Source organism: Staurois parvus, unplaced genomic scaffold (genome assembly GCF_062004578.1).
Source record: "Staurois parvus isolate SC_StPar_1 unplaced genomic scaffold, SC_StPar_1.0 ptg000153l, whole genome shotgun sequence".
NCBI lineage: Eukaryota > Metazoa > Chordata > Amphibia > Anura > Ranidae > Staurois > Staurois parvus.
The window spans coordinates 4,669,480-4,813,658 of record NW_028317949.1 but is presented as its reverse complement, the minus strand read 5'-3'; the positions used below and the strand labels follow the sequence as shown (position 1 = coordinate 4,813,658).

Below are 144,179 nucleotides of genomic sequence, written 5' to 3'. Positions count from 1 at the left end.
CTTTTTTTACATTTAATGCACAAAAACACAATGTTTTGGCCAATTATTTGGTAGCATAAAAGATGATGATATGCCGAGTAAATAGATACCAAATATGTCATGCTTTAATACTGTGCATTCCCCGTGCAATGGCGACAAACTGCATACATTTTTAATATCCATAGGCAACACTTTAAAACCCTTTACAAGATACAATTTTAGATTTACAGAGGTCTAGTGCTCGAATTACTGCCCTTGATCTGATGTTCACGGCGATACCTCACATGCATGGTGCAACCGCTGTTTACATATTGGCACAGGGTCAACACTTTCGCACGCAGGTGCACGCATGCGCGGGGGAGCGAGGATGCTTTTTTTTTTTTTTAAGTTAATTTGATTTTTTTAATTATTTTTACACTGTCCTTCATTTTTTTTTTTATCACTTTTAATGCTATCACAGCAATGCAAATATTCCTTATAACTTCAATGGGTACTGTCATATATTCTTTATTGAGCAATTTGGGGTCTATCAGACTCTAGATATGTCCTCTGCACCAAGATCGGTGTGATCAGATGCTTTCCCAAATTACAAATGGCGCTGTTTCTATCCTGCAAAATTGAAGTGATGAAATGCTCATAGCTTCCGATTTCTTAGACTATAGAGCTGATTGGCACTATTCCGGTCTCCAGTCAGCGCTATGGTCAGCTGACAAACACCGGCTGCATTCTCAGGTTCCCCTGATGGCACAGGACTGCCTGAGAAGGCTGTAGAAGGCAGCGGGGGAGGGGGGACATCTTCTCCCGCTGCTTATAAAAGCAATCCTACAGCTAATTAGCCACTAGGATTGCTTTTACATGAAAGCCGATTGCTGGCTGAAAAAAACGATACCAGGATAATGCCTGCAGCTGCAGGCATCATCCTGGTATACCACTCAAAGTCCAGTGATATACAAGTACGTCGCTGGGTGTATATGCTATGTTTTTTTTATGCAGCCTGTGGGCTGAATTAAACAAAAAGAAATCTCTGCCAGAAAAAGTGTGTGGTATGCCCACCATTAGAATATACAGCCCTGCATCCACCCAGTTCTAATGGTGGGCACACATGAAATGTGCCAAAAAATATTATAAAATATATATGTTGAAGCATAGGGACTGGCTACCCCAGGCCCCCATGCTTCGACATCTATGCTTTTTTTTTTTAACTGCAGATGAAAAATCTCATCCGACAGCACTGCACACACCTACTTATGTATATTCTGAGAGCAAGACCCAGTTGCTGTCAGAATAAACAAGTCGGTGCTGCAGTTGAATGACATTCCTGCAAAGAAAACAGCGATGGTTAGCAATAAAACAGTAACTCAATAAAACAACTTTTTTATTGAAATATGTGCAAAAACATATTACAAAAAATATATATGCTGAAGCGTAGGGGCCATATGCTATTTTTTTTTTTTTTTTTTTTTTTTATGCAGCCTATGGGCTGAATGAAAAAAAGAGAAGAATTCTCTGCCTTAAAAAGTGTGTGGTATGCCCACCATTAAAATATACCTCCCTGTATCCACCCACGTCTCCACTTTCTCATGAGTTGTATTCACGATATTTCATTTATGTTATGATGGACTCATATGTCCCACTATTACTGTGATTTAGTTAATATTTTATTGTTCCTGTTTTGGATGTGATCACTTACCGACCACAGCTTCGTGATCTACCAGTGAGCCTAATTAATGTGAGAATACGTGCACGTGGAAGTAAGACACTGGCACAAAATGCAGTTTGCCAACTTCCTAATTTCTACTTTATTGAGGAAATAACAGTAACATTTATAAGTCTCATGACGCAGGCAAAGCATATACATTGATTGGGTGAAAAGTCCCCTAGTTTTCCTGTGTGTTCTTCCATCCGTGTTGATATCTTCCAATCATTGTCACCAAAACGACTCATTCCCTTTTATGGGGGTTGTTTACATTAAAAGATACTTTTCTTCTAATGAGTCACCTAGGGTGAGACTCCGGATGAAGGCACCATCTTTGATTATCATTGTTCCATTGCCCTATATCTGATTGTTTTCTTAAGAGAGTAAGGAATTTAGAGAGAGAGAAGCAGAGAGTAGCAAGACTATAAAATTGTCATTTTACTGATCATCTAATAGAACGTGGACTGTCTATCACAGTCCACTACATTCCCTGATCATTTCCATGCGTTTTGCCTATGGTCATGGTTTATTGTCTGTTACACCTTTTGGTCCTCATTTTTGACCTTTATTATTTCAGCTTTCCCTTCATTCCATATTCCTTCCATTTACTGATTATGTTATGATGTATTTATTTTCTCATCTCATTATTTGTTTTGGAATGTATGTGGCATTTGTTATTAGCGCAACATCAATTTTCTGTTTGTTTTTTGCTAGTGGTATAGCCAGGTGTGTGCTGCTGTCCCAATAGTCCCATCTTTTATAGTAGTGGCGCGAAAAGTTTTTTACACATTAGTTAAATTTGCTGTTTCCACCTGAATGGGGAGTGAATGGGGAAAGTACGGGTGCTGCAGAATCTGTGGGCTGCCAATCAGGATTTGCAAGCACGTCCGGAAGGACACTAGAGTCTCTACAGTCCTGTGTGCGAATTCTTGGTGGCTGCGGGACACTTGTACTTGCCATGGCACCAGCTTGTACTGCACTTAGGGGACTCGCTATGTCACCAAGTGATACTGCAGTGCTTGTATAACCAAGACCAGGATATATTAGGCCGCTGGTATTCGCCAGTTCACGAAAGGTAGTGCGGCACTAGTACTGGCACTCTGCTGCATATGAGACAAGTCATGTGGTCCTAGCACTTCAGCTTCACGGGGCCGGGTACACCTGATCTTAACAGGGTCCTCAGAATTTCTAGTGTTAATATGTGGTTACACCCCTTTAGCACCTGATGGATAAATGCATGCACTAGCTGTTGGGATTTGAGCACAGGGATCTCTTGTTAGTTACTAATACTAAGGGGGCACTGGTATAGTTTTGTTTGTGATCAATATATTGATCCGTACAAACACTATACTAGTAATGACGGTTATCAGCGACCTATAGCGTCAGTGCGATAGTGTGCGGGCAATCTAACGCTAGCTGACCCTAGCTGGGAGGGACTCTAACTGACCCTGACGCTATCTGATGCTATCTGACATTGCTAGTGGCACTAATACAGTGATCAAAAAAATACTATACGATGACACTGTACTAATGGTACTGGCAGGGGGCAATCAAAGGGTTAAATGTGGCAGTCAAGGGGTTAAAATGTCTCTAATGTGTGTGGGTGCAAATGTGCTGCTTTTACTCACTTTTGATGTCTTTCTTCTGTATCTGGAGCAAAATGGTTCCAGGGAGGGAAGAACCAGCCAGATCCAGTGCCTGTATTTACAAATACAGGCACAGCTCTGCATCTCCATTCGCTGTAGGAGATCGGCAAAGTCCCGGCCAAAATTACTGGTCGAGACCTGCTGACATACACCTCCTACAGGGAATGACAGCAAGGGTCAGTGTTGGGGTGTGCACACGTGTGCTCTAAACCCAGAAGAGCAGAGCGACGTACGGATACATCGCTTTGCCTGCTGCTGCCGCCTGTCCGCAGTACATTGCGGGCGGGTGGGAAGCGGTTAAAGGAATTTTTAAAGTCTGGCATGTGTATTTTTTTCTTAATTTAACCCTTTAGTGAATGGGTACCCCTTACTCATTCACAAGGTGGGCAGCATCAGAGCCCCCCTTATTTAATGAGGTACCTTGCCAGGCCTGTGCTCAGATCAAGGGTCAAATAAATGTCAGTCCTGCTGCAGCAGGTTATATACATTGTACAGGTGTGCAACTTTGCACGTAGTTTAAGGGGACCCCCCAGACATGATATTTAAAGCAATTTTTCATATGAATGACACTTCTAGGCACTTCACTTTATGGCAATATTGATTCAAGATATTTCATAAAAGTCAATCTTTTTATGAAGTTTATTCACCACCTAGTGGCAAAAAAGAAAAATCACCCTTAACACAACATTTGTAGATACAGTGCCTTGAAAAAGTATTTATACCCCTTGAAATTTTCCACATTTTGTCATGTGACAGGCAAAAACGTAAATGTATTTTATTGGCATTTCCAGTGATAGACCAACACAAAGTGGCACATAATTGTGAAGTGGAAGGAAAATGATAAATGGTTTTCAAAATTTTTTACAAATAAATATCTGAAAAGTGTGGCATGCATTTGTATTCAGGCTCCTTTATTCTAATACCTCTAACTAAAATCTAGTGGAACCAATTACCATCAGAAGTCATCTAATTAGTAAACAGAGTCCACCTGTGTGTAATTTAATCTCAGTATAAATACAGCTGTTCTGTGAAGCCCTCAGAGGTTTGTTAGAGAACATTAGTGAACAAACAGCATCATGAAGGCCAAGGAACATACCAGACAGGTCAGAGATAAAGTTGTGGATAGGTTTAAAGCAGGGTTAGGTTATAAAAAAAATATCTCAAGCTTTGAACACCTCATGGAGCACTGTTCAATCCATCATCCAAAAATGGAAAAAGTATGGCACAACTGCAAACCTACCAAGATATGGCTGTCCACCTAAACTGACAAGCTGGGCAAGGAGAGCATTAATCAGAGAAGTAGCCAAGAGGCCCATGGTAACTCTGGAGGAGCTGCAGAGATTTACAGCTCAGGTGGGAGAATCTGTACACAGGACATCTTAGTTGTGCACTCCACATGGTGGTGGCAGCATCATGTTGTAGGGATGCTTTTCTTCAGCAGGGACAGAAAGCTGGTCAGAGTTGATGGGAAGATGGAAGGAGCCAAATACAGGGCAATCTTAGAAGAAAACCTGTTTGAGTCTGCAAAAGACTTGAGACTGGGGTGGAGGTTCACTTTCCAGCAGAACAACGACCCTAAACATACAGCCAGAGCTACAATGGAATGGTTTAGATCAAAGCATATTCATGTGTTAGATTGGCCCAGTCAAAGTCCAGACCTAAATTCAATTGAAAATCTGTGGCAAGACTTGACCATTGCTGTTCACAGGCGCTCTCCATCCAATCTGACAGAGCTTGAGCTATTTTGCAAAGAACAGGCAAAAATGTCACTCTCTAGATGTGCAAAGCTGGTAGAGACATCCCCAAAAAGACTTGCAGTTGTAATTTCAGCGAAAGGTGGTTCTACGAAGTATTAACTCAGGGGGCTGAATACAAATGCACGCCACACTTTTCAGATATTTATTTGTAAAAAATGTTAAACCATTTATCATTTTTCTTCCACTTCACAATTATGAGCCACTTTGTGTTGGTCTATCACATAAAATCCCAATAAAATACATTTACGTTTTTGATTTTAACATGACAAAATGTGGAAATGTTTAAGGGGCATGAATAGCAGCTTAGATTTTGCATTACACAGTTAAACTTTCTACAGTTTCCATAACCCCTGCTATAATTGAGATATACTACTGTGTGAGGAAGTGAATAGGAAATCATGTTTAAATAATGGGGATGTAATTTATCTTTGGCATCAATAGAAGTCCTAAGAAGACAACTATAACTCATTTTAAACATCTGAAGCATGTTTTATTTTGATACATTTTATACATTAGATATTAATCTTAACATGTCATGTAGAGAATTGGATTTGAAATTGTTGGATACAATGAAATGGGAAATAGTATTCAGACAAGGGCCTGCCTGAAAAGTTACAGACCAAATGTATTGATAAAGTAGGCCCTCACATTACATAGTTTTGATAAACCTAAAGAATATTGTAAAGACATTCTACAATCCGACTTCAATGTGTATGACCAGCTTTAGTAGATTAGTTGAATTGCCTGTTTAATCACATGACATCTATAACTATATGATTACGCAAACTGATATGGAAAATATAGCAAAGCATTTCAATGGTCACACTCTAAACAGTTGATTTATACTTACATTAAACACTCCGAAACATGGTAAGTGTCATATGCACACCCTTCCTCATTGTTGCCCAATTGTTTTATTGATGTTGTCAGGTCAGTGCACTCTGAGCCCCTGGCCAGAAAAAAATATAGATGCATGGTATTTGGACCGAATTTTATTTGTTGCACGTTATGGGAGGGTACTATTACAGTAGAAATATGCCATTACATTTTTTAAATAAAAATAGCCATAAATCAATCTTGTAAACTCTTTTCAAATTATGCTGGCAACTAAGCAACAGAGATAAGAAGACGCAAATAATCAAACATGTAAGGCTTAAAAAAAAAAAAAAGAAGAATGAGTCACTAAACTTCAATTAGAATCCTACAGACAACGGGCTCTTTACAAGTCCATTATTAGCCATGTATGAAATGTGAATGCAAAAATTGAGTTGCAAGAGTACTATTAATTAAAGGTCCACTGCATTTATCCATTCAGTCGTTTGAAAACCATGGGACTCCATAGAAAGGGGTATTGTCCGAAAGGGAGAATTTTTTTTTTTTAATTATTATCCTGTTATTTTTGCCAGAACAATGTTTATATAATCATTCCAGTTCTGTGTATTTATCCAACATATAATTAACAGTCTTTTAACAAAAAGGATATCATAAGTGACAGAGCATAATTGTTAAGCTGAAAGTCATTGAGGTTGCATCACAACACACATAGGAAAAAAATCATCTGCTTGTGTAAATGGGAGATTAAGATCAATGGGCACATTTTTAAAGCAGTGAATGTGACACTCACAAAGAAAAAATATAACAAATGGAAGGGAGCATACCACAAAAATATTGCATCAGAAAAAGCTTAAATAATACATGGATTCTGCTGAATACTTCAATCCAGATCAAGATTATATATCAGGTTAACATAGATAAACTGTATGTCTAGTGAAAAAAATTTAATGTCGACAGATATCTTTAACTTACTAATTCCATTTATTAGTTAAAACTCAACATATAGACAAATCCCTTAAAAATATCAAAAGTCATGTCTAAGGATCAATGGAATATCTTGAAACTGTATCTATGCATATAATTGCTGTATACTCATATCAAAATAATTTCAATTACCAGTCAAAATGGAGAGCTCTCAGAGATAAAAGGACAGCTGTAAAAAATAGAATAGAATAGGATAGACAAGGTGGCCACACAAATAGATAAATTCACAGTATGCTGAGAAACAGGTAAAAAATATGAATGAGGTGTTAGATATAAAGATCTAACAGCAGGGGCGGACTGACAACTCATGGGGCCCCCAGGCAATAAGGGATCATGGGGCCCCTGTGTCCTTGCCCAAACTCAAAAAAGCCTATAAAAAAGGTACCAGGGGCATCTCATGGGGCCCCCCTACTGACCCCGGGCCCTCGGGCAGTGCCCGAGTTTCCGAATGGTCAGTCCGCCCCTGTCTAACAGTATATTGCAGACAAGAGATGAGCCAGATTCATCCCAATATTCCTTCTATTCAGGAACACACCAACTGTGGCTATATTGAGAGTTCCATAAACAAGCAAAACTGTATATATTTGTTGCAGCCACAAAAGTCAAAACTGCAGGGAACAAATGAATGTGGTTCTGAGGAGGAAAAGGGACTTTTATAAGGGGATTCTAAAGATGTACAAATAAACCCTATATGACCATCAACCTCCCTCACACAGCTGGCTGCTGTTGTAAAAGACATCCACATGGATTCTGACTTAGTTGACCAGCACATATATCATGTACATATCTCAGCCGAACTACACATCAAAGGTTTTGGATAGAGTTGTAGTATGGAAGTAGTGGCCTTCTTGAACCCATAATATAATGCAGGTTAAATGTTGCCCATCTTAGTAAGGAGACTGGCATATTTATCAGTCCATCAGTTACTCCACACTTGACCCTGACATGGCAGATGATCCGCCTAACTGGTTTCGCCAGACTTCCCTCCCCCTTCCCACAGCTGCATCAGAGGCATTGATGACATTCACCAAACAAAATTTTGTTTCTGTTTAGTTTCTGTTATAAAATAAGTATTTTTTCTCCTTCACTAATAAGTGCTGATGAGGCTGCACTGATGGGCACTCATAGACCGCACTGATAAATGGCACTGATAGGCAGCATTGATGGGTACTGACAGGCATCATTGATGGGCACTGAAAGGCAGCACTGATGGGCATTGATATGTGGCACTGATAGGCGGCACTGACAGGCACTAATAGGTGGCACTGACTGGATCTGATGGGTATTGATAGACTGCACTGATGAGGAGGCACTAATAGGTGACACTGATGGGCATTGACAGGCATAACTGATGAGCACTGATAGGCAAAACTGATAGGTGGCACTAATGGGCACTGATAGCCAGCATTGACTGGCACTGATTGACATTGATAGGTGGCACTGATAGACTGCACTGATGGGCATTGACAGGCATCACTAATGGGCAGTGAAAGACAGCTGTGATGGGCACTGATATGTGGCATTGATGGACACAGACATTTGGCACTGATATCTAGCATTGATGGGTACTGATTGCCGGCTATGATGGGCCCTGAAAAGCAGCATTGATGGGGCTGCACTGATCATCAGGGAACTGACAACCCGTGCCCTGATTATCAGTGTAGATGTCCCCTCTTACCGACTCTCCTCTCCTCATGGGCTCTCAGCATGAGAAGAGGACTGCCGATACCCGTCATTTCCTGTTTACATGTGATCAGCTGTGATTGGACACAGCTGATCACATGGTAGAGCCTACATCATCAGCTCTATACCACGATCGGTGATCTGTTGTATCCTAGGGACACAGCGTACCACCGATCACCTCGCTCCCCCGGGGGCGCACATGAGCAGTTACAGTGGGAGGATATCATATGACGTCATCTCAGAACAAGAGAGCTCCTGCCCGTCTGTCATTTCCCTATACGGTGGGTGGGATGTGGTTATATTACAGTGGTTGAATTACCTGCAGCAAATGTTTGGTGAATGTCACATTCACTATTTTTACAATATTCCTCTAAATCAGTTTGTCCAGACAGCAATTACCACAATGGCAAAGCTAAAGGGTGAGGGGATGAGGCCAGATCACCCCATCCCTGTTTAAAGTGATAGAATTTGCTTTTACTATGTATTCTTAAAAATGCTACCTCCCTGCTCCTCCTACCTATGTTGCATAGTCTGTATTAAAAAATTGTGTAAATATCTCAATTTGCTCCAGTGTGGTAATGTGATCCAGCAGCTCTGGAGAGGGGTAGACTCGACAACGGCTCTAAATTCCCAGGGCCATGATGTCATCTGCCAACTCCCATTGCTGCTCCATTGTTGCCACTCTCAACTCTCCCCTGCAGCAGCCACTCCCTGACTTTTTAAAGAATACTTGTATTTATTCCTATCGTCCACTTTAAAAGCTGGCTGTCAGAGCTCACAGGAAAATCTGATGTCAGAAATAGTACCAGAGCTCTCCTCGTTAATTGCTATGTGAAAGCATTTTGTTACCCTATGCTCTTGCTGAGCGTTGAGTAGCAGGGCCACAAACCCTAAGCTTCAAACTGGACATCTACTTTTAACAGCCACCAGTTTTAACATTAAAGTGTATGTTAACTTCCCTAGCAGTATGATTATGGCAGTATTTCTGTGCATAAAGCGGTACATTGTTTTCAATGGAAATATGTTGTTTTTTTATTGTAGGCCTGTAATTCTTAGGAATAACTCACTGAAATCTGTTTAAACAAGAGTCTAGTAGACATCCTTGGTGCAATAAAGTTTAATAAATTAAATCATAAATTATAATATAATAAAAAATAATAATATAATAATAAATTAAATTATTTCAGGTACTTATATAGCACCGTCAATTTACGCAGCGCTTAACACATATATATATTGTAGATTCACATCAGTCCCTGACCCTCAAGGGGTGTACAATCTAAGGTCCCTAACTCACATTCATACATACACATAGGGACAATTTAGACAGGATCCAATTAACCTACCAGCATGTCTTTGGAGTGTGGGAGGAAACCGGAGTACCCGGAGGAAACCCACACAGGCAGAGGGAGAACATGCAAACTCCAGGCAGGTGATGCCGTGGCTGGGATTCGAACAAACGACCCTAGTACTGCCAGGCGGAAGTGCTAACCATTTAGCCACTGTGCTGCCCATGTAATCAAACACACGGAATTGTCCAAACAATATTATATAGACACTGCATATTCTAGAAAACATCACAGGTGTGCTATATGTTGAAACACGGGACTGCACAAAGTCCGACATCGCAATTAGGACAGTGGAACCTCGTTTTCTTGCAGATTTTTTTTCCACTCTCATCTCGTCGGGAGCAAAATACCATGCACATCCGTGTAGGTGCTCCCTTTTTTGGGTTGCTGGGATGTGGGTCATAAAATGAAATCCAGTCAGATGTTCTGGGTTGACAACTCCCACAGCACATCATCCGGATCTACCCACAGACACTGATGGTGTTTGATGCTTGAGGAAAATGGATTCCACCACTTTCCAGATTAAGTCCGCATGAACCACAGGCTTGTCATGGTTTTTGCGGAACAGAATATAGGCATTCCACAAACACTGTTCCAGAAGATGCCGGAAAATCTTTTTATAATATTTCCTCTGCTGCTTTCTCATCGCAGGATAGAATGTCATAGCTTGGTCTGCTCTGTCGACACCTCCCATGGTGCTGTTGTAGTCAATGACAACCTGCGGCTTCTGGATGTTTTTCCCACCTCTTGATTGTACCATCACTGTGGAGGCATTGTGAACGGTACTCATTAGACACACATCCTTGTCCCGCCATCTCAGTGCCATCATTTTGCCTTTCTGCCAGGCAACTAATTCTCCTGACTTCAGTTTGTTTTTTGAAAACATGGATGGCAGGTTGCACCGGTTAGCCCGAACGGTTCCATATGCATTCGTTTTGTGCTGAAGAAGAACCTCGTAAAGCTCTGGAGAGATGTACAAATTGTCCGTCGTTAGACAGTAGCCTTGGTTTAGTAGAGGCTCAATCAGTGACAGGGCAGAAGATGTTGAAATTCCATAGTTGCTGTACTTGGGATCAAATTTTGTGCCTTTGCCAGTGTATATAACTGTGTTCCAGATGTAGCCGGTAGAAGATTCGCACAGCAGATAGGATTTGATGCCAAATCGTGCTCTCTTGGACGCAATATACTGTATCCAGCTGAGCCTTCCTTTGTAGGCCATCACACTTTCGTCTATGCTAATGTCTCTCTCTGGCACATAGCTTTGCTGGAAATGTCTTACAATTATTTGGGAGACTTCCCACATTTTTTTTAGCTTGGGAGCCGGATGAGTTGTTTCTTCAAAATCCTCATTATTTGTGAAGTGCAAACATTTCATAATAAGGGAAAAGCAGTACTCTGAAATGATTGCGCCAAATGGCAAGCATTTTGTTTGTGGTCCAGTACCACTTCTGCAGCGGTTTCCCCACCACTCCTTGCAGAATAATTAGGCCGAGAAACAGTCAAATGTCCTCTTTGGTCACAGGTTCCTACTTTCTGCTTCGTGAAAACCTGCTGTGTGGAGCAGCTAGTTGTTGCGCTGCGTACCTATTTGTCTCCATCACGATAATTTTAATAACCTCATCGGTCAGAAACAATTCCAAATATGGCAAGGGGTTGTCACCTTCAACATGGATTTTCATACCAGGTGTGCCGGTAAACAAATTTTGGTGGTGCTGGCGTATCGTAATCAATAGTGCACCTTGTGAACAGATCTCACGTCAATCTCAGATTCGCCTCTTGCTTCACTTTCGGTGTCTGAAGACAAATCGCCACATGAGTCGCTATCACTCAATTCAAGTAGCTCCTCAATGTCGCTGTTCGCTAGCTCATCATAAAGTGCTTTGGCGCTAGTGAGGCGCTTTTTGGAAGCCATGAGTGCAAAACAGTTTTTAGTCACAGAAACTGAAAAACTACACTATGGAAATATCTGAGGTAAAGTTACAATGAATGCACTAGAGTAACACTTTATTTTGAAACTGATCTATTTTAATAACTCCTTCCTCCCGCAAGCCCCGCCCTCCGACGGTACAGCACAGCAGGCTCACGCTGATCACACTGATCAGCGTGAGATACCAGGGAAGCAGGCAAGGAGATGGGACGGACTCTGGCTTGGGGTTACCGCTTTTGACAGCTAGATTTAACCCTGAGCCAGACTCGGGAAAACCGCTAGGGAGGTTAGTCAACTAAAAAGTTTAGTTTAGAATATGGTGGGGAAGGATTAGAACATCCTCAACAGGAACACAGACAGAAACAAATATACTGTATACAAAGGGGTCATCACAACTTTCAAGCAATCAAAACTATGAAGTGTGACGTTACACCTCAAAACTGTCCACTTTCTGTTCCAGTGGCATATCCTCCATGGGTACATGGGGGGGGGGGGGGTGGCAGGGCCCTCACACATGGAACAAGAGGGTGGAGATTGGGTGCAGGTCCCTGTTTCCAGGGGAGGGTTGGCCAAAGTCAATCACAATCTTGCTATCCATGCCTACCAGACCCAGGGAAAAGAGGAAAAGAGTCCATGCTGAGTACAGAAGGTACACCATGAGTCCACGAGTTAGGCTGTGCAGTGGAGGGCTGTGTGGCTGTACTGTGGGATAGAGAGATACTTACTTCTGACATAAGCACCAGTTACTACTGACCTCTGAATCACTTACTCCTAACCCCAGAACTCAGCATCATTTATTGCTGACCTCTGTGTCACTTACTATTGACCTTTGAATTCTGTGCCACTTATTACTGACCTCTGAACACTTTGAAATTTACTATGGACCTCTGAACTCTGAGACACTTACTACTGACCCCTGAACTCTGCCTCACTTACTATGGACCTCTGAATTCTGTACCACTTACTACTGACCCATGAACTCTGCCTCCCTTACTATGGACCTCTGAATTCTGTACCACTTACTACTGAACTCTGCCTCACTTACTATGGACCTCTGAACTCTGTACCACTTACTACTGATCTCTGAACTCTGCCTCACTTACTTCTGAACTCTGCATCACCTACTATGACCCTGAACTCCATGTCATTTACTTCTCACCCCTGCAATGTGCTTCACTTTCTACTGAACGGGCATAGCTCAAAACGGGCATGTGAGTTGACGTGTCTCACAGAGCTCCCAACACTGATCCACTCATTGAGATCCTGCTACTGGCACTTTCTCCTGCTTTTACCTCTCTGAGCCACCTCCCAAAGGATGCAGGACACTGCTAGCATGCCACTATTGTTGTCTCCCTGCACCATGACCCGAAAAAATGTGAAGAAGCCACCACATCAGAGGCCCAAAATGGTGCCCAAACCCTGCTTCCACAGCGGATACCATGAGGCTCTGGAGATAAGCTCAAGGATGCAATGAGTAAAGTGGGTAAATCCAAACGTCCGGTGGGCAAAGATCACCCGAGAGACATGCTCTTCTACATGCAAATACTGATGAGATCCCATAGTTAGGAAGTGCAGAGGGCTTAGATACTGTTATTGCTGCTACCTAGCCCTTCCCTCTGCCAAGGGGAGATCAGTCCAACCCTGAGCTAGACATACAGCAGGAAACTGGGCCAGATGATGCAGAGCAAGATGCTCCCCAACCCACCCTCAGTGACATACTTAAAGTGGTGCAAAGTTGTACTGCTTCTATACAGTCAGTACAGGATCAAGTAGGGGAGTTGAGGGTGAAAGTCTCCCTGCTAACACAAGACTTGCAGAACATCAGCGAGCACACCACAGCTGTGCAAACCCAGGTCAGTGATCTTGAGGACAAATGTCCACCATTAGTTCTGGAGTCCAGTGCCACCTCACAACTGCAAAACTAATAACGGCAAAACAATGTAAAAATTGTTGGCTTACCAGAATGCATTGAAGGTAAAGACCCCACTGACTTCATTGAGAAATGGCTGATTCAACTGTTTGGCAAAGACTCTTTTACATCACTTTTTGCTGTTTAAAGGGCCTACATTACCCCAACTCTCCCTCTCCAGCCCAGTCACCCTCTTAGACCCTTCCTAGCTAGGCTACGAAACACTTACTACTGAAACTTTATGTAATTAACTGCTTCTCCCAACTATGGGAACATATGGGAACAATGCACAAGTAGATAGCCGGCTCTCCTAGAGGCAACCATTTTCTCTTTAAAGGTACAGCGATCAGAAGCCCAGAAATCACCTTTACAAGACAGCTGAAGAATTCTAATGTGTGTCTGCACTAACTACAAAAAACAACAATGGCAGCTGCTCAGATAAGTTTAAAACTAGCAAAAGAGGAGAAAGGTGCACATGGCCTAGGACAATATATAAAACAATACAATGAGAGTCCTAACCTCAGTTTCAGTCTAGTCAGAAAGTAGCTGTTCCAACTACTTAGGTTACTTAGGTTTTAGATGCAGATATTCACAAACACATTTTGAAGTTATACTGTCCTGTCACGGCATCTCTTATAATTATGGTCTCTAACTGAGAACTATCCCCAGTTATGGAGCATATTTAGCAATTCCCAAACTATGTTTAAGCTCTTCTAGAGGCTGATTAGCTTGTTCTTAAAGGTACAGCAATACACACAAAAAGCTCAGACATCACCTTTGCAGTAGACTTCCAGTGTGTGTGTCTGCACCAAATAAAAAACATTAATGGCAGTCGCTCATATCAGTTTGAAACTACAAAAAGGTAAAAGGTACACACAGGCAAAGCAATCTACCTGATACAGATTCTAACCCTTCTCCATTCTATCCAACACAAAGAAAGAACTTTATATTAATGTGACATACACTTTAACACATGACTGAATCCACTACTGCAGCTAAAATAACAGCAACATTTTAGGAAGGTGTGGTCTCAGGTACTTAACCACTTGCCCTCCTGAGAATTTACCCCCCCCCCCCCCTTCCTGACCAGGTCATTTTTTGTGTTACGGCACTGCGTTACTTTAACTGACAATTGCGTGGTCATGCAACACTGCACCCAAATGAAATTTACGTCCTTTTTTTCTCACGAATTGAGCTTTTTTTCAGTGGTATTTGATCGCCTGTGTGTTTTTTATTTTTTGCGCTATAAAAAAAAAGACTGACAATTTTGAAAAAAAAACAATATTTTTGACTTTTTTGCTATTAAACATGTCCAGTAAAAAAAAATAAAAAAATAAAATTTCGTCATACATTTAGGCCAAAATGTATTCTGCTACATGTCTTTGCTAAAAAAAATCCCAATATGTGTAAATTAATTGGTTTACGTGACAGTTAGTGTTTACAAATGGCGGTATATATACTGGAATTTTTTTTTAACTAGTAATGGCAGCCATCAGCAACTTATAGCGGGACTGCGGCAGGCATTCTGACACTGGGGGGAACTGACTTGGTGTCACTGACATCCCCAGTGACACCAATAGTGATCAGTGCTAAAAAGAAAGCACTGACAATGTACTAATGGCACTGGGCAGAAAGGAGTTAACATGAGGGGCAATTAAAGGGTTAACTGTGTGCTGGGAGTGTTTTACTGGGGGGCGGTGTGTTGGTGCTTCACTGTAAGCACACTGCTCTGGATGACTGTGCTATGCACAGCTATCCAGAGCAGTGTGCTGAGCTGACAGGGAGGAGGACTGTTAGTAAACAAAGCAGCCCTCCTCCCCATTGGAGATCCTCAGTAATCACCGGGCGCCAGCGGGTAATCACCGGCCGGGACCAAGCCACGAATTGCAGCGCAGGCAGGGCGCGTGCGCCCCCTACCTGGAAATACAAAATCACGTGTGTATATATACATGATTTTGCGCACCCCTGGTAGCTGCATTGTTTTCTTCTTTAGGCCTTTTTTTTCCTTTATTTTCACCCAGCCAGTAACATACATTCTGTCAATGAAGAAACCTTTGGACCAAAGCATTGTCTCTCTGGGGAGAGGGTAGTGATAGATTTAGATTGCCTTGACTAACAAATTAAAGCTGAACTCCAGTTAACAAACTGTTTTTTTTTCCTTTTGGGATAATTATTATATTATTATTATTATTATACATTATTTATATAGCGCCAGAATGTTTGCTCAGCGCTGTACATTATAGTAGGGGACAGAACATGAGACAATACAGTAACAATACAATACATGAGGGGTTCCAGGGCCCTGCTCTTTCGAGCTTACCATCTAGGAAAATGGTTTTATCTAACTTGCAACTTAACATATTATGGGAAGAGACCAGTGGAGGGAGACAGTGGGAATAGGCACTAGAGCAGCACTTCCAGGAGTAGAAGAAGACTCTGGGCAGGACAGAGGAGAAGAAGACGGCGCTTTTAAGTGCAGCACATCCACATAATTTATCGATGAAAATGGTTAAAACCACTTGCAGAAGATAAGGCTCAGGCATATGAAAATTTCAATGAAGGGCTCCTCTCTTTGTTTTCTGGAGCTCACTGTATCAGCCAGCAGCATCAGGGGGAGCTCAGGTGAAATTCCAAGATGGCTGCCACTCTTCCTGAACTGTCATGGAACGCACTCTGTCTATGTGGAACACACGTCCCGGAAGTGACAACAATGGAGGGCAGTAATCAGGGGCGGACTGACAACTCATGGGGCCCCCGGGCAATAGGGGATCATGGGGCCCAAACTCAAAAAAGCCTATAAAAAAGGTACCAGGGGCATCTCATGGGGCCCCCTACTGACTCCGGGCCCCCAGGCAGTGCCAAGTTTCCAAATGGTCAGTCCGCCCCTGGCAGTAATACATTTCGGAGCATGCGCAATCGCTCCTTCATCAAGACTGACGTCAATGCAGGGCTACTGTCACTGTCTTCTGGAGCTCACTGTGCCAGCCAGCAGCAGCAGGGGGAGCACATGTACAATTCCAAGATGGCCACCACTCTTCCTGGACCGCCGTGAAAAGCACGCCGTCCGCATAGAACACACATCCCGGCAGTGATGGAATGGTGGGCAGTGACGCATTTCGGAGCATGCGCAATCACTCCTTCATAAAGACTATCCGTCAGTGCAGGGCTCCTGTCACTGTCTTCTGGAGCTAACTGTGCCAGCCAGCAGCAGCAGCAGGGGGAGCTCAGGTGAAATTCCAAGATGGCTGCCACTCTTCCTGGACCGCCATGGAACGCACGTCCCAGAAGTGATATCAATGTTGGGCGGTGACGCATTTCAGAGCATGCGCAATGGCTCCTTTCATCAAGACCAGCGGCCATCTTGGAATTGCACCTCAGCTCCCCCTGCTGCTGCTGGCCAGCACAGGGAGCCCCAGAGGACAGTGACAGGAGCCCTGCATTGATATTTTCATATGCATGAGCCTTATCATCCTCTGTAAGTGGTTTTAACTGTTTTCATCAATACAATAACATGTGGATGTACTGCACTCAGAAGCGCCTTCTTGTTCTCCGAACTTAGCATATTAAAGCTACAAAATCTGACCAGCTACCATTTACATGCATTTTACATGTTCTCTAAAGGATTTTAAAATGTGTGTGAATCATTTTTTGCCAGAATGTTTTATTTTTGTTATGTGAAACTGCAATAAAGCAGGATAAAGGCACAAGTACTCTTGATCCTACTTTTTGGTGAGGGATTTGAACACCTGTCAGGTTTTTATTGATGTCTGTGCCCCCTTTAGTGAGATTTGCCCTCTATATTTATATACATTATTATCAAAAGTGAAAGTAAAACAAAATTTGGGCTGTCCCCAGAACAGTAATAGAGGGGAATTCTTCCAATGGGGATATTAGGTCTGTGACCCTGTTGACAATCAGGGACACCTCCACTTTGGAGGGATTTCCTCTCACTTCCTGTTGTAGCCGTGGGACAGGAAGTGAAGGGAAATCTCACCTATGGGATGAAAATAAACCTTGACAGGGGTTATAAGTGTCCCTACTCTATATAAAATTAAGAAAAAAAATGCCTTTAATACTGATAATACATTAACCATTTAGCTCAAGTCTATTTGTTTTTAGAATTTTTTTGTAATATTTTCCATTAACAAACATGATCGATTACAAGTAAGGAAAAAAGACATTAGGTTTGAAGAGCCATAAAGTTTGGTTACCATATAGCAGTCCATTTCTCCATTAAGGAGCTTCTGTATAATACAGAAAACAGTCTATATCAAAATGTTTCTGTGATTTGCACTGGAGTTTACTGTTTCCCAACATTTAATACATAAAAATTGACAGTTTATGCTGTAATTTTATGTCATTACATGTTCTACATTATTATACTGATAGTCTATTCGCTAATACTACAAATATCCACTAGATGTCACTGTAGGACTATTATTTTTTTTTTTTTTTTTCAAATATCCTACCATTCAAACGTACTGCTAAAATGGATCAAGTGTCATTTCTTTACCTTTCCCCTCTTATTTGCTCTAGAACAATTTTAAATACATAGTTCATGAAAATAAGTTTGGTCACAGCATGCAATTTCATTTTATCACATCAGCATTTCCTCCAGAAATAGGATCATCAGAATGGATTTGTAGAATGACTTCATCTAGACAACTTGATGTATTGCTTCCACATCATGTCACTACCAATAAGATAATAAAAAATAGTGTCGCGCTCCCGTGATAAGTATTTAAATATTACCCCTGTATAGCTAAATCTTTAAATGTGATATAAAATTATAATATCCTTGTGTACGTGATAAATCAAAAATAAAAATTTTATCAGATGCTGATCAAATACTAATTAAAATCTATCAACAATCATCAAAGTGAAAAATCAATATAATGAAAAATGAACATAAAAATGTGTCCATAAATATATACATATATAGAAAGAGAGTCCTCTTTACATATAGGTTTAAAAAGGGGCCTGCTGCAATCAATGAATCAGTTTTGATTTTCCTATGCGCTCACCTTCTTTTTAGCCTAATTAATATTTAGGCTAAAATAGCTTTTTGTCCTATATGGACAGATGAAATGCTCTTGTGCCAAAAATCCTTTTCGGTTGATATAGGGCTCATTCACACTTGACTGTTTTACCAACGCTTGCCAAGCGCCCCTATAGCGTTTGGCAAGCGTTGGTCCAGCGTTTGCTGAACCTTTTTTTAACGCTCGGCAAACGCTCTGCAAACACCGCATGCGCGGTGAGCTCCCCCGAGAGCCCACGCACTGTCCACTTAGCTCCCCCGAGAGCCCCGCACTGTCCACTTAGCTCCCCCGAGAGCCCCGCACTGTCCACTCAGCTCCCCCGAGAGCCCCGCATTGTCCACACAGCTCCTCCGAGAGCCCCGCATTGTCCACACAGCTCCCCTGAGAGCCCCGCATTGTCCACACAGCTCCCCTGAGAGCCCCGCACTATCCACACAGCTCCCCTGAGAGCCCTGCACTGTCCACACAGCTCCCCCGAGAGCCTTGCACTGTACACAGAGCTCGCTTGAGAGCCCCTCATTGTACACAGAGCTCTCCCGAGAACCCAGCCTTGTACACAGAACTCCCCCAAAAGCCCCGCACTGTACGTAGAGCTCCCCAGAGAGACCCACACTGTACGTAGAGCTCCCCAGAGAGACCCACACTGTACACAGAGCTCCCCCAAAAGACCCACACTGTACACAGAGCTCTTCTGAGTGCCCTGCACTATACAATGAGCTCCCCTGAGATCTCCACACTATTCAGAGCTCCCCTGATTTCCCCTCACTATACACAGAACTCTCCTGATATCCCTGCACTATACATAGAGCTCTCCTGATATCCCTGCACTATACACAGAACTCTCCTGATATCCCTGCACTATACACAGAACTCTCCTGATATCCCTGCACTATACACAGAACTCTCCTGATATCCCTGCACTATACACAGAGCTCCCCTGATATCCCTGCACTATACACAGAGCTCCCCTGATATCCCTGCACTATACACAGAGCTCCCCTGATATCCCTGCACTATACACAGAGCTCCCCTGATATCCCTGCACTATACACAGAGCTCCCCTGATATCCCTGCACTATACACAGAGCTCCCCTGATATCCCTGCACTATACACAGAGCTCCCCTGATATCCCTGCACTATACACAGAGCTCCCCTGATATCCCTGCACTATACACAGAGCTCTCCTGATATCCCTGCACTATACACAGAGCTCTCCTGATATCCCTGCACTATACACAGAGCTCTCCTGATATCCCTGCACTATACACAGAGCTCTCCTGATATCCCTGCACTATACATAGAGCTCTCCTGATATCCCTGCACTATACACAGAGCTCTCCTGATATCCCTGCACTATACACAGAGCTCTCCTGATATCCCTGCACTATACACAGAGCTCTCCTGATATCCCTGCACTATACACAGAGCTCTCCTGATATCCCTGCACTATACACAGAGCTCTCCTGATATCCCTGCACTATACACAGAGCTCCCCTGATATCCCTGCACTATACACAGGGCCCTGCACTGTACACACAGCAGATTCATTAACACTGACAGCCAGCAGAACAGCCACAGCGGCTCTCCTGCTCTTCACACAGTGCACAGGACTTGGGAGGGTCACACAAGCTGTTCTAACAGCTTTCAGTGTTACTGGAAGAATCCGCTCAGTGTTCTCTGCTGTGCTGCTGGGGAGGAGGAGCAAGTGTCCCGCCAGCAGTGTGCCAGTGCCTGATATGGAAGCCCCAGGACCATCAGATACAGGAGGAAATGGAGGGACTGGATGGTGGGGTCACAACGGAACTCCTGAATGAGACTGTGAGGTGGGGCTTGTTCACATGATATGCGCTGACCTGCATTTTTTTTCTGCACTGGATAAGTGCAGGTCATCACTAGGGCATACTGTTCACCATATGCCCTATTCACACTGCAATGGTGGTGTGATATGCAGTGTATTGCAGTGCAGAAAAATGCAGGACATCTTCATTTTTCAGCAACGCATGGGAAGCACTGCGTGTCACTGCATTCTGGATGAAGCAGTAAAGCAGACACCTGTGGACAGCAGCATTGTCAGTCTGGGGGGACAATAGAGTTAGACTAGCAGATTTCGATAGACTTGACAAAGGCGTCATTCACATCAAACAGAGGTACCAGCTAACCTGCAAACAAACCAATCTGAGCATGTCTAACAGTTCATGTTCAAGACAGAGGGTTTCATTGCACACATTTGCAAATATCAAGTGGAGGCTGCAGTGCCCACGTCAAGGCGTCTCTGTATACTGTGGTCCTAACTCTATAGGTTTGATAGTATCCAAGCATATATAGCAGTGGATAGATTAAGGGCAGATTCGCCTGGAGGAAGCCCACTCCTCCTTAACCGCTTTCCTACAGGGCACTTATACCCCCTTCCTGTCCAGGCCAATTTCCAGCTCTCAGCGCTGTCACACTTTGAATGACAATTGCGCGGTCATGCAACACTGTACCCATATGAAATTTTTATAATTTTTTTGTGACAGAGCTTTGTTTTGGTGGTATTTAATCACCTCTGGGTTTTTTATTTTTTCTTAAACAAACCAAAAACCACTGAAAATTTTGAAAAAAAATGTTTTTCTTAGTTTTTGTTATAAAATTTTGTAAATAAGTGATTTTTCTCCTTCACTGTTGTGCGCTAATGAGGCTGTAGTGATGGGCACTGATAAGATGCACTGATGGACACTGATAGGTGGCACTGATGGGCACTGATCAGGAGGCACTGGTAGGTGGCTTTGATGGGCATTGACAGGCATCACTGATGGGCACTGAAAGGCAGCACTGATATATGGCACTGATAGGCAGCACTGACTGGCACTGATAGGCGGCACTGACTGGCACTGATTGGCAGCCATGATGCGCACTGATAGGCGGCACTGACTGGCACTGATAGGTGGCACTGATTGGCAGCACTGATAGGTGGCACTGATTGGCATTGATAGGTGGCACTGACTGGCACTGATGGGTGACACTGAAGGGCAGCTCAGATGGGCACTGATATGTGGCACTGTTCAGCACTGACAGCTGGCACTGATGGACACTGGCAGGTGGCACTTCTGGGGCCACACTGATCATTAGGGCACACTGATCAACAGTGTCCTGATGATCAGTGTACATGTCCCCTCTGCGGAAAGCTGATTACTGGCTCTCCTCTCCTCTCGAGCTGTCAGTGTGACAGCTCGAGAGGAGAGAAAAGCCGATAACCGGCATTTCCGTGTTTACATGTGATCAGCTGTGATTGGACACAGCTGATCACATGACCGAGCCGACATCTTCGGCTCTTTCCGTGGATCGGTGATCCGCTGTGTCCGAGGGACACAGAGCACCGCCGATCGCCGCACTGCGCGCTCCCTGAGCCACGCATGCGCGGTGAGAATGGAAGGATGTCAAAAGACGGTCTATCAGAACGAGAGAACCACCTTGCGCCCGTCATTGGACTATATGGCGGGCGGGAGGTGGTTAAAGGCACAGGGACACATTGGACGCCCAGCAAAGACACAATGGCAGCTGAAGGCATCAAAGGTGCCCTACTCTAAATCGGTGAACAAGCTATATGAGAAGATGGCAACTACCCCAATTTATAACTAGCCCTTGCAGTAAGAGGCACATGGAAGGGCAGCACACATCACAAATATTTCCCATCACATTAACCAGCTAGCCTGCAAACAAACCAAATTGAACCTGTCTAACAATACACGGTAAAACAGGCTTTCGTAGCACACATGTGTAAATATGTGCCCACATTAAGGTTCCGCTATACAATATGGTCCTAACTATAGTTTTGAGAGTCTCCAAGTTGCACACATAGCAGTGGATAAATTAACCAGTTCCCAGCCGCACTATAGCCAAAAGACAGCTACAGCATGGTCAGCTAGTTGTGGGAGGGCATCCATGGACATCTTCCCAGAGCCACACCCCCTGGGGCGCGCATTGCGAGCGATCTGTGACTAAGGAACAGGCCAATCACAGCCGCTTTTACCATGTGTCCAGCTGTGTCCAATCACAGATGATCACAGGGTAAATAGGAAATGCTGGTTATCGGCAGTCATCTCCTCACGCTGACAGTGCGTGTGGAGAGGAGAGTTGGTAAGCAGCATTTCGCAGGGGACATCTATACTGATCATCAGTGTCCTGGTGATCAGTGTAGCCCCATCAGTGCAGCCAATAGTACCCATCAGTGCCCATGTGTGCTGGCAATCAGTGGCCAACAGTTGAATCAGTGCCACCAATCAGTGCTGCCCATCGATGCCACCTAACAGTCCCACCTATCAGTGCCCATCAGTGCTGCCTATCAGTGTAGCCTCATCAGTGCCCATCAGTGCAGCCTATCAGTGCTCATCAGTGAAGGAGAAAAATTATTTATTTCCAATCGTGACTAAAACTTTTTTTTAAATATTTGGTCTTTTCTTGTTTAGCAAAAAATAAAAACCCCAGTGGTGATTAAATACCACCAAAAGAAAGCTCTATTTGTTTAAAAAAAATGATACAAATTTAGTTTGGGTACAGTGTTGCCTGACCGCACAATTGTCATTCAAAGTATGAAAGCGCTGAAAGCTGAAAATTGGTCTGACGCCTGTAAACGCATGTAATGTGTTTAGGTGCATCAAGCATTAATTCAGTTTATTGGTCAAAATAATAATCATTTATTCTGGCCATTGAAATGAATTAATGCTCAAGCGCTAGACACTGCTAGCATTATTAGGTGGTTACACGCGTTTACAGACACTAGAAGGTTGTTTTTTTTTTTTGCACAAATGTCACTGCTTCTGGACTCTCACAGTGAGTTTTTTTTTTTTTTCTGCCTCTGTACGCTCCTGCCTCTAAACTCCTCTACATGCCTATGTGTGCACGCTAACATGCTGGTGTGTTTAGAGGCAGAAACAGAAAAATGCCAGATATCCCTAGGAGGAGTGTTAAAAACGTCCAGTGTGCATGAGGCCTAACACATTGAAGCTGAACTCCAGCTAACACTTTATAAGCCGTTACAGCAAACAATTTTTTTCCTTTTGGGATAAAAGATTTACATAAATGAATAAAAACTGACTATTGTAAGCACCCCTTTCAGTGTTAAATGGTTTGTCTCAACCCTTTATCTGCTATTTTGCTGAACACCTTGGTCTGCTAAAGAAAGTTGGCCTGGCAATACGGGGGCCTGGAGATCGGTATGTCACCCAGACACAGCAGATCATATTACTGCGATATGGTGTTTTACCACGTGATTGCTCTGACCAAGCACAGCAATCACATAGTATACATTGAACGTGAAAGTAAAGATCGGTTCTCTCTGCTCTCACTGTAAGAGCAGAGAGAACCAATTCAGCAGCTTGTGAGTGTAAAGTAGCCTGTCAGACTGCATGTACACTAACAGGCTGCTGTGCCAGTCAACCAAGTGTCCCTGATTACTGCCCCAGTGTCCCTGGCCACTGCTCATTGTAGTCAATAATAAACATGCAGCCAGCCCCTGTCACCTGTCCCAGTGCTCACAACATGGCCATACACCATACCACTGTCCTCATCACCACCATACCAGTGTCCTGATCATTGCCATATGGCATACCAGCATCCTGGTCATCACCATACCCCATACTAGCATCCTGATCACCACATACGCCATACCAGTATCCTGATCACTGCCATGCCCCATACCAGTATCCTGATCACTGCCATGCCCCATACCAGTATCCTGATCACTGCCATGCCCCATACCAGTATCCTGATCACTGCCATGCCCCATACCAGTATCCTGATCACTGCCATGCCCCATACCAGTATCCTGATCACTGCCATGCCCCATACCAGTATCCTGATCACTGCCATGCCCCATACCAGTATCCTGATCACTGCCATGCCCCATACCAGCTTCCTGATCACCGCCATACCCCATATCAGTTTCTTGATCACCACCATACTCCATACCTGCATGCTGATCACCATAATACCCAATACCCGTGTCCTGATCACCTCCGTATCCCATACCAGCATCCTGATCATTCCAAACCAGTATCCTGATCATCGCCATACCTCATGCGTACGTCCTAATCACAGCCATACACCATACCAGTGTCCTGATCACTGCCATACGTCATACCACCATTTTAGCGTCCCAACTGATCAATTTTCAAATATACAGTCATGGCCAAAAATATTGGCACCTCTGAATTTCTATAGAAACAAACTCTCCTGCGCTCTAAGACCCAAGGAGGTGGATAGATGGAACCAGAACTTGAAAAAATTCGACCACCTTCGCATATGGAGTTGTGCAGCTCCAAACAAGGCTGGGGAAGCCCGACCAATACTGTGAAGCAAAGACAAAAAAGAAGCGCACCAACCTTGCACATTACCTCAGTATACCAATTTTATTAAATTCAAAAAATCTATACTCACAAACGAACTATTTTAAGCATGTCAGTTCTCAAAGGAACTATGAAATGGAAAGACCTGCGCGAGTCCCATCATAGGGGTGGACACTCAGGAATCAGCTGACGCGTTTCGAAGGATGTTCCTCCTTCATCAGAGCTTGATGAAGAAGGAACATCCTTAGAAACGCGTCAGCTGATTCCTGAGAGTCCACCGCTATGATGGGACTTGCACAGGTCTTTCCATTTCATAGTTCCTTTGAGAACTGACATGCTTGAAATACTTCTTTGTTTGTGAGTATATATTTTTTGTATTTAATAAAATTGGTATACTGACGTAATGCGCAAGGTTGGTGCGCTTCTTTTTTGTCTTTGCTTCACCCCTGAATTTCTGTCAGATAATGCACCAATTCACCCAGAAAATTGTTGCAATTACAAAAATTTTGGCATTTTCATGTTTATTTCTTTTGTTTTTATTGGTATGACACAAAACGTGGAGAAACAAAAAGCCAAATCTGGCACATTCCACAGAAAACCCCCAAAATGAACTGGACAAAATTATTGGTACCTTCTCAAAATTTTAAGCAATAATTGCATTCCATGTTTGTGATGCTCCTGTGATTTGTAATAAACCTCACCTGTATCAATTGACAGCCTCTGACAATACAGAAACCAGACCTGCAACCAGATAAAATGGTGAAAAATTGACTCAACCTTTCTATTGTGTCTCTCTGTGTGCCACATGGAGCATGGAGAAGAGAAAGAGCAGCAAAGAATTGTGTGAGGATTTGAGAACAAAAATTGTGGAATAGCATGGAAAATCTCAAGGTTACAAGTCCATCTCCAGAGATCCTAATGTTCCCGTGTCCACTGTGCGCAACATTGTCAAGATGTTTACAGCCCATGGCTCTGTAGCTAATCTCCCTGAATGTGGATAAAAGAGAAAAATTGATCAAGGATTGCAACAATGGATTGTTTGAATAGTGGCTAAAGAACCTCAATCAACTTCCAGACAAATTCAAGCTGACCTTCAGGCACAGGGTACAACTGTATCAGCTCGCACTATATGTCGCCATCTGAATGAAAAGGGAATCTATGTTAGGAGACCCAGCAGAACCCCACTGCTGACTCAGAAACATAAAAAAGCCAGATTGGAGTTTGCCAAAACTTGCGTGAGGAAGCCGAAATCCTTGTTGGGAGAATGTGCTGTGGAGAGGCGAAAACAAACCTACAGCTTTTTGGTAAAGCCCATCATTCTACTGTTTTCAGCAATGAGGTCTTTAAAGAAAAGAATACAGTCCTTACAGTCAAACATGGCAGAGGTTCATTGATGTGTTGTGATTGCTTTGCTGCTTCAGGCACTGGATGTCTTGACCGTGCGAGTGCCATTATGAAATCTGAAAACTACCAAAGAATTCTGGGGTGCAATGTAGGGCGCCCAGTGTCAAAGTTGGGTCTCCGTTAGAGGTCATAGATCTTACAGCAGGACAATAACCCAAAGCCCACAACAAAGCACCCAGAAATGGTTTAAGACAAAGTGCTGGAGAGTACTGAACTAGCCAGCAATGAGTCCAGATCTCATTCCCATAGAGCTCCTGTGGAGAGATCTCAAAACAGCAGTTGGACCTGGAGCAGTTGGCGCAAGAAGAGTGGTTCAAAATTCCATTAGAGAGGTGGAAGATACTCATTGATGGTTACAGGAAGCCATTGATTTCAGTTATTTTCTCCAAGGAGTGTGCTACCAAATATTAAATTGAGTGTGCCAGTAATTATGTCCATTCCATTTTTGGGGTTTTGCGTGGAATGTGTCAGACTTGGCCTTTTGTTTCTCCACTCGTTGTCATACCAATACAAACAAAAGAAATAAACATGAGAATGCCTAAACATTTGTAATTGCAACAATTTTCTGGGTGAAGTGGTGCATTATCTGACAGAAATTCAGGATGCCAATATTTTTGGCCATGACTGTATATCCCATGGTTTGTAGACAATAGCTTTCACACAGACTAAATAATATACATTGTTTTATATTATTTTTGCCCCACAGTTGTAGCAGAATAAATGCTGGCCTTAATTTATGAAGAAAAATTATTTAATTGCAATATTTTATAACAAAAACTAGGAAAAAATATTTTTTCAAATGTTTCAGTATTTTTTATGAATATAGAAAAAATAAAAAACCCAGTGGTGATGAAATAACACCAAAAGAAAGCTATCCGTCTCAAAAAAATGATAAAAATGTCATATGAGTAGAGTGTTGCATGACTGAGCAATTGTCATTCAAAAGTATGATAGTGATGAAAGCTGAAAATTTGCCTGGACTGAAAGGGAGTGAAAGTGTTCAGACGTGAAGTGGTTAAATGATCCATAATAAACACTTTGAGAAAGAAAATTGTCACGCCATGCTTTGTTGGAACTGTATTATTTTCATTAGTGCTGTCTAGCACAATGTTCAATAAAGTTTTATAAGGTGGTAGTTGGATATAGCTATATGTTCAAATGATTATTTTTAGTTTATTATCTGGTTTGTATAAAAATAGGCATGGATTTACTTTTCCTATCAGCCAGTAGAAGGATTTCCCTTTGTCTGAGAGAGACTGTCAATTCCTGCCAAATATTATGTACACTGCCTGGAACATGCAGTTGCATTAGGCATGAGCTGTCGGATTGGACCTGAGAATGCTTATCTGATCTATGGAGGTAAAGCTTTATATTTTTTTAATCTTATGTGATATATACTGATAGACATGTAGACATCTGATGCTATATTTGCCTTTCACTGTATTTTGATACTCTCTTTAGAAAGAGAGAGAATATGTGCGTGCGTGCATTTTTTTTTTTTTTTGTTTAAATAATATACTTTTATTTTAAACATATATTGAGCAACTACAGCCATGTAAAAAAAATGATTTTTTTCATTTAAGATTTATTATGTTTTAAGTCCTCATGAACACTGGACATTTTTACAGCTGCTGTTGTTGGTTTCTCGCATTGTTTTCTACAGCCAGTAAACTCCCCAGTATGTTATCCTATCTGTTCATGCACACATAGCCTTTAATCAGCATTTTTCGGCAGGAGCGTTTTCTGGCTGGAAATTAAAACCCAGGACAGTGGGTTTCAAGAGGAGTTTTTCAGCTGTAAAAATGCTCTAACGCTGATAAAAGCTGAAAAACACTGTTGAAAGCTGAAAAATGCTGATACAACCTGAAAAATGCTAAAAAACATGGCTATCCAGCGTTTATGAGCGTTTTTGAACCTGAAGATTTTGTGAGTATAACTTTGACTAGAAAAAATGCAAACGCTGAATAACACAAAAAAAACACTGAAAAAAAAAACTTACATTTTTATTGCAGCATTCTACAGCTAACTTTACTGGCGTATTTTTAATGTCCAGTGTACATGAAGCCAAACGTTTATTCAACGTATAGTGTATACAGTATGCAGTCCATGTTGTTGTTGTCTCAATTTCATAATTTTGCCATGCTCTAAGAATTTTTTTTATTATTATCATTCTTCTTCTTATTTATTATTATTATTATTATTATTATTATTATTAATAATAAACAAGATTTATATAGCTTCAACTATTGCTCAGCGCTTTACAATATAATGGGAGACAATACAGCAACAATACAGTTCGATACAAGAGGGTTAGGATGGCCCTGCTCCTTGGTGCTTACGATCTTTGTTGCAATCTATTTTACTCTATAAGCTGTCTAACTGTCCCATTAGGTGTACATCTTGTGCAAAGCTAGGCACCTGGTGTTTGCGAATTGGAGAAAAAGTAGAGCTGCTGCATATAGAAACCAGTTTCATTGCACTAGAAAATGAAATATTCTAATTGTGGTAATAGCTCCACTTTTGTTTCAGTTTGCTTAGTTGTTTTTTTCAAGCAGTGAAAGCACTCTTCCTTAAAATGACATAAACCACAAATAGAATGGGACTAAATATAGATAGAAGATCTCACAGGACTTAGACAAATCCATTCAAAGTGTACATTGTGTTTCAGCTCTCTGGAGTGTCCTGTAGTAGCAACACACTATGACTTCACACTTTCAAAATGTACAAAGTATGTGGGATTGCAAAAATTAAAAAACAAAGAAAAGAAACAGCAGAAAAAAAGTGTTTTTTTTTTTTTTGTTAACTTTTTGTCTGAGTATAGATCTATGCTTGTCCCAAGCATGTTTGAAGCTATTTACTGTTGACTGGCTCACTACCTCTACTGAGAGAGTAGTTGATTCTTGGAATAAACTTCCAGCAAAGTAGTACTTTCTGAGATTAGTTTTGAAATTTCCTGCAGTGAGTTTAAAGTCATGTCCCCATGTTCTTGATTTTGGTTTTGTGTTGAAAATACTGCCCTCCTGAACCTTATTCACCCCCTTGATGTATTTAAAGGTTTCAGTCATGTCTCCCCTTTCCCTTTTTTCCTCCAGACTGTACATGTTAAGTTCCTGATGTCTCTCTTGATTTGTTTTATCCCCCAGACCTTTCACCATTTTTGTTACTCATCTCTGGACTCTTTCTATCTCATCGATATCTTTTTGTAAGTGAGGTCTCCAGACCTAGACACAGTATTCTAAATGAGGTCTAAATAAAGATCTATATAGGAGAACCAGGACTTCCTTCCTCCTGCTGGTGACCCCTCTAGTAATTCTATTTGTTTTCCCCACTGCCTGGCCACACTATTTACTCATTTTGCAATCATTTGAAATAAGTACCCCCAAGTCCTTTTCCTCTGAAGTGCTGGCCAACACTGTACCTCCAATGTTGTACTCTCTCAAGGGATTCTTTTTGCCTAGGTGCATTATTTTACATTTAGAACTTCAATTTCTACTTTCTTGACCAATCTTCCAGTAATGCCAAATCATGGTCCACGTTACAGACACCTCCAGGGATATCAACCCTATTACACACCTTTGTGTCATCAGCAAAAAGACATACCTTACCAAACAAACCTTTAGTTATATCACTTAAATATAGATTAAACAGAACAGGACCTAGAGCTTTGTGGTACACCACTACTGACTGGTCTCTGGTTCATGGTGAGTAAACCCCATTTACAACCACGCTCTGGTATATATCCTTTAGCCAGCTGCATATCCACTGAACCACCCAAGGGTTAAGTCCTAGCTTGTACAACTTTTGTATTAGATCATTATGTGGAACTGTATTAAATGCCTTGCTGAAATCAAGATATGCTATGTCCACAGCACCACCCTGGTCCAAAACATTGGTAATATAGTAAAAAAATCCAATCAGATTAGTCTGACATGATCTGCCCTCAGTAAAGACATGCTGCTTTGGGTCCAGCAAGTCCTGTGTTTTTAAGTGATCCTTCTTTTCAGGAGTGATTCCATTACCTTAACTACAACCAATGTTAAAGTCACTGGCCTGTAATTGCCAGCTTCTACCTTTCTGTCCTTGTGGATAGGTACAATATTAGCTGCCCGCCAGTCATGGGTAACTTCTCCTGTTAGCAGAGATTGATTAAAAAGATCTGTTAATTGTCCAACTACTATACCTCGAAGTTCTTTTAGAACTCTGGGATGAATATCATCAGGGTCTATTGCTTTGACCGAGCCAGTTCCTCTGCTATCTCTGTCTCCGGAAATCATAAAAATGAACCATCATTACTAGAACCAATATGAATTCCCAACTTATTGTTAGTATAATTTATTTCTGAGAAGACTGAACAAAAGTAATTGTTTAAGTGGTTTGTTACATCTAGGTATCCCTTAACATAAGTGTTGTGCCCAGTTTTCATTTTAGTGATCCCATCGTATTTTTCTTTCTATCACTAATGTACCTAACATAAAAATCACATCAACAATTATTTTAAGGCACAAATTTTAATAGTCACTAATCTCTGTGCACTGCAGGTAGATCATATTCTCCCTTGAATGCTGAATGGTAGGTATAAATTTTGTTGCACAGTCACATTGGTCCAGCTTGGACCAATGCATTCCATACCCGTAGGTGCCACGTAGAAACTGGAAATCATAGAAGTCTCTGCTTGCTTGTTAGCCGCCTGTGATAGGAATACAGTTAAATGAAAAATAAAAAAGTGTTAAAAATGTAAATTATATTACAAAGGATTATAAGAACGTGTAAATGGACAATTTTGTGCCAGACATGTTTGGTATCTATTTACTTGATGCAGCTTGGACCAATGTATTCCATACCCGTAAGTTCCGCATAGAAAATGGAAATCATAGTCGTCTCTGCTACTACAGCGATGGCCACTGTCTTCTGGGTCTTGTGCCAAGTGGCTCCCATGCTGCATAGAAGGTCACTGGCTCCGCACTGATGTGCAATAAAATTCGTACCTGGATTTTATCCTTAAACCATACACCAAGGTATATTTCTACATTTTCAGGTACTAAAGGGGTTAAGATAAGATCACAGCTGCTGCAGTGCCCTTGATATTGATATTTATTTTCAAGAAAAAGTGGTAATTTTTACTAGAAAAATGCTATCCACCCCTCACTATCAGTGGCTCCCAGGCTCTCCAGCTTACCAGAAGAGCCTGCAACCACAATAAAATGTCCTATTTTTGAGAGCAAGATCAGATTGGGGAAATCCTTTCCCAAGTCTCCTTTGTGACTACTAAGCCCAGAAGCGATATGTATTACTTCACATCCGGGTTAAGAGCTGTCATTAGGCAGCTAATCAAGCACAATATGTGGAGGGCAGGAGACATTAGGGGTTCAATAGATCCCTGATGTCTCTATAAAAAGAACCTTTCACCTTTCCACGTGATAACATAGGGGGTTTGTTAGCCCCTGTGATAGCAATACAGTTAAATGAAAAATAAAAAAGTGTTGAAAATTAAATTATATTACAAAAAATAATAGGAAATTGTAAATGCACCCCCTATGGACAATTTTGTGTACAATCGCTTTTTTTTGCAATTTCATGGGTCTGTTATATATTCACTCAATGCAATCCCTTCCTTTCGATCTCACCAGAAAATTGGGTCTTATATTGTGCATGTATGCACTAAAATACATTTTTAATGTATTGTTCCTGAAAGTAAGTGTTTCATAAACAGTTGGTGCAACTAATATCATGCAACATAAAAAACTGCACTTAGCACTTTTTTTTATTCTGTATATGGTATATGCTTTCAGAAAATATATAATTTTTTTATGCACATTTTTAAAGTGTAACTAAAAAAAATAAAAAATTGCCCTGGTTTAAAAGTGGAAAGATGAATATAATTTGTTTTCAATTACTGACCAACATGAATGAAATGGTAGTTAAAAAAGGCTTTTATTATTGGCTCTGCCTCATGTAAATCAAGGTGTTCATTTAAATCCAGCTACAGTCTTAAAAATAAAAAATAAAAAAAGGTGGTTAAATTACAGATTGGAAATAAATGTTGCTTTTCTTTCCACTGAAAACAGGTTAACATAACACAAACTATACAGGGAGCACACTTAAATGTGACAAGTTGCGCAATGTTTTAAATGCACAAATACTATTTACTTACTTGGGAAAACATAAAATGTGGCATGTGTGGGCGCACTGATCGTCAGCATCTAATAACGCCATTTCTGGCAAAAATCACAACTTCAGAAAGTTTTCTTTTCTAGTATAAGGAATCTTTTCTTACCTTTTTCTTAGTTAACACTTCCAGTCCACACTTTTTTGGTTGTCCTGCGTGCACTTATGAAATTAAAAATTAAAAAAAAAAAAAAATACTTTTTGTTATTAAGATTAGAGATGAGCGAAGTATTCAAAAATTCGATTCGGCTGATTCGGCGAATTCGAGGAATAAATTCGATTCGAGGCGAATATATTCGCTGCGAATTTAACTTATAAAAGGGTGTTTCTAGGCTTCAGAGAGCCTTTATATTAGTGCAGAACACTGTACCTTTAATTTAAATGCCCTTGGAGTCTGCTGGGGAAGAGAAATAATACTGTCAGTCAGTATAACATGCAGATGAGTGCCGTCGATCTTAGAATCACCGCACACTTCACTCATTTGGGCAGTCACGGGGCCAAAACCAGAGTGTGGAGCCACAGTGTGGCGGTGGAGACAGCAGCAATGGGAGGCCATACAGCACCCTATGACAAAAATGGAACCCACCAGCAGTGTGAGGAGACCTGAAAGTGGCACATGGCAGAGTGTGGCGATGGAGACAGCAGCAATGGGAGGCCGTACAGGGACCCATGACACACTCTGGACCTGGCAGCAGCATGAGGAGGCGGTACAGGGGCCCATGGCAGATTACAGGCCTGGCAGCAGCAATGGGAGGCCCGTAATCTGCCAGCACCCTATGACAAAATGGAACACACCAGCAGTGTGAGGAGACCTGAAAGTGGCACATGGCAGAGTGTGGCGATGGAGACAGCAGCACTGGGAGGCCGTACAGGGACCCATGACAGATTACGGGCCTGGCAGCAGCATGAGGAGGCGGTACAGGGGCCCATGGCAGATTACGGGCCTGGCAGCAGCAATGGGAGGCCCGTAATCTGCCAGCACCCTATGACAAAATGGAACCCACCAGCAGTGTGAGGAGACCTGAAAGTGGCACATGTTTGGGGCATGATTCATGGCGGATTTAGTCAGTTGTGTCAGGAACTGGTGGTTTGAAATCCAGACTAATCCACGCCTGATTCATTTTCACAAACGTGAGTCTCTCCACACTTTGGGTGGACAGTCGTGTCCTCCGCGGAGTTACAATACCTCCTGCCGCACTAAACACGCGCTCCGATGCCACGCTACTGGCCGGGCATGACAGCCTTTCAAGGGCAAATTCAGCTAGTTGGGGCCAAAGGTCAAGTTTCGTTGCCCAGTAGTCAAGGGGATTGTCTACCTCGGTTGGCAGGGTGCTGTCCAAGTAGGCCCAAGCCTGTTGTTTGAGGTCCTGCTCCAGGTCCACCTGATGCTGCTGCTGCTGCTGCGGCTGGTTAGTAGTTTCCTCACTGCGCTGGTGAAGAAAGCTACTCATCATCGACTGCAGACTGAGGCAGCCGCTGCTGGTGGAGCTGCCACTGCTCCTACCACCCCACCCCTCCCCTGCTGCCATGGCAGCGGAACGCGAGCGCACAGGGCCCACAGTGTCTGAGGATGGACGTTGGCGCAGAAAGGCAGAGACCAACTGACTACATAGGTGGTTTTTATAGTACTTTATTTTGGCCTCCCTCTCAGCAGGTGTGAAAAAGGCCACCATTTTTGAACGGTAGCGAGGGTCCAACAAGGTGGACAGCCAAAAGTCATCCCTCTGTCTTATGGTTATTATTCGGCTGTCGCTACGCAAGCAACCGAGCATGCTATGGTCCATTTGTGCCAAGGAATGCGAGGGACTCCCTGCCTCCATCTCCACAGCATACTGCCACGGTGCGTCTGGGTCCTCTGTCTCCTCCTCCTCCTCCTCTACCAGATGCTCCTGCTCCTCCACTCCTGTCCGCTGAGTGGAAAAACCACCCATTTCACTCAATAATTCCTGAGCACCAATGTCCTCCTCTACCTCCTCCTCTTCTTCCTGTCCTGCCTCCACAGGGGTCATGTGGCGTTGAGATCTGTGCGCCACGTCTACCGCACTCTGACCAGCCATTGTTAACAGCATTTGTTCCAGGACGTGCAACAGAGGAATGACGTCGTTCATCCCATAGTCCTGCCGACTCACGAATAGCGTGGCCTCCTCAAAGGGCCTGAGCAAGCGGCAGGTGTCACGCATGAGCTGCCAATGGCTGACATCTAAGTTACACAGGGGAGTACCTTTATCCGCTTGTAACATCAGGAAATCGGTGATGGCCTTTCGCTGTTCGTAAAGGTGGTCTAACATATGTAGGGTTGAATTCCACCTTGTTGCAACGTCACAGCATGAGGAGTCGGTACGGGGGCCCATGGCAGATTACGGGCCTGGCAGCAGCAATGGGAGGCCCGTAATCTGCCAGCACCCTATGAAAAAATGGAACACACCAGCAGTGTGAGGAGACCTGAAAGTGGCACATGGCAGAGTGTGGCGATGGAGACAGCAGCAATGGGAGGCCGTACAGGGACCCATGAGAGACTCTGGACCTGGCAGCAGCATGAGGAGGCGGTACGGGGGCCCATGGCAGATTACGGGCCTGGCAGCAGCAATGGGAGGCCCGTAATCTGCCAGCACCCTATGACAAAATGGAACACACCAGCAGTGTGAGGAGACCTGAAAGTGGCACATGGCAGAGTGTGGCGATGGAGACAGCAGCAATGGGAGGCCGTACAGGGACCCATGAGACACTCTGGACCTGGCAGCAGCATGAGGAGGCGGTACGGGGGCCCATGGCAGATTACGGGCCTGGCAGCAGCAATGGGAGGCCCGTAATCTGCCAGCACCCTATGACAAAATGGAACACACCAGCAGTGTGAGGAGACCTGAAAGTGGCACATGGCAGAGTGTGGCGATGGAGACAGCAGCAATGGGAGGCCGTACAGGGACCCATGAGACACTGTGGACCTGGCAGCAGCATGAGGAGGCGGTACGGGGGGCCCATGGCAGATTACAGGCCTGGCAGCAGCAATGGGAGGCCCGTAATCTGCCAGCACCCTATGACAAAATGGAACACACCAGCAGTGTGAGGAGACCTGAAAGTGGCACATGGCAGAGTGTGGCGATGGAGACAGCAGCAATGGGAGGCCGTACAGGGACCCATGAGACACTCTGGACCTGGCAGCAGCATGAGGATGCGGTACGGGGGCCCATGGCAGATTACGGGCCTGGCAGCAGCAATGGGAGGCCCATAATCTGCCAGCACCCTATGACAAAATGGAACACACCAGCAGTGTGAGGAGACCTAAAAGTGGCACATGGCAGAGTGTGGCGATGGAGACAGCAGCAATGGGAGGCCGTACAGGGACCCATTAGACACTGTGGACCTGGCAGCAGCATGAGGAGGCGGTACGGGGGCCCATGGCAGATTACAGGCCTGGCAGCAGCAATGGGAGGCCCGTAATCTGCCAGCACCCTATGACAAAATGGAACCCACCAGCAGTGTGAGGAGACCTGAAAGTGGCACATGGCAGAGTGTGGCGATGGAGACAGCAGCAATGGGAGGCCGTACAGGGACCCATGAGACACTGTGGACCTGGCAGCAGCATGAGGAGGCGGTACGGGGGCCCATGGCAGATTACAGGCCTGGCAGCAGCAATGGGAGGCCCGTAATCTGCCAGCACCCTATGACAAAATGGAACACACCAGCAGTGTGAGGAGACCTGAAAGTGGCAGATGGCAGAGTGTGGCGATGGAGACAGCAGCAATGGGAGGCCGTACAGGGACCCATGAGACACTCTGGACCTGGCAGCAGCATGAGGAGGCGGTACGGGGGCCCATGGCAGATTACGGGCCTGGCAGCAGCAATGGGAGGCCCGTAATCTGCCAGCACCCTATGACAAAATGGAACACACCAGCAGTGTGAGGAGACCTGAAAGTGGCACATGGCAGAGTGTGGCGATGGAGACAGCAGCAATGGGAGGCCGTACAGGGACCCATGAGACACTGTGGACCTGGCAGCAGCATGAGGAGGCGGTACAGGGGCCCATGGCAGATTACGGGCCTGGCAGCAGCAATGGGAGGCCCGTAATCTGCCAGCACCCTATGACAAAATGGAATACACCAGCAGTGTGAGGAGACCTGAAAGTGGCACATGGCAGAGTGTGGCGATGGAGACAGCAGCAATGGGAGGCCGTACAGGGACCCATGAGACACTGTGGACCTGGCAGCAGCATGAGGAGGCGGTACAGGGGCCCATGGCAGATTACAGGCCTGGCAGCAGCAATGGGAGGCCCGTAATCTGCCAGCACCCTATGACAAAATGGAACACACCAGCAGTGTGAGGAGACCTGAAAGTGGCACATGGCAGAGTGTGGCGATGGAGACAGCAGCAATGGGAGGCCGTACAGGGACCCATTAGACACTCTGGACCTGGCAGCAGCATGAGGAGGCGGTACAGGGGCCCATGGCAGATTACAGGCCTGGCAGCAGCAATGGGAGGCCCGTAATCTGCCAGCACCCTATGACAAAATGGAACACACCAGCAGTGTGAGGAGACCTGAAAGTGGCACATGGCAGAGTGTGGCGATGGAGACAGCAGCAATGGGAGGCCGTACAGGGACCCATGAGACACTGTGGACCTGGCAGCAGCATGAGGAGGCGGTACGGGGGCCCATGGCAGATTACAGGCCTGGCAGCAGCAATGGGAGGCCGTAATCTGCCAGCACCCTATGACAAAATGGAACACACCAGCAGTGTGAGGAGACCTGAAAGTGGCACATGTTTGGGGCATGACTCATGGCGGATTTAGTCAGTTGTGTCAGGAACTGGTGGTTTGAAATCCAGACTAATCCACGCCTGATTCATTTTCACAAACGTGAGTCTCTCCACACTTTGGGTGGACAGTCGTGTCCTCCGCGGAGTTACAATACCTCCTGCCGCACTAAACACGCGCTTCGAAGCCACGCTACTGGCCGGGCATGACAGCCTTTCAAGGGCAAATTCAGCTAGTTGGGGCCAAAGGTCAAGTTTCGTTGCCCAGTAGTCAAGGGGATTGTCTACCTCGGTTGGCAGGGTGCTGTCCAAGTAGGCCCAAGCCTGTTGTTTGAGGTCCTGCTCCAGGTCCACCTGATGCTGCTGCTGCTGCTGCTGCGGCTGGTTAGTAGTTTCCTCACTGCGCTGGTGAAGAAAGCTACTCATCATCGACTGCAGACTGAGGCAGCCGCTGCTGGTGGAGCTGCCACTGCTCCTACCACCCCACCCCTCCCCTGCTGCCATGGCAGCGGAACGCGAGCGCACAGGGCCCACAGTGTCTGAGGATGGACGTTGGCGCAGAAAGGCAGAGACCAACTGACTACATAGGTGGTTTTTATAGTACGTTATTTTGGCCTCCCTCTCAGCAGGTGTGAAAAAGGCCACCATTTTTGAACGGTAGCGAGGGTCCAACAAGGTGGACAGCCAAAAGTCATCCCTCTGTCTGATGGTTATTATTCGGCTGTCGCTACGCAAGCAACCGAGCATGCTATGGGCCATTTGTGCCAAGGAATGCGAGGGACTCCCTGCCTCCATCTCCACAGCATACTGCCACGGTGCGTCTGGGTCCTCTGTCTCCTCCTCCTCCTCTACCAGATGCTCCTGCTCCTCCACTCCTGTCCACTGAGTGGAAAAACCACCCATTTCACTCAATAATTCCTGAGCACCAATGTCCTCCTCTACCTCCTCCTCTTCTTCCTGTCCTGCCCCCACAGGGGTCATGTGGCGTTGAGATCTGTGCGCCACGTCTACCGCACCCTGACCAGCCATTGTTAACAGCATTTGTTCCAGGACGTGCAACAGAGGAATGACGTCGTTCATCCCATAGTCCTGCCGACTCACGAATAGCGTGGCCTCCTCAAAGGGCCTGAGCAAGCGGCAGGTGTCACGCATGAGCTGCCAATGGCTGACATCGAAGTTACACAGGGGAGTACCTTTATCCGCTTGTAACATCAGGAAATCGGTGATGGCCTTTCGCTGTTCGTAAAGGCGGTCTAACATGTGTAGGGTTGAATTCCACCTTGTTGCAACGTCGCAGATCAGGCGATGCTGTGGAATTCCGTTCTGCCGCTGCAGCTCAAGGAGGGTGTGCTTTGCGGTGTAGGAATGGCTGAAATGCATGCAAAGTTTACGTGACATTTTAAGGATGTCTTGCAGTGGGATGGTGGATTTTAGGAACTGCTTGACAACCAGATTGAACACGTGAGCCATGCATGGCGCATGGCACAACCTTCCTTGACGCAGAGCAGACACCATGTTCTTTCCGTTGTCGGTCAACATGGTTCTGATTTCAGTTTGCGCGGAGACAGCCATCTGTTGATTTTCTCTGTTCATTACACTCAGAAGTTCCTCCCCTGTGTGACTACGTTCGCCAAGGCATACCAGGTGCAGCACAGCGTGACACCGTTGCGCCCTGCACATGTGATATGCCGGTCGGGTAATGGGACTTGGCACGGGGGTGGCGGCTGAGGACACGGCGGAAGAAGAGGTGGTAGAGGCGGACATCTTTGCCGGACCAAGGACGTGCAAACGTGGAGGCAAAAGCGGCGTGACCTGTCCAAGTTGCTGGTGCGGCTGTGCCGGCACCACGTTCACCCAGTGGGCCGTAAATGACATGTACTGTCCCTGACCGTAGTTACAGCTCCACACGTCGGCGCTGCCGTGCACTTTGGCAGAGACCGACATGCTCAAAGACTGGCCCACCATCTCTTCTACATGTGAATGCAGGGCTGGCACTGCCTTTTTGGCGAAGAAATGACGGCTTGGCACTCTCCACCGCGGCGCGGCACAAGCCATCATTTCTCGGAAAGGTGCTGAGTCCACCACTTGGAAAGGGAGGGACTGCAGCACCAGCAACTTGGACAGGAGGACGTTCAGCTTCTGCACCGTCGGGTGCGTGCTCGCAAACTGTTGTCTCTTGGAAACGGATTCCAAGAAAGACTGCTGACGGAATCCGTGAAGAGGAGTAGCAAGAGAAGGAGCATCTGAACGAGCGGAAGATGCCAACGAGCGACAACTCCCCTCAGCAGAGGTGTTGGAGCCTTGACTGGCTGATAGAGGGCGATTGACGTCGGGTGACGGAGCAAGTAACGGAGCGGGTGATGGAGCGGGGGCTGGGGCAGGCAGAACCACCGTATCTTTATCACGGTTTTCCCAGGCCACCAAATGGCGACGCTGCATATGCTGCCGCAACGCTGTAGTCCCAACATGGGCCCCCTGGCCACGCTTGACTTTCTGGCCACATTGTCGACATACGGCTACGTTTACTTCCTCGGGCGGCTTGACGAAAAATTGCCACACCGCCGAGTAGGAAACTTTGCCCCCGCTACTCCTCACTGGCTGACTGCTACTTCCGCCGTGCACACCGGCACCACTACTGGCCGTGGTGGTAGGCTGCAGTGGAGCTGGTGCTCTACTCCGTGGCCGTTTGCCTCCACTGACACTGCTGCGACCCTGCTGCCTCCTGGGCAACCCACCGACTGTTTTGCTCGCTGCCAAGCTGCCACCCTCTTCTCCTGATGATGCGGAAGCAATAGCCTGATGACGACGAGGCTGCCAAGTGCGATCAGCCTCATCATCATCAATTAGGGTCTCCGCCTCACTACTAGCCCCCTCGGCTGCATGTGGGTCAGGAGACAGACCTGTCTCTAGACCGGCTACCGAGCCACTCTCCTCGCCAGTACTTCTTCGCCTGGCTGCTGAAGAGGCGGATGTCTCCCCCCGTTCCTGACCACCCTCTGTTAGCTCTTCCTCACTGTACAGTGGGGCTGAGCCCACAGCATGCGATACTTCGCTTGGTGAGGGAATACCAAAGGACAGGGGCAGGTAGAGGACACCTGATTTCAGTGGGCTTGCTCCCGGGCCATGCCAACTAACGGTTGTGTCTGACGTACCCACCGACCGTTGGCTGTAGGTGTCAGAGGTGACCTGGGAAGAGGAAGACGACCGAGTCAACCAATCGATGACGGCAGGGTTGTCGGTGGAGACACGACCGCTGGATGACACCGGGAGCACTGGCCTCTGGCTGCGACTAGTGCTGCCTCGACCCCTTCCTCTGCTGCCACGTCTGCTCGCTCCTAAAACATTGCCTCCTCTGCCACTCCTCTGCATGTTGTCTGACATACTCTTTAATTCAAAGATTCTGTGTCCCTGAGTAACAATTCTGTGTCCCTCAGTAACAATTCTGTGTCCCTCAGTAACAATTCTGTGTCTGTCCCTGAGTAACAATTCTGTGTCCCTGAGTAACAATTCTGTGTCCCCGAGTAACAATTCTGTGTCCCCGAGTAACAATTCTGTGTCCCTGAGTAACAATTCTGTGTCCCTCAGTAACAATTCTGTGTCCCTCAGTAACAATTCTGTGTCCCTCAGTAACAATTCTGTGTCTGTCCCTGAGTAACAATTCTGTGTCTGTCCCTGAGTAACAATTCTGTGTCCCTCAGTAACAATTCTGTGTCCCTCAGTAACAATTCTGTGTCGGTCCCTGAGTAACAATTCTGTGTCCCTGAGTAACAATTCTGTGTCCCTGAGTAACAATTCTGTGTCCCTCAGTAACGATTCTGTGTCCCTCAGTAACGATTCTGTGTCCCTCAGTAACAATTCTGTGTCCCTGAGTATCGATTCTGTGTCCCTGAGTAACGATTCTGTGTCCCTGAGTAACGATTCTGTGTCCCTGAGTAACAATTCTGTGTCTCTGAGTAACAATTCTGTGTCTGTCCCTGAGTAACAATTCTGTGTCTGTCCCTGAGTAACAATTCTGTGTCTGTCCCTGAGTAGCAATTCTGTGTCTGTCCCTCAGTAACAATTCTGTGTCTGTCCCTCAGTAACAATTCTGTGTCTGTCCCTCAGTAACAATTCTGTGTCCCTCAGTAACAATTCTGTGTCTGTCCCTGAGTAACAATTCTGTGTCTGTCCCTCAGTAACAATTCTGTGTCTGTCCCTCAGTAACAATTCTGTGTCTGTCCCTCAGTAACAATTCTGTGTCCCTCAGTAACAATTCTGTGTCCGTCCCTCAGTAACAATTCTGTGTCTGTCCCTGAGTAACAATTCTGTCTGTCCCTGAGTAACAATTCTGTGTCTGTCCCTGAGTAACAATTCTGTGTCTGTCCCTGAGTAACAATTCTGTGTCTGTCCCTCAGTAACAATTCTGTGTCCCTCAGTAACAATTCTGTGTCCCTCAGTAACAATTCTGTGTCCCTCAGTAACAATTCTGTGTCTGTCTCTGAGTAACAATTCTGTGTCTGTCCCTGAGTAACGGTTCTGTGTCCCTAAGTAACGATTGTGTGTCCCTAACTAACGGTTCTGTGTCCCTAATACAGAGAGATCTGTCTCTCTTGAATGACCAGAGGCAAATGGAGAATTGTAAGATGGCCGCAATTTATAGCTCCACCATTACACAGTGCTGGCTGGCTGGCTGCTGATTGGCTAATGCGATCACATGTCATGAATGAATGCATTATGTGTCAGCGCGCCTTGTCTGCGCGCCTTCCCAGAGATCCCTGCTCCGTCGCCGCACATGTCACCGCCATTTTTGGAAAAATTTCGATTCGCGCATCCGAAGTCTGCTAATTTTCGGATTCGGCGCGAATTTTTCCTAATATTCGAAACGAATTCCACTTCGCCTAGTTCGATTCGCTCATCTCTAATTAAGATGTATACTTTCATGCAGGAAACTGGCCAAAGGACTCCTCCCAACACATCAACTTGACTGGGTCATGAGAGAAATATGGGGGCTGTTAAGACTGTCATCTTTCTGAAAGCACTGGGTTATCTGGTTGTTATCCTGATGATCTGACAAAAGCACTAAGGGGTTCTGTGTAAATGGGGCAAACGCATACAATCTCATTCTACTTCCTCAATTGGTATATAAATATTATTAAATCATTAAAAGTGGTTCAGGGAGGGAGTGCGCATGTGCGGCCGGTGGGATGGACATGCCCCAATAGAGCTCCGTCTCCCTGTCGGGTGACAGAGCCGAAGAGCCATGGATCCCGGCCCGCACCACAGCACAGGAGGACCCGATCCCCATGGCGGGCCCCCCCTGACCCGAACAGCTCCATTTGCAGCTGATTTGTAGCTGCGGGACGCTGTAAATAAGCAGGGGCTCCGTCCCCATAGAGCGCGGCATACAGGCCCGTCCACGGTCAGGAGCTCGCACAGTGACACAAGGAGATAAGGGGGCTGAATTATTGGTGACAGACTCCCCTCGGGCAATCAGCACCATGGTCACAGGGGTACTCCGACACCAGGCTCCCCCACCAAATAAGACAATTAAGGAGGCCCTGGCTAAAGCCTCTACAAAGATGGCCGCTGCCCCAGCTCGTGGGAGCAAGTAGGCTGCAGGAACATACACAGCTCTGCAGGATTCACAGCCCAGCCATCCGTGCACATCAGAGGGTGAGTCTGACATTGAACTGGACACCCCTACACACACTTTGACATCTGACCTTACACCCCCTGACTTGTTAGCATGCTTTGAAAAAATGTTGCATAAGACTCTGAAGCAAACTTCTGACCCACATCACCGCCACGCTATCTAGAGAAATCTGCAAACTAGGACAACGCACTGCTGATCTAGAACAGAGAGTGGATGGCCTTGACGCCTCACTTCGGACACATACGGAAGACCTTGAACTCCTGCATGACGAAAATGCAACATTATTAACGCAACTAGAGGACTTTGAAAACCGAGCAAGGCGCTCCAATCTGCGTATCCGTGGCCTTCCGGAAATGATCCTTGACGTTCAGTCAACTGTAACAGCTCTATTCCAAGAGCTCGCCCCAGCTATCCCAATTGAAAGATTAGAAATGGATAGAGTTCATAGGGCGCTAGCTCCACAACGTACAGAAGGTCCACCGCGTGACATTATAGCCAAGCTCCACTTTTTCCGCACTAAAGAGGAACTCCTCCAAGCGACTCGCAATATGGACTCTCTACAGTTTCAGGGTCACACCTACCAACCATTCCAAGACCTGTGCCCCACAACCATTGCCAAACGCAGGGCTATGAAACCCCACCTGCAGGCACTTCAACAACATGGTATACCGTATAGGTGGAGCTTCCCTTTCGCAGTGCGTTTCCGATACCAGACCTGAGACTTCACCTGCAAGACTCCTGAAGATCTACTGGATACTCTGCGTAACTTCCAACTACACTCCCCAGCAACGCCATCAGAGAGTACTAAACGGAGGTCTACGTCCTGCTCACCGCGGAAATCTTATCCCCTACGCACACCTGATGGCCAACTCAGCTTCCACAAACGAGGGCGCTTCTCGTCACCAGGCCCATCTCCACAAGACACCATGGACTGAACTATGTTCCACAATTCTCTTTCTACCACATACACCAGACGCTGTACCCTTTTGACCAACATCGAGGTTCACATCCAAGTTGTCCTCTTTCTCTCTCTGTTTGAACTTGGTTGCCCCACAAGTTAGGGGCTGTTTTGGCTTTTGTCTCTCCTACGTCATGAAGAGCCCATTGAACTTCGCAAGTTATATTCTGCATCACTCCTCCTGGACTATTTTTCAGTTTGTATATGGGAGCCTCAGCTCTGGCGGCATGGGATGCCACACATCCCTACTCGTATTGATTCATCCGTGCAGCCGGTGCCGCCTGAGCCTAGGACCCCCGGATTCTTCAGGTGTTTATCTATCCGCTCCTCCCCCAGGATCCCACTACCGTATATTTATTTTAATACTGTCATCCCCACGGTCCACATACCTGCGCACTCTACATTAGCTCCTGTGTTATTGACTATTTAATAGCACTTGGGCTATCACTGCTCCCTGGCCCACCCTGCATTAGGGTGTCCTCGGAGACCACCTCCTAGGCCTTGAATGGCCCCCTATACCCTTTTTTTTTATTACCCTTCCCATATCATACCCCTCCTCCCTCCCCCCTATATGATGCCATGACTTCATGCAACCTCTTACGCAAACCAACCGTCTCATACGGTAATCTTCAGGCTCCGTCCCAGCTGGCGATGCCATATTATTTAAAATGCTACACACTCTCCCCATGGGCTTGCTAAACATCTTTACCCTGAATTTGCAGGGTCTTAACATATCACAGAAATGTAACAAGGCCTTTTCACTCCTTTGCATCACTTAAGGCTCACGTAGTCTGCCTACAGGAAACACGCTACACCCCCAATTGCGCTCCTAAGTTTTTTGGCCCCCGTTAGCAACAGGTCTACATGGCCTCCGCCGCCACCAAACACAGAGGGGTACTAATAGCCTTCCATCGCACAACACCCTTTACACTAAATACTGAAGTCAAAGACCCAGAGGGTCGCTATCTCCTGTTAGTAGGGCAACTCTTAGACATAGACGTCACCATTGCTACATATTATGCCCCGAATCAAGGTCCCCTACCATTTCTTTCCCACATACTTTCGGTTATAGATCACCACAAGCGAGGTACGTTACTTGTCTGTGGAGACTCTAACAGTAAATTATACCCCTTTCTTGACAAATCCCCCCCAACCTTCCCCTCTCCCTACCTTTAAGGAAACCCTCCAAACCATACTACAACGTTATTCCATGATAGACACCAGGAGGGAACTTAACCCTGCTAAGCGCCAATACACTTTCTACTCCCACCCCCACAAGACCTTCTCTAAGATAGATCACATTTTCATTACTGCCAGCTCCTCTTCCCGGATCTTGACCTCTGAAATACATCCAATCCCCTGGTCAGACCACTGCGCCGTACTCACATCCATGGTCTCTTTAGTCCCATCCCCAACTGAGTCCTCCTGGATCATCAACGACAACTTACTTGCAAATCCAATACACTGCTTGGAAATTGAAACCGCCCTCAAAGATTACTTATCTCTTAACCAAACTCCTGAAATTTCTCTCCTCCTACTATGGGAAGCGCATAAACCGGTGATACGAGGATTTTGCATTAGCAAAGCGTTCTTTTTAAATAAAACAAAAAGACAACAGCATCTTTCTCTAGAGCAAACCTATGATCATTCCCATCTAGCCTTCCAAGCGACCCCCTCACCTGCCAACCGTGAAGCCCTAGAACGTGCTCGATTCGCTCTAGACCTCTTCCTCACGGACCAAGAGGAACTTTCACTTCGTAGATCCAGACATAAATATTATACGAAGGCGAATAAACCCAGTACCTTCTTGGCCCTCTCGCTTCGTAGGCTGGACCAGATTACTAAATCTATTCAAATACACACCTCTTCTGGCAACCTCACTAGTAATCCGGAACGCATCCTACGAACTTTCCATAAACATCTGTCACGGCTTTACTCTTCCTCCACACCCTTTGACCCCTTACAAGCTGATACTCTTTTAGCCTCTATCTCCTTCCCGAAACTGTCAGAGCACCATTTAGCAACGCTAGAGCAGATTATCACCCCAATCGAAACCTTAAACGTTATTAAATGTCTAAAACCTCGCAAGCGCCCAGGACCAGACGGCTTCTCAGCCACTTACTACAAAAAATTCGCTCATCTCCTTACACCCATCCTTACCAACGCTTTTAATGCTTTAATATCTGGCCATACCTTCAACCATGAAACAGTACAAGCGAACATCTCGATGATCCCAAAACCAAACTTGGATGACACGCAGTGGTCCAACTATAGGCCAATCTCTCTCCTCAACATTGATATCAAACTGTTAGCAAAAATCCTTTCCACGCGCCTTAATTCGTGTATAGGTTCTCTAATTCATAATGACCAAGTGGGCTTTATTCCTACTTGACAAGCTGGAGATAACGTCAGACATGCATCTCTCTTGGCAAATATAGCCAAATCCCGCAGCATTCCTGCCTGTTTCTTGTCCTTGGACATCCGGAAAGCATTTGACACAGTCTCATGGCCATACCTCTACTACATTTTGCGCCGCTGGGGTTTTGGCCCACACTTTTTAACCTGGATTTTCTCACTATATCGAGAGCCTTTGGCCAGAATTTGGTATCTAGGACACAGGTCAGCTCAGTTTCCAATCTCCCGAGGCACGAGACAGGGCTGTCGTCTGTCCCCCTTGCTCTTTGCCCTTGCCATAGAACCTTTGGTTCTTTTAATTAGAGCTAATCCGGATGTTCCGGGACTTGGGTTAGGGTTAGGTGGCACTCATCACAAGTTATGTCTCTTTGCAGATGACATTTTACTTTTTCTCACATCTCCCTTCCTCTCCTTCCCTACTCCGGCTTCTCGAGGCATTTTGGCTCGCTTCCTGGTCTTATAATAAATCCCAACAAATCAGTGGCACTCAACATCTCCCTTCCCCATAAAGAGCTGGCCCACCTGAAACAGATCCTACCATTTCCATGGTCACAACACCATATCCCTTTCTTAGGAATCAAATTGCCCCAAAATCTGTCAGATCTTTATGCAGCTAACTACACTCCGATGCTAAATCACCTCTCTGCTCTTTTGACCAAGTGGTCCTCCCTACCCCTCGCATGGCTAGGTAGAATCGCAGTTATAAAGATGTCAATCCTCCCAAAAATTTTATACCTGTTCAGAGTCCTCCCAGTCCCAGTACCTGCTCACTACCTTCGCAAACTGCAGTGCCGCATTTCCTCCTATGTTTGGGGCAATGCCCGTCCTCGTATACCCCGCTCCACCTTATATCGCTCCAAGCTCAATGGAGGTCTAGGTCTCCCCGATATTGGTAAATATTACCAAGCAGCACACCTAGCGCAGCTGCCAAAATACCATGCAACCTCCGAAATTCCCCAGTGGGTGGTCCTTGAATCGATAGAGAGGGATCCCCTTTCTACTGCTAACTTACTTTGGTTAAGGCCAGTAGCCCGCTGTTCAATAACCAACCCCATTACCTCCCACTTCTTATCATTATGGGACAAACTGAAAACCCGCTATCTCCTCCAATCGCCACATAACCCCTTGCTATCGTTTCTTCGAAACCCAGCCTTTCCACCGGCTTGGCAGACACCCCTCTCATTCAAAGCATGGACCTATACTAACCTGCTCCGTACACACCATTTTCTACAGAGAAATAAGTTTAAATCCTTTGCCTCACTACAGGAAACTTATAGCCTCCCAGCTTCCGAAATATTTAGATACTTACAGCTACAGCACTTCTACGCCCCCTACACAACAATAACCTGCCAACCTAACACCATGTCTCTCTTTGAACAGACATGTTGCAAAGACCCACACAGACGTGGCCTCATTTCATGCCTATACTCCCTCCTCACAACTTCGGTCACCACATTCACCCCCTCCATACACCTATAGATGGGAAACTGACTTAGATAGGCAATTAGACTCATCTGAGTGGGACCACATCTGGGCCAATACAAAATCATCTTCGCAGAACATTGTTGCTCTAGAAACCAATTATAAAGTCTTAACACGATGGTATTTTGTCCCAGCGAGAATCGCAAAATACACCCCTAATTACTCGCCCAATTGCTTTAGAGGCTGTACAGACCCAGGAACGCATTACCATATATGGTGGGATTGCCCAGGAGCTCAAACCTTCTGGGTTGAAATCTTCAACATGTTATCCACACTTACCAAGCTACAACCCAATCCGACAACAGCCCTACTCAATCAACGCCCTCCTGGCATTTCCAAATCGGAATTCAAACTCCTTCTGCAAGTCACTACGGCAGCCAAGCAGGTCATTGCGAAATCCTGGAAATCCCCTTCTTTAAATATTACAGCTGTTAAATCCAGAATAACGCAAGCTATGATACATGCTAAGGAGGAAGCCACAATTCTTGACACGATCCCTAAATTCTTAAATGTTTGGAGTCCCTGGGTAGAGCGTTTCCTCCCGCCTAACTTTGACGAATCTCTTCTTCTCCCTTGATTTGTATACAGTACACCTTGGACACTGCTCATGACCCACCTCATGTGGTGCATTGGTGTCGCCATGCTCTTATCTACCGTTCATGGAGTCATTGCTGTTGCTCTTTATTTCCTCCCCCCCCCCCTTTTTCCTCTCCCACCCCCCTTCGATCCTCCTCTAAATCTCCTCAACCTTTCACAATGTTCCAGTGAGTCATTATCCCAACTGATCAAATTCACGAAATCTATCGCTAACAACTCCTACTCATTTGCTATCACCAGAAACTTAGCATTGTTTTTGTGATCTTCTCTTTCCTCCTTATCATAAGGACATTGACGCTGTGATTTTTATTCCCTATGTTTTGTTGTCAGTACAATACCTAATGTATACTGGTAATGTCTCTCTGTCCTTGTTACATTGCTTCATTGTTAATAAAGTGTTTGAACAAGAAAAGTGGTTCAGGGGAAATATTGCCTTAGGGCCACTACATGCAACTGAAGATCATAGGAATGAATATGATAGTCATTTCCATCAAGTGGCCATAAATTCATATGCATCAGAATCATTTTTTTAAATAAAGTATATGTAAACCCCCACCTGGTAAAACAACCCATTGTGTTTAAAATAGAAATTACAGGCAAAACATTTATGTATACATATAAAAAACATTATAAATACTTTGTTCCCCTTTTTTATAAGTGATCACATGCCCTCTGTTCTCGGCTGCATAAGGAGCTCAGAGAGCTAGGAGAGGAGAAACAGCAGGACATTGGTCTTCCCAGTGAAAAGCTGTGCAAGGGGGATGTGTCAACACAAATCTGATCATTGGAGGAAAGCAGGCTGAGTTCCTAGCACAGCCAGAAAGCAGGCCACACAGTGCTCTCCTGGCTAATGTGGTCAGTTTTTAATAGGAAAGCAGAGGGACTGGCTGGAACACCAGGGATTTCACACAAAGGAAGCAATGCAAAGAGAATAGGATACCTTTTCATACAAGTACATGGTACAGCAGGCACATATGAGGAATATGAAATGTTGGGTTGACATATTCTGTAATGAATAATATTTGACCTGTTTAGGATATAGAAGAAGAACATTCAATTTTTCCCCACTGAGAAAAAACAAATGTACCAGCAGTTTCAATGGACGAATAGCTATGCTTATTTTTTTATATAAATACACTCCTAAGTCACTGACTGTCAGGGCCCTGTCCACGGCAAACGTTCTGGAAGATCTGGAATTTCTGCCAGTACCCTGCATGTCCGCAGAAGCACGCATCAGCCTCAGTTTGGTGCCAGACGGCCTTTATAAGGAGGCTAATCACTTCCTCATGTTGCTGGATGATCTCTAGCTCCCCGTGCCTTGTTCCTGTTTCCTGTGATTGTGACCTGTGATTTCCTGATACCGACTCGGCTTGCTCCTGGACCTGTCTACTCTGTTTTACCCCTGATCTGACCTCGGCTTGGCTTACGAATACTCTCTCTCGCTCCTCTGTGTATGACCTCGGCTATCCCATCTGACTACGTCTGCTCCGATTCCCACCTGGTACCTGACCTTGGCTTGAACCAACTACCCAGTAAACATCTAAATCCCAGAAGAGCTTGCATACCATGCACAGGCGCCTCCTGTCTGAAGACCTATCTCCGTGCACCAGCTGTGCTTCTGAGTGGACCACCAATCAGCACTCCTACAGGCAACCTGTGCAACTTTGGGCCTGACTCCTGCTGTTCCACTCTGAGGGGAGTCCGGAACTTAGCCGCAAGGAAAGCCCCCTCTCTAATGGCCTCCATCACCAAGTACGTGATACTGACAAAGGGCAAGTATACATATCCGGAAAGTCTGGGAAATGTCAAAGGTTCTCATCTGATTACTTATTTTGGTCCACCTACAGTGGATTAAAAAAGTCTACAGACCCCTGTTAAAATGTCAGGTTTCTGTGATGTAAAAAAATGAGATAAAGATAAATCATTGCAGAACTTTTTCCACCTTTAATGTGGCCTATAAACTGTACAACGTAATTGAAAAACAAGCTGAAATCTTTTGGGAGGGGGGGGACTAAACATAAAACACTAAAATGATGTTGTTGCATAGGTGTGAACACCCTCTTATAACTGGGAATGTAGCTGTGTTCATAATTAGGCAATCACATTCAAAATTATGTTAAATATGAGTCAGTACACATCTACCATCATTTAAAGTGTCTCTGATTAACCCCAAATAAAGTTCAGCTGTTCTAGTAGGTCTTTCCTGCCATTTTCTTAGTCGCATCCTACAGCAAAAGCCATGGTCCGCAGAGAGCTTCCAAAGCATCAGAGGGATCTCATTGTTAAAAGGTATCAGTCAGGAGAAGGGTACAAAAGAATTTCCAAGGCATTAGATATACCATGGAACACAGTGAAGACAGTCATCATCAAATGGAGAAAATATGGCGCAACAGTGACATTACCAAGAACTGGACATCCTCCAAAATTGATGAAAAGACAAGAAGAAAACTGGTCTGGGAGGCTGCCAAGAGGCCTACAGTAATATTAAAGGAGCTGCAAGAGTATCTGGCAAGTACTGGCTGTGTGGTAAATGTGACAACAATCTCCTGTATTCTTCATATGTCTGGGCTATGGGGTAGAGTGTCAAGATGAAAGCCTTTTCTTACAAAGAAAAGCATCCAAGCCTGGCTAAATTTTGCAAAAACACATCTGAAGTCTCCCAAAAGCATGTGGAGAAATGTGTTATGGTCTGATGAAACCAAGGTTTAACTTTTTGGCCATAATTCCAAAAGATATGTTTGGTACAAAAACAACACTGCACATCACCAAATGAACACCATACCCACAGTGAAGCATTTTAGTTTTTTATTTTTACTTCCTTTACCTAAAAGATTTCAGTTTGTTGTTCAACTGAGTTGTACAGTTTATAGGTCACATTAAAAGTGGAAAAAGTTTTGAAATGATTTATCTTTGTCTCATTTTTTTACATCACAGAAACCTGACATTTTAACAGGGGTGTGTACACTTTTTATATCCACTCTATAAAGGCCTAGGAAAGAGGAGGGAGAGTGGGCTGGGGAAGAGAAGAGCAAGAAGGAGGAAGAGCAGGCTGCTGTGCTCCTGCCAGGGGCGGACTGACCATTTGGAAACTCAGGCACTGCCCAAGGGCCTGGGGTCAGTAGGGGGCCCCATGAGATGCCCCTGGTACCTTTTTCATAGGCTTTTTTGAGTTTGGGCAAGGACACAGGGGCCCCAAGATCCCCTATTGCCCGAGGGCCCCATGAGTTGTCAGTCTGCCCCTGGCTCCTGCTCTCCCCCCTGTTGGGGGAGATCAGAGTGCTGTGGGAGCCCCCCTTTATAGGTTCCTTGAGGAGAAAGGGCCATGCTATATTCCTGCAGAACTGAGGTGAGACTGTGGCATAGTTGATGTACCCCTTGGTTTCCCCCCATTACAGGAAGTCAAATGTGGAGAATAGCTGCAGAGAGTGCAGGTCAATCTCGATGTTAAAACCGAGGAGCTAACAGCCTCCAAAATGGCCGAGGTCAACTAACTCTCATTTAATTTTTTGAGGGAAATGTGTAGGGGGTATCGAACCCGATATTGTTATACTGCCACTTGAACTAATACAATAAAGAAGTAAACTTGTACTTCGGCCTCTTTGTGAATCTGTCTACTATTCCCAGAGGGCATACAAAAGCCATTGACTATGTCAATCCGGCTGTTGAGCCCGAGGAGGAATGAGGGCCAGTGTGTGGATACTCCTGGGAGTGAGGGGATTGAGCAAGCACAATCAGGAGGGGTAGAGAGGGGTCCAGCCTCCGGCCGCCATCCTCACACAGGGGAGAGCTGCAGGGCAAAGCTGAGCGGTTGCCCAGAAGGCCAGCCTGGGTGCCTGCTAACACCCTGTATTTTAGGATTTCTAGGACTTTCTGGAGGGAATGTGCAGGTGCCTGCAGGAAGCTGCAAGTGAATCACTAGATTGTTTGTTTGACTGGGACACAGGTTTCTTTCTGTACAGGAAGAGATGCTCTTCATTGCAGATAATCCTGACATAGAAGATGTGTTCCAAATACCACATACCAATACCAATACATATTGTATATGAAAAGGTGAGCATAGATAAACCATACATGTGAAGGCAATCAGGGACAGTACTGCAGCAAGGAGTTTCATTTCAGAAATTTCCCCAGCAGCACTTTTTTCTGTTGCTAGATGTTCTCAGCCTGAAGGCCAGCAACATTCATACTACTTCCTCTGAGCCCAGGTCATACCAGACTCTTCCCAGCCTTGACTGGACAGTGAAAGGAGAAGCAGCACAATGAGCTCATCTGTCACTCTCTTCTATCAGCATAATTCAGAACTTTAACTCATACAGGGACTACAAGCTGAAACCACTATAGTGTTTCGATCTGAGAGCCCTCATATTTCATTTACAACAGAGGAAAGGAGAGGAAGGAATGGATATATGGAGTTTCAAGGCTGGTGGATCTTGGTGGTAATATGAAGGCAGACTATATGGAGTAAAGACCAATAGGAGGACTGTCTCCCACCTTCCTTTGGGAAAGATATATGATAAAGCTTTCTTTTTTCTGAATGTTGGTAAGGGTATGCATTCCTTATTTAGAAGTGTCACAGTGCTGGTTGGATGAAAGCACTGAAGAGTGATTCACATTCACATGGTTTTCCATTATTTTGGCTTCACAGTTTTTTTTACTTTGTTCACTTTTTCACTGATTTAATGTGATTGGGTATTGACTTGAATAAAGTCACTATTATTTGGATATATAAAAGGATAATGCACTATGTGAATATTTTTTTCTTTTTGAGGTATATTAACGGAGGAATTTTTTGAACACAAGAAGTGGATTTAAAGATTGGACTTGTGGGTTTTGGACTGCTCATAGTTTTTGAGGGTTTATTGTACAGCATTTTCTGTTTATTGATATTATGTATATTATTTTATATAGTATGGTTTGCATGTCTGCGCCACAAACATTTCAAAAAAATGACAGTAGATTCATTTCTATTTTTTCAAACCAGCATTCTCCATCCCTGGTAAGACGTGAGAAGAAACATGGGCTGTTTGTGCTCAGTATGCGGTTGTAACCACATTTTCTGCTGGCACGTTGGTACTGGAAAACAGCACAGAAGAAACACTGGATGTTTATGCTGTGGTAAAACACAACCTGATACGCCTGAATGGATCACAAGTGACTCACTTCAGCTGAGAAAACTAGGATGCAATTTGGAAGACTCCCCTACATTAAGGTAAGTTTGTTTTTTCTTAATATTGTGTTATTCAAGGTTTCTAAGTTCTTAGTTGACTGGTAAAGATGTAAAAAAGTGCTTAGAGATTTTTTAGCTTAAATAGTACATGTGAAACATTAATATGTAATAATTCATATTCATCAAGATTAAAAACATTTTATTTAGTCCTGGACAGAATAAATAAAAAATATAACACATACATACAGTACATTATTTTAACAAATTCTATTTTTTATTGAAAACAACGGAACAGCAGAAGACACATGTCATGCATCCATATACTGTAAGCACATGTATATAAAATACAGAGGTAGGCATCAAACAAAAATGATACAAACGTGGGGAATCGAGGATATGACTGGGAAGGATACCATCCCAGGACAAAATACTAAACAACTCAGTGTACATACAAATGGCAATAACGCTGTCCGCTGCGGTTTTTAATCAAAAGAAAAAGAAAAGAGATAGGACAGAGAAGCGAGTTAGATAACACCATAGAGTAAGAAGAGGAAAGAGAGTAGAGAAAGGAAAAAAAAGAGGGGGAGGGAGGGGTGCGCACGGGAAACATGGAAAGGCCAGGAAGGAACAAATCAGTCCTACCCTGTTTCAAGGAGCAATTTCCCCTCATCCAAGTAAACAAACAAGTTCCATAAGGTCCACGTTTTAGAGTAAATTTCCCTCTTATGCTGATGTGTAAGCATCAAATCCTCCATATGGTTCATTTCTTCAACTTTACGTAGCTATAGCCCCAGCGAGGGAGGATGCGGCTTCTGCCAACACAGAGCAATGCAGGATTTGGCTGTATTTAATAGATCGACTGCCTGTAAGCCTTAAGTGACATATCAGTGACATGGAACAGAAAACATGCCAGATCCATAGGCACGGGTTGGTCCGTGAATTTATGAATGTTACAACGAACCCACTTCCAGTAGTGCCCAAGCTGAGGGCATAACCAAAATATATGGAAGAGCGTCACCTCCGTCTCCTGACATCACCAGCAAAGACTAGAGTTTGAAGGAGACAGCTTCTGCAATACCAACGGAGTTCTGTACCATCGGGATAAAATCTTAAAATTGCTCTCCTGTACTCTTGTACACGAGGAAGACTTCAACAAGAGGCCTGAAACTTCCCCGAGCGGAACAAGAACATAAAGGGGCTCTCGAGGGGCGTGGCGTAACGCGTAGACGCGATGTGGTGACGTATGACGCATTTCCGGTCCAGCACCATCTTGGTACACCAGAGAGTTCTCAGTACACCCATGTGAGTTGACACAGGCGTTTTGTACTGCTGCTTAAATGTGAGTTTGTGCTTGGCGGGTTTTATATATTAAAGCTATACATACAGTGTCACACTATGGAGGATCTCTGTGTTTCTATTGTATGAGTCCCAAACATCATGTCTATTTTTTGAGCGTCCATACTACTACCTAACCATGGAGGAATAGTGGAAGGTGGAGGAAAGCTTACTGAAGGTGGTGGAGCCTATCCTTGTGTGGAGAGATTGTGTAGGATCCTGGGTGATCCGTAAGGCTTTTTGGCCCCTGTGGGTCGCAAGGGGAAGGTGAGTGGGCACGCCTGCCATTTAGGAGTATTATTCACCACCTGTGCCGGCACAGGAGCATGCAGATTGTCATTGTGTGTGTGGGCTGTTGCTACACAAGTTAGACTCCGGATATTGTGGACTGTTTTTTATCATTTATATAGATCACCTATTTAAAGTGACACATACCCCTGCACAGGGTATCACTGTGTTTTACGATAAGGATATTATGATCACTTAGATATATTTGTATTATACTGCATGTATCATCTATAGATGTCATAAGTTTATTTCTCATTAACAGCATCTTGGTTTTTTTCATATTGAAGAAGCAATGTTTTACCTAAAGGCTCTTTAAGTTAATACAGCGCTACATCACTATTATAATAGTTTATCCATTTCCATCTAAAGGTGAGGGTTGGATGTAAGCTGCTTTTTTCACTAGACCTAATAGATTTACCACAATACTAAAGAAGGACACATGTTAGCACAAAGTGTTTAGGCAAAGGACACCCACCCTGCCCTGCCACGCACCTAGTTATCTGCCCCCCCCCCCCGCCATGCACCTAGTTATCTGCCCCCCCCCCCACCATGCACCTAGTTATCTGGCCCATGACGAACGAATAAGCAAAACTTGATTGACTAAACCCACAAATGTTTTTTAATCACTATTTTTCCGTTAGAGACGGTTCATACTTGTATACAGAGCTGCATTTTACTCCACAAGGGCAAACAGAAGACAGTGACTTACTGTGCGCCCCATTCACACTTCCTCGCAGTTGTCAGCTGTAGGGCAGAGCGATATTGAAAAATGCAGGGCAGAGCGATATTGAAAAATGCAACACAGCTGCATTTTTCTGCACCGCTCCTCATCTGTGCAACCCTGCATTTTTATGCATGGCCACTCATATGAGTGGCTGTGCAAAGAATTGAATGGAATGTCACTTTGAGGGTTATTTACTAAAACTGGAGAGTGCAAAATCTGGTGCAGCTCTGCATATAAACCATGCTTCCTTTTTTTTTTGCCAAAGCTTAATAGAACAAGGTGAAGTTAGAAGCTGATTGGTTATCATGCAAAGCTGCACCAGAATCTGAGTGCACAAGTCTTATTAAATCTTCCCTTTTGTGACATGCCATTAAAGTTTGGAAAAAACATGGGGAAACAGTGCTTTGTGGTGTAGAAACGCAAGGCATGGCCCCCTCTCCCACCACCACCACCTAGGCCGGCATGGAATGTTTTTCTCTGCAGGTAGTGTAAACCTACCCTTATACCTGCTTTCTAGAACAGTAATGTGATAATATAAAGGTTTGTGTGAAATGTTTAGTATAGTGCAGGGGTCTCCAAACGTTTCAGACAAAAGGGCCAGTTTACGGTCCTTCAAACTTTAAGGGGGCCGGAGTGTGGCCAGTGAGGATAGAAAATGTTCTGGGGCGGGCCCAGCATCAGTAAGAATAACCATGGCCTCAAGGTTGGTGGTCAGTAGGACATGAAGAAGTGCCCCATCGCTAGTATTAGTAGGAGGAACAGTACCCCATCATTGGTATCAGTGGAAGAAATAGCTCCCTATTGTTGGTGTCAGTGGTGAGAATAGTGCCTCATATCAGTGGGAGGATTAATACCCCAAGGGACGAATAAAGGCTAGCAAAGGGCCGGGCCGCAGTTTGGAGAACCCTGATGTAGTGCAACACTTTTGGTAGTTGTTTACTATAGGCCCACACATATGTCTAAATAGAAGGAAAGCAGGACAGAAAATTTTGGTTCCAATGTGGCAAAGTCCCTCTAAATGAGGGACGGTTGGGAGGCTGTAATCTGGCTTTGACACCACTTATACCATGGCACAAGTCCAAGTAGCTCAGTCCTGCGTTTGGCAGTTTAGAGGAATGAGATGTTCATTTAGCCTTGGAGCTTTTAATTTACATTGCTAGTTGGTTTTGAAAAGATTTGGTCCCCTAAAGAAAGCACTTTCTGCAGCTTAAAAGCTACCATAGGTTTGCATAGGTCTTGCCCATGCATGGTAAGACCTGCACCTCAGTGGCCAACACATATTCTTTTAAGTTCTTAACACAATATGCTGTTTTAAGCCCTAGCCACTAAATGAGCAAATCAAGTTCCTCCTTTGTAGTAAGTCTGAGATCTACAATTACAGCCTTGAAGTTTGTCCTCTGTGCCCTGTAATTAACTGTGGAGTTATCTGAAATGTATGAGCTCACAGTCTACTATATAACTGATGAAGTCAGACAACTCGGATTTATGTGTTTTATTCTGGAGTAACCTGTGAAACCCCTTTGGTGTATAGGCTCTCTGGAGTATACAAATAAGGTAGACAATGATAAAATGTGATTATAGGGGCATTTGGCTGTGAAATTGTCTCTAAGCCCCATTCACACTACAGTACTCTGACACCAGTCATCGCACATATGTGCACTACTGTGCTTTCTTTTGAGTGTTGACGGCACGAATGGGCTGCCATACATGGGATAAACGTGGTAAAGAGTCTCAAGTATATAATTTCAACTTTGCAGTTTTTTAAGCATGTATTTTTTTTCACACGCAAAACTGTGCATCTTGCTTCTGCTTTTGGGGTACCATTAACAATGAATGGCACTGAAGGCTCGGCATGCGTTTTTTGAGTGTTTCATGAAAGCAAGCAAAATCACATTCGGGCTAAGGGGTCCACCACCTGTAGCTTGATAGAAGAGTGCACAGAGCCTTGTTTAAATTTTGTACTTTTCTGATGAAAAATGTGGCTTTAATTTAATCGCCTCTTTGATAAGATGAATAGCAGTTTAGTCAGATGGATTAACACATTCTAGTACAGGAAACAGGACCAAACACTTACTGGTGGGGTACTGGAAGCTGCTTGTTTTACTGGGGGCTTATGGGAAGATGGCAGATAATGCTAAGCTGGGTTGCAGGTTGGGCACATAAACCATACAGGAGGTTACTGGAATTACATTCACTTTGCTTTTGAAAAGAACTTTTGTTTTTTCCCTACAAAGCATGTATTTACATCACATCAAATACTCTTAGAAACTGCTCCAAAATTGTGAACAGTATGGGCAATGTAATGGCAATTTTTCAAGCTTTGTTTAGTTAGGGTTTGAGTTTTGAGCAATCAGACAGTTAAAGTAGCAGTGGAACTCAATCCACACCACTAAAATGTATTTATTCTTTTACCCCACTCTCAAATGCATCGCTAATCAAAATTGCCAAATGATCTAAACTGTGGGTATGAGATTGTGTTGAACCACTTAGTTGCCAGTTTGTTGGCATTATTTTTGTAGTTGAAAGCTTCCAAAATTGCTACTAAATTACCAATGCTACTGCTTTCAACTTTATTGTCTCAGTAAGTCACGTGTCCATACAAACAACTGAAAGTTGAATTCATGCAGTTTATTTTTTAAATGACAATGAAAATTGTATGCATAATTATCCTTTTTATTGTGCATGTTAAAGGTTAACTCCACTTTTGTGAGAAAAAAAATAACAAATAAAAAAAAAAATAATATACTGTTTGTGTGACAGAGGTGTGGGTGGAACAGAACACACACGGAGAGCAGGGGTACACATAAGGCTTTTATTGAAAGGCAGGGATAACAGAGTTCTGGTAGGCAAAGGGCTATGTCTGCAAAATGGGGCTGGCACACAGCAGGGATAGCAGAATTCTGGCAGGCAAAGGGTTAAATCTGTAACACAGGGCTAAATACACTACAGGGATGGCAGGACTCCAGCAGATAAAGAGTTAAGTCTGTAACACAGGCCGGGTACAAAGCAGGTATAGCAGAACTCTGGCAGACAAAGGTTTAAGTCCATAGCACAGGCTGGGCACACAGCAGAGATGGCAGAGTTCTTGCAGGCAAAGGGTTAATCCGTACAAGGAACTGGGCACACTGCAGGAATGGACAGGGATCCAGCACAACAGGGCTAAGTCCTTGGCACAGGGTGGCACTCTAGTACAGGAAAGGTTAGCCCAGTATCAAAGAGCAACAATCTGGTCCCAGTGAGTAGCAGACCACAAAATGGTACAGCAAAGCCCAGGAGCACAGGGCAGAAATTCAGGGACTCACCAGCCAATAGTGGCTTCAGCAGAGGAAGTCTAGGCAGAGTTGCATAGAGAAAGAGGTCCAGAGGGAAGAAGTCCTTCACCAACTCATCACGGGTCCTCGGAGGGCAGTGTGTCCTGCTTGCAGCTTCAAGACCACACATGCAACCGGTGATGGAAGAGCATAGGGTAGAGCAAAATCCCAGTGGCTGGAAAGCCGCACAGACAATGCAGAACTACAAGTCACAGCAGTGCCAAAGGCAAAGCACAGCCCATACAGAACTATCTGTCTCAGCAGTTCAATGCATCTTCTTGCGAGACCTGAAGCCATGAGCTCCACTGTCCATCACTGAATTAATCTCTGAACATTCTGACCCTTTCTGCCAGCATAGGCACATTATACTGTCCTTTGAGTTCAACCAAACCTCAAGCACCCTGTGCTGACACCTCTAGCTTTTTCCAGCTATATGACACCATGCTGTCTGTGCCTCCCGCTGAGATCAACCTCATCTCCCACCCCGAGTGGCACAGGAACTCAGATTTAATTCAAACAAGCTGACTGCGTGACACACTGTTGAGTTCAACAAAACAACACAAAAATAAAATATTATTTCTGATCTCCGTCAGAGTTTTCAATTGTGATTGAAGTCATATTGTAATTGAATATTAAAAATTATTTTTCCTTATTAATCTACAGCACTATAATTTCCTGTAAAATGCAATATAATATGGCTACCTGGAGGTGTTCTGAACACAGCTGGTGTACAGAACACCCCCTTAAAATGTCATTTCCTGCTTGAGTGATTGGCTTACGGATTTTCCCAGAAGTCTGTACTAAGATACTAGAGAGATTTTTGGCATCCCCTGCAACAAAAATTTAATTCCCTATGGGAAATCAAATCTAAAAAATGCAGACCCTGCCAGTTTACGCATTAGAACCCTGCAAGTGCAATAGAGGATTGATAATGATAAAATCACTCCCATACAGATTCACTCTGCACATGGACACAGACAAACATCTATTTCTTCAGAATAACAAAAGGCAGGAATCTGCAGCAAAGTTTGTTAAAATCCTTGCAATGTACATAGATCACACAGAGGGATTTTTTTTCTGCTCAATCTGTCCTTCAGTCCAGACACAACCTGGGAGGCTGAGGGTCACACATTGGTCTGGTATTTCATTTTCTTCCAGGCACCCCAAAGTGATCTTGGAGGGTTCCATGTTTTCTTCTTGGGGTTCACAGACTCTCTATACAGGGACAACCCAGACCAGGGGCGGACTGACAACTCATGGGGCCCCCGGGCAATAGGGGATCATGAGGCCCCTGTGTCCTTGCCCAAACTCAAAAAAGCCTATGAAAAAGTTACCAGGGGCATCTCATGCGGCCCCCTACTGACCCCAGGCCCTCGGGCGGTGCCCGAGTTTCCAAATGGTCAGTCGTCCGCCCCTGACCCAGACAAGCCCCCAAATGTAGCACTACCCCCTCAGGGGCCGCTGAGTAGTTTTTGGGTTCCCTGCATTTCTTGACCTCGCTTTGAAAGCCTAACCCCTGTTGACACCACCTAGAACCTCTGGCCAGAAGAACCCTCTGGCTGCAATGATAAAATAGACTGACACAGTTCAGTTTAGAGTGAACTAATATTTTGGTTGTATTAAGGTCAAATGTAAGCACATTGAGGCAACAGAGAAATATGTGCATGAAATAACAGCTATCACTCTTAGTAACTTCAAGGAAGGTCATAACACAGCACAATCTCAATCAGTTCTAAATGTCCTGCAATTCAGAATTTAAACAGTAACCCCAGTCCTGAGATGTTTCTTCCCCAGTGAGCAAAGAAAACTACCTAAGAGGCTAGCTCACTTTGGGCTCTCAGGGACTGATGACTGGGCTAAATTCTGATGAAAGGAGAGCTCTTCGATTAAATAGGCCACTGTCCCTTTAACCTGTAGTATTTGATCTTCTGCACGCTTGATGGGGCCCTAGTTGGTGCACATATGGTTTCAGATCTTCATTGAGGCAAAACTAGAAGTTCCTTAATAGAGGGTGAACACAAAGAAAAAGGAGCTACCCCTTTATGTGGTATTTAATTTGGGTGATATCCCTTTAACACCCAAAAGGTGAGATGTAGAATTAAGCAGAGATTAGTGAATGGACAAAACACGCTTCTGTAAGGATTAGTTCCTCTTTGGACCACAGTGGCAACTGCAGCAATAAAGGAGTTCCTAGGCAAATGGGGGGCCAACTGTGATGGAAGCAATAATACAGCTTGCCCTGTGGAGGGCAGACACTGCAGCTGGCTCTTGTGATTGGATATGCTGTGAGTGTAATAACTAGTAGGCTGGGTGAACTGGGCCTTAACACGTGTAACTTGGAAAAACAGTATCAGTCAAACAGAATAGAAAGTAGCTGAACTGAATAATGTCATTTGCAACTTAAATGGCTTGAGAATGAAACTCTCTCAACCGATCTGTGGCCTCAGCCAGGTAGCGGATAGTCTCTCTGTAGGCGGGAGACCTGTCTTGTGGTTCTTTCTTCAGAGATCACTCCGGGCAGCAGCACTGCGGTCCACCTGCTCACAGGGCAGTTCACTAGACTAATTAGCGATGTCAGCAATGCCTCCTTTCTTCCCACTTTCTGAGGCTTGGCCCAGCCTGGACCTACAGCATCACGCACAGCCTTCTCCTCACACCTGCTCACCAGCTCTCTCCATCCACTTCCTGTCCTCAGGTTCTCGGGCTTCTGTATTTGCCCCCACGCACATGCCAGCTCCTCTGGGAAATGTAGTTTGTTAACTCGCTGTCAAACAGCAAAGTCCTGCAATCAGTTTACAAATCCCACAAAGCTTTTCAACAGTCTGTACAACTGGGCTTCAGCACGCTGCCATCTTGTGTCCGTTTAACATCCTGCAACCAGTATTATAGCAGGGTGTTCCACGTACAACTACTGACCCTTTGCATTATGAAGTAAGGAGAAAGAATTAGGAAGAACAGCCAGCTTGGGTGGGGGAACGGTGGTGGCTGGTAATGGAGTTTCTGTGGCCAGGGTGGCCTGGCACTAGGTGCTCTCCAATCATAAGTTGCGTCCCTATCCTAGGGCCTGCTGCAGAATAGAACCCTCCTAGGAACTGGGCCTGGAATGCCTTGCGAAGTAAATGCAGTAGCTCCCCTCTTGGCTTTCGGGTTGAACATGGTCAAGAGTGCAGTGTGAGAAGAGTTCTTGGAAAGACTCAGCGATCAACGCTGTATATCTCAAAATGTCCTTGTAGTTGGTGTCAGGACATGTGTCATTGGCAAGTGTATCTATCGCACATTATGCTTCTATATGTGGCACCCCAGGGAAGTAGTCTGGCCTTTGGCCATGAAGGGGTGCTAAGCCCACATATGCAACAATACAATCAACATGCAGTTTCCATGTTAACATATCTGTCTGTGTGACGGGTGGTGCAGTGGTCGGGGATAGAGCTCATTAGTGCTGAGCTACACTAAGAAAGGAGTGCCTGCTATGACGACCTCCTAAGGTTCGTGTACCTGTTCCAAACAGGTACACGTGAATCTGTAACAAACACTAAAAATGTTGGTATGGAGATGCGCAGGAATTTTAAAGAGTGTGTACAAAACTATTTATACATTCCCCCACAGTGTCTCGCAGCTTGTTCTTGTGGGCTGAGCGCAGTCTGGCAGGGAGAGAAGGTTGTCAATATCCCACTGTGATTTCAGAGATGAATCACAGCCATGCGTCCAGTCTGGAGGAAGACAGATGGATGCAGTAGGGAGAAGTTACAAATCTGTAGTCCAGCTGACCTTCCTCTTTTACCAAAACTGATGGCCCGTACCTCTGGTGGAAGATTTTGCAGGTGCCTGAGCATTGCCCAAATCACGGTTACAGAGTTTTGCAGCTTGGGGCCTCATGCACACTTGAGCTCAAATAACGCCTGTTTTACAGGTGGTTGCCTTTTTTTCTGCCCCTAAATGCCCCTCTATGTTAGCCTAGGTGTCCATGTATATATACACATTTACGGGGGTTTAAAGGCAGAAACAAAAACTCATCACTTGTGTGTTCATTAGAGTGTTTTGGCAGAAAAAAAAACCACACCTAAACATGGGTAAATGCATTAAAATGCATGTCTATTGCCACTTGACCTCCGGAAGATTTACCCCCCCTTCATGACTAGGCCATGTTTTGCTTTTTGGCACTGCATTACTTTAACTGACAATTGTGCGGTCATGCAACACTGTACATAAATGAAATTTTTGTCACACAAATAGAGCTTTCTTTTGGTGGTATTTCATCATCACTGGGTTTTTGATCTTTTATTATACAAACAAAAAATTTTGAAAACTAAAAAAAAAACCAATTATTTTTAACTTTCTGCTATGAAACACATAAAATAAAAAAAATGTAATTTCTTCATAAATTCAGTGCAATATGCATTCTGCTACATATTTTTGGTGAAACAAATCCCAATAAGTGTATATTGATAGGTTTGCGCAAACATTATAGCATCTACAAACTATAGTATATATACTGGAATTTTTATTTTTTTATTGTAATAATGGTGATGATAATAGTGGGAATGCGATAGTATGGCTGACAATCTGATACTTTGTGGAACCGCTGGCGCTAATACAGCGATCAGTGTTAAAAAATATACACGGTCACTGTACTAATGACACTGGCTGGGAAGAGGTTAAACATCTAGAGAGATCAAAGGGCTAAATGTGTGCCTAACCAGTGTTTATGTGTGTACTGTGAGGTGCTTTCACTAAAGGATGTGCTGGTTTTTATTCCAGGGAAACAAAAACCAGCACATCCTCACTGACAGGACAGAGTTCTGTATTGTATGCATTGCTGATCAGCCAAAGATTGACTTCTTGCACCCGCTGATTGCCTTATGCCATGAATAATCACAGCACAGCTGGCGCGAATGCCCCCCCCCCCACATGAAAGTGGCAGATCATGCGCTGGATACATGATCCGGCACAGGAGAGCCGTTCTGCTGCCGTACTCCTGAGGTGGTCAGCAAGCGGGTTAAATAAACGCCCAAGTGCTTGACATGCCTAAAAGCATTTGCAAAAAGTGTATTTGTGTTTATGAAGAAAAGTGTTTATAAAAACCCCAGCATACATGAAGCCTGACTGCAAAACTTTAAGGCTTCAGTCACAAATAAATACATATTCACCTCCATGGCCTCAGGTGTATAAAATTGAGCACCTAGGCATGCAGACTGCTTCTACAAACATTTGTCAAAGAATGGGTCACTCTCGGGAGCTCAGCAAAATCAAGCGTGGTACTGTGATAGGTTGCCTCCTGTTTAATAAGTCCATCCATGAAATTTCCTCACTACTAAATATTCCACAGTCAACTGTTAGTGGCATTATAACAAAGTGGAACCAACTGGGAACAACAGCAACTCAGCCACCAAGTGGTAGGCCACATAAAAATGACAAAATGGGGTCAGCGCTTACTGAAGCGCATAGTGCACAAAGTCGCCAACTGTCTGCAGTCAATAGCTAAAGACCTCCAAATTTCATGTGTCCTTCAGATTAGCACAACAGTGTGTAGAGAACATCATAGAATGGGTTTCCATGGCCGAGCAGCTGCATCCAAGTCTTACATCACCAAGTGCAATGCAAAGCGTTGGCTGCAGTGGTGTAAAGCATACAGCCACTGCACTCTAGAGCAGCGGAGACGTGTTCTTTGGAGTGACAAATCATTCTTCTGTCTGGCAATCCGATGGACATGTCTGGGTTTAGCAGTTGCCAGGAGAATGGTACTTGCCTGACTGCATTGTGCCAAGTGTAGAGTTTGGTGGAGGGGGGATTATGGTGTGGGGTCGTTTTTCAGGGGTTGGGCTTGGCCCCTTAGTTCCAGTGAAGGGAACTCTTAAGGCATCAACATACCAAGACATTTTGGACACTTTCAGGCTCCCAACTTTGTATGACCAGTTTGGGGATGACCCCCTCCTCTTCCAACATGACTGTACACCAGTGCACAAAGCAAGGTCCATAAAGACATGGAGGAGCGAGTTTGGGGTGGAGGAACCTGACTGGCCTGCACAGAGTCCTGACCTCAACCCGACAGAACACCTTTGGGATGAATTAGAGCGGAGACTGCAATCCAGGCCTTCTCGTCCGACATCAGTGCCTGACCTCACAAATGCACTTCTGGAAGAATGGTCAAACATTCCCATAGACACTCCTAAACCAGCTATAACAGAGGAGGTGAAGCTGCAAAGGGCGGACCAGCTCATTATTGAACCGTACGGACTAACACTGACATGCCATTAACGTTCCTGTACGTGTAAATGCAGAAACAAGCAGCTATCACACAGTAATTACACTCGTCACATACTCCGTGCCGCCCATCCGAACACTCACACCCAGAACTACCAGCCATAATTCCTGCCAATGTCCCCGCCCCCACATCACGGCCAGCCAATCACCCCGCGTCTGACTCACACAGCGTTAGCATGAGACATAATCTGTAATTGGACACTCCTACAGTGCCTAACTCAGTGATTGGTTAGCGGGAAAGGTCGCAGTGATTGGTTCCCTGTGACAGCCTGGACAAGCTGATGGACCGGGGAAGTGTACCGGAGAGTTACAGAACTTCCGGTACGGGATTCCGCGTATCCAGTGAGGGATCTCATGTCGGCAGGTATTGTATGGAACGAAGTGACCGGGACAGACGTGGCTTATCGTGTATAAATAGCAGACGTGGACGTGTTGTCGTACCATCTGTGTCATGTGTCAGAGTAGCCTGTGCCTCTCCGAGCCGCGGAGTGACCCCTGATCGGTCTATCGGCGGTCATTGTTGCCAGGCGCTGAGTAGGAATCCGCAGTGTAGTGATCCGAATGGGGTCCTGATCAGAGCAGACTTTGTGTGCTACGCCCTCGGCTCCCTGTGTCTGATCACTGCTACAAGAACAGGTGTATGCTGGGGATTGTGTGTCCTCCTCACAGCCACACCAGTGTGCTCCTGGGAGTGGGAACCCTGAGGGGGAGCTCTACCTGATCCCCATGGAAGAGAGCATGGATCACCAGGGACCAGTGTGCTCCTGGGAGTGGGAACCCTGAGGGGGAGCTCTACCTGATCCCCATGGAAGAGAGCATGGATCACCAGGGACCAGTGTGCTCCTGGGAGTGGGAACCCTGCAGAGCGCGGGGGACATGAGGAAGCGTTGCAGAGCGCGGGGGTCATGAGGAAGCGTTGCAGAGCGCGGGGGTCATGAGGAAGCGTTGCAGAGCGCGGGGGTCATGAGGAAGCGTTGCAGAGCGCGGGGGTCATGAGGAAGCGTTGCAGAGCGCGGGGGTCATGAGGAAGCGTTGCAGAGCGCGGGGGTCATGTGAAAGCGTTGGAGAGCGCGGGAGTCATGTGGAAGCGTTGGAGAGCGCGGGAGTCATGAGGAAGCGTTGGAGAGCGCGGGAGTCATGAGGAAGCGTTGGAGAGCGCGGGAGTCAGGAGGAAGCGTTGGAGAGCGCGGGAGTCAGGAGGAAGCGTTGGAGAGCGCGGGACTCATGAGGAAGTTTGGTGTTGTAAAATGCAGGAGTCGTGAGGAAGTGTTGCAGAGTGCAGGAGTAAGTAGTGGTACAGAGTTCAGGGCTCAGGAAGTACTGCAAAGTGCAGGGGCTCAGTGGTAACCGCACACGTAACACAGTTTTCAGGGCTCAGTGGTAACGGCACACGTAACGCAGTTTTCAGGGCTCAGTGGTAACAGCACAGGCAATGCAGTTTTAAGGGCTCAGTGGTAACAGCACAGGCAATGCAGTTTTCAGGGCTCAGTGGTAACGGCACAGGTAACGCGGAGCTCAGGGCTCAGTGGTAATGGCACAGGTGACGCAGTGTTCAGGGGTCACGGGGGTAGAAATTTGTTAAACAACTTGTCCAAGGGACTAAATTGGGGTCCCAATCTACATGTCCCTCATGACAATCTACTTGCCCCCCCCCCCCCCCCCCTCCTACAAAGAGGACCTGCCACTTATATGCTTTCAGATGGGGGTCTATTGGTCCCCTATGTGATAGCAATAATAAAATAAAATAAAAAAATTAACACATTAAAAGTAAAAAAAAAAAAATACAAAATTTGAGCCTTCCCATCCCCACATATGCAGACATTTTGGTTTTTGGCCAAGTGCATCCTGAATTTTTGGTTTCGGCACCAGAATTTTAATTTTGGTGCACCACCACTAGACAGAATAGATAAAATGGCTGCATGCTTCACTAATTAAAGTGTGTATATAGCAAAAACTTTTTTTTTTTTGATTGGATTAAGGAGTTAGAATGTGTCCTGGGAGATTTTTTAGGGAGGCAACAGGAAGTGAAGAAAATTCTTCAACGTGCAGATATATACACACTATATCGCCAAAAGTATTGGGGCACCCCTCCAAATCATTGGATTCAGGTGTTCCAATCACCTCCATGGCCACAGGTGTATACAATCAAGCACCTAGGCATGCAGACTACTTCTACAATCATTTGTGAAAGAATGGGTCACCCAGAAGCTCAGTGAATTCAACCATGGAACAGTGATAGGTTGTCACCTGTGCAATAAGCCACAAATTGGTAGGCCACGTAAAATGACAGAGTGGGATCAGCGCATGCTGAAGCGCACAGTGCGCAGAAGTCACCAACTGTCTGCAGAGTCAATAGCTAAAGATCTCCAAACTTCATGTGGCCTTCAGATTAGCCCATCAATAGTGTATAGAGAACTTCATGGAATGGGTTTCCATGGCCGAGCAGCTGCATCCAAGCCTTACATCACCAAGTGCAATGCAAAGCGTCGGATTTAGTGATGTAAAGCACACCGCCACTGGACTCTAGAGCAATGGAGACGTGTTCTCTGGAGTTACCAATCACGCTTCTCTGTTTGGCAATCCAATGGATGTGTCTGGGATTGGTGGTTGCCAGGAGAACGGTACTTGCCTGACTGCATTGTGCCAAGTGTAAAGTTTGGTGGAGGGGGGATTATGGTGTGGGGTTGTTTTTAAGGGGTTGGGCTTGGCCCCTTAGTTCCAGTGAAGGGAACTCTTAAGGCATCAGAATACCAAGACATTTTGGACAATTTCATGCTCCCAACTTTGTGGGAACAGTTTGGGGATGGCCCCTTCCTGTTCCAACATGACTGAGCACCAGCGCACAAAGCAAGGTCCATAAAGACATGGATGAGCGTGTTTGGGGTGGAGGAACTTGACTGGTCTGCACAGAGTCCTGACCTCAACCCGACAGAACACCTTTGGGATGAATTAGAGCAGAGACTGCAGCCAGGCCTTCTCGTCCGACATCAGTGCCTGACCTCACAAATGCACTTCTGGAAGAATGGTCACACATTCCCATATAAACACTTCTAAACCTTGTGGACAGCCTTCCCAGAAGAGTTGAAGCTGTTCCATATATAGGTGACTTTGCAGTTCCAGGTAGGGGACGTGTGTGCCCTACCTGCGCTGCCAGTCGCGGCCTTGGCCGGTGATTCCCCGCTGGTACCTGGTGATCTCCGAGGATTTCCGAGGGGGGGAGAGACCTGTATGGAAACAATACAGATATCTCCCCTGTCAGCTCCTGCACTCTGCTTTGTATGGCTCTGCTATAGCTCTCAAAGCAGTGAGCTTACAGTGAAACACACACACAGCCCACATAGTAAAACAGCACAAAGTTAACCCTTTGATTGCCCCTCATGTTAACCCCTTCCTGCCCAGTGCCATTAGTACAGTGTCAATGCTTTTTATTAGCACTGATCACTGTATTGGTGTCACTGGGGATGTCAGTGACACCAAGACAGTTCCCCCCAGTGTTAGAATGTCCGCCGTAGTCCTTTTGTAAGTCACTGATCCACGCCATTACTAGTAGAAAAAAAACATTCCTGTGTATATATACCGCCATTTGTAAACGCTATAGCTTTCACGTAAACCAATTAATTTACACGTATTGGGATTTTTTTTATCAAAGATATGTAGCAGAATACATTTTGGTCTAAATTTATGACAAAATTAGATTTTTGAAAAATAAAATATTACGGCACATGTTTAATTGCAAAAAGTAAAATTATAGAGTTTTTTTTTTTTTCAAAATTGTCGGGTTTTTTTTTGTTCATAGCTCAAAAATAATAAAAACCGCACGGGTGGTCATAATACTACCGAAAGAAATCTCTATTTGTGGGGAAAAAAGGACACAAATTTCATTGTCGGTTAAAGTAACGCAGCGCCATATCGCAAAAAATTGCCTGGTCAGGAAGGGGGGTAAATCCTCTGAAATGCAAGTGGTTAAATACCAAGAGTGCATCACATACAGAATGCAGAGTTTGGGGGGAGGTTACAGAGAGCAGAGTTCAGGAGTGCGCTACACACAGAGTGCAGAGTTCAGGAGTGCGCTACACACAGAGTGCAGAGTTCAGGAGTGCGCTACACACAGAGTGCAGAGTTCAGGAGTGCGCTACACACAGAGTGCAGAGTTCAGGAGTGCGCTACACACAGAGTGCAGAGTTCAGGAGTGCGCTACACACAGAGTGCAGAGTTCAGGAGTGCGCTACACACAGAGTGCAGAGTTCAGGAGTGCGCTACACACAGAGTGCAGAGTTCAGGAGTGCGCTACACACAGAGTGCAGAGTTCAGGAGTGCGCTACACACAGAGTGCAGAGTTCAGGAGTGCGCTACACACAGAGTGCAGAGTTCAGGAGTGCGCTACACACAGAGTGCAGAGTTCAGGAGTGCGCTACACACAGAGTGCAGAGTTCAGGAGTGCGCTACACACAGAGTGCAGAGTTCAGGAGTGCGCTACACACAGAGTGCAGAGTTCAGGAGTGCGCTACACACAGAGTGCAGAGTTCAGGAGTGCGCTACACACAGAGTGCAGAGTTCAGGAGTGCGCTACACACAGAGTGCAGAGTTCAGGAGTGCGCTACACACAGAGTGCAGAGTTCAGGAGTGCGCTACACACAGAGTGCAGAGTTCAGGAGTGCGCTACACACAGAGTGCAGAGTTCAGGAGTGCGCTACACACAGAGTGCAGAGTTCAGGAGTGCGCTACACACAGAGTGCAGAGTTCAGGAGTGCGCTACACACAGAGAGCTGAGTTCAGGAGTGCGCTACACACAAAGAGCTGAGTTCAGGAGTGCGCTACACACAGAGCAGAGTTCAGCCTTCTTCCACAGCTGCTTACCTCTGCATCCCCCATCCACATCTCACTTTCACCCCTCTTCAGCTCCAACCTCTGTATGCCCCCACCCTCACCATCTTCCACTTGTCTTACTTTTGTTGCTGTGTTAAGCTGAAGCACCCAGCTGACTCTTGTACCTCCCTGCGCACTGTAGGTGGCTGTGCGTCTATCACTTGCAGGGAGATCATCCAGAGGGGGGTGTCAGCATCCACACTGCACCCTGGGCACCTGCATCTCCCTTATTCCCATCTTGCACTCGGTGGGAACCACTCAGGAGATCAGATCTGTTGGAGCTGTTGGGAGACAAGCTGGACTTCTATGTTATACAGGTGATAGTGGTGAGCAGAGGGCCTGAGCCAGAAGTGGTGCAACTGAGTTCCACCAAGTTCCAGCTGAAAACAAGCCCTGACTGTAGATGATAATATATTTAACCCCTTGCCTACCAGGCACTTATACCCCCTTCCTTACCAGGCCAATTCTCAGCTTACAGCGCTGTTGCATTTTGAATAACAGTTGCGTGGTCATGCAACATTGTACCCATATGAAATTTTTATAATTTTTTTTCTCACAAATAGAGCTTTCTTTTGGTGGTATTTACTTGCTACTGGATGTTTTACTTTTTGCGCTATAAACAAAAAAAGAGCAAAACATTTGAAAAAAAAATGTCTTTTTTTCTATTATAAAATTTTGCAAACAGGTAATTTTTCTCCACTGATGTGCGTTGATGAGGCTGCACTGATAGGCAGCACTGAAGGGCACTGATAGGTGGTACTGATGAGGTGGCATGGATAGTCAGCACTGATGGGCACTAATGAGGTGGCACTTATGATGGGCACTGATAGGCAACACTGAAGGGCACTGATAGGCAGCACTATTTATTATTATTATAGTACAGGTTTTATATAGCTAATGAGGTGGCATGGATAGGTGGCACTGATAGGCGGCATTGATGGGTACTGATAGGCGGCACTGAAGGGCCCTGATAGGCAGCACTAATGAGGTGGCACTGATAGGCGGCACAGATGGGTACTTATAGTGGGCACTGATAGGCAACACTGAAGGGCACTGATATGCAGCACTGATGATGGGTACTGATAGCACTGATAGACAGCACAGATAGTCAGCACTGACTGGTGGCACAGACTGGCGGCACTGATGGGCTCAGATGGGTGGCACTTCTGGGCCCAGGAGGCGGAACTGGTGGATGGCACTGATGGGCACCGATCATCAGTGCCGATCCCTGCTCTGACAACTGCCGGTTCTCGGCAGTACTTTCCTCATGCTCTGACAGCGTGAGGAAAGTGCAGCCGAGAACTGGCAATTGCATTTCCCTGTGATCAGTGTGTCATTGGACATGGCTGATCAGTAGAAGGCCGCTGTGGTTGGCCTTTTACCACATCACGTGATCAGCTGTGTCTGTAGGACACAGCGTTCGCCGGGTGCGCGCCCCCTGGGGCGCTCAGGAGAGCTCGTTCTGGGAGGACCTCATATGACGCCCTCCCAGAACTGTCCGTCCGCAGTGCAGCCGTCATTCAGCTATCTGCGGTCGGCAACTAGTTAAAGTCTTTGCAATTTTACATTGAGGAACATTATTCTGACATTTGACAATTTTTAGACACAACCTTTTATAGATTGGGGAACCTCTGCTTGTCTTTACTTTTGAGACACAGGGAGGTTGATTTACTAAAGGCAAATATACTGTGCACTCACAAGTGCAGTTGTGCTAGATCTGAGGGGAAGCTCTGCTGATTTCTATCATTCAATCCCGTGCTAGCAAAAATGCTGTGTTTTATTTTCCTTGCATGTTCCCCTCAGATCTAAAGCAACTGCACTTGCAGTGCACAGCCTATTTGCCTTTAGTAAATCAACCCATTTGACTCTCTAAGATGCTCTTTTTATACCCAATCATGTTACTGACCTGTTGCCAATCAACCTAAGTAGTTGCAAAAAGTTCTTCTAGCTCTTCCTTGTTAATATCATTTAATTTTCCAGTTTTTGTTGCCCTGTCCCAACTTTTTTCAGACATGTTGCTGCCATCAATTTCAAAATGACCTTATTTTTTTTTCTAAAATAGTAAATTTTCTCATTTTAAACATTTGATATATTTTCTGTTGTGAATAAAATATGGGTTTATAAGATTTGCAAATCATTGCGTTCTGTTTTTATGTAGATTTTACATATAGCATCCCAACGTTTCTTTGGAATTGGGGTTGTATTATGTACATGTATGCTGTGTGTGTGTATATGTGGGTATGTATAAATATATTTATTATACCTCAAATTGTAAAACCGTTTAAAAGAATACAGTTGGGAGAATATTTTCAGTGTTGCACAAGAAGTCTCCTTTACTATGATCATATGGAAATGTGAAAATCTTTTAAGAATCCCCACTTATCCTCAGCCCTCCCCTGACACACGTATGCAGCTTTATGTCGCAGTGTAATAGTACATGTTTGTATTTCCACCACAGCAAGCAAGATGCAGATGTGACACTGAAAGAGGAAGTAGGATGTACACCTGAAAGTACACAACAGTTAGAACCTGAATTTCTGAACTGTGCTATAGATGTGTCATCGTTTAAAGAAACAAACCCCATCATCTCTGCAAATAACAGAGGACCTGATATAGAAAATGGGTGAGTCTATCATTTGGACGTAGTGGAAAGTGTGACAGATTTGGCTACTTAGTGGAAACATTTTTATCCATGAGCTTGTCTTGCATTAATGTTTGTTTGTATGGGACAGAAACAAACTGGGAAGTTAAAGCAGACCACCAGCCAAATCTTTGTTTGAGCGTTTCAGAAAGCATTAGAATATCCATACAGGTTTTTTTTTTTTCGCAGTGTCCCAATTTTTTTCAATTCCTGTTTAACCCCTTGGTGCTGAACAGGGGCGGACTGACCATTTGGAAACTCGGGCACTTCCCAAGGGCCCAGGGTCAGTAGGGGGCCCCATGAGATGCCCCTGGTACCTTTTTCATAGGCTTTTTTGAGTTTGGGCAAGGACACAGGGGCCCCATGATCCCCTATTGTCCAAGGGCCCCATGAGTTGTCAGTCCGCCCCTGGTGCTGAATGTACACATATATAAAGCCCCACTGGACTGGGCTTTTTTCCACGGGGCCGCATATATGCTTACCTGCCTTTGTGCTGTACAACACACTCTCAGCACAGAGACCGGGGTTCTCATCGGGAGCACAGAGACCGGGGTTCTTATTGGGAGCACCGAGTCCCGTACTAATGATCGGGACCAGGAACTCCTTGTTCTAGGTCACCTGATCACTGTGATAGCCTCTGATTTGCTGTCACAGTGATCAGTCACTGTGAAGCCCACCCCTCTGTTTCTCTCTCTGTGATTGGAGAGGAGATATACATTGTATTTGTATCTCTCTCTCTCTCTATGCTTGCAAAGTGAGAAAAATAAATGTGTGTAAAAACTAAATAAAATAAAGAACAAATACCTAGATCAAGGTTTGATCTTGGTCATTACCAGGGTTAGGGCAGTATATTTTGGGCAGGATTAAAAAAAAACGTTTAAATCATTATCAGTGTCCGTTAGTGTCAGTGTGTTTTTAGGTAGGATAAAAAACAAAATGTGCACTATTGTTTCTGGGCCTTACTATGGGTATAAACAACAAATAACATTCACATATGTGGTATCGCTGTGATCGTCAGGAGCAGGAGAATTTATTTTGGGTTGTTCTTTGGTGGTAGGTTATGGTAGTAACAAGAAATATATACAGATAGATTAAAAACATATTTTTTTTTCTATATTGGACCAGTTTTTCTTTGATAATAAAAAAAAAAAAATCAGGAGATATCCATCACCATTTACCACCAAATGAAAGCCCAATTTATATGGTTTTACAAACAGGTCATAGTTGCAAAATTGTGCTTAGGCATTAACAATTGTTTTACCATAAGGTATGAAGGGGTTAAGAGACACAACAAGAAATGAGTGGGAAATCCCACCTTTGACAGTTGTCATTTCTGGCCTGGTGACAGTGGCATGGATCACCACAATGGGGCCACAAACAGCAGCAAACAATTAAAAAAACTAAAACAGGTTCTAGCCCTTCTCGCTCCATCCACAAATTGATATTGGCTGACGTTTTATGTTAATTCATTATATAATTATCTGTAAAATTTTAAGTTTGAATGAGGGAAAGGAAAGTAAAAGACAAATAGGCAGATCAATTAATAAACAGGATGGATGCAAGCTTAGATATCGGTCTGTTTGCTGTATATCATACGCTGAGCTCTCGGTTGGCTTTTGTGACAGTATTTGGCTAGATTACATCCCTTTAGAGTTTTTGAAGGATGGATTAAATAAATCTACACTCTATTGTATTTGATGGAAACAACGCTTTGCCTGCATCTTGCAATTCAAGTTCTTTCACAACTTCTAGTGTGTAGGAGTAGGAGGCATGTATTTAAAGGAGTGACACCTTGGCTTTATATATCATAGATCTGCATGCTTGCTCTAGTATGCAGTAATCTGTTTTAGCTAATCAGATTTTAATCTTTCTGCAGGTTCAGTGACTGGTTACATAATTGCCTGGGATATGGCTTCTTTTTATGTGGATCTGTGAATTTTTTTGGTTTAATTGCTGTTTCATATATTCCTAATTATATATCATTTTTGTTTTTTAATTTAGGGGAAAATCTCATAATCTTGACCCTGGAGAGGCTTGCACTTACCAGCATCCACAAGTAATGGCCTGTGATCCCCAGAATACTGCTGTTGTGGATGTAACCGAAAAAAGGGGTTCAGGCATAACTTCATTGGTAGCTGATGAAAATGCAGATATGATGATCCTTCCTGAATGCTGTAAGAGGTCCAGATTGGTTACAGAACCCCAGCCTCTTCGGATTGATGGGTAAAGCATTTTGATAGCTTTGTTTTCTCCTCTATAAGAAATAACACACATAAACAATATGGCCAAAGGTTAGTAGATAATTGACCATTACTTCTATATGCGCTTGCCTCAGGACATCACACTACAAGTGAAGTTGCCCCCCTTTTACAGATATAACAGCGTATAATCTCCTGGGAAGTTTGTGTGTGTGTCTTGAAATGAGCTGCAGTCTGCAACTCAACTCCTTGTAATGTATCCAAATTTTGTCAATGCCTACTTACTAAATGCAGTGTTTCCAAGCGTCTTGACTTGTGCAGGGATCACTCCTCTGGTGTGTATGTATGTAGTGGCGAATTTCATTTTTGTGAAAAAAATTAATTTAAAACAATCTTAATTACATGTTAATGTAATTTTAAATACATATATTTTTACCTATCAAAGTATTTGTTTTGCCTGTTAAGTCCTTGTCGGACAACATATCCTTAGCTTCCAGTGCAACAGCAGCAGGGTGGATAAAAATCAATGATTTTTAAAAAAAAAATTAAAAAAATCGGATTTTTTTTATTTAAATCATTTTTTTTTTAATTTAAATCGGATTGTTTTGAATAAAATGCTTTTTGAGGAAAATATATTACCATCCATAGGTTATTCCATCATGAAATAAATATTCGTTTTTTAATTATGTAGAATAAGGCTGTATATGTTTAATTTTTTTGGTAAATAAATTCCATGAATCCATTCACAATGTCATGCTCTTCCAGAGGTTTTTGTAAGATTATTGGGCAGTTTCTCTGCCTACAAGATATTATCACAGATGCTTGCTTTACTTTTGCAGTTCTCAAAACTGAATTTGTTCATGTTATAACATTTTTGCTGTGAAGAAGAGGCATGTGATCTCCACTGAGTCAGAGTTAAGAAAAAGACCTTAATCCTAACTTCTACAAACCTATGAATACAGAATCAACCCCTTCAGTGCTAAGTTTCAAGAAGTTCAGTGAATAGAATAGAAACAATATTTTTCTGATTGTTTGGAGTGGAATAGATCTGCACAAGAAGAAAGTGAAACTAAGTGTGAGGAGGAAGGGGCTGACAGTCTAAGTTTCTTAAAATATATATATTTTGTTTAGCCAAATTAGTTAACAAACATGGATGTTTAAGCAAATCACATATGCTGGAATGTTATTGTTTCAGTTGAATAAATCTATTTAAATTGTTATTATTAAGGTAATGATTATTTTTCTCCTACAGAAAAGTTGTCCAAATACGAATGATTAACCTATTAAACTGGGGATAAAAAAACTAATATGAAAAGTTGTTATTCTAAAAATCTTCATCTACTTGAATATTAAAGTTATACCAGCAAGAATTAGTCTTTATGTAGAAAACTAGGATTTAAATCAAGCCTTACTGACTAGTGATTTAAATCGTGATTTAAATCATGATTTAAATCAGTTTGATTTAAATCAAATCCACCCTGAACAGCAGCATGTCACTCTGTTTTACTCTGTTATCACCATGATCCCTGTCAGCACATGCAATACAGAGCCCCCAGTCTGCTGTAAAAGGGATTAAAAGAGACTACGAGGTTTATAGGGTAACTCGACTTTTGTGGGAGAACAAAATTGACAAATAAAATATAATATAGCATATACCATTGCGATTCAACTCATGTTGTCATTGGATGTTATAAAAAATATTGTTTCTGTTTTAATCTGCAGCACTGTAATATTCTGTAAAATGCAATGCAATATGGGCTACCTGGAAGCGTTCTGTACACAGATGGAGTACACAACACCCCTTGAAAATGTCATTTTCTGTTTGAGTGATTGGCTTACTGATTTTCCCAGAAGTGTACACTAAGGGCTCATTCACACTTGACTGTTTTTCCAACTCCTGCCAAACGCCCCTATAGCATTTGACAAGCGTTGGTCCAGCGTTTGCAGAGCGTTTTTAACGCTCGGCAAACGCCGCATGCGCGGTTTAGCGGCGGTTGCTAGGCGTTTGCCAAGCATTAAAAACACCCCACAAACGCCTATAATGAAGTTTGAATGATGTTACCGCTCCGCAAACACCTCGCAACCGCACTGCAAATGCCCGGTTAGCGGAGCGGCACCATAGACTTGAATAGGAGGCTTCAACTCCTCCTGACTCGACCAGAGGCGTCCGTTTTGCCGCAACGCAATGCGACACTAACGCTCCCATATGAACAGCACTATGTGCTGCAATGTGCAGAATTTTCCCAGGCGTTTGGGAAATGGTAAAAACGCTTCCCAAACGCCTGTCTGCCGCTTGCTAACAAGGCTAGTGTGAACGTAGCCTAAGTTATGTCAGATTTTTGGCATCCCGTGCAACAAATTGTCATTTTTTTGGTGAGATACTCCCAACGGGAAATCACATCTAAAGGGATACAGACATTGCCATGTTCCTCAACAGAGTCCTGCAGGTGCAGCAGCTGATTCATAATCATAAACCCCTCCAATACAGATTCACTCTGCATATGGATACAGACAAACAGCTTTTGTTTCAGAATAACAAAAAGGTAGGAATCTGCAACAAAGTTTGTTAAAATCCTTACAATCTACATAGATTACTCAAAGGAGAATGTTTTTTTTTTATCAACCAAAGTGGAGTTACTCTTTAATGAAATTTTAGATCCTTACACTAGTTTTATTTTTTATTCTTTTTTTGCTGCATACATATTTGTATTAGTTGATATTGCAAATATCAGCTTGACGTTCAGTGTTGAGGAAAATGATTGTCCTATTTTGTGAGTCATGGTGATTTGTGTAATGGGTAGGGCCGATACATATTATAGACAGGATGTCTGAGTATTTAAAGTGTAGATCAAAGCTCCATAATGAAAGCTTGCTTCGTAATGGGTGTGGTTAGCACAAAATTTTTAGCTAGTACGAAATGGCATTTTGGTTTAATTTGTGTAACACTTATTTTGCCAAAGGAATTCTTGTATGAATTAGATTTAACACACCATAATCCAAAATATTAGAGTATAATTAAAGGCAAAAGTTTTTTTGAAAATTTTGGACAGAGTGCAGAGGGATTAGAACGCTTATCAGTTTGTATTGCTGTCTGTATCTTCCCTGTTTGTCCTTTTTACTATTACCACTGAAAGTAAAAGTAAAAGAAAATCCCGAATTTTGGGTTGTCCCCAGAAAAGTAATAGATGGAAACTTTTCCAATGGGGACACTAGTTCTGGTGACCTGGGGCTCCCAAGGAATTCCCTTAACCTCCCTGGCGGTATGATTATTTCAGATTTTTGGTTCTGAAAGCGGTACCATTATTTTGCATGGAAATATGTCGTTTTTTTATTATTTTTTTAATACAGTAACAATACAGTTCAATACACGAGGGATAGGAGAGCCCTGCTCCTTGGAGCTTACAATATAGGAGGGAGGGGAGTGATAATGATTTGTGGGGAAATTCGTCATCAGACACTGAAAACGATTTTGCGACTAAGCTCAGGGATGTGTGAACATGGCGCTCTATTTCAAATTTCAGTGTTTTTGGTTTGATTACATTATTGAATTAAATGTATTATTATTATATTATTTTTTATGATTATTTATTATATTACTTATGATTTCGTGTTTCAGATTTTATCATACCTGGGATGTTTACTAGACTCTTGTTCGGACAGATTTCAGTGAGTTATTCCAAAGAATTACAGGCCTACAATAAAAAAACAACGTATTTCCATGCAAAAAAAATGTACCGATTTGAGCACAGAAATACTAACATAATCAGACCGCTAGGGAGGTTAATAGCAAAAAGTCAAAAATATTGTTTTTTTTTTTTCTCAAAAATGTTGTTTTTTTTTTTTTAAAGCCGCACAAAAAAAAAAAAACGCACAGGCTATCAAATATGACTAAAAGAAAGCTCTATTCATGGAAAAAAAAGGACGTAAATTTTATTTGGGTGCAGCGTTGCATGACTGCGCAATTGTCAGTTGAAGTAACGCAGCACTGTATCGCAAAAAATGGCCTGGTCAGGAAGAGGGGTAAGTCCTATGGAGGGCAAGTGCTTAAAATGCAGTTTAAACTTTGGACAATTCAAATGTTTTGGCCTGGGCATCACTGTTAAACTGCAGTATTCTTGATGATCACATCTCTTTTACATAGGGCTGCGTGTCATTACCACCTGAGATTGATTCCCTTCACATCTTGTGACAATGCACATTTGTTGGGTGTTGTATTGTGAATGGCTTTACACTAAGAGCTTGACAATTGTATGCAGACTTTGGTTTGTTGTAAAGGAATGCATGATACCTCCATTATAGAGCAATGAACATATTATGTAAAATAAATACTTGGCACACCATATTCTTACAGTTGCACATTAATGCCACATGATCATCTAAATCCTTTGCATATGGGATTTTTTATTCCTCCATGATGTACTGGATCATACATGCACGTGCTGCAGTGAACATATGTAGAATTTCAGAGTGTACTCTCCAGTATCTGAACCTATGCTGGCTGAATGATGAGCTTAAAATAAAAATGAGACTTTTCTGTATAGTTTCTGAGTCTAACTCAGCACTGTTACCATTTTCAGATGTACATACCATGTATGAAGTGCACAGGGCAATCGTTAAAGGAGCCTGTAAAAGAAACAAAAAATGATACAAGGTTCCACATTATGGTACTATCGGATTTATATTTATACGGATTCCAAACAGTGACTTTCATTTCACAGCATAGCGCACAAGGTTTTTTATTTTTATATATGCTTTTTAGCTTGTCTTATACACATTTCATGGCTTAGGGCTCGTTCACACCATGGTGCAGAGACATCAGTTTTTCTGCATGCATTCTTCAAGCGCACAACAAAATGAATTGTTCTCTATGTGACCTGTTCACATCACAACACTAGTATCACATGCATATTTTTTCTGTGCAGGAATCTGCAATGTGTATAAAAGTCATTGAAGCGTGCATGAAAACTGATGTCTCTGCAAGTTAAATCTGCTTGTCAGTTTCCATCAGTTTTTCTGCACGTATGATGTGAATGAGCCTTTAGCCCTGGTTTACACTGAACGCGACTTTAAAATTGCACTACTTCACTTGCAGTAGCGTGATTTCAAAGCTGCAGATCAGTGTGATTTGTACCGGGGATTGCACTGCGGATTAGAACTTTGTTTAATAGAAGTCAATGCAACTCGCAATGAAAAAAGTAGCAAAGGAACCATTTTTAAAATCAGGCTCCTTCAAATTGCACTGAATAACATAGAAATACATTAGATGTGACTTCAGGTGTGAAATCGCATGTCGCACCGGTGTGAACCAGGGATTAGTGCTGCAGTCACTTATATTTTCTTAGTGAATATAATACTGTATTTTGTTTGTAGTTTTTAATTAAAAAAAAAATGATATGGACATTATGGGGTTTATTTACTAAACCTGGTTGACTCAGAATCTTGTCCACTTCTGCATAAAAACCAATCAGCTTCCAGGTTTTATTGCTGAAGCTCAACTGAACATGCTGAGGTTAGAAGCTGATTGGCTACCATGCACAGGTGCCCAAGATTCTGAGTCAACCAGGTTTAGTAAATAAACCCCTATGTGTTACAATTTATAAAAAACTGGGCATAAAATAAACTTTTTTACAAACATGATATTATTGTTGTATGATCAGCTAGAAAGGTTTTGAGATCATAATCGAGCATATTTATTCACAGACTCACAAGACAGTGGCTTTCTTGCGGTTTTTATTCTTGCACAGTAGGAATTCTTACTGCACATGGGTACTGTTTTGCTAAAGGATGTTTAGTTTTGTGTAGCCCCACTTGTGATCTTGCTGCCACTGCCAGGCACTAGAACCAGGGCTGGGGCCTCCACTAAAGCCACATGGCAACTTCTGCTCTGGACATTGATGGGGTTTTAGCATGTCCACTGTAAACACGTGCCCTGCTGTAGATTCTAGTCCTGCCCCCCTTCCTCAAGCTGCTATACAAGTGACTGATGGAAAGAAAGTGTTAAGGACCTGTCTTTAGAAATCCCTAAAGTTATTGTAAAAACCACTAACAAAAAAACCATGTGTGTGAGAACAAACACATGCATGAGAACAACAGCTCTAAGAGAAACTGTTACCAGAGAAAAACTAAAAGGAGGGGAAACTCCTTTAAAAAGTGAGATGATGCGCAGATAATGAAAGGGTATACCTTTATAGTAATACATAAAAAATTAGGCAACATAAACTTTGTTGCTCAGTTCTAAATAAAGAGCCAGTAACACTATTACATGGGAGAGTGGTGACTTCAGATTTCGACTAAGAAAGCAGCCAGCAGGGACACTTTGCATTGAATGTAACTACTGTCCCTTGTGCTGATTACAAAAAAAATTGCTAAACTTATGCAGGCCATAGATGGGTTGTAAATCGGCCGATTTTTTGGCCAAAAAAAAAATTGGCCGATTTTCACACCGTTAATGGGTTAATTGGTCGGCAGTTTTTTTGGATTTTGGCACATTTTGTTAATCGGTAAAGTTGGAAAAAAATTGCGGCAATGATGGGCAAATCGGCCGATCTTTTTACCAATAAAAAATCTGCGCATGAGCTGTGACCTGCAAGAAAAAGAAGAATTCCAGTCCGCTATTATATTTGACATGAAAAAGTATTGCGGTTGCAACAATGTATCCATTTGTATCCAAATAAAACATATGTATCCAAAATGGATACAAATAGATACAATGTTGCAACCTCAATACTTTTTAATGTCAAATATAATAGCGGAGCTCTCTGCAGGGACAGAAGTAATTAAATGCCGGCCGTAGACGGAACAAAAATCGGCTGATTTTTTTTTTTTTACCGTTGGTGGTAACGTCGGCCTATTGAACGACCAGTTTTTTTTGTTTTTTTTTAAACAGCCGGTTTTTGACCCATCTATGGCCTGCATTAGGATTTAAGTTTGTTATATCCAGATAAATTTGGTGGTTTAATCTTGAAAGATTCCTTTTAAATTCTTTGTGCAAGTTCATTACTACCATTACAGCATGCTGAATGACAGAGTTTATTAGATGCAGAAAAGGAGAAGCTCCTATTGCATCGTAGGATTTCAGCTTTTATTCTGCTTTTGGTTCATCTATGTCATGCGGGGGGGGGGGGGTGTTGAGGGGAGCATTCTATTAATATTATTTTTTTTATTGCTTGAAATCAAGTGACTTTTTTGTGTCCATGGAAATAATGTTTTGGGTTTTTTTGCAGTTAGTACTGTTATGTAGCCAGTTGAGATGCAGTGTGCTTTTCAGAGTTCTTCAAGGAAGAATGTAAAGATAAAAAAGCATGCATTATCTATAGCACAGGAACAGTTACAAAGGGTAACCATATTAAATGAAAGTTGTTTTAGGCCACTATTTTACTTTAACTGCTTGAGTAGGGTTACAAGCAGATTTCTTTTAATACCAAATAACAACAGATGTGAGCTTAGTCCTCGGGATCACAACAAGCTTGTGAACTATTTAATAGTGGACATTAAGGGATCAGCAACCGGTATTAACTAGAATACTATGTATGGGTCTAGGTTCTCAGCCTTTGTTTTTATCATACAGTTGATCTTGGTATAAAGTAACATAAAAATATATGTATTCTACAAGAAATGCGTTTTATTTGGACACATAATAGATTTCAATGTATCCTGTCTTTTTCCATTCCTTCTTAGAGATAGAGCTTTGAGGAATCCTGGTTCAGTATGTGAGCTTCAGCCAGTGACAGATGTCTCGCTGATATCCAATAAGTGTGAAGACTCTAAAGCAGACAGTGGAGAAGAATATGAAGATGCACAAGCATCAAGTCATTTGTTACCAAAGAAACCAGAAAATGATATCTCTGAGCTTTTAAGTCAAAATGTTCAAGACGGGGCCAGCACTTTTCAAACTACTGAAACAACTTCAGAAAGTGAAGATGGTCCAGTTCAGCCACGTACCTTAGGAAAAACCGTTATGTCTGTGGAAATGTGAGTATTCAGGCTTGAATTGGTTCGCCAGATGCGGTTGTTGGATTGTCAGAAGAAATTTTACAAATATTGTGGGTGTAGTTGAGGAATACGGGAGAGGCAGGTCACTGATAACAAAGCAGTTTTTGTTAAAGTGTAACTGCACTTTAAGTGCAGTTTAATTTCTTGCTAATTCCCCACTCCACCCCCTTGCCAGTCTTTTACTCACCTGTATTCTATTCAGCAAGATGTCGGCTGTGCACTCTGGTCTGCATTGCTCAATGTCCTGTTGAAATTGTGGGCTTGGACATGTGGGTTCATACTTCATGCTCTGGTTTTGTACAAACTCGCTGTAAAATTGAAGGGTGTGGCTGGCATGCGTGGCCCCAGCACAGAAGATTGCTGTGCAGCCACACAGCCACTTGCTACTTGAAAAGACTTGACTGGCCCAGATATAGGTGAATATAAGACTGATAGAAGGCCTGTGGTTGGTTAGATAAATAAGAGTGATTGCACTGAAAGTTTTAAAGGATCAGACCACCCAAATGCCATATCAGTTATAGGTGGGATTTAGTAGGTTGTGTTGGCTTCTTTGGTTCTGCACTCACCTGAACTTTACTTCTGCTGCAAAAACTGTGTTTTTACTACACCTGTTGGCATGTTCTGTAATGTAACAGAAATTAAAGGATTCCAGGCATGGCTATATTAGCCCGGGTTCACATATATGTGAGCCGGTTTAGACTGTGTGATTTCAGCCCCATCCGGTGCGACTTTGTTCAGCGGTTCAGGTGCAAACTCTTAAAGTGTATGACACTGGAAGTCGCACCTGAACCAGGATGAAAAATCGTACCAGACCCTTTTGGAGCTCGCGCTGCAGCCGGCCCGCACATATATGAACTAGCTCCATTGAAAAGGCTGCAGGTTCACATGTCATTCGAAACAGATGCTGTTCAAAATGCATCCAATTCGCATATATGTGAACCAAGGCTTATACTGCATATAGTTACATTGGTCCAGCTTAGCTGGACCTATGTAATCACTTATATGCCATACCTGGCCAAGGCCCCATGGAAATCAGTGGAGTAGTCACAGCTATGCTAGTGATCGCCATTTGCTTCTGGGTCCTGTGCTGAGTGGCTTGCCTGATGCATTGTGAGCAAAGAAGGTCAAGAATGGCTCAGAACTTGAGCCATTTGGAAAATGCTTTACATTTTCTTTTTTCTTTTTTTTTTCGTTTCATAAACTCTTATTGAATCATCAATGAACCGTGTACAACTTCAATAGTACAATAATCCAGAATTGGATTAACAAATGCAGAGTATCAATGAAAAGAGTAAACATTTCACAGAGGTTGGATTAACAGTTTCCAAGCAATTGCAAGGTTTCAAGCAAAGTAAAATGTCATTGATGTTGCAGTTGCCCACAGTATATTTTCGAAGCGAGAAAGAAACATGAAAAATACCGCAAAGTGTTCTCTATTGGACAAGGCGGAGAGCTTGATGTCACCGTCCCACCACATCCAATCAGAGAACACTTTGTGTTCTTTCAAAAAAATGATGAGCGTAACCTGCCTTCAGTAAGACCCGGAAACAAGTGGAGGTCATTAAATTAGTGATGTCTGCATTGATTTCCAGTTTCCAAGTGCATCGGCCAAGTGTGGTGCATATACATAGTTAGATTGGTCCAAATTAGATCAATGTAATTCCGTATAATATAGCCATGCCTGGAATTCTTCTTTAAAGATCAAGTTTGGGATTATACCCTCATATCTGACATGGCAGACTTTTGAACTTAACTGCAAAGATCACGCTACAAGGGTCCCAAGAGACACATGAACCTCATTTAATTATCTGGGATCTACAAAAACAGAATATACATTATGATAATATTCAACCCAATGTTGCTTGGTTTACTGTAATTTAGCCTCTGAAATTTGTTATTAGAGATGAAGACATTTATCGAGATGAAGAGGAAATTGAAAAAGAAAAGACAAAGAAAGGAGCACCTGTGTGTGAACAAATCCCTAAAGGTAATACACTTTTCATATTTCTTACATTTGAACAGTGCTTTTATTAACATCATGGCATAGGCTTATTTACAAAAGAAATCCGGTAAGCAATCAAGACTGATTTAATGAACTTACTGGAATGTAACATGGATTGTTGCCATTTACTATTGTTTTACACTAAACACTTTCCACTTCCTTATACAGAATCCTGAGTATGTAATGTATATTTTCCAGCTGCCACTGCATCATATGAATTGACAGTTCACTTAACATACAGCAGACCTAAGGAAGCTTCTTTTGTTTAATCAGAGTAGCATTTTTATTCTGGTTTACACCTGCTAAGCCGTGACATGCAGAGGATGAATTGGTTTAGTTGTGCACACTTATTGCAGTCTTGTTCTAGTAAGCTGCATGACAGAGGAGTGAGTGACAGCTGGTACGGCCCCCTCCTTTGAGAGCAAAGACATGCCTGTCTGTAGCAGATAAGGTAATCATCACAGGGAGGAGGTACTCGGCTATAGAACAGAATGCTAAATCCACTGCAATGTTTAGACCATTATTCCTCTCTGCCCTGTTATGATAATAATGTGGGAACAGCAAGGCAAATGTGGTAGTAGCAATTACTGATGGTCAACCTGAAAGTGTATTTCCACTTTTGCAGACAAATTTGAGAAAACCCCAGTATGTTTGTATGTTTCCATCCATATAGCACACCTAAAATAATAACAGAATACTGTGTATGTATGTGTGTGTGTGTGTGTGTGTGTATATATATATATATATCACACACACACACACACACACACAGTATTCAGCGATTGCAAACAAGATTTGTTGTTTTTTACACACAAAAAAAGTATTTTTCCTAACAAATTCATTCCAGACCATGCTGCAAAAATGAATACACCTCAATGAAAGTCTTAGAAGCAAAGCTAAATGTTAGACGACAAAATACTAATTAACTAGTGAGTCTAATTATTCATTAAACAGGTGTCCAGCAAACAGTTGATTACAAAAGGGCATTACTTAAAGAAAATGTCAGCAATGGCACCACATGGAAGAGAAATGTCACTGAGAAAATAATTTCTTTACACAAGAAAGGAAAACACTACAAGAAGATTAGCAAAGCTTTAATTATTAGTCAGAATGCTGTAGCAAAAGTGATACAAAAATTTAACAGAGATGGAACTGCAACCATCTTACAGAGACATCCATGCCGTCCACGGAAGTTAACAACTCGACAGGAGCGTCTTCTGATGCAAAATGTTGAAGGAAATCGCTATGCAAGTTCACTGCAGTTAGCTAAAGAAGTAGAAAGCCAAACTGGGGTGATTGTTCCCCATGACACAATACGGCGTACACTGCAGGGGAATGACACGCATGTGTGTCATCCACGAACGAAGCCTCTCCTAAAGACCATGCACAAAAAAGCCAGCATAGAATTTGCCAGGGCCCATGCTGAAAAAGAAGACTACTGGGACTCTGTACTCTGGAGTAATGAGACCAAGATAAAGGTTTTTGGAACTGACGGCTTCAAAACTGTATTGCATCACAAAGATGAGAAGTACAAAGTAAAATGCATGGTGCCTACAATGAAACATGGTGGTGGCAGTGTCCTTCTGTGGGGCTGCATGAGTGTTGCTGTTGTCAGGTAGCTGCATTTCATTGAAGGTATCATGAATTCACAGATGAACTGCTCTATATTGAAAGGGAGGATGCTGCCATCATTCCGTGCTCTTGGTCATCGTGCACTTTTCCAACAGGACAATGATTTAAAACACACATCTAAGGCCACTAATGCATTTTTGAAGAACAGGAAAGTGATTCAGTGGCCAAGTATGTCTCCTGATCTGAACCCAATAAAACACCTATGGGAAATTATGAAGAGACACGTTGAGTATCATTCTCCATCCAGCATCCAGGCTCTTACAGAGGTCGTTTTTGAAGAATAAAAAAAAGAGATGTTGCAATATGTAACCAACTTGTTAATTCCATGTCTAGAAGACTTGGTGCTGTCCTTACAAATCATGGAGGGCATACAAAATACAGTGCCTTGAAAAAGTATTCATACCTCTTGAAATTTTCCATATTTTGTCATGTTACAAGCAGAAACGTAAATGTATTTTATTGGGATTTTATGTAATAGACCAACACAAAGTGGCTCATAGTGGTGAAGTGGAAATAAGATAAATGGCTTTCAAAATTTTTTACAAATAAACATCTGAAATGTGTGGCGTGCATTTGTATTCAGCACCTCTGAGTTAATACTTTGTAGAACCACATTTCACTGCAATTAAAGCTGCAGGTCTTTTCGGGTATGTCTCTATCAGCTTTTCACACCTAGAGAGTGAACTATTTGCCCATTCTTCTTTGCAAAATAGCTAAAGCTCTGTGAGATTGGATGTAGAGTGTCTGTGAACAGCAATTTTCAAGTCTTGCCACAGATTCTCCATTGGATATAAGTCTGGACTTTGACTGGGCCATTCTAACGCATGAATGTACTTTGATCTAAGCCATTCCATTGTAGCTCTGGCTGTATGTTTAGGATCAGTGTCCTGCTGGTAGGTGAACCTCCTTTTTTACAAATATCTGAAAAGTGTGGCATGCATTTATATTCAGCCTGCTGTCCTGCTGAAAGGTGAGCATCCACCCCAGTCTCAAGCTTTTTGCAGACTTCCAAGATTGCATACGGTTCCATCCATCTTCCCATCAACTCTGACCAGCTTCCCTGTCCCTGCTGAAGAAAAGCATCCCCACAACATGATGCTGCCACCACCATGTTTCATGGTGGAGATGGTGTGTTCACGGTGATGTGCAGTGTTAGTTTTCTGCCACACATAGTTAAATTTTAGTCTCATCTGACCAGAGCATCTTCTTCCACATGTTTGCTGTGTCCCCCACATGGCTTTTCACAAACTGCAAACGGGACTTCTTATGGTTTTCTTTCAACAATTACTTTCTTCTTTCCACTTTTCCAAGGCCAGATTTGTGGAGTGTATGACTAATCGTTTTCCTGTGGACAGATTCTCCCACCTGAACGGTGGATCTCTGCAGCTCCTCCAGAGTTGCTATGGGCACCTTGGCTGCTTCTCTGATTAATGCTGTCCTTGCCTGGCCTGTCAGTTCAGGTGGACAGCCATGTCTTGGTAGGTTTGCAGTTGTGCCATACACTTTCCATTTTCAGATGATGGATTGAACAGTGGTCCACGAGGTGTTCAAAGCTTGGAACAGTTTTTATAACCTAAGCCTGCTTTAAACTACACAATTTTATCCCTGACCTGCCTGGTGTGTTCCTTGGCTTTCATGATGCTGTTTGTTCACTAATGTTCTCTAACAAACCTCTGAGGGCTTCACAGAACAGCTGTATTTATACTGATATTAAATTACACACAGGTGGACTCTATTTACTAATTAGGTGACTTCTGAAGGCAGTTGGTTCCACTAGATTTTAGTTTAGTAAAGGGGGCTGAATACAAATGCATGCCACACCTTTCAGATATTTATTTGTAAAAAATTTTGAAAACCATTTATCATTTTCTTTCCACTTCAAAATTATGTGCCACTTTGTGTTGGTCTATCACATAAAATCCCGATAAAATACATTTATATTTTTGGTTGTAACATGACAAAATGTGGAATTTTTTAAAGGGTATGAATACTTTTTTAAGGCACTGTACTAGATGTAGTTTTCCTTGTGGGGTGTATTCATTTTTGCATTAAATGATTTTGAGTGAAACTGAAGATTTTGTAATTTAAGTTAATTATTACCTTACTTTCGCTAAACAAATGTTCTATAAAACTCAAAATTTTGGAAATTGTTCATTGTGTTCATTGATTAAAATCTTACTTTTCAAAAGGGATCGTGTTGGAAAAGTGCACAATGACCAAGGGCACGGATTGATGGTAGCATCTTCTTTTTCAATATAGAGCAGTACATCTGTGAATTTATGATACCATCAATGAAATGCAGCTCCCCAACACCAGCAGCATTCATGCAGCCTTACAGAAGGACACTACCACCACCATGTTTCACTGTTGGTACCATGCATTTTTCTTTGTACTCCTCAACTTTGCGACACCATACAGTTTTGAAGCCATCAGTTCCAAAAACCTTGATCTTGGTCTCATCACTCCAGAGTACAGAGTCCCAGTAGTCTTCTTTTCCAGCATGGGCCCTGGCAAATTCTATGCTGTCTTTTTTGTGCATGTGCTTTAGGAGAGGCTTCATTCGTGGACGACACTCATGCATGCCATTCCCCTGAAGTGTACGCTGTATTGTGGCATGGGAAACAATCACCCCAATTTTGGCTTTCTACTTCTTGTGCTAACTGCAGTGAACTTGCACGGCTATTTTCTTCAACACTTCACATCAGAAGATGCTCCCGTTGAGTTGTTAACTCCTATGGAAGGCCTGGAAGTCTCCGTGAGACAGTTGCAGTTCCAACTTTAAGTTTTTGTATTGCTTTTGCTACAGTATTCTGACTGATATGTAAAGCTTTTGCTGATCTTCTTGTAGCCTTCAACTTTCTTGTGTAAAGTAATGATTTTCTTTCTCAGGCCTTGTTACATTTCTCTTCCATGTGGTGCCATTGCTGACAACATGAAATGGGAGGGGTTTTCTTTGTTAGGTGATGTCCTTTTATAGTCAACTGTCTGCTGGAAACTTGTTTAATGAATAAATAGACTCGGCTTTAGTTGAATTCTTGTTGATCAGGATTTTGTTGTCTAAAATGTAACTTTGCTCCTAAGGCTTTCATTGGGGTGTATTAATTTCTGCAACATGGTCTTAAATGAATTTAAGAAAAATACTTTTCTTGTGTATGCAGATTAACAAATCTTGTTTACAATCCATGGCCCACATTTGTGGGAGTATTTTGTAGTATAGTCTCCCATAGAAAATGTTGATTCTGAAAGAAAAGTTAATGTTTTCTGACAAATCTGTTGAGGTCTACTCCTTTATGCTGAGCACTGTGTGTGTGTGCGTATGTATGTATGTATGTATGTATATGTGTGTGTGTGTATGTAGATAGATAGATATAGTTATAACCTTTTTTTAGAGCTGGAATACACAACGGACACTATAGGCAGCTTTTATTGCTTTGAATAGATGGCAGCATACAGATACGGAACAAAAGTAAGGGGCATGTTCTTAAAAGTTCATTAGCATACAATGTTAGGCCAGGTTGGAAATCTTTAACCCTTTTTTTAAGACTGACAGTCCTACTCATCAATTTTTCACATGATAATGCGATCTGCCAGCAAAGTACAGCCATGAATAATTATGGAAAACGCACGTTCCCCTTGTAAACATGAAACAATAAGTAGGATTTTTCAGTCCTGGAGTTTTGTCTAAAGTTGAGCAAAGTTAATGGAACATGAAGTGAATATAAAATATAAATATGTCCGAATTTGACTGCAAAAGTGAAAATACACTTTCAAATTCCCCATTTGTCAAGTCACTTGCTAGTAATAATAACCATCACAGACCTTTATTTCATTTCATTTTTTTTTTTTTTTACCTAAGAGCCCAGTAGGAGTTAAGTGTATAGGGTAGGACGGGGTTGCGGGGTGCAGAAAAAAGTTGAATGTGAAAGAGTTTTGGATCCATCTTTAGTTGTTTGTGCCCCAATTCAGTCTGTGTAAGTAAACAGTCTAAAGCAGAGGATCTAAACTAATGTAGCATGTGTACCTGGGGGTGCTTCTAATGAGTTCAGGGAGTACTTCTGCTTCCTGCAGTTAAGTTCATCATCATAATTTTCAGACATTAATCTTTTACCCTGGAGGAACCCTTGAAATAACGTTTAGATCTCAGGAAACTCCTGCAAAAAAAACTTATTTTTTTCTATAGCTACAGTAATTTGTTTGTGGTGTAGATTTATTAAACAAAAAAATATGGAAGAAATATACTTATCTAATATAAAACCTGTACTTGTTTTGTGAAAAAAATAAATTATAATAATAATAAAGAAATGCAGGCTGTGCCCGCACTGGAACTATATAGGCACTGTCAGGTAGGACATCAGTAAACCACTGCTTAAAGTTTTCCTAATAACCTCTGGGGGAATATCAAACTTCCATGGGACTCTGGTTGAGAATAGCTGGTTTAGAGGTTTAGCACATGATAAACTATATATATATACAGATATCAGTATGTATTTTAAGTATCTAAAGTGTAGTGGATTCTATGGAAACCTTCAAAACTTATGCACACCTTCTAGGGCTCATGCACACAGACAAACAAAATGCTGTGCGCAGATCAATAAATCATATAGTTTTTATGGAGAATTAATAAAGCAGTATTGTATGCTATAGTATAGGCTCAGGCACATAGCTGCATGTACATCAGTAAAATTGTGCTGCGCAAAAATCCATAAAATCAAAATAGAAAAATCTGCATCCACAGTCAGTAATGCAGGCAGGTGTTAACATATGTACTTGCTTACAAGTGTACATTTGAGATAGAGGAATTGAAGATCCTTTTGTCCATTCACAGAATGGCTTGTGTTTTGTGCATAGGATGCAAGATGTTCTGTGAGTAAACAGAGGGCAGGAGGAGGTAGCGGCTAAATTACATTTTCCTATATGAGACCCACAGCAGTCGCAGCTCTAGAAGTACGGAAATGGCGGGGCTTTCGGGCATCAAAAAAGCTGTGTTTGTGATGTCTTATACTATACGTACATACAGTATGTCATCAAAATTGTGAATGTTGTTGCATATGAATAACCAAATGAGATTTGTGAATATTTGTAAATATACTGCAAATGTGTGCCTGTTCTCAGTGCAGAAGAACAGAAATAGAATAGCATTTAAATAGAAAATGTTTATAGGCTAGGTTTAGGATTCTGCCCTCATTGTGGGTGGACGTGCAGTATGGCTGTCAGTTCACAGTGTTAGTTGTTGGTGTCAGAAGGATAACTGTAGGTCTTGTATGGATGGATGTCCATGTAAACTGGTGTACACATTGGTGGGAACTTACTAAAATTTGAGCATCCAAAGTCTGGTGCAGCTCTGCATAGGAACCAGTCAGTTCCAGTTTTTTTTTTGTCAAAGCTTAATTGAACAAGTTGAAGTTAGAAGCTGATTGGCTTCCATGCACAGCTGCACCCGATTCTGAGTGCTCCAGTGTTAGTAAATCTCCCCCAGTCAGTTTATTAGGAATTTAATGCACAAGCTCTGAAAACTGGTCTCTGAGAGAGGTTAAAGTAGTATTAAACACTCATATTTTTTTAGTTCAACAAACTGAGTGCAATAAAAATAAACATTCTGTTTTAAACTCTGTGCTAACATTCTTACCCCAGCGTTTGCAGTTTAAAACTTTCAATGCTGCTGGCTTCTATTCTCTCAGTGCTGTTTCCCTGAACATCCAGGATTTAGTTAGTAATGGACAGCGCAGTCTCTTATCAGTCTTTTCACTTAGGGAACAGAGGAGGGAGGAACAGAGTGGTGCCTTGCCATCCTTGGCTATGGGGATGTGTGTTTCTATTGATGCACACAGTGTCACAGCTGGGTGCCCACAGTAAAGGGAGGACAACTCAGTGGCAGCGGGTACCTGTCAAATTCAGGTACCTGCTCCCACTCCCTCCCTAAAGGTCCACAGTGTCTGGTCATCCCCTGTACTGCCTGCAGTCTCTGGTCATCCCCTGTACTGTCTGAAGGCTCTGGTCATCCCCTGTACTGTCTGAAGGCTCTGGTCATCCCCTGTACAGTCTGCAGTCTCTGGTCATTCCATGTACTATGTCTGCAGTCTCTGGTCATCCCCTGTACTGTGTCCGCAGTCTCTGGTCATCCCCTGTACTGTGTCCGCAGTCTCTGGTCATCCCCTGTACTGTGTCCGCAGTCTCTGGTCATCCCCTGTACTGTGTCCGCAGTCTCTGGTCATCCCCTGTACTATGTCCGCAGTCTCTGGTCATCCCCTGTACTATGTCCGCAGTCTCTGGTCATCTCCTGTACTGTGTCCGCAGTGTCTGGTCATCCCCTGTACTATGTACGCAGTCTCTGGTCATCCCCTGTACTGTGTACGCAGTCTCTGGTCATCCCCTGTACTGTGTCCGCAGTCTCTGGTCATCCCCTGTACTGTGTCCGCAGTCTCTGGTCATCCCCTGTACTGTGTCCGCAGTCTCTGGTCATCCCCTGTACTGTGTCCGTAGTCTCTGGTCATCCCCTGTACTGTGTCCGCAGTCTCTGGTCATCCCCTGTACTGTGTCCGCAGTCTCTGGTCATTCCCTGTACTATGTCTGCAGTCTCTGGTCATCCCCTGTACTATGTCCGCAGTCTCTGGTCATCTCCTGTACTGTGTCCGCAGTCTCTGGTCATCTCCTGTACTGTGTCCGCAGTGTCTGGTCATCCCCTGTACTGTGTACGCAGTCTCTGGTCATCCCCTGTACTGTGTCCGCAGTCTCTGGTCATCCCCTGTACTGTGTCCGCAGTCTCTGGTCATCCCCTGTACTGTGTCCGCAGTCTCTGGTCATCCCCTGTATTGTGTCCGCAGTCTCTGGTCATCCCCTGTACTGTGTCTGCAGTGTCTGGTCATCCCCTGTACTGTGTCCGCAGGCTCTGGTCATCCCCTGTACTGTGTCTGCAGTCCATTTGGTTCAGAATCTTTTTTTTCTTGTTTTTCTCCTCTTAAACCTAGGCACATCTTATGGTCAGGTGCGTCTTATGGAGCGAAAAATACGGTACTTAGTAAATGATTAAATCAGTTGCTGAAAGTGCTTACAAACGTGGGAATTTAATATCACTTTAATACATTTATGCCCATGCACTAGAGACACTTAAAGCTGAAGGCCAGGTAAAACAAATATTGTTTAAGTACAAGAAGCATATTCTTTAATATTTGAATATCAATGCGCATTTCTTTTTCTAGATCTGTGCAGTAATCCTGCAAGAAAATCCTGAACTTTGACCCCATGCAGTAGTTTCCTGTAATAGAGACTGGTCAGTGCTGCTTTCTCTCTTGTTGCAGGGTGACTGGTCTCGTCTCCACCCCTTAAGTTTTCATCAGGCAGACTGTAGTGCAGCCTTTCTCAACCTTTTCAATACAGAGGAACTCTTGAAATAACCTTCTGGTTTCAGGGAACACCTGCCAGAACTTACTGTATCTACAACTCGTGATACATTCGTGTGATGGCCAATGGGAAGAATGCTTCTTACACGTCTGGTCACTGGGAAGAATTACCCCCTTACAGATAGCTAAAAGATCAGTGGTGTCAGTAGGAACGTATCTGCTTATCTGATAGGCAGAAATTCCTCATTGCTCAAGGAACCCCTAGTAACCTCTAGAGCAGTGGTTCTCAACCTGTGGGTCGTGACCCCTTTGGGGGTCGAACGACCCTTTCACAGGGGTCCCCTAAGACCATCAGAAAACACATATTTCCGATGTGTAAAGAGCAGCTACTGTGTAGAAAGCAGCTGCAGTGTTGAAAGCAGCAGTATTGGAGGTAAAACGACACTCATGAATTATAATTACTGGGTAAATAATTTTATGGTTGGGGGTCACCACAACATGAGGAACTGTATTAAAGGGTCATGGCATTAGGAAGGTTGAGAACCACTGCTCTGGAGGAACCCTGGTTGAGAAACCCTGCTGTAATGGAAGGACCTCCTTGGTCTCGACCACATCTCTGCTCCCTGCACAGGCTAAATGTAACATAGTGGTGATGCTATTAATTCATAATGTGTTGCGCTCCCAGTGAGAGTGTCAAAGATATTGATTCTATTTACCCTTTTGTAAACAAATATATACTCAGGTAATGTGCAAAAAATACAAAATAAAAATATGTATAGTGATAAAAAAATTATATATATTATCCACTAATGAAAAAATGGAAAATGTGAAAATAATACCCTCGAAAACAATATGTGATAAAAATGTGTACTAAAACAGGAATATAAATAAATCAATATGCATCATGATTATTCAAAAAAAATTAAATAATTAATATATACTGCTAATTAATTAGTGATAATAATGTCCTTTAATTTCTGTGACTTTGTGCTTGATTAAATCTTGATTTGGTGACTTATTGTGAATCCGTGACTTTCTTTAAATCCTTAATCAGTGAAGATGTATGCTCACCTCCTTATCAGCCTGCAATTAGGCTATTCACACTTGTGGTTCACCTCCTATGGAACCTGTTTAGATGGAATTCCTCCTTTACAGATTGTAAAAACGTGGATATCCGTTATCCTTAATTAGCCCTTGTGCGTTTTTCCATTTTCCATCACCATAGTGGTGATGCTATCCCTACTTTAACGAGGTATTATCTGTGTTTGTTAATCCATTTGGTGCGCAAAACATGGCTCTGTAACCTTTGTCTATTGAAGAATATATTTTAATATTTTTGTGCCTGGAGTTCAGCTTTAACTGAGGGATTAAAGTGTATCTATGATAAATGTAAAATCATTTATTAATTTCCACATTGAATTTTCAGTTAGTTCTATCCTACTCCTGTTAAGACTGTTTCACACTGCTCCAATGAAAAAAGTGTCAAAAATGCATATGCATTTTTGCTGCGTTTTCAAGGATTTTCCTGTGTGTTGCCTGCACCTGTGAAAATGGACATGGGACTCAAAAAAAAGGAGCAAAAACACAATTACAATGAATTTGTGATGCATTTTTTGTTCGTTTTTTTTTTCTGCGTTTTCTATTCATTTCAATGTGGAGGTGCGTTTTTGGTGCTTTTTTTTTGCCATGCCAAAAATGCAGCACGCAGGACTTTTATAAACACATCTGAAACAGAATTGACCAATGTGAGGAGTTGTATAGGATTTAAAGGGATGCATTTTAAAACTGTTAAAACAAAAAAACAAAAAAAAGAAAATTGATCAGTGTGAAAGGGCCCTTAATCTGATCTTGAAGTTTGTGAACTGACTTTGTGAGTGATCACTGACTAAACATGCCATGCTTGCATGCACACACGTGCAGATGTGCTGATGGTCTATGCCAGGTACTGAAGCACATGTGCACACGCGTGGCTTGGGTACAACATAATTCTCGCCTAGGCAAGAAAGGTAGAAGTGCTGCACTGCAGCACCAAAAACGTAAACAGCAAAAAAAATATCCAGTTGTGGGATAGGGAGCGGGCTAGAGCCAGATACAAACAATTATTTTTTTTGTTGGTGGGGGGGGGTCCGCTTTAACTGTGAATAAATGCTGTTTCTAGCAGCATGTCTTGGCTGGTATCTACATTTATCTTTGCTGTAAACAAGATATTCCTAGCCCCCAGTATAGCATTCTGTTTACAGACAGCTCTCCTCTACATTGAGCTGAATGATCATCCTGTCTTCTGGGAGCAGATTTTTCAGAGCATAACAGAATGCATTTAGTACCAGGAGGCTGCAGACAATCTATCTGCAAACAGAAGTGAACTACAGTAAAATGAGTATTTTTGTTCAGAGACTGCTGGGACAGGTACAAAAGACTACCCCTTGAGTAAATCAACTCCTTTAACTGGCAGCATTTATGAAGCTTTCTTAAAATAACATTTTAAAATATTGTCCGGTGCGGCTGGAAAATGTAGTACACAAACACAAATAAACTATAGAAAAATGATACTGTGTTTTGCTGGCATTTAAACGTTGGAAAAACTCTGTGATTGTGGTTGTCACGGGCAATGTTGAATTAGGGACTAGACTGGACCTTGTAAGGCTCTCCTTATATTTCCATAGGTTATGTGGACAAATTCATACAACATCTATGATGAATCTTTGCAGTTTTGTATGTTCCTAAAGCTAATGGTTGCTTAATCATTGATACCAAGTTCTGCTTAATGACTGGTTCACACCATGCCTGCACATGAATTGCACAGGGACGCGCTGTGTGGTCCTGTGCGAGTCAGACCGCATTCAAAACGAGCTCCGTCTGCGATCTGCAGCAGGTGTTAATAGAAAGTTAACAACACCCCAAATGCAGGTTATATGGTACTTTTGTACCATGCAATCTGTTTCTGTTGCATTTTAAAAAGTAATGCATGCACTACTTGGGGTGAGGTGCAGTGCAATTTTAGTCCATTCATCATTACATCACATTCCTATGTCATTCATGTGCAGGCCTGGTGTGATCCAACCTTGAGCCCGGGTTCACATACAGTGGGGCAAAAAAGTATTTATTCAGCCACCAATTGTGCAAGTTCTTCCACTTAAAAAGATGAGAGAGGCCTGTAATTGGCATCATAGGTAGACCTCAACTATGAGAGACAAAATGAGAAAAAAATCCAGACAATCACATTGGCTGATTTGGAAAGAATTTATTTGTAAATTTTGGTGGAAAATAAGTATTTGGTCACCTACAAACAAGCAAGATTTCTGGCTCTCACAGACCTGTACCTTCTTCTTTAAGAGGCTCCTCTGTCCTGCACTCATCACCTGTATCAATGGCACCTGTTTGAACTTGTTATCAGTATAAAAGACACCTGTCCACAACCTCAAACAGTCACACTCCAAACTCCACTATGGTGAAGACCAAAGAGCTGTTGAAGGACACCAGAAACAAAATTGTAGGCCTGCACCAGGCTGGGAAGACTGAATCTGAAATAGGCAAGCAGCTTGGTGTGAACAAATCAACTGTGGGAGCAATAATTAGAAAATGGAAGACATACAAGACCACTGATAATCTCCCTCGATCTGGGGCTCCACGCAAGATCTCACCCCGTGGGGTCAAAATGATCACAAGAACGGTGAGCAAAAATCCCAGGACCACACAGGGGGACCTAGTGAATGACCTGCAGAGAGCTGGGACCAACTTAACAAAGGCTACCATCAGTAACACACTACGCCACCAGGGACTCAGATCCTGCAGTGCCAGACGTGTCCCCTGCTTAAGCCAGTGCATGTCCGGGCCCATCTGAAGTTTGCTAGAGAGCATTTGGATGATCCAGAAGAGGACTGGGAGAATGTCATATGGTCAGATGAAACCAAAATAGAACTGTTTGGTAGAAACACAACTCGTCGTGTTTGGAGGAGAGAGAATGCTGAGTTGCATCCAAAGAACACCATACCTACTGTGAAGCATGGGGGTGGCAACATCATGCTTTGGGGCTGTTTCTCCGCAAAGGAACCAGAACGACTGATCCATGTACAGAACAGAATGAATGGGGCCATGTATCGTGAGATTTTGAGTGCAAACCTCCTTCCATCAGCAAGGGCATTGAAGATGAAACGTGGCTGGGTCTTCCAACATGACAATGATCTCAAACATACCACCCGGGCAACGAAGGAGTGGCTTCGTAAGAAGCATTTCAAGGTCCTGGAGTGGCCTAGCCAGTCTCCAGATCTCAACCCCATAGAAAACCTTTGTAGGGAGTTGAAAGTCCATGTTGCCCAGCGACAGCCCCAAAACATCACTGCTCTAGAGGAGATCTGCATAGAGGAATGGGCCAACATACCAGCAATACAATGTGTGCCAACCTTGTGAAGACTTACAGGAAACATTTGACCTCTGTCATTGCCAACAAAGGATGTATAACAAAGTATTGAGATGAACTTTTGATATTGACCAAATACTTATTTTCCACCATAATTTGCAAATAAATTCTTTCCAAATCAGCCAATGTGATTGTCTGGATTTGTTTTTCTCATTTTGTCTCTCATAGTTGAGGTCTACCTATGATGCCAATTACAGGCCTCTCTCATCTTTTTAAGTGGAAGAACTTGCACAATTGGTGGCTGACTAAATACTTTTTTGCCCCACTGTATATGTGGTGTGATTTTTGATGGCTGTTTTCAGTGTGATATTGTTAAATAGTGCAGGTGTGATTCTGATGTGAACTGTCAAGTGTAAAAGGCTGGTTAGAAATGGCATCTTCACCCCATTGAAAATCATACAGAACCCTTTGCAAAATCACACTGTGGCTGCACCCACATGTATGTGATTGGGCTCCGCCGAAAACAATGTTATTTGACCAGTCATGCAAATTGGTATCGCTCAAAATGCATCTGAATTTGCATGTGCGTACCAGGGCTCAAGCTTCCAATTTGTATATTTACATCTATTTACATGGTTTTGTAATTATTTTACTTATTTATTTTTGCAGATGACCCTAAACTAGGAGTCGGACCAGAAGTTGATATCATAGAATATTGTAAAAGGGAATGGAGAGGTAAAACTCCTGTTGCAAAGCAAATGAGAGAGGTAAGGTCTCACTGTTTTGAGTATTCCATTTTCTGCCAGATAGTGAACTCAGTATGTTTGGAACAGCCATCCAGCATCCACAGAAAACCTGCTTTCTTTCTGCGGTTCCCTGTTTGCTGTGCCTACAGCAGCTGTTTGAAGAAGTTATTGCACATTTTAAGGAAAGTTTTATTTAATACCGTAGCGAATGGCAACACCCAAATATGAGCAGGAAGATTGTTGGGAACAGAACTGGAAACATTGATGATAATATCTCATTGCTAGTGCGCTAAAGAGTTATAAGAAGTCGGCTTATGTCTTTCAGTGCTAGACTTCACCTGTAACTGAAATATACAGGAGTATTGTAGGAACGGAGTTGTTTCCAGACGTACAAGACATGACAAAACAGTAGCCACTCAGGAATAAAAATGTCCACTTCTTCACAAGTTTTTCGACAGAAAGGGGAATGACTGCACCATAAGATTTCTTTTACCAGGGCTCTACAAATCCCATGTGCCATGGCAACTTGAAATTGCGTCCTTGCGCCTGGGCTTTTGTCATCCCCCATATCTCCCAACTGTCTCGGGATTTGATGAAGTCCCGGCTTATCAAGGCTGGGTCCCGGAGTGCAGTGACTTGTCCGGCCAGGCGCACTAGCATGGGCACTAGTTGCCTCTGCCCCCCAGCTTGTGCGGGGTGTATGGGGTACCACACAATGCTATCCAGTCTCTGTATTGCAACCAACATCTTCCCACTGGCTGCCTGTCTCATTTAAGTTACTGTGACAGGCAGCCAGCGGGGAGATGTCGGCTGCAATACAGAGACTGGATCACACAAGCAGCGGGGCAGAGGCAACCAGTGCCCCAAAAAACCCACTGTGTATGATTGGACTGAAGCCACCTCCTTCTCCTCCCTGGCTCTGATGTTTTCCTGTACACAGGAGGAGGAGAACAACAACAACATTTTACTTGTGCTGCACTGATTGGAGGCCTGCAGAGGATTACTTGCACGGGGATGGGGGCACAGTGACTGGGAAGAGGGGTGTAGGGTAGCAGGTAACAAAGGTGTAATGGGATGTGTTCTGGAGGGGCGCTTTGGGAGGGGAGTAAATTTGTGCTGTAGTTCGGGATTGGATTGGACATCCCCCTCCACCCCACCTTCTAGTCCTTTCCCTCCCAAAGCACCCCCCAGTATGTATCTGATTCCCCCCTGTACAAGTCCACCCCCCTGCCAAAGTGCCTCCCAAAACAATTCTGCACCCCCATAATGTATCTGACCCCGCTGCACAAGTCCACTCTCTTCCCAAAGTGCCCCCCAGAGCAACTTGGCACCCCCCCCAAGTACATATCCCCCCACACCACCTTCTAGCACAAAGCCTCTCCTAAAGTACCCTCTCAGTGTAAGTCTGCCCCCCTCCCACCCCCAGCACAAGTCAACTCCCCTTCCAAAGTTCTCTTTCAAGGACTTATCTACCTCCACCTTCTAGCACAAGTTCTCTCCCCTCCCAAAGCACAAACCTTCCACTCCAGCACATATCCGATTCTCTCCTCTGCCCCACCTTCTAGTACAAATACTCTCCCCTCACAAAGCTCCCCCTAGTACATATCTGACCCCCCCTCCACCCCAACCTGGATTTTGTTTAACCATGCCCCTTAAGCCCCTCCCCCACAGCACTTATCGGATCCTCTCCTCTGCTCCTCCCTCTAGCACAAAGCCTTCCCCCCCTCCCAGTATATATCTGTCCCTCACTCTACCTCACATTCTAGTACAAGTCCTCTACCTCCCAAAGCGACCCCCCAGTCATACCCAAAGCCTAGGTTTTGTTTAAGCCCCTCCCACTGTAGTTTTTTGCCACACCCATAAAAAAACTGCTAACTTTTTGCAGCTGACTCCTAAATTGAAATCAAATTTGTCAATCCCTGTCTTTTACAGACGAGGAAGTTGTTTTCCTGAATTATGATACGGTAATGTTTTGTGGGCATTTCATACAGATGCAGTGCCTGGGGAATCTAATGTACACGCAGTAATCAATCAAACATTTGATTTAGCAAATAAAGCAATAAGTAACTATAAGGTCAGTGGTACAGCAGGTTCCTATATATCATGGCTGTCTCTTGCGATCCTCCAATACGAGCCTTTACCTAGTTGTGGAAGTCATTTATTCTTTATCCACACTGAATTGTTCTTGATAAGTAGGGGATTATCTGACAACTTGTCTGGCCTTTCTGCTGCCCCCTGAATGAGGGCTCTGACATTCAGGAAGATTGTAAAAACTGCAAGGGCTCACTCATGTAGACGATATGAATTGCAGATGTAGGAAAACAATGACCGCCCTAATGAGCAGATTCCTATTTACTGTAATGGTGTTGTGTGGATGACAGTCCCGAGACTCCTTGTGACCTGTGTTGCTTTGTATTGGGTTTCCTTTGATGCAGCAGGTCCTATAGAGACCATTAGCATCACAGGCAAAGCAGAGCAAGATGCAAACCTTTACTGTTCTGTGGTGGAAAACATGTGGAGACATTATTGTAACCTGCTGTCTGTAAAAATGTGCAAATGTATCTGAGTGATCAGGACCTTGATGAAGGAACAAAGCCTGTTTATCACCAGGGCAGGCAGCGAATGGTAATCGCTCTAGTGAGATAAAGCAAAAAGAACCAGATAGGGGGTTTAATCAATAGCCTACTGTACCCAAAACTAAAAAAATTAAATAAAATTGGCTAGAGATATACTGTATTTAAAGTTGTGTTAAACCCTCAGTGGTTTTCAGTTTAACACATTGCGCACAATCTCCCTGTCCCTCTCGCTCTCCCTGTCCCTCTCGCTCTCCCTGTCCCTCTCGCTCTCCCTGTCCCTCTCGCTCTCCCTGTCCCTCTCGCTCTCCCTTTCCCTCTCGCTCTCCCTTTCCCTCTCGCTCTCCCTTTCCCTCTCGCTCTCCCTTTCCCTCTCCCTCTCCCTTTCTCTCTCCCTCTCCCTTTCCCTCTCCCTCTCCCTGTCTCTGTCTCTCTCGCTCTCCCTGTCTCTCTCGCTCTCCCTGTCTCTCTCGCTCTCCCTGTCTCTCTCGCTCTCCCTGTCTCTCTCGCTCTCCCTGTCTCTCTCGCTCTCCTCTCTTTCTCCCTCGCTCTCCCCCTCTCCTCTCTTTCTCCCTTGCTCTCCTCTCTTTCTCCCTTGCTCTCCTCCCTTTCTCCCTCGCTCTCCCCCTCTCCTCTCTTTTTCTCCCTCGCTCTCCCCCTCTCCTCTCTTTTTCTCCCTCGCTCTCCCCCTCTCCTCTCTTTCTCCCTCGCTCTCCCCCTCTCCTCTCTTTCTCCCTCGCTCTCCCCCTCTCCTCTCTCTTTCTCCCTCGCTCTCCACCTCTCCTCTCTCTTTCTCCCTCGCTCTCCACCTCTCCTCTCTCTTTCTCCCTCGCTCTCCACCTCTCCTCTCTCTTTCTCCCTCGCTCTCCACCTCTCCTCTCTCTTTCTCCCTCGCTCTCCACCTCTCCTCTCTCTTTCTCCCTCGCTCCCCCCCTCGTTCCCCCTCTCTCTCTCCCTTTCGTTCTCCCCCTCTCTCTCCCTTTCGTTCTCCCCCTCTCTCTCCCTTTCGTTCTCCCCCTCTCTCTCCCTTTCGTTCTCCCCCTCTCTCTCCCTTTGGTTCTCCCCCTCTCTCTCCCTTTGGTTCTCCCCCTCTCTCTCCCTTTGGTTCTCCCCCTCTCTCTCCCTTTGGTTCTCCCCCTCTCTCTCCCTTTGGTTCTCCCCCTCTCTCTCCCTTTGGTTCTCCCCCTCTCTCTCCCTTTGGTTCTCCCCCTCTCTCTCCCTTTGGTTCTCCCCCTCTCTCTCCCTTTGGTTCTCCCCCTCTCTCTCCCTTTCGTTCTCCCCCTCTCTCTCCCTTTCGTTCTCCCCCTCTCTCTCCCTTTCGTTCTCCCCCTCTCTCTCCCTTTCGTTCTCCCCCTCTCTCTCCCTTTCGTTCTCCCCCTCTCTCTCCCTTTCGTTCTCCCCCTCTCTCTCCCTTTCGTTCTCCCCCTCTCTCTCCCTTTCGTTCTCCCCCTCTCTCTCCCTTTCGTTCTCCCCCTCTCTCTCCCTTTCGTTCTCCCCCTCTCTCTCCCTTTCGTTCTCCCCCCTCTATTCCCCCCCCCCCTCACTCCCTCTCCTCCCCCCCCTCTCCTCCCCCCCTCTCCCCCCCCCCCCCTCTCCTCCCCCCCTCTCCCCCCCTCTCACTCCCTCTTCTCCCCCCTCCTCACTCCCTCTTCTTCCCCCTCCTCACTCCCTCTTCTCCCCCCTCCTCACTCCCTCATTCCCTCACCCCCCCTCATTCCCTCACCCCCCCTCATTCCCCCCCCCCTCATTCCCTCCCCCCTCATTCCCTCCCCCACTCCTTCTCTCCTTCCCTCCTCCCCCCTCTCTCTCACTCCCCCCTCTCACCCCCCCTCTCTTACTCCCACTTCCTCTCCCCCCCCCCTCACTTCCACTTCCTCTCCCCTCCCCTTCCCCGGGGCAGCAGCCATGGCACGAGCATTTACTGGAACACAGGCAAGGAATAAAAGATAAAGAAGCTGCATGCAGAGTAAGTGATTAAATCAGCTGCTGAAAAAACTGAGGGTTTAATATCACTTTAATAGATACGGAATGTCAACACAGGTTGTACCTACTGGCAGCCTGATAATTGGTTCATTATAGCTTTACTTTCTGTTTGTATAATTTGTGTTTATTTTCATTATGGGTAAAGCATATTCTACCAACTGTGGCTTCCAACGAGATTTTATATGGCAAATAAAAACAATATATAAAACACAGTGTATTTTATTGCATACAGTTTAAAATAAATGTACATAAAAACCACAATCTTGGCATGGTAATAACTCTGTCATATAGTTACAGTACCCAAACACAGCAGGCAAAATGAATTACATGAATATTACAGTGCACCATATCCAAGAATTTCTTCACAGGGTGTTCCCCAGCCAGAGAAATACAACGTGTTTCAATTTCTTCAGGGAATAATTTATTTTAAATTGTATACAATAAAATACACAGTGTCTTTTATATTTGGTGTATTTGTCATTTAAAGTCCCATGGGACACAACAGTTAGTAGAATATGTGTATATAGGGATGTTGGCAATAAATAACCTCATACAGTCTCAATATATTTACTGAGTAAAGCATATTTGGCATCGGGCGGACTGACCATTTGAGCACTCGGACACTGCCCGAGAGCCCTGGGTCAGTAGGGGGCCCCTTGAAATGCCCCTGGCACCTTTTTATAGGCTTTTTTGGGTGTGCTTTGAGTGTGGGCAAGGACACAGGGGCCCCATGATCCCCTATTGCCCGGGGGCCCCATGAGTTGTCAGTCCGCCCCTGTTTGGCATCCCACATTTTAACAATCTACATACAGTATTTATTTTGAAAAACTTTCCCTAACAGCACCATTTTAACCTAGAGCCATGGTCATGTAGCTGTCAACAATGCCGTTCTCTTCTTTTCACCCCTAGAGTCAGGGAGAATGCTGCTAGTTGTGCTCATTACATATCTTTGTGCTGTCAGCATTGGCTTCTGTACTGTACTTACTATGATCCCTCACAGTGTAAGTTTTTGGTGGGTTGGTGGAAATCCACAGCATGCTAGTGGCTGGAGTTTTAAGCACACTCCATTATTCACCCCCCATCTATCTGCCAAGATAGAGAGCTTCCTAATAAATGGGGGTGAATAAATGAGTGGGCAGGCATCGCCCTCACAGTGCACAGAGAACATTTACAACTTCCACTATTGACAGCATGACATTACCTCTGCAAAAATACTGAGGAAGCAGTTAAGTGACTGATTTATTATGTGGTGACTAATCACTCGCCATCACAGGAAGATGTACTGCAGACTATCACATGGCTTCATTTAGCATTAGATAATGAGGTCATTGAAAGTTGCTGTTCCAAATAACTGTAATAAAATTGATGTTTATTTGTTGATCATAAAGAAAGGGGTTAGATTATTACAGATATTTTTTTTTAACTTGGCAAGGGTTCAGTTTAAATAATTTCATTTTTGTGATTTTGGTTGAGTTCATGGTAAAAATATTGATAAAAGCCCAAGATTGCAAGATGAGAACAAAGGAAGTCTGATCAGTTGCACTCCAAACAATCTGGGTACTGGGTAACGAATAAACGCTGTATTTAGTGTGAAACGCATTTACCTACCAGTCCCCCACTGTATTTCCACTGTTTGTATTGCTTTTATCTTGGTTCAACAAAGTGGATTGTTTGGAGTGCAGCCGATCGGACTTCCTTTGTTCTCATCTATGCAGCACATGAGCTGGGCTAGCACCTACAGGAGTTGTTCTTGGAGATTGGGAGTCTCTCTACCGTGAGCAGTGGTAAACACCAAGATTTCAAGACTTTGTGTATTACATCTCCAAGAAGAACCATCTTGCCACCACTATATGTCTCTAATGCGTTTTTAGGGGGATTCCCTAGCATCACAAAATAGCATCAACTTTATCTCTTGAAAACCATTTATTTTATTACATTGATATAAAATAGTACTGAATTTATTAAAGTGGTTGTAAACCTCAGACATGAAATATGGACAAAGAATTTCCCTGTATAGTGTGTGCTTCTCTCAATTCAGAGTACTAAGTGTCACTTCTGCCCACTCCTCTGCTATCAGCATGAGTCACGTCGACAGATTTTCCTGACAGAAGTGAAAAATAGTGACAGCGGTGCGCACAGCCTGTGGTTGACAGCCTCAGTTCTGTTGCTGTGTGAAGTGGGAGGTGCCTCTTACCTCTAATCAGCTTTCAGTGCTTTACTCACTAGTATAATTTCAGCCCTCCACCTCTTGCATTTCAGAGCTGAGAGATCCTGTGTAATTTCTCCATTTTGAATGGATGTAGGGGAAAGAGGGCTATAGATAAACAGGTGCAACTTATGTAGGAAGATGTGTTTCATCTCTCTGGATTACCTGAGGCCACTTTAATTTCTAATGGCGTGAAGGTTTCTCGCCTTCAAAGTCAAATGTTATATGCATAACATTTACCCATGATGTATTATATTCATTGTCTCCTGCTATATATGTTGCATTCTTTTTATAATGACGTTTAGAGTTTCATGATGAGGGGCAGAGGTTTGCTGAACAAAAGCAATAGACAACAGTAGCTCTATAGTCCCATGTGTGCAGTTGATCCTTGTTGTTTAAAAAGTTCTTTTTAAAAAAAAAAAAAATAAGCTCTGGTGACAGGGACTCTTTAAACTTTTCTCGCGTAATGATTATTATCTTTCATAGGTACCATGTATCTGTTACTGTTCCATCAAATACACTGATGGTGTTGTGAATATTGCTCTGTGTAGTATGAACACTTGGTGGCAGTATTTATTCACAATAAAAAAATCTTTGCTTTCTGTGACCTGTATTCCAAATATAGATTATATTGTTCATGTCTTTGGATTCATGGAGAAAGCAGCTAACTCTGCCTATTTTTACATGAAAGGTACCTGAAATATAGGCAACCTCAGATTTTGTTATAAATTTACACTTTGTCATCAGTATATTTAATGCAGTTGGCACGTTTGTAGAGGTTTACGTTTTAACACTGGGCAAGATACAGTCTATGCGTTTTTCCTAAATAGTGCATGCTTTTCCTGTTAGCAGTTATTATTTTTTATGTTAGAAATCCAGCACACGGCAGAAATTTAAAATGTATGTCTTTAAAAAAATAAATAAATTAAATAAAGTAAATCTCTCCAGTACATGGATATGTCCCCATGTTTTATCCCTTTAAAAATCTACAATTACTGCAAATGTCTTTTTGGTTTGGCAGAGGTACAGTGACCTCCTAAATTCCTTTCTGTCCTTTTGTTTGAAATCCTAATCAGTGTTGTCAGCCCTGATCTTGCTAAACTACCGAATGACTCCCCCTTTCTTCCTCTCTTTTTCTCCATAAACCCTCCTCATTTACATTCTCTGCACTCCCTTTCCTGCCACACAAACTGTCTGCTGTCAGCTGAATAAATTAGACGATCTGCTTGTGTGAAAATGAGGTTCCTGCTGATCCTCCCTTTGGGAATCACTTAACAGGTGATATTTGTAGAGTGGGACAAACAGCAAGTATGATGTGCTTCCTATATGTACAACAGGAATTATGAAGTACTGGGAACGATTATTATTATACAGGATTTATATAGCGCCAACAGTTTGCTCAGTGCTTTACATTATAGTGGGAGACAATACAGAAACAATACAGTTCAATACAAGAGGGATTTGAGGGCCCTGCTCCTTGGAGCTTACAATCTAGGAGGGAGGGAAATCCTTTCCTTCCAGGTGACAGCACAAATGCTTGGTGATTGAAATCTCCAGCCAGGGGCAGACTGACAACTGATGGGGCCCCCAGGTAATAGGAAATCATGGGTCTCCCTGTGTCCACACTCACACAAAGCCCCACCTTCATATTTCAGCTCAGCATATCTACCGCGGCATAGCCTGCATGAAAGTTCCCAGCTTCTTTCTGTAGAAGCTGCTGGGCACTTCCAGGTTTAAAGATGGTTGCCATGCAGCAACCATCTATATGACACAGCCAGGGGCATTTCATAAATGCAGTGGAACTGTGTGCAAGATCATAATTTGGGCCCTAATAACAGAAGTATTGGGTGTGTGTTTCAGGGGCTGTAGGTAGCACCTACTGGTTACATGGTACAGTAAACATGCCCGATGATTGATAGATTAATTACTCTGTAACTGTTCAGTTCCCATCAGCTCCTTTCTGACAGGGTTGCCAACCCCCACAACTTTTTTTTTTTTTTTTAAATGACAAAACATGGAGAATCTACTGACAGGGCACATTTCTTTACAGAAAGCGTGAAGTATGACAGAAACTCCTATTAGAAACTAAAAGGGGAAGAGAGGGTAGAGTGATAGAGACAGAAGGGGGGGGGGGGAAGGAGAGAGAAGGAGGTGATACAATGGCAGTGGGTTGAGAGGGAGAGGGGGCTCCCCTATCCCCCCCATAATACACAAGAAGACACACACGCCCCCAAAAATAACACCTGTAAAATGTTCTACATCCTTCCGATTCTTGTACCCGGATTCTATCATTAGGGTTCCCCCCTGATCACTGATGAAGGAGTCAGTGTCCAGTAAAGTCACATAATATCCTCCCACCTTCCCGTTGCCTGATGACTCCATCACTAACTGCGTCTAACGAGGCAAGATCACAGCCCGGGAGCCCAACCCGCTCCGCCTCTACATCACACATGAGCTACTTACAAAATCAGGACGGATGCTGCTGCCACCTCCTCCTCCTCTAGTCCCCTCACCATCACCGGCAAGTCCCCTTCTCGTCCTGCCTCCTCATCTGTTCCCATCCTGGGCTCCTATTGCCCTCCCGCCAGGCCCCACTTCGAGCCTCATTCCTGTCTGAATAATGTGTCTGGGTTTCAGGTGGACACATTATTCAGACAGGCCTAAATATACTGCCCCTGTGTGGAGTCTCTCATGGGGCCCCCTACTGACCCCAGGTCCTCGGGCAGTGCTCGATCAGTCTGCCCCTGGCTCACGTAACTCTGCACTGTAAAACCGGCAGGCACAGAAGTGTGTAAGACATTAGTTTTTTCTTTAACACATGGCATTCTTTCTTCTCTCAGCTGCTATACGGGAAGGTGGGGAGTAAAAGGAAGGGAAATGGCACAGGTTCACTTTAATCCTTTACCCACCAGGTCCATGCAGCACACGACCGACCTATAACAACGCCTCCAGCTGGCCAGGTCCATACGCTCTACGCACCGGTCATTTTTACTTCTGCTGTAAGCTCATGGTCACTTCAGTGACTATGAACTTATAGCAAAGCTTTCAGCAGGCTGCTGAACAAACTGATAGCTCTGATTGTGGCTGACAAGCCACTGATCAGAGCTATTCACCTAAAATATGCCCCTCCACTATCATTTCTCTCCTGTCTCTCCACCTGCAGACGCTGAAGTGCCCCCTCTCTTATGTCCTCTTTCCTTGCTGCTTCATTCACTCCCCCAGCACTGATATCCCCTCCCTTCGCAACCCTGATCCCCTGTAGCTACCCTGCAGCTGCTGGCCTCTCCTCCCTTCCTGCTGGCTTCTTGTGCTATGGGGAAGCCACAGGGGCTTTACAAATATATGCCCCTGCCACTCCGACCCCCTTGCAATGGACCCCACCCCATCCCTCCTGCCAGCTTCAGCTCTGCTGGGAAACAGATGGGAGATTGAAGTTAGGATAGAGAGCAGGAGGGGGGCGTGAGCTTTATTGGAGGGTTAGTAAACATATGCCCCTTCCTTTCCTGAATGAGCACAGTGAGCGATCAGTACCTATTGCTTCTGTGTTCATCACTAAAGAATAGTGATTTAAAAAAAGGCACAAATTATTTTTTAAAAAAATTAAAAATTTATTTTGTTTGCCTAAGAAAGGGAAGAATAGCCTTACCCAATATATGCTTATACAATCTATCGTGTCTGTTGAGACATGCTGTAGACTGGATTGAGGGTAAATCCAGGTTTTCAAATAGTGAGTTGGAATCAAATATGACATTCATTATTATATATGTGCTCCAACTTTGGAGGCTTTCAAAATTTATAGAGTTAGGACTGCAGTACACTAGGGTGCCATGGAGTGGCCCTGCAGCTTACAGATATTATTTGCAATTGTGGGCAAATGAAATCCCTGGTTTTAATGTGAACTGTTAGACAGGACAATTTGGTTTGTTGAAGGTTGGCTGGTAAGTGAGCTGGGAATTTTCATTTGTTGTTTGACATGTGTCGCACTTCCATGTGCTTCTTGCTGTAAAGGCATAGGTTGGGGTGGTTGCCATTTGTTTGTTCACATATGACAAAACCTTGGAACCTTGTGCATTGTCCACCTGTGAAATTGCCTATATTGAATCTCCAAAATATCTTGATTAGAGATACAGTGATGGCGTGGAGAGAAGTGGGAAAATATATTCATAAATCTCTGTATTGCACAAAATATTTTCCTATTAGAAGTAATCCAGCATTCCTGCAGGGGAACAACATATAGCTTTTTGCAGATAGGCAAATCAGGGTTTGACACATTCTACATCAATTGTTTCATATGGACATGGGGAATCCATATACTTTTAAGGTTTTAAGTCACACATATTATATTCCCCTATCAGATTATTTTTATTTGATGCAAGTGTCTTCTTACATAGCATCCTATACAAGACATGTCTACTCCCTTCCTGGACATGCTAGCAGAAATAGCAGATTTATCTATACCTGTTATTTATCCACTGATTAGCGCTTCTGATTTAGGTACATCTAATATCCAAAAATGGTCCCAGGATTTTCAGGTGGACAACATAGTACGGGTGAAACTCGAAAAATTAGAATATTGTGCAAAAGTTCATTTATTTCAGTAATGCAACTTAAAAGGTGAAACTAATATATGAGATAGACTCATTACATGCAAAGCAAGATGGTTCAGGTTGTGATTTTTCATAATTGTGATGATTATGGCTTACAGCTCATGAAAACCCAAATCCACAATCTCAGAAAATGAGAATATTGTGAAAAGGTGCAATATTCTCGGCTCAAAGTGTCCCACTCTAATCAGCTAATTAAGCCATAACACCTGCAAAGGGTTCCTGAGCCTTTAAATGGTCTCTCAGTCTGGTTCAGTAGGAATCGCAATCGTGGGAAAGACTGCTGACCTGACAGTTGTGCAGAAAACCATCATTGACACCCTCCATAAGGAGAGAAAGCCTCCAAAGGTAATTGCAAAAGAAGTTGGATGTTCCCAAAGTGCTGTATCAAAGCACATTAATAGAAAGTTAAGTGGAAGGGAAAAGTGTGGAAGTAAAAGGTGCACAAGCAGAAGGGATGACCGCAGCCTGGAGAGGATTGTCAGGAAAAGTCCATTCAAAAGTGTTGGGGACTTTCACAAGGAGTGGACTGAGGCTGGAGTCAGTGCATCAAGAGCCACCACACACAGACGGATCCTGGACATGGGCTTCAAATGTCGTATTCCTCTGGTCAAGCCGCTCCTGAACAACAAACAACGTCAGAAGCGTCTTACCTGGGCTAAAGAAAAACAGACCTGGTCTGTTGCTCAGTGGTCCAAAGTCCTCTTTTCTGATGAGAGCAACTTTTGCATCTCATTTGGAAACCAAGGACCCAGAGTATGGAGGAAGAATAGAGAGGCACACACTGCAAGATGCTTGAAGTCCATTGTGAAGTTTCCACAGTCTGTGTTGATTTGGGGAGCCATGTCATCTGCTGGTGTTGGTCCACTGTGCTTCATTAAGTCCAGGGTCAATGCAGCCGTCTACCAGGAGATTTTGGAGCACTTCATGCTTCCTTCCGCAGACTAGCTTTATGGGGATGCTGACTTCATTTTCAAGCAGGACTTGGCACCTGCCCACACTGCCAAAAAGCACCAAAACCTGGTTCAATGACCGTGGGATTACTGTTCTTGACCAGCAAACTCGCCTGACCTGAACCCCATAGAGAATCTATTGGGCATTGCCAAGAGAAAGATGAGAGACATTAGACCGAAGAATGCAGAAGAGCTGAAGGCCGCTATTGAAGCATCCTGGTCTTCCATAACACCTCAGCAGTGCCACAGGCTGATAGCTTCCATGCCACGCCGCATTGAGGCAGTAATTGCTGCAAAAGGGGCCCAAACCAAGTACTGAGTACATATGCATGCTTCTACTTTTCAGAGGTCCAGTATTGTTCTATGTACAATCCTTGTTTTATTGATTGCATGTAATATTCTAATTTTCTGAGATTGTGGATTTGGGGTTTTCATGAGCTGTAAGCCATAATCATCACAATTATGACTTGAACTATCTTGCTTTGCATGTAATGAGTCTATCTCATATATTAGTTTTCACCTTTTAAGTTGCATTACTGAAATAAATGAATTTGTGCACGATATTCTAATTTTTCGAGTTTCACCTGTATATAAAATACTCCAGAGATACCGAAAGGGGTCTGTAAAATTATAATATACGAAGTACGACTGTGAGACGCAATATAAGATAATACATTGTGCATATCTACCAATTCAAGGTTATGACCCACAGACAGGATTTGACCATAGATGCCCAAAATGTGAAGACAGGCTGTAAATCCAGAATATGATTGATGACCGTATATTATATATTTCATATCTTAGGCAGGCCATAGATGAGTCGAAATCTGAATGTTCTGTCGATCAATAAACAAAAATGGCGTATACGACTGTGCCATCATTTGTTTTGTTTTTTTAACAAAATGCAGCATGTTGGATCAGGCACTTTCTATTGCGACACATAAATCGGGTGTCACGGCTGGCACACAAATGATCACTTGTCTATGGCTTGCTTTCGATTCTAGATTTCTCTTTATCTTAGAAAAATATATATTATGAGAGAGTTGTGATGGTGACTAGAAATTATTGGCAAAGGAAATATATAGGAATTTTGTGGGTAGAATTGGTCTTATGATGGGTTATAGAGAGATGGAGTCAGGAAAAGATTGGTACAATTAACATTATGAAATTATTTTAAAATTGGCATAAAATGTAATGTCCGGTGATTGATATTTGACACTGTAGAATAATTGTAGTATAGATATTGGACTCCCTCTTTGTTTTAATGTGTAATTTAACCTGTATAATAATTTTGTTTGCTTTGTGTAAAGAAAATTGAAAAGAATTACTAAAATGCTTGAAATAAAAAAATTAAATTAACCACTTGCCTACCAGGCACTTATACCCCCTTATTTACCAGGCCAATTTTCAGCTTTCAGCGCTGCCGCACTTTGACAATTGCGCGGTCATGCAACATTGTACCCATATGAAATTTTGATAATTTTTTTCTCACAAATAGAGCTTTCTTTTGGTGGTATTTAATCGCCACTGGGCGCTTTACTTTTTGCGCTATAAATAAAAAAAGTGCAAAAAATTTGAAAAAAAAAAAAGTTTCTTTGTTTCTATTATAAAATTTTTCAAACAGGTATTTTTTCTCCTTCACTGATGTGCGTTGATGAGGCAGCACTGATGGGCACTGATAGGCGGCACTGATGGGCACTGATAGGCAGCACTAAAGGGCACTGATAGGCAGTACTAATGAGGTGTCACGGATAGGCGGCACTAATATGCAGCACTGATAGGCGGCACTGATAGGTGACACTGATGATGGGTACTGATAGACGGCACTGACTGGCATCACTGCTGGGCACTGACTGGCGGCATTGACTGGCACAACCCCTGGGCACTGACTGGTGGCACTGACTGGCAGCACTGGTGGGCGGCACTGGTGGGCACAGGTGGGTGGCACTGCTGGGCACAGGTAGGTGGCACTGCTGGGCACAGGTGTGTGACACTGCAGAGTGGCACAGGTGGGTGCACTGCTGGGCACAGGTGGGTGCACTGCTGGGCACAGGTGGGTGATCTGCTGGGCACAGGTGGGCGGAGCTAGTGGGCGCACTGCTGGGCACAGGTGGGCGGAACTTGCGGGTGGCACTGCTGGGCACTGATCATCAGGGCACTGATCACCAGTGCCCTGATGATCGGTGCCGATCCTCGCTCTGACAACTGCCGGTTCTCGGCAGTACTTTCCTCACGATCTGACAGCGTGAGGTAAGTGCAGCCGAGAACCGGCACTTGCATTTCCCTCTGATCAGCGTGTCATTGGACACCACTGATCACGTGGTAAAAGGCCGCTGTGATTGGCCTTTTACCACATCACGTGATCAGCTGTGTCCGTAGGACACAGCGATCACGGAGATCGCCAGGTGCGCGCCCCCTGGGGCGCGCAGGAGAGCGCGTTCTGGGAGGACGTCATATGACGTCCACTCAGAACTGGCCGGCCGCAGTGAAGCCGTCATTCGGCTATCTGCGGTCGGCAGGTAGTTAAACAAAAAAAAAGCCATAGTAAGGCGTCGTTCACACAGGGCACAAGGTGTTTCACGCATCCCTGCGCAGTCAGTTCCATTAATGTCATTTAGGGATGTAGCAACTGCACAAACACAGCTGTTGCTCCCAATTTGACATCCGTGTGGGTCCAGGTGCATGTCCCTGAGCTCACATTGTCTGCGTTCAGGGCCATGCACCCGCACCCACACAGATGTCAGCCATTGCATCCCAATTAACATGAATGGGACTGCCTGCACTGGGATGCACAAAACACCTGTGCATCCCATGCAGGTAAACACGGCCCTCAACAGGCTTACACTTCAGTATGCCCCACATGAATGAGGCCTCAGTAAGAACTTTGTAAGTTATGATGTGTTTGTGTGTGCTAATATTCATTTTAGTGTTTTTATTTTGATGAAAATAGCGATTCAATAAATATTTGTTCAATTATTGGAGGGCCTAAAAAAAATAAGCATTTTTTTTTCTACAGGTCATGTTCTTTCAGAAAATGTTTAGTTTGGATGGTCTTTTACAAACTTTGAAAGGTTTAAGTGAAAAAATAAAACCTCCAGATTTTTGGAGTAAATAGTTTTTATTTACAGTTTTGCACACCTTCAGTTTTAACCATTTCACAAAAAGGTGCAATTTAAAATTGACAAATATTTGTTGACCCTTATAGAGCTTAGTGGCACCGCTCTGAAGCTGGTTCAAAAGGAAGAGTCACCCCACTGGCATAGGAATGAAGTGAGCAGCATCCTAGCCACACACTCTGATGCGTTTCACCCCGCCCACTGGGAGCATTATCACAGAAGCATCTGTGACCAAGCCCGATGGGCAGGGCAAAATACGTCAGAGGGTGTGGCTAGTGCGGTGCTGAGGTCACTCCATATACTCAACACGCCTGACTCCTGGGGCTGGTTCTGAGCGGCGTCCTCTCCCCTTTACTTTATTACAAATATTTGTTATTTATTAACTCAATAAAGTTTTAGCCTTTATATTTAGTAAGAATTTAGTAGGAATCTTGTAAGTTTTGCCATGTATGTATCCACGAATAATGATTTTAGTGTATGTTTAGTGAAAATATTGTTTTGATAAACATTTGCGTAAATATTACAGGACCTAAAAAAAATTGGTAGCACCTTCTTTTTATTTTACTGGTCCTATGCTTTCCCAAACTCTGAAAGCTGTAAGTGAAAAAAAAAACAATGGAAAAATTGCAGAAACGGTCCGCCTCCTGAGTTTAAAAGTGGAGTGCAGGGCTTGGCAGCAAAAGGGTTAAAATATATTATGTATCCCTTAAAGCCGTGGAATGTCATATGTGCAAATTATGTCTTCTAAGTAGTTCATCTCTTTAACTCTTGCAGGGTTATAATGAAGTGTCGCACTATTTCGGTTCTATAAGACAAGTTCGAGGCGATAACTACTGTGCCTTAAGAGCGACATTATTTCAGTGTCTTAGTCAAAGTACAGAACTTCCACAATGGCTGAGCAATACCGATTTATTTCAGGTAAGTTTCCGTTGCCTAACTTCCATTTACAAAGTTACTTTTATTGGTCCTCCCCACACAGTAGTTCCAATTCCACACCCCACCATCAACTTCTGCCCTAGCCCAACATCACTTCTACACCAGCAGCTCTTGCCCATTCCCTTTAAAGGGACTGTACACCATATAATAAAGAAAGATAATAATGTTTTTGAAAAAACATGAGTCGAAGTGTCCATACATTTCAGTCTTTGTCTGTGAAAAATAATTTGCCTGTAGATATGGTTGGATCACCTCAAAAATCAAATGGAAAACTTTTGTAGTTTTATAGATCATAATTTGAATTAAATCAAAAGATCTCAGCAAACATGCATGTAGAAAATACCTTCAAAATGATGCAACATTTTTTCTTCCTAAAATATAAAACAGCTTTATACTTACCTGCTTAGTGGCAGGTATTTCACAGAGCAGCTTCAACCTGTTCTGTGGTCCTCCACTGGTGCTGTCTACTCCTCCTTTTCTGCAAGGTCCTCCATAGTAAACTGCTTCCTATGGGGGCACTTGTGCAAGCATGCTCCTGGACCAGGCTGTGTGTGTCTATTGCACAGAGCGCAACTTGGCCCCACCCCCCACTCTCTCCTCACTGTTTTTGAATGGAATCAGCGGAGGTCATTGGTAGAGCCTCCAGTGAGACCAGGAAGAGGAAGAGGCATTGTTATAAAACCTTTTGCCTTTGGAACCACTTTAAAGTGTATGTAAAGTCAAGACCAAAAAGTTGAGGGTCATTGAAGTCTTAAACTGTCAAGGTATATTGCCACCTATTAAAATATTGGACACTGCCAAACAAAATTCTTAGGTTTTTTTTTCATGTATTAAGAGGAAGGTATATTATGTTTACTTGTTTTAAACTTTTTTTTTTTCTCTATAGTTGCTTCCTGGTTTTTGGCCTGGGTCAAAACTATGTCATACATTCCAGCATCTTTTTTTTCATCTGGAGGGAGGAGTTGCTTTCTCAGTTAACTTGCCTACTGGGCACTTTTACCCCCTTCCTGCCCAGTCCAATTTTCAGCTTTCATCGCTGTCACATTTTGAATGACAATTGTGTGGTCACGCAACACTGTACCCATGTGACATTTTTATAATTGTTTTCATACAAACCGCTTTCTCTTGGCGGTATTTAATCACCACTGGGCATTTTATTTTTTGCACTATAAATGAAAAAAAGAGCAAAAAATGTTTCCTTTGTTTCTATTATAACATTTTGAAAACAGGTAATGTTTCTTCTTCACTGATGTGTGTTGATGAGGCTGCACTGATAAGTAGCACTGGTGGGCACTGATAGGCAGCACCGATGAGGCGGCACTGAAGGGCACTAATAGGTAGCACTGAAGGGCACGGACTGCCAGCACTGTTGGGAATTGATGGGCAGCACTTTTGGGGCTGCACTGTTTATCAGTGCAGATGTCTGCTTCGACAGTGACTTTGACAGCGTGAGGAAAGTACTGCTGATAACCGGCAAGTGTATTTACATAGTGGCCAGTTGTGATTGGACACAACTGATCATGTGGTAAAAGGCCACTGTGATTGGCCTTTTACCATGTCATGTGATCAGCTGTGTCCAAAGCACACAGCGATCACAGGCAGCGTCAAGGGGTGTTCTGGGAGGACTTCATATGACACCCTCCCAGAACTGGACTACCACGCTGTAACTGTCATTCAGCTATAGCGCTGTAATAAAATAGTCAAACACAACCTCCTTCCAGCATGCCTGACAAGCTGATCAGCTGTGTCCAATCACATCTGATCCTATAGAAACAAATGTCGGCTATCGGCATTTCCTTTCCTCACACGTTGTGCTGTCACAGGATTGCCGATAACTGGCAATCCTGTAACAGCACACATTTACACTGATGAGGGCACTGATCATCAGTGCAGCCTATTTGTGTCCATCAGTGCAGTCTCATCAGTGCAGCCTATCAGTTCCCATCAGCGAAGAAGAAAAACTATTTATTTGCAGAATTTTATACCAAAAACAAAGAAAAACATTTTTTTTTTTCAAAAGTTTTGGTCTTTTTTTTTTTAATTTCTCTAACAATAATTGAAAAACCCACCAAAAAAGGCTCTAACGGCATAAAAAAAGATAAAAATGTCACATGAGTACAGTGTTGCATGACAGCGCAATTGTTTTTCACCATGAGACTGCTTTGAAAGCTGAAAATTGGCTTGGGCAGGAAAGGGGTGAAAGTGTCAAGTATTGAAGTGGTTAGGGTCAGATGATCTGAAACCATACTCTAAATTTATAACATGAATATAGAAAACCATTACAGCTTAAAAAATATTAAAAGTGGTATGTTTTATCTGATTATTTAAAAAAATACCAGATGGACCTGCCTGAAATCTAGGGAGCCCATTTGTTCCTGTGCACACTGTGCTGTTTTATCTGAAGCTGTGTTATCAACCATAACAAATTTCGCCACTGTAAACTACAGAACATTTCCTGTGTTGAGGATGAGGAGAAAGCAAATTGTTCTGTAGTCCTAAAACACTTCCTGTTTTACGGCGACAGCTCTGTGTATAGATACATACAGTAAAGTGAGTGAGTGTTTGTTACTTTAGGACAGGGAGTGCGTTACTGGTAAAAAGAAATAGTCTAAAAAAAAGAAAACCAGTGCAGCCACCAAATCTATGGAGTGGAGTTACTGTATTGTATTTATACTGTTCATTTAGTAGCTAATATAAACATAAAATATCCAAGTGTTTATGATATATTATCTTTTCAATTTGCCCTTTCAAAGTTGGAATACTTCTGCAAGGCCAGAATGTACTAGAGTAACCAATTCTTTTGTTCATTGAATCCAGTTATTCCAAGCATTTAGCCCACATTATTTTCCTCTTTGTAATTGTCTGTGATGATTGTATAGTTTGTTTTTAAAGAAACAGACTATACTCCATTTCATAATAAATGTAATATGTGTGAACATTTTTGATGATCTTATGCTAATCCATATTTATGCCAAATTTTCATGTTTTGGGGTTTTTTTGCCATTTAAGGAGCCAGGAGACGATTTTTGTTAAGCAGTTGTATGGCCTAACCATTGACACACCTCTGCTTTTCAAAAAATAAAGAAAAGAAAAAATACTCAAGCACATTATAAAGCACAGCTTTCGGACTCTGAACCAAGCATATTAACCTCCCTAGCGGTCTGATTATGTCCATATTTCTGTGCTCAAGGCGGTACATTTTTTTGCATGGAAATATATTTTTTTTTATTGTAGGCCTGTAATTTTTAGGAATAACTCACTGAAATCTGTCCGAACAAGAGTCTAGTAAACATCCCGGGTATGTTACAATTTGAAACACGAAATCATAAATTAGAATTTAATAAATAATCATAAAAAATAATATAATAATAATAAATTTAACTCCATGTTTGTAAGCTGGAGAGACAGAAAACATCATTTCATAAAATCTACTGGCTTTTAAATGTGTTAGAAAACACAAGGCTAGTTAACCTCCATAGCGGTCTGATTATTTCAGATTTTTGGTGCTGAAAGCGGTACCATTATTTTGCATGGAAATATGTAGTTTTTTTATTGTAGGCTGTAATATTTAGGAATAACTCACTGAAATCTGTCCGAACAAGAGTCTATTAAACATCCCGATTAGGATAAAATGTGAAACACGAAATCATAAATTATAATTTAATAAATAATCATAAAAAATAATATAATAATAATAAATTTAACTCAATAATATAATCAAACCAAAAACACTGAAATTTGAAATATAGCGCCAAGTTCGCACATCACTGAGCTCAGACACTGAATCGTTTTCACTCAATTCTGCAAGTGGTTCTGATTTACTATCGCTGTTCTCTAGCTGGTCTAAAACCACTTTTGACCTAAAGGGACGCTTTTTGGACGCCATGGACTTTACTCAGTTTCCAGGCAGAAAGAACAGTAAAAATGCAGGCAGGTCACAGGACAAAGCACTCGGGACAAAATGTATGTGAAATGGTTTGGTACAGTAATGTTTTACTATGTGATTTTCGTGTATTTAGTGAATGTCACATTTTGTCATTTTCAAATTTCCTGCCGTTCCGTCCCCTGTATGTTCCGACGCTTGCAGGGGACGGAGGACATTACAGGGGACACTGCAGGGAGCACATCGCGGGAACGCAGGACAAGGTAAGTGAAGAACAGATCCCGGAGCAGCGCTGCATGGTAAGCCCGAGTGTAGCTTGGGGTTACCACTTGTGGTGCTGAAACTTTACCCCGAGCTACACTCGGGAATACCGCCAGGGAGGTTAATGGATGGGAAAAAATTATAAAGTGCCAGGAGGAGGGGAAAACCTGTTGTATGACCTTAAGAGGTCATGTGACAGGGTTTAGCTTTTACCTGTGAGTGTTCTTCAGCATTATTCAGAGAACACTCCATAGTGCACAGCAGGCTACACACTGCCCTCTGAATTTTGCATTTGTAACATAAATAGTGGGGGTAGTGGGAGTGTGGAATAGTCACTGGATGTTTTGTTGAAAGCGTTATCTACTTTGTTATAAGTAGAGCACTCAGTGACATTACAAACTGACACCAGGCAACCATCATCATAAATACTAGACTTGGTATGCTGCATTCTCTACTTGAACCTTCTGCATATCCTGGGCACTGCCATAGACAGTGATGGCCATCCTGGCCATATGTGTTGTATATACCCCTTAGACCTTGTTCACTTCTAAAAAGAGCTCAGGTGATTTAGTGAGCAAATGTGCATTTTTGAAGTGTCCTGTGCAGACTGAGATTCAGTTCTGCAGTCACTTTTGCGGCTGTTGTTTTCTTATTTCGGGTCACAATCCTGCGCAATGTCCTTTTTGCCTCTTTCGGTCAGTTGACCACGTCGACCACGCTTATACTTATCAGGCATCTTTTTCTCAGAAACTGTATATGCTGTCATAACCTGTGATACTGTACTGCGTGACACGGCAAATAAATTGGCAACTTCAGTCACAGAGGCATCGGCTGAGTGGGCACCAACAATTTGCTCTCTTTGAAGCCCAGTAAGCTCTGACATGACTCCATATTAAATATATAGTGCAGCGCTGTAATATAATTAAATGAATAAAAGTGAAATAGTTGATAAAGTCCTTTCACAATAAAATAATCAAACATGTGAAGGCCTCCTCCTCATTAGGTGACTGGAATCAAATAGAAAAAATGCGCACTCACCGACCGCGCATTTTAAATGCGCATGTGTGTAATTTATCCAGACGACCAGCCAGGCATGCAGATCCAGAGAACACATAGATCATCCCTCTTAAACACTGACATCAGCCTTGGGTGCAGTAATATACCTCCAGATCAAGAGAGCCCTCTTGCCCCAAATGGTAGGTAGACAGGGGTCCCCCTCCTGGTTCCAGGTACCCAGAAGAGGGTCAAAGAAAAGAGGGAACGCCAATAGTGTAGTAGGTACAAAACTTTATTGGATCAACAGTAGTTAAGCCAGGGTCACATGTGCATACAAATACCATCGGCCAACAAGCGGACTGGTAAGTGTAAAAAATAGGTAAACATGTACTAACCCGGCAGAGGTAAAGATCAGAGACCACCGGACCTCCTCGTGGTCTCAGTGGTCGGGAAGTCATACTTGCTACTGGCTCCTCCTGAGGCCTTTTGTGCTACGGCACTTCATCAGAAGGTGGACGCCATCAGCAGTGTGACAGTCAAACTTCCCATTTAAATGCGATTCGCATATGCGCGAAAATCCCGCTCTATCGTCCGAATTCCGAAAAGCGGAACTGCGCATGCGCGAATAGCCGCCATTTTGCCGTGGATCGCGGCTGTGCAGAAATGAACTGCGCATGCGCCGCCCGATCGCCGCCATATTGCCATGGATCATAGACAGTAAGCTGTGAAAATCAACAGCTACTGTCAGAAGAATGTGAATAAAGCACAAAATCAAGTGCTGGTTACCCATGGCAGATGATAGAAGGGTGAGTGGTCCGGTTAGAATCGGTTACCCATAAATAAAAACATAAGAACATATGTCCAAAAACATCCATAATTAAAAATCCCAAAAAACGCACACAGGCATTTTAGGAGGATACACACGTATTTGAAATATGGCATTTTCTATTGACATCATAAATTACCCTTCGTCATAGATGATAATACCATAATTATAATGAGATTATAAGATAATCACAGAGAGAGGGGAATTAATCCGTAAAAGCGGAATATCTCAAACCGGATGGGTATCCCTATTCCACCATCCTAGGGGCTGATATAAAATAGGATAGGATATTTAATTCACAAACCATGTGGTCCTATAATTCAAAAGGTAACTCATTTCCCCATTTGATACCCCTAATACTCTCTAGGTCATCCATGACTAAAGGTGCCTATTAAGGTGCTACATATCAAAAGGTTCAGAAAATGCACTCAGTAAACATTGTAATAAACATATATCTCTATGATCCCAAAGATTAATAAAAATCATTTTAAAATCTATGTAAAAGCTACACTATATCTTGAAATAAGTGGTGAGCAGAGTGGGAGATGTATCAATATCCTAACTATTGGCAATGAAGCAGTTTCATGACTCCATATTACTAGCGGCACACGCAGTGAAGGACGAAAGTGAGGCTTCCCACCTGTTAGGTGTCTCATCACACAGTGAAAGCAACAGAATGTTACATCACTTCCTCTGTAAATGCTAAACTTGTTACTTTCATACCTGCAAATCATGTAGTGTTTCCATTATTTTTATCTAACCCCTGTATATCAGCTGAAGTGCAGTTAAGTGGTTAATAGAAAAACAAATTAATAGTATTTACAACTGGCAGTAGGGTGGGTTTGTTGGACAACAAATCCTCAAATTAGCTGAAGATCAGGATGCCAATGTGGTAACAATTAACCCATGCATTCAAATAATATAGCTAATCAGCTGCATGAATAAGCTGATCATTTTTTTTCCAAAAGTAGCAAAAGCAGAGCCCCATAGTCCCTTGGCAGGAATCATCCTTTTTTATGTGGTCTTATAAAATATCAGCCTCTGTTAAAGTAAAGGTATAGTCTCACTTCCTTTCTGGAAACTCAGGGCACAGTTGTGGGCTGATTTATTTCCTCTTAAGCCACTACATGTTAACATAGCCAGGTGTCAGGAAAGGACTTAGTAGGGTTAAGTGCTACCCTTGCCTATTCCAATGTGATGCATCTCGGACTTTGTAAAATAGTCTGGCTGGAGTCTCCTCGGGGTTGTCATGTGAAGCGTCTGAAGGAACAATCCCTACAGCAAGGATGCAGGCTATGTGGCTGTATATTTTGGAACTCCCCCAGCCAAGGGGGGAAGTTGTAGGACTATTTGGACTACTCTCATCCCTGTTACATGGGCAACTCCCCCCCCCCCTTTAAAAGTATGGTCTGCTCTCATTAGGGTTTTGTTGGGGTGCATTGCCATAAGGCCTGACGAGGGTATGGGGAAGAGTTTAAAAAAAAAATGCATATGCTTCCCCATCACATGGGTTGCTGTAAACATGGAGGACTTTTAGCGGCGGCTAGTGAGAAGAGAGGATGGGCATCATGTTCTGCAATGTCCTGGTGGATTATGTTATTCCTGCTGGCTCTGTCCATGGTGGAGAGGTTTCCTGAGCCATCCCTGTAATGCAGTTAGAGGCCAGTGGTGGTTTCCTGAGTCATCCCTGTAATGCAGTTAGAGGCTAGTGGTGGTTTCGGAGTCATCCCTGTAGTGCTGTGAGAAGCCAGTGGTGTTTTTCCTTTCTCCATACCATGATCTTTGTAATGGAAGTTTTCCCTACCTGTGGAGGAGCTGGATATATTATTATGCGCATTTAATATGAGCGCATTTAATTATGAGTGCATTCATACTGCATTTCCTAGCACGTTGTCACTTTCACCTATTCATCACGGAGATTGCTTGGACGCTTTTTTGCTATTCATCCGAATGATCGTATCTTATATTGGACTGTTCACTATTGTCACTTATATTTATTTCCAAATATCACTTTCTCGCTGTTACTTTGCGGGACACTTATGCAATATTATTCACGTCATCGCTAAATTTGAGCTCCTCAATGATGATCATTGCCGATCTGCTCTGTGACAGCTGCCGGTTATCGGCAGTACTTTCCTCGTGCTGTGACGGCGTGAGGAAAGTGCTGCCGATAATCGGCAACTGTATTTGCTCCGTGATCTGCTGTGTCATTGGACACAGCTGATCACATGGTAACAGGCCGCTGTGAGTGGCCTTTTACCTCATCACGTGATCAGCTGTGTCCACAGGACACCACAATCACAGAGATCACCGAGTGCGTGCCCCTGGTGGCACGTGGGAGGATGTGTTCTAGGAGGATGTCATATGACGCCCTCCTAGAACTAGGTAACCGTGCTGTAGCCGTCATTGGGCTATAGCGCAGTTACCAAGTGGTTAAAGTAACGTATCGCAAAAAATGGCCTGGCCAAGAAAGGGAGCAAGTCTTCCAGAGGTCAAGTGGTTAAATAACATGTTTGGGGGGGCCCCTTAGGTATCCACAGTGGAGTTTGACAGGTGGTGGGGAGGAGATATGCCAACCCTTCACCGCCTGATTTAGATCTGTAAATGACACAGATTCTTGCATGAGTTGTAATCGGCGGAGAAGAGCACACCATACTGGCCACAGAATGTTTACAGCCCTGAGCGATTAATGTCTGTTAAGGTGGGTGGCCATGGGCAGTAAAACTGTGGCTCAACTACCTGGTTTTACTGCCTCTTGGCTGCACATGTAAACAAGTCTTTAAGGAATAGAAAGTACTCCTGGTTACTCATTCACAAAAAAATAAAATATTCAACAAACACATGACACTGTGACAGTGGGGTCAATTCACTGCATCACGCATTTGCGGTGATTACCTGTAGTAAATATCACAGAAAAAAATTATATTGCATTAAAGTCAGCACAGTGGCTAAATGGTTAGCACTTCCGTCTGGAAGTACAAGGGTCGCTGGTTCGAATCCCAGCCATGGCACCACCTGCCTGGAGTTTGCATGTTCTCCCTGTGCCTACGTGGGTTTCCTTCTGGTACTCCGGTTTCCTCCCACACTCCAAAGACATGTGTGTAGGTGAATTGGTTCCTGTCTAAATTGGCCCTAGTATCCTAGTATGTGTATGTATGAATGTAAGTTATGGACCTTAGAGAGAGAGAGAGAGAGAGAGAGAGAGAGAGAGAGAGAGAGAGAGAGAGAGAGAGAGAGTGAGTGTGTGTGTGTGTGTGTGTGTGTGTGTGTGTAAAGCACTGCTTGACGGAGCTATGTAAGTACCTGAAATAAATAAGTCAATTCACAAAACTTGCAAAATAAAACTTAAGACATTTAGCAGTGGTATTATTACCATTGCTGAAAATGTGTCATCTCCAGCTCAGATATACTGATTGTCAGGGAGCCAGCACCCACTAACATCCTAACAATCAGTGACTCACCCCTGTTAGTACATTCAGCTGTCAGTGAGCATTCCCGACTGATAGATGCATGTAAGCAAAGGGGCAGGGACATTTTTTAAAGAAATCCCCTAGAATCAATACCAGGCTCTTCAGGTCCAGCATGAACTTTAAGGGGAACCCAAAACCAAAATAGGGAATTCCCCCGCCCCTCCAAAATCCTGTACCAAAACCTTTTCCCAGCACCATGCATGCATCCTGGCAGGGAAGGTAGAAAAAAAGTGTGTGACCCATTCCTCCCTACCCCACACTCCTAAACCCCATGCTGACCACACTGTTTTTTTTTTTTTTTTTTTTTTAACATCGTCCTCGCTCTTTTGTTTGCTATCATCCAGGAATCCCTGGCTGACAACTGAGTTAGCCAGGCAGGGATGAGTCTCTGGTTGTTAGGATGCTGGGAGGTGCTGACTCCCTGACAACCAGTATCTTGAGTTGAAGCTGTCACATTAGCAGCTGTAGTAATGCTTCTGCTAAATGTTTTATTTGCCACTGCATCCACTGTGATGGAGGGAAATGGAGAGGTAGAATTCAGGGAATAGGGGATCCTTTCTGGGTTTGGGTATTAGTACAAACAAGGCCTCCCTCATGGAGGTTGGAAGAGTATTGGAGTAAAAAATATATTTGAATACCCCCCGCATGTTGGGAACTAGGGCCTCACAAAACTGTATAGAACTCTAATGGGATTCCGTACCATCTAGGAGTTTTGAAGGGTGTAAGGTGTGCCATGAAGAAGTTTTGAAATTCTAAAGCTACAAGATCAGGGTTAGTAAGATGTTGGCCTGATGCATTTTGTAGGGTCACTACCACTGGTGGCATGTGGTCCAGGTGTGCTAGATAGGCAAGCAGTTTGCCAGCTCGTTCCCCGTGCTCAAACACTCTGCAGAAAAAGATCTGTTGTTTTGGCCTTTTCAAAGTGTAGGTTGTTGACTAATCTGGCCTGCATTTTGACCTAGAATGCTTGTTCTAAGGACATTAGATGCTCTTCCACCTGTTAAATTATCAAGTTAGAGGATGCTTTATATCTGGAGATGTGAGTTGAAAAGATTAGTCTGGCATGTAATGTAAATGATTCCCAGACTGCCCCAATGGGGGCCGAACCCCGATTGGATTGGAAATTGGGATTTCTCATTCCTTCTGTAGGGTCTCCATGTCAGGAAGTGTTGATAGCCAAAAGGGGTTCAGTCTCTACATGCAAGCAGATGGGTGGGAGAGAGGGGGGTCTGTAGATGCATGGTTACTAAGTAGTCAGACAATATGTGGGAGGTAAATCCCACCTCTCCCAAATTCGGTAACAAAGATTTGGATACCAGGATATAGCCAATACGTGACTTGAATGAAATGCGGAGAAACATGAATGTGCCCTGGATATAGGGTACCTATGACTCCACGTATCTACTAGGGCAAATTCAGCTAAGAGCTTACTAAATCTAGGAAGGGGAAGCAGGCTTAAAGGAGGGGCATCTGAACCCACTTTGTGAAGGGTGAGATCTATAACCATGTTAAAGTCACCCAGCCATATAGCAGGAATTGTGGGGTATTGGGCTATAAAGGCTAAGCCATCATCAAAACAGAAAATTGAAACGGAGAAGGTGCATAGTAACAACATTTCCACTCCACTTATCAGTGTGTGTAAGAAAATATACCTGCCCTGTGGATCGCTCGCAAAGTCAGAAGCTGGAATTGCATTGTTTTGCAGTAAGGATTGCCATCGCCCGGGAATGTGATGTAAAAGGGGCCTGACACAACCAACCTACCCAGAGTTTAAGAGCAAGCTGCAGTAGGCCAGTAATATGGGTTTCCACCAGAACAGATACATCAGCCTTTTGTGATTTGAGGTGGGTCTAGTCTAGATTGCAGTGCGTTTAGGCTTTGCCCTCAACCCTCTGACATGCCATATTACAAATTTTAGGGGGGGGGGCCATGATAACACTAATAAAAATAGTAGTTGTGATCAGATCAGCAGGGACAAGTGTAACACTGAACACGTATTGTAACAGTTATACAAGCATTGGATACAGGACGTTACTAATCTGAAATCTAACGTTTCACAAGGGTAGTCTGGTTGTAAAATAAGGAATTCAGTAGGTATAGGTAGCCTAAAGAGTGGTGTTCCAGGCATTGACATGTAAGCGTTAATAAGTGACCTCGCTAGGGTGGTCAATCTATATATAGAGCTTAAATCAACAAAAACAGAAAAAGAAAAAAAACCTGAAAAAGAAATAAACTAAAAAAAACATCCGCAAGTGGAGCATAGGCTGGTCATGGAATCAAAATCCAGAATGAAAATAATCATAACAATAGTACTCCAGTCCATGGTTAGCAAATAATTGCTGAGCAGCTCACAGGGGCGCCAGGTGCTCTAGTTCCAGAATAATGGATGAGAATGGAAGGGGAGAGGGACATGGGGGGGGGGGGGAATAAAAGGTTCCATTGACATCCAACTGATGAATGCTTGAGCTCTCCATCTAGAAGGTTGGTATTTCAAATGGTATGTAAGGTCAATGCATGGATAGGGATATATACATCATCACCGTGGGTAAGAAGGGGGGAGAAAATGAAGTAGCACAGAGGAGTCTTGGGGCAAGTATTTCAGGAGGAAAGGGAAAAGGGGGGGGGGAGGAGGAAAACTCTGGGGTCCCAGTGTAGTAGAGTCCTGCTGCGTAGGCTTCCAGATAGGGTGTCAGAATATCCAAAGCCACGGACATGGAGGAGCTCCTAAGAGTGCACGTAACCTAGAAGAGCGTCAAGACGGTGCAGGGCCTGATGTTCCTCGGTTTTCCAGCCACTCGAAGACCGCCTCAGGATCCTCAAAAAAAGGGTACCTTATTTATCTCCCACTACTCATAACCTGGCCGAGTAGAGCATAGCGAAGGTTATGTGCTTTATCCACAGTTGTCGTTTGGCTTCTGTGAATTGAGCTCGGCGTCACTGCACCACTGTAGAGAAGTCAGGGAACACTTCCACTTTAACATTTCCGAAGGGAATATTGCCCTTCTCTCTGGCAAGCCAGAGAATGGTGTCTCGATCTCCAAAATTCAGAAATTTGGCAATGAAAGTTCGTGGGGGAGCCCTGTTAGGTGGTGGTCTTGCAGCCAGGTGATGGGCTTGTTCCACCATGAAGGTGGCAGAGAAAGACCTCTCTGCTATAGGTGTTAGTGAGTACATTCTGTAGAAAGGATGGAGGTGTGCGCTTTCCGCACCCTCTGGGATTCCCACCAACTGGAGGTTACATTGCCAAAGTCGCAATCCAGCATACGGTCTTTGTGACCCTCTCTCTCAGCTTTTGGAAGTCCTGGCGTATGAGCAAAATATCTACCTTCACCTCCTCAACCTTGGAAGTCGAGTCTGCTTCCAGGATCTTGTGCCTCTGCCGGCCTGGTCTGGTTCAGCAGGTGGGACAGTGCCATCTTCCCCCACATGTCTCTCTCTTCATGCTGGAACCTGTCCAGCTTTCCACTGGCGATTTCTTGGAAGGTGACATTGTGAGGTGGTGGGAGAAGGTGTACAGCTGAGGCAAAATACGGGCAGATAGTCCCCAGGATCAGTGAAATAGGATAAATTTCGAGCGGAGCTCCTGGTTAGTGCACCCTACACCATGCTGCTGGTAGCTGAAAATACACATAGGGTACTATTAGCTAAATCTAATCATGGCCACATTTAGTCAACAAAGTAAGCCAGGTTATTTGGGGACCCTCTTATTTTAAAGGGGTCTTCCAGATGGCCCCTGTCGCCTGCATGGATTAGGATCTGGCATGGATTTTGGGGAGGACCCCACAATGTCTCCTTTTTTTTTTCTTCCCTTTTTTTTAGGAAGCATCAACTTAAACATGAGTAGCTGCAGCCACTGTTTTAATGCAGAATGAGTACTGGCTGTCAATGGCAGCCAGGGAGCACCAATGGGGAGATATATACAGGTCATAGGAAGTAGGCCCAAGGTGCTTCATTTTAGTGTAAGCCTATATGGCAGGGGTGGCCAACCTGCGGCTCTCCAGCTGCTGCAGGACTACAAGTTCCATCATGCCTCTGCAAGTCAGTAACTTCCCATCTTTGCAATGCCTCATGGGAAATGTAGTTCCACAACAGCTGGAGAGCCACAGGTTAGCCACCCCTGCATGGTATACCTAAAGTCTGGAACTGGTTAAACATATTATACATTTGTACAGCGAGCAGTTGACATACTCTTCAATGGTGTGCTCACTGCCTACTAACACAGTCCATGAATACCCAGCCTTAATTTGTTTTTACTTTGAATTTTTTGTATGTTGGATTTATGGCAATGTACATAATCACTCGTACATTAGATTAGTATTACAATTAATTGGTGTATATCAATTTGTATTTTCAGAGCTTAAACTTTCTATTTAAAGTGATATTCTGTGTTTTTCTTCACAGTTACCTGAAAAACTTAATAAAACATATGATTGGATTAAACTGTGGAGGTTTTGGAGTCCTGGAAGCAAAACACCTGGGTTACGGATAAAGGAATGCTTGGAACTGCTTAAGAAAAAGGTACACATAGAGTAAACTTTTGTTTAAAAATAATTAGCATAAATGAAATGAAATGTGCGTCGTTCAAATAGGCAAGCTTTTGTTTATAACCTGTCATAATGCTCATGCTGTTTTTATTTGACAGCCAAAATTTGTCTGTACTTGCACAATACACCTTTTATAAAGCTCTAGAATCATTCTAAACAGATGCCATCAGTTATCTTTATTTAGTTGCCTTTAACCAGCAAGGTCTATTTTAAAAGAAAAAAATGCCTGTGTTGTGAAATTTGAGAGTTGACTTCTTCACAGTGCTTTTAGATACAGATATGAGTTGGGGGTCATTTTAAGGGCTTTTACTTGCTTGTTCAGAATATTTAAATACTTGATTCTGGCTAATTGTAAAATGAAAGAACATATGCCATTTAGGAAAAAAAAAAGTTCTGTTATGCATTTCTTTGGGTTTTTAGTCACATATAGTTTAATTTTTGGCATTTGCAAAAGCATTATTAAAACTGTAAATTCCTCACACTGTGCACATGATCAAAAACACTGATCAACAGAAGCAGCACAGTGCTAATGAGGTCCCATCTTCTGTCAGTACATACAGTTAGGTCCATATATATTTGGACACAGGCATCATTTTCATACTTTTGGATCTCTATGCCACCAGAATAAATTAAAAAGACACAATCCAATTTAATTTGAAGTGCAGACTTTCAGCTTTAATACAAGGGGTTGAATATAATAAATTATAATAAATATGAAGTACAAATTTTAGGAACTTCAACCATGTTTATACACAGTCCCTCCATTTTCAGGGGCTCAAATGTAATTGGACAAATAAATAAAATGTTCATTTTAATATTTTGTTGCGAATCCTTTACTGGCAATGACTGCCTGAAGTCTGGAACCCATGGACATTTCCTCCTTTCTGATGCTTTGCCAGGCTCTTACTGCAGCTGTCTTTAGTTGTTTGTTTTTTGTTTGTGGGTCTTTCTGCCTTTAATTTTGCCTTCAGCAAGTGAAATGCATGCTCAATTGGGTTGAGATCAGGTGATTCTCTGTTAATGCAGAATATTCCACTTCTTTTCCTTCAAAAGCTCCAGGGTTGCTTTTTCAGTGTATTTTGGATCATTGTCCATCTGTACTGTGAAGTGCCGTCCAATCAACTTTGCTGCATTTGGCTGAATCTGGGCTGACAGTATCTCTCTAAGCACTTCAGAATTCATCCAGCTTCTTCTGTCACATCATCAATAAACACCAATGACCCAGTGCCACTGGAAGCCACGCATGCCCATGCCATCACACTGCCTCCATCATGTTTTACAGATGACGTTGTGTGCTTTGGATCATGAGCTGTTCCAAGCCTTCGCCACACTTTTTTCTTCTTTTCATTCTGGTGCAGATTAATCTTAGTTTCATCCGTCCAAAGAATGCTTTTCCAGAACAGGTTTGGCTTTTTTAGATGTTTTTTGGCATCTAATCTGGCTTTTCTATTCTTCAGGCTTATGAATGGTTTCCACCTTGTGGTGAACCCTCTGTATTTGCTCTTGTGAAGTCTTCTCTTGATTGTAGACTTTGACAATGATACGCCCACCTCCTGTCTTTCACTTGTCTGAATGTTGTGAATGGGTTTTCCTTAACCATAGAGAGGATCCTGCAGTCACTACTGGACGTCCATGCCTTTTTATGTTCCTTATCTCACCAGTGCGTTCTTCTTTCCACAGAATGTACCAAACTGTTGATCTGGCCACTCCTAAAGTTGCTGCTATCTCTCTGATGGATTTGTTTCATTTTTGAATCCTTACAATGGCCTGTTTCCCTTGAATGTAGATTCACAGCAATAGATTCCGAATGCAAATACCACACTTAGAATAAGCTCCAGACCTTTTACCTGCTTAATTGATGAAGAAATAATGGAGTAGCCCACACCTGGCCATGAAACAGCTTTTGATTCAATTGTAATTACTTTTGGTTCCTTGAAAAAGAAGGGATGGCTACTCTTAAGAGCTGTAATTCCTAAACCCTTCCTCCAATTTGGATATACATACTCTCAAATTAGACCTGAGAGTGTGCACTTTCAGCCCATATCCATTATATAACTATAGCTTGAATATGTTTTGGCAAATACCTGAAAAAAAATAAAATGTTGCCTGTGTTCAAATATATATGGACCTAACTGAATGCATGCAACAGAGCCTAGTTGGCTGCTGATGCTTGCCCTTTTTCTTCCAGTGTGATTGCAGGAATAACAGAAGATTAATGTCAAAACAAATTCCAGTGCTTACACTAGTTAAATTTAAAAATATTTTAAAGCTGAAGTTTAGTAAAAAACAAAAAAGTGTTTTTTACTACAGCTTCAGGCCCGTAAGTTACCTGTAATAAAATGCATTACACATCTTGCTGACTGTAACTTACAGTAGAAATTGTCTCTCCAGTAAAGCGGAGTCATCTTCACAGCACTGAATTTCTGGCACTGCATGAGTTTATTGCCTTGATTCTAACACTGCAGTATGTTAGAGAGCTTCCCACCCATTTCTGTCCTCTCCTCCATTCATAACTCTTCTTGCATTGGGGCAGGGCTTTTTTTTATCAAACAGTAGGTGCAGGAACTCCCCCCTTCCAAGTTACCCCTTGTCTCCGCCCCCTACCCACCTGTGAGCAGCATTTTTTGGTTCCACCGCCTACCCACCTACCAGTACCCCCCTTCAAGTGAATAAAGGGCCGAGTATCCTTTTGTGGTGTTAAGTAATTTGTATGGAGATTGCTAATGGTAGCATAAAAAGCAGTAAAATAAATCCCCTACTGCCAGCAACAAATGCACATCCAGCAGCAAAATATACCCCAAAAACAATAGACCCACTACAGCAACAATAGATCTTCCAGCAGCCCGCAGCAACAGACACCTCCCTCAACAGTAGATCCCTCACAGCAACAATTAACTCTTCAGCAGCAGTAGACCCCTCCCTCATCAAGAGAAACTCCCCCAGTAGCGAGTATCAAATCCCCTAGCAGAGAGCATCAATAGACCCTCCAGCACACCCCATCACCCCTTGTCAGTACTTAGATTCAGTGCTGGAGGTGCCGGAACTGTGTTTCCCCGCGTTCCCACTGAAAAAAAGCCATGTGGTTACCAGAAAGCTCAGCATTGCAAAGAGACAGCAGCATCACTGGAGAGATTATTTCTACAGCAAGCTGCAATCAGGATGCTGGATACATTTTAAATGTATTTAAAGAGGTTGTAAAGCTTTACATATACTTAGTGAAGTAATTGACCTCAGGTGATACACAGAGATGAAGCAATTCCTCCTACATAAGTTGTACCTGTCTATCTGCAGTCTTCTCTTCTCTACTGCCGTTCAAAATGCAGAATTTATACAGCTTGTCTGGGCTTTCAAAAAGCAGGGAGCTGAAGTAACACGCTGCAGAGCTGATTGGAGGGACGAGACACACACCTCTACACAGCACACATTAACAGAGCTGAGGCTGTCAATCACAGGCCTGGAGGTCCCTCCCTGTCACCTTTTTCTCTTGGTGTCAGGAAAACTTGTCAGCAGTGACTCAGGCTGACAGCAAAGGAACAGAACAGCAGACAAAAATTATACTTGTTGCATTTAATTGAGATAAGTAAACATTATAGAGGGATATGCTTTGTTCATTTATCACGTCTGAGGTTTATAACCACTTTAAATCATACCTAATTAATTAATTGTTATCTGTATGTCTGTCTAAAGTACAGAAGCAAGGAGTGTGGAACAATGCATCTCTAAAGGTAAAATGAAAGGGTTCTGTAGCACAAGGCCATATGCCTTCGAACTGCAAGCTGACTTTATAGATCACTGTCACAGTCTGTAAATTGTGTGTGTGTGTGTATATATATATATATATATATATATATATATATATATAATTACACACTGAAGTTTTCTATATACATCAAGGACTGATTGAATTGAGTATCTTGTATGTCATTTTAGCATAATCCTGTATTATAGTGAAGAGAACAGCAAGGCTTATATTGCCACAAAAATGCATTCCTCTGCTAATCTGCTTAGCAACTTCATCAGAAATGGATTTGTGAATATGAAGCCACAAAGTGTTGAAGGTAGAATTTCACAAATGTTGGAGTGTAGCTGTACAGTTAGCCAATATGTTTGATGAGGTTTTTTTTCTATTAATTCCATCAGTCGGTTATTGTTCTTTTTTGTTCTACATACAAAAAATACTTCTATACACACAGTCCATGTGAGTGTATGTAACCAATAACCACTTGCTTTGGGGGAGCACTGGATAACATGTGTACATGTGCGGGATCACTAGGAGGAAACCCACACAACACAAGGAGATGTTCTTCATTTCCCACAGATGCAGATGGGGTTTCTGATTGGAATTGTGCCCAAAACACCGCACTGTAGTGCAAGAGTGATAAGCCAGTGTACTTATGTTTTGTTTCTGTGTGTGTGTTTATACAGTGAGGTCCATAAATATTGGGACATCAACACAATTCTAACATGTTTGGCTCTATACACCACCACAATGGATTTGAAATGTTGTTCCAGAACTGTGAAGGCTTTTTAGATGTCGTTTGGCAAACTCTAATCTGGCCTTCCTGTTTTTGAGGCTCACCAATGGTTTACATCTTGTGGTGAACCCTCTGTATTCACTCTGGTGAAGTCTTCTCTTGATTGTTGACTTTGACACACATACACCTACCTCCTGGAAAGTGTTCTTGATCTGGCCAACTGTTGTGAAGGGTGTTTTCTTCACCAGGGAAAGAATTTTTCGGTCATCCACCACAGTTGTTTTCTGTGGTCTTCCGGGTCTTTTGGTGTTGCTGAGCTCATCGGTGCGTTCCTTCTTTTTAAGAATGTTCCAAGCAGTTGTTTTGGCCACGCCTAATGTTTTTGCTATCTCTCTGATGGGTTTGTTTTGTTTTTTCAGCCTAATGATGGCTTGCTTCACTGATAGTAACAGCTCTTTGGATCTCATCTTGAGAGTTGACAGCAACAGATTCCAAATGCAAATAGCACACTTAAAAATGAACTCTGGACCTTTTATCTGCTCATTGTAATTGGGATAATGAGGGAATAACACACACCTGGCCATGGAACAGCTGAGAAGCCAATTGTCCCATTACTTTTGGTCCCTTAACAAGTGGGAGGCACATATGCAAACTGTTGTAATTCCTACACCGTTCACCTGATTTAGATGTAAATACCCTCAAATTAAAGCTGACAGTCTGCAGTTAAAGCACATCTTGTTCGTTTCATTTCAAATCCATTGTGGTGGTGTATAGAGCCAAAAATGTTAGAATTGTGTCGATGTCCCAATATTTATGGACCTGACTGTATATGTGAATGTTTTTATATTCAGTTTTGCAACCTTATTTGCTAATGATGATTTGTGATGGTTTTGTATTAAATGTTTACAAATGTGCTGTTTGAGAGTGTACTTGAGCATTCTTGTCCCTTAGAAGAGTAATAGCATTGAGTGGTGTTTTGTTCTAATCTTGTCTCCTTATCTGCAGTGGGCTGAAATTAGCAAAATGAAGATTTTCGATAAAAAACAAGAGGCTTGTGATGAGATATTTCAAACAGAAGACGAGTACAGTTTGTATGAGGCTGTGAAGTTTTTGATGCTGAGAACTGCTATTGACTTATACAACGCCAATGAGAATGGCATGGAAGTGCCTGTGTTCTCTTGGCTGCTATTTGCTAGGAACACATCTAATAATCCTTGTGAATTTATGAAGAATCACTTGAATCAAGTGGGACACTCGGGAGGACTTGAACAGGTATGTGCCATCAAGATGTTTGAATAGATGACATCTACTGTTCTTAGTTGTAATTTAGATATTTCAAGATTTAGTTTGTGGATTAGGACTAAAGGAACATTCACTGCAGCTTTTGGCATACTTTGAAAATTGTTTTTAAGTTTTTTATCATTTTTCCTGACTGCCTAGTGTGTCATTGAACTAAATAATGTATGCAAGCAGTGAAGTCACGGTGACTGACCTTTATATCAATTCACAATCAAATAAATCAATCAGTGCAGATAATAAATTCAATACGAGAGACTGAGCACACTGACACTACATGTAGCTGCCTGTTCGGCAGCAGCCGCTTTGTAAGTGTTCTTGTGGGCTGTTACTATTTTATATTTATTTTTTAATATTGCGATTTACATTCCATATTTGAGTAATATCTACTGGTCAAATAAATGTGTATATATATGTCACTATGAGAGTTTCCTTCCCATGTGCTTTATGATCCAACTGAGGAGTGGAATCCGAATTGGATGGCTGGGCTGAGCAGCAAAGAAATGCTGGGACTCTGATATAGAGTGATTGATGTGCTGAGAGGATCCATCCACCTCGGGATCAGTTACACACATGTAATCAACCTCTGTAAAGGAGTATGTGGGTCTGGTAAGCACATTACCTCTCTTTGGAGCTGGGATCACTGGATTTGAGGATTCACTTCATGGCTGAAATTTATTTCTTCAGCTTTTAAAAGTCACAGATGCATTTTAATGATTGTGGACACTATGTTTATTAACGTTTAATGTTCTCACTTGATTTGTGAATTTTTCTTGATTAATAACACACAGGACTTTTTATGTAGTAGCTTATACATACATGAAATTCATTTTTGATTTATGTGCACTGAAGGATTTCTCATAGTGAATTTATTATCAGTACTTATGGATTTATTTAATTATGTATTGTTATAAGGGTTAGTTTTATTATTTTTGGTGCTGCAATTTATTCACATACATTTTGAGTTTGGCATATATTGATTCCTTTGCTAGCTGCCTTACCGTTCCACTGAGAGCAGATATTTTGTGTTTTATTCAGTGGCTCAAAAAAAAAAAAAAAGAAAGAAAAAGTAAATCAATGCCAAGTGACACACAAGTTATTTTCATGAATCACTAAAATATAACTTGATTGATTTATTGAAAAAATGGTCAGACACTCAAACTGCATATTGCACTAATATTCATGTCATCCTATATACAGTACATCTGTTATGATTTTGGTTTGGGAAAGGGGAGTATTTAGGGTGTAACAAGGTGCAAATGCCTCCCCTCCTACCTTCTAAACCATGTTCTTTTCCCACGTAGCAACTGGAACACCTAAAAATGGCACAGCTATATCATTGATTCACAGAGATCTGTAAACAAATAAACTATGAGTCTCATCTGCCACGGTGTTCGTTCTATAACTGACAGCTGTAGTTTTAGGACCCAGTAATTGTACCCACAATCAACAGAAATCGTCGATGTAATGGTTTTCAAGTTCCTGCAAAAAAAAATATATATATAATACAATAAATAAATGCACATTTGTTTTTCTGCCAAAAACAAGTGCATTTATTATTTTTTAATTTAAAGCTTAACCTAGCCTTTAACCCGTTCCTGCCAGCCGTATGCGTGTATGCTACTTCCAGGCGGGCTTTAATGCTGAGTGGCCACATATATGCGTCTTGATGTCAATTTTTTTTTCTGTGCTGAGAGCATGCGCCCTGTGCACTTCCAACACAGTTACCAGCAACTGCTGGGAAGCGTTCCGATGCATAATTACGATCAGGACCTTTTTGAACATGTGACAGCGAATCACAGTGTCCACATGATCGGAATGCCCGCCTCCCGGTATTTAAGGGCTGGAAGGCGTTGGCAGGAAGGGGTTAAGCATGTACACGCCTTTTGATAAAAAGGGAAAATTCTATTCTGCCTTTAGAAAGTACATAAAGAGGTAGCCGTGAAAAAAAATTGAAAAGATCTAGTGTGACCCTATACTTGTGCCCTGCGCTAGTCATAAATAGACTTTTCAGCAGTGCTCGATAGATAACTGCAATACATCCCCGTCACATATTAATATCCTAGTTGTATTGAATGTTCAACCCTAAAAAAGCAAAAGGAAAAAAAAGACATTTCACTTTTCATTATAACTTTTTTTATTGCTTTTGTATTTTACTTTTAACCTCTTGCCGTCCGCCGGCTGTTTAAAAACGGCGGGGCGGTGGCAGTCCAGGGGCGGGTTGCCGTTCATAAACGGCACCCGCCTTTTCTAGCTGGGCGCGCTCCCTAGGAGCGCGCAGCACCACGATCCGGTGCCTGCTGTGTCCTCTGGACACAGTGAAACACCGATCGTCGGACGGGACCTCTATACGAGGTCCCAATCAGTGATCACATGCAAAGTAGTAAGCAAGATGTCACTTGTGACATCATTGCTTACTATGTGTGAAATCTGTGAATGATCACAGAGGTCACATGGTACAAGGCTATTCACAACAGCCTTGAACCATGTGACAAGCTGTGACCAATCAGAGCTCACTCAGTACTTCTCAATGACTGCAAGAATGCAGACAGAGAGAAAGAGAAATGATTGCATTTACATCCTATATGGGTGTAAAAGCAATCAGTGTAGAAAAAAAAAAAAAAAAAATCTTCATCACCCCCCACAAGTAGTACAGTGTCACCATGGTGACACTGTACTGCTAGGGTGACATTATGTAAAAAAAAAAAATAAAAAATAATATAAAAATGTAAAAAAAAATGTTTAAAAATTATAATTTTGGTTATAAACTCATTTGAATTTTTTTTTTTTACTAAAAAGTGTGATAGCGCTGAAAGCTGAAAATTGCCCTGGACTGGAAGGGGGTAAAAGTGTCCAGACAGGAAGTGGTTAACTGCATCGCCATTGCATTGGTAGTCATGTAACAATACTGTTCAATGTTCTCTAGCACTGTTGGAGATCTTTCTCCATTTCATTTATAACCAATGGATCGAAGAGTACTCTTTATTTTGCTGTGCTCTAAGCCACACCTATTTTGTAATACCTGTTGTTGTTTTCTATGTTTTATTTTACTTGTTGTGTAAAACTTCAAAAACTAGAACTTCTTTTTCTCTTTTATTTTTTTACCATTCTGAGGATCTAGTGGTGTTTTTATGAACCTGAAACTGGGGGGAGAAGCACAGGTATGCTTTGCACTAGTGGGGTTCTTTCATTCTTCGCGGAGGCATTCTCCCCTAGATTTCCTCTTCCATGTGCACTACTATGTACCTTGTTGGGCTTTCATCTTGACCTAGAGCTGGAAGAGCAATGCCCTAGAACTGAGGGCTGTTTCCTTCTGCAGGCAGATAACTGATACCTGACAATGTGTTTTATGTGTTATTGCATCTTTCTATTGTAAGCATTTTGAACTTCATATAGAAAATTGCTCTAACTAATTTGGAAATATTTTTCCACTCACAGGTCATGTGGTTTTTTTTCTGTATTTGATTTTCCATTAATGCTGTGGAATGCAATATATTTCAAAGTTTGAATACAAATGAAAAAGATAAATGCATCATTTTGTGTTATATATGCTCCACTAATGAGACTTTCTAGTCACATTTTTTTTTCATTATACATTAAGTACATCCAATCTCCAGCAGTCTTTGTTTACAGTATTTGACTATACGGCTGTCTTGGATATTATAAATACATTACTGCAGCTTAGCAGTTGTTTGGTGGTAAAAATGTGTCTCTTACCAAAGTGTATATTAAATAAATGTGTAGTTTTAGAAATTAGAATGTAAGCTCTGACTCCTGCAGGAACTGCTAGCTTTTATTTTTTCCTTATGTTGTCAATTCATCCATCTTCATAGGTTGCTTTTTGTGCCACTCACATTAAACAGCCTTTTTTACTGAAAATGTGTTTATTTAATAACATAATTTATCAGCAGAAAATATCACAATAACCTATATAGAGAGGTTAAACCAGTATATCAACCCATGACCAGAAAAGGTGGTTGGTTAAAGGGTATATGAAACCCTAAAGAGCCTGTCTAGACACCTAACTATCTAAAATATTTAGTTCAGTTACAAAAAAACAAGAAGTTGCTAGATAGTTAACCTTGTGCTTGCACCTAGATCCTGTTTAGATGTTTTTAACATTGGAGGAGTGCAGACTGAGTTCCCAGTACAGCTAGAGAACTGACCACGCTGTGCTTTTATGCCTGGTGTGGTCATTTTTTGAAAGCAGAGGGACTGCCATGAACACCAGAAATTTCACACAAAAGAAGCAATACAAAGCAAACAGGATACTTTTTATTTTATGTGCATAGTACAGCAAACATATATCAGGAATATGAAATATTGGGTTTACATATTCTAAAAGGTAGGCCTTGTGATTGTTTAGCCCAAAAAATTACCAAATTTAAGGTGCAAGTTATTTCAAAGTCTTTCTGACAATTATTCTTAGAGTTACTATAGTATAGGTTGTCTAGGGGGGAGGGATGTGTTCAATATACAGTGGGGCAAAAAAGTATTTAGCCAGCCACCAATTGTGCAAGTTCTCCCACTTAAAACGATGAGAGAGGCCTGTAATTGGCATCATAGGTAGACCTCAACTATGAGAGACAAAATGAGAAAACAAATCCAGACAATTACATTGGCTGATTTGGAAAGAATTTATTTGCAAATTATGGTGGAAAATAAGTATTTGGTCACCTACAAACAAGCAAGATTTTTGGCTCTCACAGACCTGTACCTTCTTCTTTAAGAGGCTCCTCTGAAGTTTGCTAGAGAGCATTTGGATGATCCAGAAGAGGACTGGGAAAATGTCATATGGTCAGATAAAACCAAAATAGAACTGTTTGGTAGAAACACAACTCGTCGTGTTTGGAGGAGAGAGAATGCTGAGTTGCATCCAAAGAACACCATACCTACTGTGAAGCATGGGGGTGGCAACATCATGCTTTGGGGCTGTTTCTTCGCAAAGGTACCAAGACGACTGATCCATATACAGGACAGAATGAATGGGGCTATGTATCGTGAGATTTTGAGTGCAAACCTCTTTCCATCAGCAAGGGCATTGAAGATAAAACGTGTCTGGGTCTTCCAACATGACAATGATCCCAAACATACCGCCCAGGAATTGAAGTAGTAGCTTCATAAGAAGCATTTCAAGGTCCTGGAGTGGCCTAGCCAGTCTCCAGATCTCAACCCCATAGAAAACCTTTGGAGGGAGTTGAAAGTCCGTGTTGCCCAGCGACAGCCCCAAAACATCACTGCTCTAGAGGAGATCTGCATGGAGGAATGGGCCAACATACCAGCAACAGTGTGTGCCAACCTTGTGAAGACTTACAGGAAACGTTTGACCTCTGTCATTGCCAACAAAGGATATATAACAAAGTATTGAGATGAACTTTTGATATTGACCAAATACTTATTTTCCACCATAATTTCCAAATAAATTATTTCCAAATCAGCCAATATGATTGTCTGGATTTTTTTTCTCATTTTGTCTCTCATAGTTGAGGTCTACCTATGATGCCAACTCCAGGCCTCTCTCATCTTTTTAAGTGGGAGAACTTGCACAATTGGTGGCTGACTAAATACTTTTTTGCCCCACTGTATATACAAGAATAGTCAAAAGTAGGCTCTAAATGTGTAAGAGATATGGTAGTTGTTGTTTGTACTAAGCTTTGTTCAACTTTCAGGAAGCCTAACTTGTGCCTGTAGCACCCCAGTTAAGTAACATACCTATAGGAGTCTGGTCAGGCCAAGTAATAGCCTCCTATACTCTTCCACGTAATTAGAGGAAGGAAGGGGAGATTTGGAAACCTAGAAAACTGAAAAAGTAGCTTGATTTTAAAAAGGTTTAGTAGAGTTATACAAGATATGATCAAGATTCATATGATAGTGAATTTCTCAATGAACCTACAAAGTTTTAGTATTTTGTGTAAGTTCCTGAAATCTCTTGGCTGATATATCTATCGTAGAAAGCAATGATGGTTTTCTGTCTCTAAATGGAAGAAAAAAGTTGTCTTTAAATATCTTGGAGCTAGTATATTTTTTTTTCTTCCATAAATGAATGGTTGGGACAGTAACACATACAGGCAGTCATTAAGTATTTAATATAAAGAAGGTCTTTCGGAATATTTTGTAAGAGGGTGTGCACACTTATGCAACCACATTATTTTCCTTTTTTTATGTTTATTCACCCCTCTAAAAGATTTCATGTTTTTTTTTTTTCAATTGAGTTGTACAGTTTATAGGTCACATTAAAGGTGGAAAAAGTTCTGAAATGATTTATTTGTCTCATTTTTTTACATCACAGAAACCTGATATTTTAACAGGAGTGTGTAGACTTTTTATATCCACTGTACATAGGTTGTAGCTTTCTTTCCTCTGTCAACCACAGGTTGTGCCCTCCCCTGTCACCATTTTTCTCTTGGTGTCAGGAAAACCTGTCAGCAGAGGAAGGAAGTCGCAGACAGAAATGTTCAAGTAAAGTACACACTATAGAGGGTTGTGCTTTGTTCCTATTTTTGTCTGAGGTTTACAGCCACTTTAAATTCCTTTATAATTGAGAGATATTTGACTGTTCTAAACACTTTACATTGCAGGGATAAAACTGTTCCCCACTTCTGCTCATGACCTGTGTAATTGGTTTTAAAGTTATTTCACAGAAAATGCATGATTGCTGTACTACTTCCTATATTGTATTTGAAATGTTATTGTGCAGCAGCTGGAAAATACATGATGCAAATAATTAAATTGGTCTTGTGACATAAAATGAGTCTAGCAAATTGTGAAACAACCTCTACATGAAAAGCTTCCCTCTTGCTACATTTGTAATGTTTTACATTTGTGTGCCTGTGTTTATATTTTAGCTTCTTTATATCTTGTTTTTTTTTAGGTTGAAATGTTTCTTCTTGGATATGCATTACAGCAAACAATAAAAGTGTATAGACTATATAAATATGGAACAGACGAATTTGTTACACAGTATCCGGATGACCAGGCAGATTGGCCTGTGGTAACTCTCATAACGGAAGATGACAGACATTATAACGTTCCAGTTAGAGTATGTGAAGAAACAAGTTTATAGATATTGTATCATATTATATAAATGACTGATAACTGCTACTGTTTTAAGATTGTGCTGTTACATGAACTTGTCCTCTCTTTTATCTGGGAACCTTCGGAGGTCCTCCTTGGAAGAACTTCAGTGCTAGTTTGGAATAGTAAAGACTGTACAATGGGTTTATGGGTGGAGGGAGTTATCATTAATTACTTCTAATTGCTTTGTACTGGGTATTTTGTTATTTTGGGAAATTTACGGGCAACTAAGAACCTTGTGGATCCTGTATACATATTTGATGGCAATTTTGGGTTTATTACCCAGATTTCTGACATGATTTCCACAGATGCCTTTGCAAAGTAAAACATTTCTGATTTTTGAAACCGTTCTCTTCTTTTCATTTGCCTTGTGTATATATGTAATTCTTCATACTTCAGTTGTAATTCATTATCTAGTTCAAATTCCTGGACTTGGCCTTATTTGACGATTTGTGAAGAAGCACATTTAATGGTCTGATTCAATACATAAATCCTTTATTATTATCATCATCCTCATTTTATAGTATTATAAGCTCCTTTGATATAGTTTTTCACACCTCCTGTCACTTGTCACATCTTCTAGTCAGGTCTGCATGTCATTAACCCTTTCATGCATGAATTCTGAAAGCCACAGTCAGGATTTTTTTCCTAAGTGTTTTTATTACTCTTTAGGCATGAAAAAAAAATTGAACTTCATTATTTGAACATTCATTTTCCAAGGAGTTCTATGCATGCATTTGAGTCTTTAACTGAAGACTTGACTCAGCTGGTATTTGCGCCACTATCCTATAGCCCTTTCTATCATGCTCTGCATTTGAGTTCTACAAAATGTAAAGACATTAAAGCAGTAGTGAAGTGTCCTGGAAAAACATTTAAAAAATGGTCCCTCTGCAGGTTTAACCACTTGCCTACCGCAATTCTGGAATTTCTGTCACATATGTTAAACGCAATCTGCATTTTTTTTGCCAGAAAATTACTTAGAACCCCAAACATTATATCTTTTTAAGCAGAGATTGAAGAGAATAAATTGTTGGGTGTTTCAATTTTTTAATGTAACATCAGGCTTCTTCTGATTGACTAAAGTAGAAAGGCGGGTGGATGAAGTCATGATCTCCACCTCAGGCAATCAGAGGAAGCCTTGTATTCATTCAAAAATACAAAGCCTCCTGTGAATGATTGAGCAGCACTCAGCCTGGCTCAATTTTGTTTTGGGGCACGACAGGAAGTTCCTGTCACACTGCCAGAACACAGAGCTGTATACCATATGTAGCAGTGCTCATAGCCACTGCACAATTCCCATCCAAGCACACCTGAGTGTTGGGACAAGGACTACTAGGACAATGGAAGGGCGCAGGTGCCCGGAGGCTGAAACTGCAGTGAGGGCACCTTGACATCACCTAATCCAGTAAAGAGAAGGGCCAGCTCACAAGCTGAGTTCGATACTATTTGAACAGGATCGCACCAAACCACGAGCAGAATCAAGGCCAGAGACGTGCAGAAGTTGGCAATGTGCTGACAACAAGGTACAGAATCAATAGGAAAAAATCTTGATCAAGAGGCCGAGGTAGTCCAGATGCAGGCCAGATGAAAGCCAGGTC

The 144,179-nt window shown here is 43.0% G+C and overlaps 1 protein-coding gene across 2 annotated transcripts; it reads left to right on the top strand.

Annotated features, from left to right (window-relative positions):
- Positions 1-53,522: 53,522 nt before the first annotated feature.
- On the top strand, positions 53,523-142,926 carry OTULIN (OTU deubiquitinase with linear linkage specificity). Of its 2 annotated transcripts, none has more exons than XM_089674837.1 (10): positions 53,523-53,737; positions 72,939-73,103; positions 75,123-75,344; positions 82,997-83,290; positions 85,213-85,298; positions 99,309-99,406; positions 115,595-115,738; positions 129,594-129,710; positions 135,217-135,483; positions 142,379-142,926. In XM_089674837.1, the coding sequence occupies exons 1-10, from the start codon at positions 53,544-53,546 to the stop codon at positions 142,568-142,570; spliced, it is 1,779 nt and encodes a 592-aa protein (XP_089530963.1). In that variant the 5' UTR covers positions 53,523-53,543; the 3' UTR covers positions 142,571-142,926. The 2 variants fall into 2 exon arrangements, with proteins under 2 accessions (XP_089530963.1, XP_089530962.1); XM_089674836.1 differs by lacking the exon at positions 53,523-53,737 and adding an exon at positions 65,834-65,978.
- Positions 142,927-144,179: the final 1,253 nt, after the last annotated feature.

Bases quoted from the DNA above. Each gene is read 5' to 3' on its own strand.
- OTULIN (XM_089674837.1), top strand. From the start codon at position 53,544: ATGGGCTGTTTGTGCTCAGTATGCGGTTGTAACCACATTTTCTGCTGG. The intron at 85,299-99,308 runs GTAATACACTTT...TTATTTTTGCAG, and splicing joins GTGTGAACAAATCCCTAAAG to ATGACCCTAAACTAGGAGTC. The intron at 99,407-115,594 runs GTAAGGTCTCAC...TAACTCTTGCAG, and splicing joins TTGCAAAGCAAATGAGAGAG to GGTTATAATGAAGTGTCGCA.